The sequence below is a fragment of the Mustela lutreola genome, chromosome 2 (genome assembly GCF_030435805.1).
Source record: "Mustela lutreola isolate mMusLut2 chromosome 2, mMusLut2.pri, whole genome shotgun sequence".
In the NCBI taxonomy this organism is placed as follows: domain Eukaryota; kingdom Metazoa; phylum Chordata; class Mammalia; order Carnivora; family Mustelidae; genus Mustela; species Mustela lutreola.
In genome coordinates, this window is record NC_081291.1 from 51659117 (window position 1) to 51760449 (window position 101333).

At 39.2% G+C, this 101333-nt stretch overlaps 1 protein-coding gene across 17 annotated transcripts; it reads left to right on the forward strand.

Moving 5' to 3' along the window:
• The first annotated feature begins 4583 nt into the window (after nt 1-4583).
• SETD5 (SET domain containing 5) lies at nt 4584-89431 on the forward strand. Of its 17 annotated transcripts, XM_059161581.1 has the most exons (29): nt 4585-4932; nt 40033-40092; nt 43352-43538; nt 44099-44196; nt 44354-44578; nt 46178-46763; nt 47815-48007; nt 48289-48394; nt 48721-48929; nt 49268-49326; nt 50052-50230; nt 51158-51196; nt 54387-54629; nt 55442-55590; nt 55982-56099; nt 56846-56955; nt 57871-58120; nt 58496-58579; nt 59966-60223; nt 60862-61182; nt 61592-61834; nt 67134-67263; nt 76601-76845; nt 79814-79870; nt 81745-82215; nt 85041-85339; nt 86206-86339; nt 86847-86935; nt 87322-89431. In XM_059161581.1, exons 7-29 carry the CDS (start codon nt 47916-47918, stop codon nt 87928-87930), a joined length of 4494 nt encoding a protein of 1497 aa, XP_059017564.1. In that variant the 5' UTR covers nt 4585-4932; nt 40033-40092; nt 43352-43538; nt 44099-44196; nt 44354-44578; nt 46178-46763; nt 47815-47915; the 3' UTR covers nt 87931-89431. The 17 variants fall into 17 exon arrangements, with proteins under 17 accessions (XP_059017567.1, XP_059017572.1, XP_059017568.1 ...); XM_059161579.1 differs by lacking the exon at nt 44099-44196; XM_059161588.1 differs by lacking the exon at nt 44099-44196 and having other exon boundaries at nt 48778-48929.
• Nucleotides 89432-101333: the final 11902 nt, after the last annotated feature.

A 101333-nucleotide genomic window follows, 5' to 3' on the forward strand; every position in this document is an offset into this window, starting at 1 on the left:
ATGCTTTTATCCTAAAAGTATAAGAAATATGGCTCTACTTCAAAAAGAGATAGGTAGCTGGTTTGTGGGGAAAAAAAATAAGTAAAGCCCAAAGAAGTGAAGTACAGGAAGAGGAATGGTTCATACAGGAAACCAAAGGAAGAGGTCAACAGTGGACAGATGCATTTAGAGACCAGAATGCCTCAGACTCCTTTATAAATAGAATGAAGAGACTTAGGGTTAAGTATGACCCTAAAATTTCTCCATAAAAGGAGCCTGTGTGTGTGTTTTGTGGACTTAGCTATTATTTGAAAACCAATTTCACATATAAATTAATAAAACCAACATTTACAGCTCTGTGTACAGGCACTGGGGAATCAAAAGTAAGTCTCTGATTAATGCATTTAGTGGGAAAACAGACAAAAAAGGCAATACTCTTGTTCAAAAATTGTATTTGGAGTATTTTAACATCCCTTTTACAAGAAAAACAATCTGACCTGCATGTTTCCAAAACTATCAAATATTACCAATCTTCTCCTCTTGACTTGTTTTTCCATTCATTTTTTTTTTTTTGAAAGGAAAAAAAATCACCAAGTAGAAAGCACGGAATATTAGAAGTTTCTCTGAAGTTTTAATCATTTTTGTAGAATAAATAGGTATATAGCCTGAAGGCTGTATTTGCAGTATGATTCTTGGGCCCCCAACATCAGAAGCAAATAAGGAACATGATATAGAATTCCAGTGCCTCCCACCCAACTAAAGTGGATTCAGAATCTCTGGCTGTAGGACTGGAAATCTGCATTAAATAGCAAGCCAACTACCTGTGTGCACTGACAGATTCCTATCCTAACAGTCTCATATTCTGAGAAATCTTTAAAAAAAATTGTCTTTTAAAAATATAACAAATTTACAACATGCTGTATTAGCAGATAAAAATATTTTGGTGTTAGGATGTATCAATTTATACTTTATCAGGATGCAACTTAAACTTTGTGACAGGTTCCTAACAAGATGTGGTATGTAAGGTCTGGTGTCCTTTGATCAAGTTTCTCCAAAAATGAAAATTTGTAGGACTGAAATACAGGGCTGCTTTCATTAATATCAGATATAGTCCTATTCCTAACTAAATTTCTGTCACCATTACAAGGTTTAATGAAATCCCACTTTCCTAAAATTCATTACGCATTCTTTTTTGAAATCCAAACTAGTCAACACTTGCTTTTTTAACACACTGTTGGCCAAGGCAAGTTTAGCCTTGTTCAACTTAGCTTTCAGCTAGGTACAACTATAGTACAGAAAATAGGTTAAACAAGCAGGGAAAAAATTAAACTAAACAGGCCAAGTTTAGTTTTGTTTAGTTTTGTTTCCTAACTAACAAGTTTAGTTTTGTTTCCTAACTGCTCAGTATGAAGAGAAAATTATCAATGCATATTAAGTATTCAGCAACCCACAACACAACTTTTTGGCTACAGCTACAATGTACACAGTGGCAATTTAAATTATATCAAGTTGAAAATTCAGTTCTTTAGTCAGAGTAGCCACATGGTTAGTGGCTACCATACAGGTTGGCAAAAATGCAGAACATTCTATTGGACACTGGTAACCTAAAGCACTAGGAAGCATACATCCAAAACTGAGAGACCAATAACCTATCAAACCTTAAAAAGACATTGACATGTTGCTCTTTCCATTTTACTTACGATTGGCTAGCTATCAGGGAATACACTAGGAGCTTGGTGGTACAAGACTTAACAAGAACCTGTGACCTCAAGCAGCTCAGAATAGGAGAATTTAAACAAGCAATGACAACCTGAGAAATGCTGATTCAACCTACTATCAGATGAAAAGCACTTGTAACCTTTCTTTAGGGGTGTCAGGCTTCTGGGAAGATAGACAGAAGGCAAGATCATAGGGAAGATGGTATTTGAGTCTTAACAGTCTTGGAGTAAGAAGCACCAAGGGTGCCACCTCAGAAGGAACCAGCCTACAAAGAGGTAGGGCAATGACACTATGATTTGGGTCAACAATTCAGTATGACTGGAGAGGTAATGTTTGAGGTATATGTAAAAAATTGTAGCAAATGAAAAAGCTGTTAAGACAAGGTCAGCCCATTGAGGGGCCTTGTATATTACTCTCACGTTGATGGAATTCATCCTATAAGTAGTTAGGAGCTAGTAAAGGAGTTTGATCAGTCATTTTCACCCCTATCTGTATGTTGGGACAACTGTCTCAGCAACATGTTTGATGGATCAAAAGACAATACCAGGGTGCCTGGGTGGCTCAGTGGGTTAAGCCTCTGCCTTTAGCTCAGGTCATGATCTCAGGGTCCTGAGAGCGAGTCCCACATCGGGCTCTCTGCTCCGCAGGAAGCCTGTCCCTACCCCGCTTCACCCGGGTCAAATAAATAAAATCTTTAAACAAACAAAAAAAGATGATACCACAGGCAGACACCAGTTTGGAAGCTATCAGCATTACAGCAATTGAGCCCAGTTACCAATTGATGAGAACAGAAATAAAAACATGGATCGAGAGGTATTCAAAGGAGGGAAAACGGAGGTGTTGCTGAACCTCATATCCAATTCTTAGTAAGGCAGTAATCAAGGTCATCTGACTGTGAAGAGATCAACGGGTGGAATCCTAGCTGAGGAAAAGGATAAAGTGTAAAACAAGGTAAACATTCAAGGAGGAATAAATACATAACTGGGTAAGAGTGAGGCCTCTCCTCAAACTGGGTAGCCTTAATTGGCAGAAAAACTGATCTGTCTGGTTTCATGACTCACTGGGCTGCCAAAAACAGGAGAGGAGAAAGCCACTACTATGTCTGGGGATTCAAAGAGCAAGTACAACAAAAGCAAAATGCGCTCAAAGTAGGAGTTCGAGTTGCTAAGATCCCTAACCAAAGGGATGCTAGGAAAGGGCCTAGAATTTTAAGATTAATATTTAATTTCAAATGCTATACTTGGTTGGTGTCAGCAAGATTCTCAAATGGGGTGAGTAAAAAAAACCTCCAATCACTCTGCCTTTAACCTCCCCTTTACCTACAGGAAAAATACTACAAGAAGGATCTTAAGTAGTAATAACACGCAGTCTAGCTGCTTAAAATCAGCCCAAGGTGAATGCTTGGACTCCTATTTCCTTCCTCTACCCCTATTATAATTACTTTGTGACACAAACAAGTCTGTGGGAAGAGAGAAATCTTACACCTGCTCAATCCATGCAGGACAACGCCCAGCCACCAGGTTAAGCCTGGGCAAAAAAGTCCCGCCCACAATCGAGAAGGAGCAACTCGACTTGGAGGCGATGACGAGATCGCGGGGGAGGGAGGGATTCTTCTAGGCCCAGGGCGGTCCTTAGGCGACAGGAGGCAGCAGAGAACTCCCATAAAGGTATTGCGGCACTCCCCTCCCCCTACCGAGAAGGGTGCGGCCTTCTCTCCGCCTCCTCCACTGCAGATCCCTCAGGATTGCAGCTCGCGCCGACTTTTGGAGAACATGCACCTCCCTCCCACAAACCAGCAAGACCGACCCCCGCTCTTTCCCCCACCCCCGCGACTCCGAGAGCAGATCCGGATCGTCTCGTCCTTCAAGCGGCGGACGCCCGGGGCGGAGCCGCGGTCGCCACCACCCAGAAGCCTCGGCCCAGCAGCCCGCCTCCGCCTTCAACGCGCGCTTCCTGCCACGTTGCGCAGGGGCGCGGGGCCAGACACTGCGGCGCTGGGCCTCGGGAAGGACCGTACCATCGACCGCCTCCCCGCCACCCCTGCTGACCCGCTCAGTGGTTTCGCTCATTTGGGACCCGAGCCAATGGCATGGGGCCTTTCCCCGGGCTTCAGCAACCAATCAGATGCCGAAGCTGAGCAGGCGGCGGGTAAACCGACTCCCTCCAAGGAAGGGGCGGGTGGCAGGACGCCAGCTCGGAGGCACTTTCACTGACCCTCCACCCCCCGCGGGAGGTCGACCGCGCCCGCTCCTCCAACTCTCTCCCCACCCCATCTACCTACCCATCCCACCCAGGGAGCAATGCGAGCGTGCCCAGGCGACTGCGCACTCCCGAGGCTGTAACTGACAGGCGCTTTACTCCAACCAAAACACGCCATTTGTGTTTTCACACACGGCGGGAGGAGAAGCGGCCAATCAGTAACAAGAGGTGAGCCGGAAGCGCTCCTCCCTGCATGAGCAATGGCTCCGTCTGGATTCGAGCCTTTTCCGCTCTTCTCCCTCCCCCTCTGGTTGCCGCAGGGCGGGCCATACTTCTGCCTGCCTCTGACCACCTCCTTCCCTTCCAGCCTAACAAACGTTATACTCCCTACTGCCCGCGGGGGAAAGCGACCCCTCTCTCTCCGTCAGACCGCCTCAACCACCCATCTCCCTCCGGTCCACCGGGCCCCCCTCCCACCAGAGTCCCGCTCCCCTACCTAGCCGAGGCTCTCTGAGGAGCCGGAGCCCCTGAGCACAGCCTCTTCTCTAGGCGGCCCCGGCGGCTTCCGCGGATTGGCGGCGAACTGACCAATGGGTGCGGGGCGGTGGGCGGAGAAGCCAATGGCGCGGCGGGAGGGGGCGTGTCCCGGGTGCCCCTGGCGCCGGCGGTGGGAATCCCCGTGCGGTCAGTGGCGTTTCCGCTCGGGCAGCGGGCTGAGTGAGCTGCCGCCGCCGCCGCCGCCGCCGCCGGGGGAGGGGCGGCCGCCGCCCGCCTGCGCTGAGAGACTCACGCAGCCCCAGTCCCGCCAGTCCGCCAACACTGTAGTGCCGGCCCCCCCTTCCTTCCCTGGCCCTTCCCCCTCCCCGCCTTTGGCTCGCTCCGCCTTTCTGCCCCCCACCCCCACTTCACGGGCACGGGCCATTCCCGGCCAGGAAACGCCGTGGCGCCGCGTTGGGCCTAACTCGAGTCCTGCTGCCTCCCGGGAGTGCTGTGCGCCGCAGCCCGGGCCCAGGCCCCGGCAGCGCCTGGGACAAGGTAAGGGTCCGACAGAAAAGAGAGACCTATTCTCACGACTGGGCCCTGGGGGAGGAAGGGTCACCTCCTCCGTCTCCCCGCGCTCGCTCTTCGGGACGTGGGCCTGGCCCTCTCCAGGCTTTTTACAGGAGGATGCTGCCCCTTCTCATCCCCCTCGCTGCCCCCCACACACCATTGCACCCCTATTTCCCAGGGAGAGAGGCCCCCTTCGTAATCTAGTCGACCCCACTCCCCTTTTCATGTCTTTCCTGGGTCAGGACGCTTCCCCTCCCCCACGCCTCTTCACCCCTTTTCCTGGGAACTGCCTACTCCACGTTTACCTTTTACTTGAGGATAGGCCTCTCCCTGCCCTTCTCTAAAAACGCACAGGCATACTTTTTTTCTCCTCTCCCCTAACCCCCACCCCAACCCCCTTTCGCGCGGCCTTGTGACAACTCTGATCTGGGGGAGGCCTCTATCCCCCCCTCCATAATGTTCCTGGACGCCTTCAGTATCGTTCTTGGGTCCCCATCTCAGATGATTGCTTCTTTTCCCACATTAAAGACGTTACCTTCGCCACCCCCACTTCACATTCTTGGGCATACAGTGGCGTATGCCCCCGTATCTGAGATAGCCTCATTGAATTTGTAGGGTTCGAGCCTGGAGTTGAGCCAGTTTGTGTCGTTTTTCCTGCCTTGGGCGTGGAGAGCGATCATTTGAGAACGTCCTTAAAAGCAGAAAAATTTACGCTTTATGAATTCCCTTTCCCTTTGCGTGGAAGCCAGGGATGTAAGGTGAATGGTGGTAAGAAAAAGCCCTGGTTTTTTAAGTAGGTGAATCGCACGAGAGGGAAAGTTGAACTCTTGGGAAAGCCCCTTCTATGCTAATTTATTCTATAGAGCGCCTTTGCTTGTCTGACTTAGAAGCAGTAACTGGTCTTTCCCTAGGATACTGATGCTGCAGCCAGCTCTGCTGGTCTGGGTCAGGGGTGCGTGTATGACCTGCATTTTCTGCTTTCTCATGTTACTTGTGCAATGTGTTCACCAGTAACTCATTTCTTACCCAGAGCTCAGGGTTCCATTGGGCTTTGTCTGTACTTTAGTACATTTCTCCAATTTTCTCCGTGGTCATAGTACTGAAGAGTCCTCAGGTTCTCTGGGAATTTCCTTTATAACTTGACTGAACAACTTGCTTTTAAATGACATATTTGTGATCAAGGTCATATTTACATTTTTTGTTGTTGAGCAGATGTTGCATAGCTGTACTTTTGATTGGGGAGGATCCAGCTGAGTTGAGTGTTTAGAGATTTTCAGGAGAATGTTTGTGAATTGCGAGAAAATTTCTTGATGGTTAATTTTATGTCATTAATGGTTTTAGGTCACTCTGAGAGAAAAGTTGTAAGTGGTAATTTTAGATGTGTGAAATGTGGATATGAGCAAGGACTGAAACAAGACTATTCACATAATCAGAGGTTTCTGGGCCTCTTGGAGGACACAGGATTTACTGGATTTCTTCCAGTTTTCTCAGGAGGATCATTAGTTTTCTAATGTTGCCCCAAATTCTGGCCCGTTATGGGATTAGAGTCTTCAAGGTTTACTCATACTATCATGTTTAGAAAAATGGATTATGTCCTTTGATAAGACACAGGGCTCTGTCTCTAGCTGCAAATTTAAATTTGACTATAAAGAGAGTGTTTGGGAAATTGGCCTTTTAAAGATGAAAACTTAATCTTCACTTCTTCGTTGCTGGCTTAATTTAAAAATGGATATTTGGAATTTATTTGGTGAATTTTGATTTTTTTTTGGTAAAAGGTTTTGGTTTAAAACTAAAAGGTTGACCTTAGGATTGTTTGGTTCTTAAACATAATTCCGGCCTTTCTGGTATAGAGCACTGGTCCAGAAAAAAGAAAAAAAAGAGTGTGTAAGGAGTGGGGGTGGGGTAAGGAGAAGGTTGTTCCTTTGGGTTGGATCACAGGGGTGAGTATACAAGGCAGCAGCAGCTGCTGGCTCTGGAGCTCTGGTTGCTACGTGAGAAGCTTGAGTAGTGCTGGCTGCTGTCTCCAGGGAAGGACAGCAGTGCAGCGTCCATTAATGCTGTTGGCTGCAGGGAGCTGCACTTAGGCGATGGCTGCTTCAGGACCAAGAAGAAACCTTGCTTTCCTGGGAATTTTGACTGCTGAGCTGGTTTTGCATTTTATTGGTGGGGAGATCAGGGTTAGCAATTCGTAACCTTCTACCCATTTATGGATATTAGCATCTGGAAAATGCATCATAAAGACTCTTCTTGTTTTGTTTTTGTTTTTGTTTTTTTGGCAGATTTTCACTTTTTGCCTGAGGATTTATGCTTGGATAGGTCTAAAAGTTCCATTAGAGTTTTAATTTTTCAATCCATTTAAAACCAAAGTAATAAGAATTTAAGGATCTTCCAGAGCACCAGAATGGGAAAACCCAGTTCTTTTTTCTGCAGCTGACATGTTTCCTCCATCACTTTAATTATTGAATTAATTTTGATATTTTGTTGTCTGTGTGCCTCCTTCCTTCTCTCAAGTTGTTAGGCCACATCTACCTTATGGAATAGATGTTTTGCTAACCATATTACTACATTTGGAATTGTAAACTCTAAAAAGAATGGCTCTTTTGGAATGATTTCTAAATATTAATCTCAAAAGTATATTCTTAATTTCTGTATTAGTATAGACTTCTCTCGACTAGATTATTCTTTTGGCATTTGACCTATAAAATTGATTTCACTATATATATGTCAGATGTAGTCTTGTAAGATCACAAGGATGTATGTTTGTCCATGATCCATTTGAATAAAGGACGGGCCAGAAGGAATACTCAGAAATCGAGTAAGTCTGGAGTACAGGATACTTGAAAAGATAGCATCTGAACCCCTTATATGATCTCTCCCCTTCCCCCTCAGCTCTTGCACATTAGGCAGATCTTTGATTAGGCACAACAGAGTATGGAAATACTTGAAGGAAAACCACCACCCAAATATACCACCACTTACATAGTATCTAACAGATGTCAATGTGTTTTCGTCCCCCCACCCCTCCAAAACTCTTGTATCCTACTTTTTCCCCCCAGAATTTTGATATTTTCAGTTTTGTGTAAATGTACTTAAATCCCACAATCATCTATAATGTGTAATCTGACTCTGGCATTTGTGGCAGGGAACCAAAAAGAATAAAAATGAGTTTTGTCATTCACAAATGTGGCTTGCATTGTCTCTCCGTGATACAAACCAGACTAATGAAATAGAACCTTTAATGAAAAATATTTTACGTGGGTCTCTTATTAGTATTACATAAAAGATGTCATATCAAATAAAGATGGTTTCACTCATAATGGCTGTTTAGCATAGCTTAGATATAAATGTAAATGTCTTTTAGTTTTAAATTACTACATAACATGAAAGTTACCTTATAAAATAATTGCTTTTTCACTTGTATTTTCTGTTGTTTGGAACCCTTTGTGATCTTGATGTAATCATTTTCTGAAAGATCATAGAGGCCCTTTTCATAGGATTTATTTAACAGTATGCTTGAAAATTTTTATATATTCTGATACTGTTTTGTGTCTAGGAACTTACATACTTTCTGAACTTATTCTGGCCTTTCTAGTGGAGGGTTGACATCTCATTTTTTGCTTTTGGATAGGGAAGTAATATATTGCAAAATGGAGATGTACAGACAACCACTCTTACCTTATCCTCTTCGTGTTGAGATAACTTAATGAAAGATAAGGCCACAGTTAACAATCATTGGATACATCTTATTATTAAAAATTTGATTGTGATCTAGAATAAAATTTTCTTCTAATTTCTGGTTCAGCTCTGGTGATTTGTCAGCTCAATCTGAAACTAAAAGGCTTAGAAGTGGTGAATTTTATTTATAAATAAACTTCCAGGTATTGAAAACTAAAACTTATTGATAGGGATATTTCTTTAAGACAGAACTTAACTTTGAACTCTGTAAAATATATAAGATAATGTATATTTAGTAATACAACTGGTAGTTATTTGAAATTTGATTAAAAACACCCTCTCAGGGGTGCTTGGGTGGCTCAGTTAGTTAAGCTTCCTGTTTGATATCACCTCAGGTCTGGATCTGCTCAGGTCAGTGAATTCAAGCCCTGTATTGGGCTCTGTGCTAGGTGTGGAACCTACTTGGGAAAAAATCCTTTCTGAGGCAGTCCTTAGAAAATAAATATAATGCGTCTGTAATAGACAAGGATTGGTACTGTTCCTTACTGCCAAAAATCCAAAATATGTGATGAAATGGTACTTTTAACCTCTAACTTGCTGTAGCAATTGATCACTCTTGTGGTAAAGATTCAGAGAAATTCATGAAAGATAGAATACCATTTCTTTCATTTATCAATATGTATTTTGTTAAATCATTTAGAATCTTATGAAAAGTGTCCTATTGTATATTCATTTCTAAATTGATATCCAGTAATGGGGGGGAGGAACCGTTAGAAAGCATCACTTTAGAAAAAGCTCTTAACACTTTATGAAGGAAACCATGAGAGATAATAAAGAAACAATGAAGCTAAACCTCAGCCTACTTTATAGGAGCCTTCACTGAGCAAAGGATTTGTAATCCCATCCTGTCTTACTCAGTTTTTCCATCATATTGATTTTGTTTGCTGAATACCTCAAGGAGAGATGTAAGGGTCATGTTAAATATCTTTGATATAAAGGCAAGGAAAAGGAATTTTTTGCATATTGGAATAGTATAGTCGTATTGTTAAAACACTAAGAATATTAGCGAGTTTTGCTTTATGTATATGAGTGTTGGTTTGGTCTGATGGCTTTCTCTTCTGTGCTTTGCTGTCTTCCTTGTAGTCTGAGAATTTTCAGAGTTTAGATGGCAAATTGAAGTAGTGAGAATCATTTCCTAAGCTATGTTGGTTATGTATATACACCCAGAGCTGGGGATACGCTTTGGCCTATGTTATAAATCATAAAATAAGGAGTGAATATAAGAATTTGTAAGAATTTGTTTCTGTCTGGGGATTCAAGTTTTTGATGTGCTACCTAATCAAGGGAAAATGCCGAATTCCTTGCTGCTCTGCTTGAAAAATAGATGGAAGCATGGGAGGAGCCTGAGACTTCTGCAGCAGGATTTGGTCTGAGTAGAAAAGGAAGATTTTTGTTTCAAATTGCCAGCTGCTTATGTCAGACTGACTCCCTTATTATGCTTTTAGTTGGCCTGTCAATATGGCCAAACAGCTAGATAAGTGCGGGGCAGGACAAAGGGCTCTTTACACAGCAGGGAGGCAGTGTTGGTGGGGGAAGGGCAAGAGGTAGGAAAGGCAGGAGGAGGAGGTTCTTTTCCCTGGGAGATTATTCAGTTTGGCATACAATTAAAGAAATCATTTATAGTTCTCACTCCAGCATTGAATTTGTGCCAACTATATAGTCTTAACCCCAAATTTAGTATGTCTCTGAATATCGGGTAGGGACCCATAAAAAACTAAAGCTTTTTATTGGTTAAAAGAAAACAAATCCCATGCACTCCACCCTCCTAAATATAAGCCACCTCCTGAGGAAACCAGTTCTAGAGCATCTGACAGCTGAATTCTCGTTAAGAAATGAAAATGAATATTTTACCTGCATAAAACTTTCATGTTTCAATATATATATATATATATATATATATATATATAGTCTTTATTTAGATTGGGATTAGACCAGAATAGGTAGAATAATTTGTTTCACTTTGTGAAGTAGTTGCATATTGTTAGCTCCAATTTTATTTTATTTTTTAAGATTTTATTTGTTTAAGTAATCTCTACACCCAGTGTGGGGCTTGAACTCATAACCTCGTGATCAAGAGTTACATGCTCTACCTACAAGCCAACCAGGTGCCCCTGTTAGCTCCAGTTTTAGACCAGTAATATGGAGAGCACCCTACAGGATATGAGTGTTGGATTGCCATCGTAGAAAATGCTTACTGAAGAAAGGCTCCTTATTTGTCTCATCCCTACTTCTTGGAGAACCTAATACTCCTTGGAAATTACTCCCAAGGTGCCCTCTCCCCTTTTTAGGTTAGGCACAACCTAGTTTAGTACATTTATACTCAGCTCCCAAGCAGAAAGTGGGGTGGTTGCATCTAGCTTGTTAGAATAATATGAATCATGGAGTTGGAAGAGATTTGGCAGTTACCTGGCTCTTAAGCAAAATCACAATGAAATATTTCAAAGCTTGGGCCCTTTTTGAAGTTCTGTTTTGTTTTTAAGATTTTTTTTTTTTTTTTTTTTAAAGATTTTATTTATTTATTTGACAGAGAGAGATCACAAGTAGGCAGAGAGGCAGGCAGAGAGAGAGGAGGAAGCAGGCTTCCTGCTGAGCAGAGAGCCAGACGTGGGGCTCGATCCCAGGACCCTGGGATCATGACCCGAGCCGAAGGCAGAGGCTTTAACCCACTGAGCCACCCAGGCGCCCCAAGATTTTATTTATTTATTTGACAGAGACACAGCGAGAGAGGGAATGCAAGCAGGGGAAGTGGGAGAGAGAGAAGCAGGCATCCTGTCTGCTGCTCATGGAGCCCAATGCAGGGCTGGATCCCAGGACCTGGGATCATGACTTAAGCCAAAGGCAGGTGCTTAATGACTGTGCCACCCAGGCGCCCCTCTTTTTGAAGTTTTTATTAAAATGTTAAACTTGTGTTCCAAACAGTATTTTTAGTTAGTTTTATTTATGTATGTATTTTTTAAGATTTTAAGAAATCGCTACACCAACCCTGGGGCTCGAATGAATCCACAACCCTGTGATCAGGAGTGCATGCTCCACTGATCCAGCCAGATGCCCCTATTTCTAGTTACTTTTAAAATAAATGTCAAACAGTACATGTATGCCAGTTCCTTCAAAAACAATACGGATAAAAGAATTGCATTCACATATAAATTAGATTAGCAGTTATTGGAACTAAAAAAGATTCCTCTTTTATAAAGGACTGTATGCTAAGGTTTTTTAAAATGCTTAATATATTTTAAGAGAATTTAGATTTTGGAAATAATTGGTTTGAACTGTTTTCCAAGAGTGTACATCTGTTACTTGCATTGAGGTACCACCTGTGTTGCAGTGTTATTAAACTAGCCTTAAAGCTTTGCCTTCTATCCAAACTGTGCAGGCAAAGATAAAGTGAACTGGTAACTTTTGCTCATGGTTTTGGACCTTGTGACTGTTAGCAAAGAAGGGATGTTTTAGATTAACAGAAAAAAATGGTCTTTAATGCACTTTTTTTTTTTTTTAAGATTTTATTTATTTGACAGAGAAATCACAAGTAGGCAGAGAGGCAGGCAGGGAGAGAGTGGGAACCAGGCTAGGCTCTCTGCTGAGCCCTGACATCATGAGCTGAGCTGAAGGCAGAGGCTTAACCCATTGAGCCACTCACGTGCCCCTTTAACGCACATTCTAATATTAAGCAAACCTGATCAAGCTTTGTGTCATTTCCCTCTGTAAAAGAAAGATGTGTATTACCCACTTAACATTTTTTTTTAAAGACTTTATTTATTTATTTTACACAGAGAGAGAGCACAAGCAGGGAGAGCAGCAGAGGGAGAGAGAGAGAAGCAGGCTCTTTGCTGAGCAGGGAGCCTAAGGTGGGACTTGTTCCCAGGACCCTGGAATCATGACCTGAGCTGAAGGCAGACACTTAACCGACTGAGCCACCCAGGCTCCCAACATCATATTTTAGTATGTAATAGCTTTTGCAGTAATGATACAATGTTTTGACCTGAAAAGGAAAATCTGAGTGACTAATTTCAATTGCCATTAGTTAGAAGGTTTTTTTATTAGTGAAATAGCAACAACATGAAGTTTAATGAACTATATTTTATATTACCATAAAAATTTAGGGTAGTCATTTCTTCTCTTTATAATTTGCTCACGTGGATTATTTCCATAGATTTGTGGGATGAAAATAGAAGCCATCTAGCTCAAAACCTGACCTCCATTCCAGGTCGTTTTCTCTACATGAACCTCATTGCTAGCATTAGAGTAAACATCTTTTCACACACATATGCATGTACACATAAACCCCTCTTCCCAAATAACTAGAAATCTCTTCATCTTGAGTCCTTGAGCTGCTATTACCTGAATCTTGCCAGAGGCTCTAAAAAGTTTGGGGAGTGGTGAGAGGGGCAAATTTTGATCCCAGAGGTTTTGATAACTGCTTTGGTTCCCCGAACAGCTAATCTGATTTTCAGTGAGATCTCCAGCAGTAGACGAGAATGGAGGTGAAACACAGCATTGTACCTCATCTTGCCTGTGCAGCTGCTCCACCTTATTTCCTGCTATTATTATCTCACAACGGCTCTCCCCAGCAAAAAAGGAACTAGGACAAAGGGGGAAAATTGGATGGACTCATAGGATTTTTTATTATGGTTAGGTTGTGGCTTTGTTTATATGTATTTATGTACAAAGTTAATTTTTTCTTAAAAGTCAGTAGTGAAAGAGATTTTATAACTTCAATATCTTCCACTTTGTTTCTTAATAAACCATTTCAGATTCTTAGCCTTACAGGGAAAAAAAAATGTTTTTAAGCATATTTAATTTCATTGGCTATTCACACAGTCATTATTACCACCAGATGCCACTTCATTAACTTGAAGAAAGGGAGAAATCTCTTATATGGATAATGTTTGCAATTTTATTGGGAATTACTTATTTGTGTAACATAGACCTATGACTAAAATAAGGTTAAAAGTTAAAACTTTATATATGTTTATCCCTTTACCTTAGTGGAGGTGAAATTGTTTGCATACAAATTTTTCATCCCTCAGTTCTTTCTTCAAGCTGCATAATTTATTTTTCTTCAAGCCTTCTCTTTCCTATATCACCACCCCAAACAAAATTTATTTTTATCATTTTTGTCTTCTGATGCTGAGATTTTCCCCACTCCTGAATTATGAAGAGTCAAATAAAACCCAGTAATCTAATAAGTTGTGTGTACTGCTGAGTAATAGTAAGGGATTATTTCATAACTCTTTAGAAATTATGATCTGGTTAGGATGTTCTAGTATCATGTTAGCATATTTTGTATTGTTAACATGTTAATTTTAACATATGTCCATATGGATCTCATTGTTTGATATTTGCACCCATTGTTTGTCATTTTGTATGAGGTTGTTGTAGTCCTTTTCCCCCTCCCCCTCTGGTCTCCATGGTTTTTTATTCTGGCCCTGTTAAAATCTTTGGCCTATGTTGGAAAATTCTGTTTCTTTCTGCCAACCTCAGTGCATGCCACAACACATACAATTTGTACTCTCACATCTCTATGAAGGAGGATGATCTCTAGTTAATAAGCAACTGTTAGGGCATTCGCAGTATCCAAGGAGGGTTTTATTTAAGCGGAAGGACCTGTTGGCAGTTAGACTGCATATGCATTTATGTTACATTTTCCTTTATTAATGCAGGCTGTTGAGAGTTGACTTGTTTTATAAGAGTAACCAGACAGAAGGGGAAGAGACACAGTTAGGATATCGTTACTTTAAAAAAAAAAAAATGTTTATTATGATAAAGTTTGGGTTAGACTCTAAAGGGCACTTTTTTAAACTTTAGTTCTAAAGACAAAAGATTTTAACCTCCTAAAATAGAACAAAGAAAAAAGGGCTTTTAGGGCCGTATGATTGATTGCATGCCAAATGTAATTGCATTAGATTGTTGTATGAATGCATACATTTTTATTTTCTCAATTTCTGTGGTGCAAATTACTGTGGCCACACAAATTAAATGTCTCTGTGTGCATAGCCTGAAAAATATTAAGTAGAATGACCAATAAATAATAGGAAGGTCTGAGGAAAATGTAGAAGCAAGTCCAAATTTTTGAAGTCTCTTTTTAATTATTTCTGTTCTTGCTAGACATGTTTAGTTTTATTTATGACAGTTAGAATTTCAATGTCAAACAAAATAGTAGTAGTAGAACAAAATAAGGGTAGGTTGACATGGTATCGGTGCACATTTTAGGATGAGGCTGAAATTGACGTGTATTATTACATATATTCACATTTAGACTACTTTTTAATTGGAAAAAGTTGACCCAATATTTGAAAACCTATGAAGTGGCATAAAATACTCACAGATTAAATGGGTAGTTACTTTATTAGTGGCTCATTATATAAGCAATACTAAAACCAGATGTTTACTAAAAATCCCCCCAGGGTCGCCTGGGTGGCTCAGTTGGTTAAGCGACTGCCTTTGGCTAAGCATGATCCTGGAGTCCTGGGATTGTCCCACATCGGGCTCCCTGCTCAGCAGGAAGTCTGCTGCTCCCCGTGACCTCTCTCCTCTCATGTTCTCTCTCTTTCATTATCTCTCTCTTCTTCTCAAATTAATAAATAAAATATTTTTAAAAATCCCCCCAAGGGGCGCCTGGGTGGCTCAGTGGGTTAAAGCCTCTGTCTTCAGCTCGGGTCATGATCTCAGGGTCCTGGGATCGAGCCCCACATCAGGCTCTCTGCCGAGCTGGGTACCTGCTTCCCCTTTTCTCTCTGCCTACTTGTAATTTCTATCTCTCTGTCAAATAAATAAATACAATCTTTAAAAAAAAATTTTTTTTTAAAAATCCCTCTAAATTAGGCTAGCATCATTTATGGAGATTTGAATTTACTGTAGCCAAACTGCTTAGAACAAAACAAGTAGGTAATAATGCCAACCCCAAGGCTCTTACTTTGGAGTCTTGGCTAGTTGACCTGACCCAAATGTTTTTACCTCACTCTTCCTAACTTAACTGCTAGGTCACTAAGATTTGAAGTGTTACTGGGAATAAGGTATCTGTTCATCAACTAAGTAGGAGTCTTAGCCGGCCATGTGTGGAGGCCCATGGGAAGACTTGTATTTTAAGAGAAGCAAAGCTCTTGAATAGGTGCAACTTTCCCTTCATAGTTTATCATGAATCGTTGGTATGAAAAGGAATGGCTTGAAGTTTGTAGAATAAACTTGAGCAACAAGAAGAGACATAGACATCCCTCTTTATGAAGTAACTGTGTGCCAGGCACGAAAGAGGAAAAAATTTTATAGAATACTTTGGTTTTTCTGTCCTTTATAATATTCAGAATGTGTTTCTTTGGAAAATCATTACTCAGAGGACTGAGGTGAATATCTTTTGTGAAAACAGTAAAAAATAATAATAATGAACTTTTATAGGTAGAGTGACTGTGTGTCTCAATTTCCCTGGGACAGTCCTGGTTTAGGCCTACCACATAATTAGTAATAGCCCCTCTTTCACTCTCAGAAATGGCCCACTTGGGACCATAAATTATATGCTCACCCTAATTATAGAGGATCATGGAACTTTTCTTGACTACATAGCAACCCAGTTTTCTTTTATATAGCTCTTTGATTCTCCTCTCTGCTAGGATTTATCTGTTGGCCTGTCTGAACCCCTATTTCCACATGAGCAGTTCTTGGAGCACTTTTTTTCCTTTTAGTTCTTGGTGAGGGAGTGGGTATATTTAGATTTGATAATTACAAATACAGTGAAATAGAGGGAAAAGAAAAGTGGATTTCCTTTGGATTTTATTTAAATCCAAATAACCCATTTGGGGGTGCCTGGGTGGCTTAGTCGGTTAAGCATCTGCCTTTTGCCTTTGGCTCAGGTCGTGATCACAAGGTGCTGGGATAAGGCCCACGTTGGGCTCACTGCTCAGTGGGGAGTCTGCTCGAGGATTCTCTCTCTGCGCTAGTGCGTGCTCTCTCTCTCTCTCTCACTGTCTCTTTGCTCTTTCTCTCTCGATCAAATAAATCTTTTTTTTTTTAAGTTACATAGTAGCTTATCTATGTGATGTTAAGCCTCCTCACCTGGATCAACCATTCTTAAACTTTATGCTCTTAAAAATTGAAAGCCCCAAGGAGATTCCAAAGGTTATATTGAGATTTACCAGATTAGAAATTGAAACAAAAAATTTTATCAACTAATTTTAAAATAATTGTAATAAATCCTGCTAACATAAATGACATATATTTCCACAATTTTTAGAAAGGGGCATTGTTTTACATTTTTGCAAATCTCTTCAATGTCTGACTTAATAGAAAACAGCTGGCTTTCTCACAGCTGCTTCTGCATTTAATTTGTTGTGATAAGTTGTTTTGGTTAAGACTGAAGAAAAACTGGCCTCACACTGATACGTAGTTGAAAAGAGAAAGATTTCACATACCCTCTGAAAGAATCTTGGGAACTTCAGCAGTTCTCAAACCACACCTTAGGAACAATGGGCCTAGATCCATTATTTCCTTTATGGTTGCAAAATGGTGATATTTTATCACTACCTCATTTATTTTCTGTAGTACTCCCTCTTGTATATTTGGTTATCCTAAGGTACATTTTGAATGCAAAATGAAAGATCAGTGGGGTTTTTTCCCCCCTCTTAACAGTTCAAAATAATGGATTGGTAACCTAGCGGCCTCCATGGGTGATTAGTGAGGTGTTATTATTGTGTACTGTGGTCTGAAATATGTTTGGTATGTTTCAGTCCCTTGCAGTTATTATTTTTGACATTCAAATTGTCCCGCATTTGGCTTTTGTCTTCTCATTCTCAGTTGTTTCCTGGCTTATTATTTTTTTGATTGGTTCCTTGCTTTCTAGTATGACAGGATGTTCCAGGATCATTCTGTACATTTCCTGCCCCAAACCTGGAATTACTCATTTCTGCAACTCACTGGTTTCTTTTGGGGGAAATGGTACCTAGAGACCACAGTATGGGTACTAGGAATGTTTATTGCTCTTGCGTTGGTCCTTGTTTCTAGATCTTTTCAATGAAAAGGACTAAAAAATGTTTTTTCTTCTTTTGTTTCTTTTAAAAAATGCCAGTTGTTGGTATTTGGTAACTTTTATTTGAAATTCAGTACTGCATCATTTTTTCCCCTAATCCCAGTGTCACTAACACCAGTGCCATTACTCTTTGCTTTGTCCCACATTGCGTACACAGCAGTTTTAGAATGCTTGAACAATATGATTACTGGAAAGTGAGTTTGTTTATACTCTTAGAATGTATCCCTCTAAGGATATGCTGTCAAATTATGTTTTAAAATCACTTGGGGGCGCCTGGGTGGCTCAGTGGGTTAAAGCCTCTGACTTCGGCTCAGGTCATGATCCCAGGGTCCTGGGATCGAGCCCTGCATCGGGCTCTCTGCTCAGCAGGGAGCCTGCTTCCCCCTCTCTCTCTGCTTGTCTCTCTGCCTACTTTTGATCTCTGTCTGTCAAATAAAATAAAGAAAATCTTTTAAAAAAAAAAATCATTTGGAATAATTCCTTTCCATGTGACCATGCCACCAACTTGATACACTGAGGTTAATTTTTGTTTCAACTTAATCTCAGACTTTTCAGGGATTACTTTTTGTTTTATTATTATGTAAAATAGTATTACTAAGTGAAATGTACAAGTCTGCATGTAGTTAGGGAAATCCAGTTTACAGTCCTTCCCCCCTGTTCTTTTTTTTTTTTTTTTTTTTTTTTTTTTTTTAACATATTATTTGCTTCAGGGGTACAGGTCTGAATCATTAGTCTTACACAGTTCATCATAGCGCATACCCTCCCCCAGTGTCCCTAACCCAGCCACCCTATATCTGCCCCCTGCCCCCCAGCAACCCTCAGTTTGCTTCCTGAGATTAAGAGTCTTATGGTTTGTCTCCCTCCCAGGTCCCATCTTGTTTCATTTTTTTCCCCTCCTTACCCCCCATGAACCCCATGCCCTGCCTCTCAAATTCCTCATATCAGAGAGATCTTATGATAATTGTCTTTCTCTGATTGACTTATTTTGCTTAGCATAATACCTTCTAGTTCCATCCACATCATTGCAAATAGCAATATTTCATGTCTTTTGATGGCTGCATAGTATTCCATTGTGTGTGTATACCACCTCTTTATCCATTCATCTGTTGATGAACATCTAGGTTCTTGCCATAGTTTGGCTATTGTTCCACCCTATTCTTTTCCTGACGCTGTATGTAAGGCTTGACAGATTCATCATGAATATTTATTTTGTCATAATATTTCTATTATAACACAAAAATCATTTAATTTACTAAAATTGTCAGCCTCTAGATTTTTCAGTAACTAATAATTATTTTTAGTCCATGGAAGAAGATCATGGACTTTTCCATGACTGGTTCTTCTAGGAACCAGAATTTCTTGCTTTAATTTATAATTCAAGATAAGAAACTTCCTTTCTCTAGTAAAAATTATCTCTCTTGAAATGCTAGATCATTTTCCATTTGTCTCTGATGATTTCAAGTACTTAAACCTGACTACCACTTGGGGCACTGGTACTTGTAGAAAGCTGTTCAATTAACATTCCTTGAATGGTTCCCTCTTAGACCTGAAAATAGACAGTATCTTAGATAGGATGTCATCTTCTCTTTAACATTGTCATTTAAAATTCAAATTACTTGATTTTATAAGTCTGAAATATTAGATCTTTTAAAATCATAAACCTGTTGAATATGAAATCTGTTTTATCCTTTTGAACTAAAAGAAGTAACATTAACATATTTCAGCAGTGTGTGTCACATTATAATATAGTTATAGGCTAAAAAATATTAAATCAGGATATGTCAGATGTGAAGCAATAGTGATTAAAAATGTGAAGATTCTAAAATTGGATAGACCAAGATTCAGATTCTAGTTTTCTGTTTTCTTGTTTTTAGTCTTGGACAAGATCCTTAACTTGGTGAGTTTTCTCTGGCTAAATAGGAGTAGTACATTACTCATAAACTTGTGGGCATTTCATGAGCTAATGCATGTAAAGTAATTGAAGAAACCGTGGTTTGTATAAAATAAGCATCCAGTAAATGTTAGCTTTTATTTTGGAAGTTATTGTTGTTAGGAATATTTGATCGATTCTGGTATCTTCACCTTGGGATAAGTAATGATTTCATGCTATAAATGGAGCACCTAATTTTCATGATTCCATTGGTTATATGAAAAGAATTAACTGTTTAGCAGAGGAATAATTGGTGTACCGCAAATTTGTTTGAGGCTTCTGACTTGACAGACGTATTGGTATTTACAATACAAATGCATTTATAAATATCACATTAAGAAATTTATACTGGAGGGGCATCTGGGTTGCTCACTAGCGTCAGCCTTTGGCTCAGGTCATGATCCCAGCGATCCTGGGATCAAGCCCCACATCAGGCTCCCTGCTCGCTGGGAAGCCTGTTTCTCCCTCTACCCCAGCTTGTGTTCCCTCTCTCGCTGTGTCTCTCTCTGTCAAAAAGAATAAAATAAAGATTTATTTTTTAAAAAAATTTATACTAGAAAAGGGAGTTTTAAAGAAAGCTTTTCAGGATCCAAGGTCCTTTTCAGACATGAGCATTTGAAGTGATTTCAGTGGCTCATAGGCTGACCAAAGTTAAAGGAATTTTTTTACCTTTAGAATTTCAGGATACATCTGCCTTTTCAGATAAAGCTGTGTACCACCAGATTGCTCATAAATTTTGGTATTTAGGATAGTGTGTGTTTTTAATCTTTATTGAGATAATTAACAAATAAAATTGTACTGTATTGCATACAACATGATGATTTGATTGTACATTGTGAAAAGATTCCAACAATTGAGTTAATTAACACATTCATCCCTCACATATGTATCCCAGCTTTTGGGGGGGGATGGTAAGAAACCTGAAGTTCTGATCTCTTAGCAAATTTCAACTTTGCAATATGGTATTATAAACTATAGTCACTGTGTAACTACCTTATCTAGTGTCTATCTTAGATCCTCAAGCCTTATTCATCTCTGTAACTGGAAGTTTGTACCCTTTTACCAGTCTCTCCCCATTTCTCCTGCACCCCAGCCCAACACCCACCATTGTACTCTGATTCAGTAAGTTCAATTTTTTCTTTTTAAAGTAATTCCAAATGTAAGTGATGCTATGCAGTATTTTTCTTTCTCTGGCTTATTTCATGAAGCACAAGCCTCTCCAGGTTTGTTCATGTCATCAACAAATGACAGGATTTCCTTTTTTTATGGCTGAACAATATTCCATTATAGGTAAGTAGATGAGTATCCCATTTTTTAATCCAGTCATCTTTTTTGTTTTTAATTTTATTTAGTTATTTGATAGAAAACACAAGCAGGTGGAGTAGCAGGCAGAAGGAAAGGGTGAAGCAGGCTCCCTGCTGAGTAAGGAGCCTGACATGGGGCTCAATCCCAGGATCCTGGGATCATGATCTGAGTCGAAGGCAGTTGCTTAATCACCTGAACCACCCAGGCGCCCCAATCCATTCATCTTATAACAGACTTTTAGATTGTTTCCATACCTTAGCTGTTGTGAATAATGCTCCTGTGAACATGGGAGTACAGGTATCTCTTCAAGATAGTGATTTTGTTTTCTTTGGCTGTATTCCCAGAAGTGGGATTGCTGTATCATATGGTAGTTCTATTTTTAATTTCTTGAGGAGCCTCCATACTGTTTTCCATAATGACTGTACCAGTTTACATTACCACCAACAGGGTACAAGGGTTCCTTTTTTTCTGCATCTTCACTAGCTTTTGTTATCTCTTGTTTGATAATAGCCTTCCTAACAGGTGCCAGGTGATATCTCTTCATGGTTTTGAATTGCATTTCCTTGATAAGTGATGTTGAGACCTTTCAAGGGCCTGTTGGCCATTTTTATGTCTTATTTGGGAAGATGTCTATTCAGGTCCTTTGCCCATTTTTTAATTGGGTTTTAATTGTTTTTTTGTGTGTGTCTGTGCTATTGAGTTGTAAGAATTTTGGGCAGGCGGAGTTATATGGGTTTCTTGGATATTTTTGTTATCCACCCCATATCAAATATGTGGTTTGCAAATATTTTCTCTCATTCCATAGGTTGCCTTTTTATTTTGTTGATGGTTTCCTTTTCTGTGCAGAAGCTTTTAGTTTGATGTAAACCTACTTGTTTATTTTTTTATTTTGTTGCCCTTGTTTTCAGTGTTGAATCCCAGAATCATTAACAAAATCAATGACAAGGACCTTGCACCCTACAGTTTTAGATATTACATTCAAGTTTAATCCATTTTGAGTTGATTTCTGTGTATTGTGTAGAATAGGGGTCTAGTTTCATTCTTTTGCATGTGGAGTTTCCATTTTCCCAGCACCATTTATTGAAGAAACTGCCCCTTCCCCACTGTATATTCTTGGTGCCTTTGTTGAAAACTAATTGAAAAAATGTGTGTATACAGTGTATGTACTATGATATAGTATACTGTATATAGCATAGTACATATATATATGCACACACACATACAAATGCCATATATGTGTGGATATATGTGTGGATTTATTTAAATATATATGGAGTTATTTCTGGGCTCTCTTTTTTTTATTTGACAGAGAGAGAGAGATCACAAGTAGGCAGAGCAGCAGGCAGAGAGGGGAGGGAAGCATGCTTCCTGCTAAACAGAGAGTCCAGTGTGGGGCTCAATCCCAGGACCCCGAGATCATGACCTGAGCTGAAGGCAGAGGCTTAACCCACTGAGCCACCCAGGTGCTCCTTTTTCTGGGCTCTCTTTTCTGTTCCATTGATGTATGTGTGTGCTTTTATGCCGATACTATACTTTTTGATAACTACAGCTTTGTAATATAGTTTGAAGTCCAGAATTGTGCTGTCTCCAGCTTTCTTGTTCTATTTCAAGACTCTTGGCTATTCAGAGTCTTTTGTGGTTTCATAGGAGGAATTTTGGGATTTGTTTTTTCCTATTACTGTGAAAAATGCCATTGGAATTTTGAAAGGTATCACATTGAATCTATAGATCACTTTGGATAGTATGGACATTCTTCCGAGATCAGACGAGATCGGGCGCGTTCAGGGTGGTATGGCCGTAGACTGGACATTCTAAAAGTATTAATTCTTCCAATATATGAGCATGGACTATGTTTCCATTCATTTGTGTCTTCAGTTTCTTTCATCAGTGTTTTATAGTTTTCAATATACAGATTTTTTTACTTCTGTAGTTAAATTTGTTACTAAATAAATAAATTAATAAATAAGTTTATGCTGTTGTAATTGGGATTGTTTTCCTAATTTCTCTTTCCTGTAGTTTGGTGTTAGTGTATAGAACAACTGTTTTGTTGTTTTTTTTTTTAAGATTTTATTTATTTACTTGAGAGAGAGACAGTGAGAGAGAGCATGAACGAGGAGAAGGTCAGAGAGAGAAGCGGACTCCCCATGGAGCTGGAGTCCGATGCGGGACTTGATCCCGGGACTCCAGGATCATGACCTGAGCTGAAGGCAGTCGTGGTATTGATTTTGTATCCTGCAGCTTGTTTATGTTTACAGCTGTTTATTTGTTAACAGCTCTTCAGTGGAATCTTCAGGGTTTTCTAGGTAGGATACTATGTCATCTGCAAACAGACAGTTTTACTTCTTTTTTGATTTGGATGTCTTTTATTTCTTTTTCTCTTCTAGTTGCTCTGGTTAGAACTTCCCAGTACTATTTTGAGTAAATCGGAAGAGCGGACATCTTTATCTTGTTCCTGATCTTAAAGGAAAAGCTTTCAGCTTTTCACCATTGACTATGATGTTAGCTGCAGGCTTGTCCTGTGTGGCTTTCATTATGTTGAGGTACATAATTTGTTGCAAGTTCTTTCTATCATGAAAGGATATTGTGTCAAATGCATCTACAGAAAGGATCATATTATTTTTATTTTTCACTTTGTTGATGTGGTGTATCACATTTATTGTTTTGGGTAGTTGAACCATCCTTATATTCCAGAAATAAATATTAATTATGGTGTATATCCTTTTAATGTACCGTTAAACTCAGTTTGTGAATATTCGGTTGAGGATTTTTGCATCTGTGTTCATCAGAGATAATAGCTTGTGGTGTTCTTGCCTGGCTTTGGTATCAGGGTGATAATAGTCTTGCAAAATTAGTTTGAGAGTGTTCCTTTCCCTTCAGTTTTTTGAAAAAAGTGTTTTAAATATTTCAGGATTAAAGTGAGGAGTGCCAAAATGAATTCAGATTGGTTGACAATATTTTTAGATAGAGGAATGGGAGTTTTAGGAAGGGATAAAATGGTGGGCTAAAGTTATTTTCTTCCATCCCCCCAAAACAAAAGAGAAACTAAAATGCACACATTTCCTTTTTTAAAAAAAATCTACCTTTCAGAGGTACATGCTGAAATATAGATGAAATGATATATTGCTATTGTTTGCTTTAGAAAGGAGGAGAGGTAATAGATGAAATAACATTAACTAAGAGTTGGTAATTATTGAAACGATGAATAAATGGCATTATAAAACTGTCCTTTTATACTTGTTTGAAATTTTTCACAATAAAATCTTTTAAAGTTTAAAATAAAAGTGTCTATAGACTGAGGGATGTGGGTCTTTGGTAAAGCTGATTTAGGAAACATACTCAGATGTTTCATCTCTCCCCAGAAGTAGTACTAGGCATTTGAGCTCCATTCCTCTTGTGACTATCACATGATACTTGCAGTCAACAGAAGAATAGAATAGCTAGGGGCACCTGGGTGGCTCAGTGGTTAAGCGTCTGCTTTTGGCTCAGGTTGTGATCCCAAGGTCCTGGGATCAGGCACCACATTGGGCTCTCTGCTTGGCAGGAAGCCTGCTTCTCCCTCCCCCACTCCCCCGCCTGTGTTCTCTCTCTCACTGTGTCTCTGTCTGCCAAATAAATAAATCTTTAAAAGAAAAAAATAAATGAAGAATAGAATAGCTACGTAGATATATAATGAATGTACTAAAAGGATATAATAATGTTTTAAAGAATTCTGGAAATCATTCCGGACAGGAAGATTGAGGAAACAATTGGGTGAATTAACAGTATATTCCCTATATAAGAGATTTCATTTTATGAGATGGTTGAATTTCTGAAAAAATACCTTGTGTATATTAGGTTAATGTTAAACAGTCAAGATTTCTCTGGGCGCTTGGGTGGCTCCGTTAAGCGTTGACTCTTATCTCAGCTTAGGTCTCAATCTCAGGGTTGTGAGTTCATACCCAGTGTTGGGCTCACTGGGCCTGGAACCTACAAAACAGACAAACAAGATCTCTCTAAGCAAACTGTTGGGATATTTTGACTAGGAGTGCAGTTTACTCAGTGACTATTAGCAAATATTACTGTTAGTGGACTTGGTAAGTTACTAATAAGACTCAAGTTGTGGCTTCCTCTCTCCACTTTATACTATTGCTCTGGAAGCCACAAAATGGCTCCTGTTTACTTCTTTAATAGTGTAACCCTATGTACCAGAAGTGGGTACCTACAATGTGCTGAGTATCTTGCTAGGTTCTCTTATGAATACTGTCTCACTTAATTCTCAAAATTGTGCAGTGGAGTTGTTTATAATGAACAAATTGAAATCACAGTGATCACACAACTAGTAATGAGATGAATGAGTCAAGATCCTCATGATTCCAAGATCTTTTCATTGTACAATATTACCTATTTTACTTAAGGAGCCTCATATCTCTACTAGTATAATCTGCCCTTTCCTCTCCTCTGGACATTGGGTATTGCTACTTTTCTGTGGTTTTTATCTTTTTTCCTTTAGGATCCTCTGCCAGAATTGGATGGGGCTCCTGGATCTGGATGGAGAAAGGAAATGGATGGGTTTTAATTGAGCACTATGCCTTACGACAGTAATAAGTTCTGGCTTCCTTGATACTAAAAAAGAATTAGTAGGCCTCTTTCAATCACCCATACCTTGCCATTCAGTCAGTTATAGGCTTTCTTTATCAAACTGGCTGCAGTTCAGGAAAGGGTATAGAGCAGAGGCCTATGAATCCCTAGAATTTTGACCTCAAGTTTTGCTTGTTTTTCTAAGGAAAAGGTTCATAGTCCTAATCAGATTTTCACAGAAATCCGCAATCTGTCTTCAAAAGAAAAGATTAAGAGCTACAGATACCCTAGCATTTGGTTCCTAAGAGAGGAAGATAGGAGACATAATTTGTTCTTCAGCCTGAAAAGGTTTGCCCCCTACTTTGATCTACTGGGCCACACAGCAGACCACCACCACAAAGCCTACCTGTGAATGTGCTGTTTTCTTATAAAGAAAATCTGAATTCATAATTTTGCTACTGGAGATTAAAACCTACTTAGTTTTGACTTGTTTCCACTTGGCGTACATAGATGCACACTCAGTTGTGCTTGGTAAACTCAGTAATTTTTTCCAAAAGAAAAGTTTTTTTTTCTTTAAATATTTATTCATTTGCCAGAGAGAGAGAGAAAGAGAGCAAGCATAAACAAGGGGAGCAGCAGGGAGAGAGAAAGAACCAGGCTCCTTGCTGAGCAGCACCCCCGCCCTCGCCTGACCCTAGCTGAAGGCACTCACTCAACCAACTGAGCTACCTAGGAGTCCCAAAAAGACTTTTTAAAAGGAAATCAGTGGAAGGCATTAATAACAGGTCTAGAAGTCACAAGACTTGAAGGAATTTGTATTTCAGTAGAGTAAGGAATGGTGACAAGCAGCACCCAAATGTGTCTTTAAAACTTTTTTTCCTTGTAAATTAGTGTTTTTGTATTAAAATAAGCTTGATAGCCAAATAAACATTCATTATAGGTCCCCAGAAAGAAGAAATTAGGCAAATATTGTCTCCTTTGAACAGTTTACCAAAGCAGGTTTGGTGGGAATTCATGTTTGCTCAAATAATAGCTAAGAAGTATTAAGTTTGAAATCGGCTAGAGAAACATTAATGGGAAAAGGAGATCTGAGAGAATCCCAAAGCAGACTCCACACTGGGTGTGGAGTTGGAGCTGGATCTCACAAACCTGAGATGGAGACCTAAGCCACAGTATATTCCAGATGGTTCATCCAGCTGAACCATCCAGGTCCCCCCCCCACAACCAGGGATCAATTTTTGAATATTCATACTGGACCCAAGTGGGTTTCCTTCCAGTTTTTATATACAGATGAGGGAAGAGTTAAAACACAATCTTGAATCTTAGTGGATTCTTAAGTCCTAAATTTGTTGAAGAGCCATGATTCATTGCTGGTTTTTTGGTTGGTTGGTTGGTTGGTGTTTGGTTTGGTTTTAGAATTCAGAGATGAATTTGAAGGCGTCATTGGGTTAGTCGGGGAGGGATTCGTGGTGGTTTGGCCCAAAAGGTCAAAGGGAGGCATCTTTTTAGGCAAAGATCCTTGTTTCCCTTTTTTGGTCACCCGTAGTAAGTATCATCTGACACATTTACCAGGGTATTTATTTAGTTCTGTCTTAGCAGAATAGACAGTGGTCTTTAAGGACATAAAATGAAAGAGTGTTGTGCAGAAGTATTGTTAGTTCTTTGTAATTATTGATATTGACATTGGTACTTTGTGGGGTGAGAACCCCAATTACAAAGGATGTAACCCATTACCAAATTCATACCTTTTTTTTCTGTATTTTCCTAATCCACAGATAAAAATTTCTGTGCTAGAAGTTGGGGATCATGGTGTTGGCAGCATTGGTTTCTCCTGAGCTCTCTCTCCATAGTTTGCAGGTGGTTACCCTCCTACTACTGCCTTTACATTGGGTCATCCCTCTGTGCACGCACCTCTTAGTGGCTTTTTATCCAGATTTCTTCTTCTTTCAAGCTTCAGTCATATTTGATTAGGGCCCACACTAATGGCTGCATATAAAAAACATTTTTTTTAAATTGAGATATACTTGACATTTAACATTATATTAGTTTCAGGTATATAGCATAATGAGTTGATATTTACATACATTGGGAAATGATCACCACAGTAAGTCAAGGCAATATCTGTCACCTTACATAGTTACAGAAAAAAATGTTTTCTCATGCTAAGAACTTTTAGGATCTACTCACCTGGCAGTTTTCAAATATACAACATGTTAACTGTGGTCACCATGCTGTACATTACACCCCTGTGTAATGACACCCCTGTGACATTACTTTGTAACTGGAAATTTCTAACTTCTAACCCCCTTCACCTGTTTTTCTGATCTCCCCCCAAATCTTTACACTTTTAAGAAACTGTCCTTTTTTCTAAAAAGATTGAGAACCACTAACCTAAAGTTAGCAGTGGTGGTCTATAAGAGATTTGTCAAAATCTGGGGATTAGGATTAAAAAAAAAAATCTTAGTTTTTATATCTGTTACCAAGTACTGGAAAAGGAAATACAGTATTCAAGAGTGGTAATTGTCATGGGGCTCCTGGGTGGCTCAGCGAGTTAAGCTTCTGCCTTTGGCTCAGGCCATGATCTCAGAGTCCTGGGATCAAGCCCCGCATAGGGCTCTCTGCTTGGCAGGAAGCCTGCTTTACACCCGCCCGCCCCCCCCCCACCTGCCTCTTTGCCTACTTGTGATCTCCATCAACTAATTAATTAATTAATTAATTAAAGAGAAAACAAAACCAAAATGGTAATGTTCAGCATTTAGAAATATTTCCCCTGGGAAAAAAATAAGTTTACAAAATAGATGTTTTAACAAAAAGGGAAAATGACATGTGAACCTAAGATACTTTGTGTTTTACTCTTAGTTATTCAGGGCCAGAATTCTGGGCTTTGCTTAGGATTGAACTACATTATAACAGAAAAAGCAATAGAGATGATTCAAGGAGACAATAAATGACTGGTAAAACTTAGCATGGTATATGGTGATTATATTTTGCACAAGAATTTGGAGCTGCTTATTGTGCCAGTTGTATTCATTAACTAAAAAGTACTATTTTTTTTCAGGGCCCTGGGGATGATTTATTACAAGAATTAATTAACAAATGAGAATTTTGGCCTAAATACAGCTGAAATGTTTACTGAAATTGGATCAAACAAAGATGAGCATCTGTGTCAAGGCTTTAAAATCATTTTTCATATTAAGATCTCTAGAGAAGATGTTTACAATCAATAAGTTAAATATTTTTGTTTTGCATGTTGAGAACTTTAAGTTCCTGTGTCGCAACAAACCACTGGCTATTTGGTCCAGAGATGTTCATTCTCTTGGGCTTCTAGAGAAATAATGTATGTACTCATCATTTCAAAGATTTCGTTTTACAAGGAACCTACTGTATAAGTAAATGCAGGCTTACTTTTTGCTTAGGCAAAGCAGTGTATATCAGTGTTTCTTGGAGTTAATCTTCATGTTCCATCACTGTCACTTTTTAAATTACAAATTATTTTAAATTTAATTTTATTGCCATTGGTATAGCTTATGATGAGTAGTTTGGGAATAGAATGTGTAATGGTATATATTTGCATTGACAGTGATTTGGGCTTGTTTTCCATTAACTGGACCTTTAGATTTGGTTTGTGGTTCAAATAGGAATCATCCATATCTATCCCAAATGCTTTTGTTCTGCGACACCATTACTACAGAATTACTTTTTGACTGAAAAGTGCTCCTCAGTTGAGTACCCTATGGTCACTAAACCTCTCCTAGTACTCTGAGAAACTGCTTGCTAAAAGTAACAGCTGGTTGGTACCTCAACTTTTTAAAACAGATTTTATTTATTTATTTATTTGTGAGAGAGAGAGAGAGAACGCAAGCGCGCGAGCAGACAGGGGGATAGAGAAGCAGGCTCCCTGCCAATCAAGGAGCCTGATGTAGGACTCCATCCCAGGAGTCTGGGATCATGACCTGAGCCAAAGGCAGCGGCTTAACCAACTGAGCCACCCAGGCACCCCTGGTCAGTACCTCAGATGTGAACCATTGCTTATGGTGTAATCAGTCCTTATCTTCAATACACAGGTTTATAGACTATCACTCTGTTTTCGGGGTGTTTCTTCTGTGTTTGGTCCATTTTTGTTTATTGGCTTGTAGAATATGTAGGAATGCTGTGTTACAGCTGTGGATCATGTATGTACTTGGATTTAGCTTTGCTATAAGGAGAAATTTGCATTCCCCAGAATACAAGAGATTTTATCAACAAATTAATTAAAATAATAATTGCTTACAGTGTTTTTTCTTTAGAAAAAATTTAAGACATTTTTAATAGCCATAAGTGTATAATTATAAAACCTAAACATTACTCAGCAGATCTATCAATTGATGAATTATATTAAGCTCTTTATCCATTTTAACTTTTGCCAAAAAAAGATAACTCTTTCTTTCTCTGTCACAACCATCTACCATTACAGGCAGACTCTTTCGCCCATTTTTATGATAAGTGAGGAACAGGTCCACCCAGCAAATATTATATGTAAACTGATATTTCTGGATTTGCTGTAAAATGATTCTGTAGAAGATGAGTGGTTACCGATAAAGTAAGGTTAGCCATCAGTTTGTTTAAAGTTGGGTACGGTTTATGAGTTCATTACAGGGTTTTCTTTGGTTTTGTATTTGTTTGAAGTTTTTCTTTCTTTTTTTTTTTTTTTTTTTTTTTTTTTTTTTTTTTTTTTTTAATTTTTTTTTTAAATTTATTTCTTTGACAGAGACAGATCACAAGTAGGCAGAGAGGCAGGCAGAGAGAGGAGGAAGCAGGCTCCCCGCTGAGCAGAGAGCCCGATGCGGGACTCGATCCCAGGACCCTGAGATCATGACCTGAGCCGAAGGCAGAGGCTTTAACCCACTGAGCCACCCAGGCGCCCTGAAGTTTTTCATAATAAAGTTTTTTTTAAGTATATAGAAAGTAGCATTAGGATAAGTAGTATGAACAAAATTTTGAAGGATAAGAAATAGATTAGCCGGTAATTAACAAAAGTCTTCATTCCATTCAGGCAAAGGAGTTTGAACTAATCCGTTAGGTATTAGGGAGCCATTGTAGATTTCTAATTGTGGAATGATAATGATTAAAGTTATGCTGTAAAAGGGTTAAAGTCGGGACATCTGGGTGGCTCAGTCATTAAGCTCTGCCTTTGGCTCAGGTCATGGGATTAGAGCTACATAGGGCTCCCTGCTCAGTGGGAAGCCTACTTCTCCCTCTCCCACTCCCCCTGCTTGTATTCCCTCTCTCACTGTCAAATAAATAAATAAAATATTTTTTAAAATTAAAATAAAAAAATTAAAGGGTTAAAGTTACGAAAGAATGAAGAGTAAATTTTGGAGGGTTGAGAGCCTGAAGGTAGTGAGATCAGTTCATTGCTATAATGAAACCTTGAAATCATAAGGAGGTGAGTAATGTTGGTGAATGAATGGAATAAAGACAGTCTATAAAACATTTCAGAGGGAAAAAAAATAGCTCTGCATCCAGGCTCTCAGTCCGGTGCTAGAGCAAGCACAGTAAAAAGTAGAGGGGTTGTTGTTTGTTTGCCTCATTTGTGTAGGGCTTACATTTGAACCATATTGGTTCGCAGGCACTGTAAAATTGAATTGGTAGGCATTGTAAAAATTTAGTCAGTGTTTTGGCTTTATCTTTTAGTAAATCAGTATTGACAAGTTCTTAGAGTTTTAAGGGTTTTTTTCTCTATGTGTCATTAAAAATGAAGGGCATCCTATTTTACACTCTAAAGCGGAGCTGCCAGAACAGAGTTTTTTGGTTTTGTTTTTAAGTTTGTTTATTTATTTAGGTAATCTACACCCAACGTGTGGCTTGAACTCACAACCCTGAGATCAAGAGTCTCATGGTCCTCTGACTGACCCAGCCAAGCACCCTTAGAACAGAGTTTTGACAACTTCTTTGAAACCGAAGAGTTCAAATCTTCTAGATTACTTGAATTTTGTCCATCAGAACCCTACAAATGCTAGCAAGGTTACAAGTGGTTAGCATTCTTTATTTTTTCATTACTGGAAGAAGAAATTTAGATCTTGATACATTCTATTAAAAGAATTAAAAATTATCTCATGGGGCAACCATAAAATACTTTGATTTTGAAATAGTGCTTTATGTTTTATTTTGAAGATCCCAGCCTAAATTTATTGAAAAAGCAAATGAGATCTCTTAGTATATAAGAATTTCACAGAACAATAATAATGACACATCCAATCAGTAGTCGTAAGTGTATCAGAATTGTTGAGAATTTGCAGTTGACTTTCATTTTAAAGTTTTCTTTTAGAATGTAGTCTTCTAAATAGAGGACTCTATGAGCAAGAGTTAGAATTGAAATTATTTTGTTTTTTATTTTTTTATTATTTTTTTAAGATTTTATTTATTTATTTGACAGAGAGAGATCACAAGTAGGCAGAGAGGCAGACAGAGAGAGAGGAAGGGAAACAGGCCCCCTGCTGAGCAGAGAGCCCGATGCGGGACTCGATCCCAGAACCCTGAGATCATGACCTGAGCCGAAGGCAGCGGCTTAACCCACTGAGCCACCCAGGCGCCCCGAAATTATTTTAAACCTATGAGAAAATGTAGCCAGCTTTCACACACTATATGGGACTTTGTAAAATGGTTTTAACTTTTTGGAGGGTGGTTTGACACCTCTGATACATGCTTATGACATTTCAGTAGTTTCACATCTAGAAATGTATCCTAAGAAAATGTTTGTATATGTTAAAGAAAGGCATATGTACATGACTGTTCAGTCCTATATATGACGGAAAATTGGCAGCAATATGAATGAACATCCACCTGCACGGGATTGACTTAAATTAATAGTACAGCCATAGGATAGATATGGTGCCATCATTTAAGAAGAAGCAGACTTATGCATATGCATATAGAAAGATGTCCGAAACCTGCTAAATGAACAACGCAGATTATAGAACTGCAGAGTTATCATTTATTTTGGGGGGTATCTTTGGTAAGTGAAATTATGTGAGAATTTCACTTCTACTTTTTATGCTTTCATAAAGTTTGCCTATTTTTTTTTAAAGATTTTATTTATTTATTTGACAGAGATCACAAGTAGGCAGAGAGGCAGGCAGAGAGGAAGGGAAGCAGGCTCCCTGCTGAGCAGAGAGCCCGATGTGGGACTCGATCCCAGGACCCTGAGATCATGACCTGAGCCGAAGGCAGTGGCTTAACACACTGAGCCACTCAGGCGCCCCTAAAGTTTGCCTATTTTTACAAGCATTTATAATCTCTAATATGTTAAGAATACAGATACAGCTGTTGGTTGGGGAGGGGAACTCGGTTGTGTTATCAGAAATGTTAAGCCTTAAATTCCTTTGCTGTTATATACTTAACCACCTGGTCTGCCTACCAATCCTGACACATGTATGGTCAGGTTCTGTTTGTTTTGAGGGTTCTTGCTGCCTGGTGACCTTCATTCTAATAGAACTTTCCATAAGACCAGTCAGTGATAAGTCTTGTGTAAACAATTCAAGAGACTTATGAAAATCTTACCTATAAGAGACTCCTCTGTGTCACTGTTAAACTATGGAGTGGTCTGGGATTTTCTTTTTTTGAGAGGACAGTGTTGTTTTCTCTTCAGAGTGACTCATTAATTGTGGAGGCACACTTTAGGATTTTTTTCCCCTTCATGGTTGTGAACATGCAATACTTGGCACATAGGCAAGCCTAAAGAGTTTGCAAATTGCCTATCCTCTTCTGCTTTTGGATAAGAGAAACACCTTAAAATAGCACTTAACATAGTTTTTATATATAGTAGTTACTTCATATTTGTTGAATGAATGAATGAAGAAAAAGCTGGCAAATCTAGATAATATAAGTCCAAAGAGAGCCAGGAATTTTAGTTTGGACTTGTGTGTCTAGCATAGCACCAATAATAATTGATACTTAAGTTTAAAAAATTTATTTTAATTCAGGCATTGCTATCTAAAGTAAATAGTAATTACTTTAATAAATAGAAGCTATACATTAAAATCTTTATTTTCTTTCTTTTGAAGGCACCACTTTGTATGTTACTTCTTATAAGTTAATATTTTTGTAGCAATGTTTCTTCATCTATAAAAGAATAAATTAGGCTCTAAACTTTAAATTCCTAAATTTTTTTTTAATGAACTAGAGAAATTTTGCCCAAACTACTGAAAGTATAACAGATATTAATGCCTCATAAATGTGCACAACCCACTTTATCTGGAGTAAGGAAATGTGGTTCCCATTTGAGGGTTTTGGAAATGAAAAGCGTCTAGAGAGGAGGCAAACTTAAATGGATGAGATGTTCTTTTCCATTTTCTCTGGTGTATAGATCTAAAGCATGCTGAGGCTCCTAGAGGACATAACCTTGAGAAAGTCTTGAGACTATCTCTTTGCAGAACCCTTGAGAGTTCTTTGAGGATGTCATCTTTTTTTTTTTTTAAGATTTTATTTATTTAGGGGCGCCTGGGTGGCTCAGTGGGTTAAGCCGCTGCCTTCGGCTCAGGTCATGATCTCAGAGTCCTGGGATCGAGTCGCGCATCGGGCTCTCTGCTCGGCAGAGAGCCTGCTTCCCTCTCTCTCTCTCTGGCTGCCTCTCTGTCTACTTGTGATTTCTCTCTGTCAAATTAATAAATAAAATCTTTAAAAAAAAAAGATTTTATTTATTTATTCGACAGAGAGATCACAAGTAGGCAGAGAGGGGGAAGCAGGCTCCCCGCTGAGCAGAGAGCCCGACTTGGGGCGATCCCAGGACCCCGAGATCATGACCTGAGCCAAAAGGAGAGGCTCAACCCACTGAGCCACCCAGGTGCCCCAAGGGCGTCATCTTTATTTAATACTTAGAAGCCTAAAATTTTCCTGATTCTTCTTAAGCACAGAAAGAGCCTGTGCATCTTTCGTTAGTTTAGCAGTAAATACCTATTTATCACTGTTAAATCAGGTATACATAAAATACTTTTCTTTTTTTCATGTCAACCTAAAATAAATTAAAATCATAGTATTTAGTTTCATTATTTATGATGTGTACTTATATCCTAGCTCCCCCCCCCCAAGAATAGCTAAGTATATGTTGGCGTCTGTAATGCTACCATTAATGAAATTTTTCAGGGGGAAAGAAATTCTTCCTGTGGACTAAAATAGGATTTTTTAAAAACTGGGTTTTAATTACCTCCTATTCTAGTAAACTTAGAGTTTTTATAGACATCTGTTTATTGTGCCAAGCCTAATAGCCCCTAAAGGGAGTATAAATTTAGGCAAAGGAGCCAAGGGATAAACAAGTGTTAGAGGAGAAGAGGTGTGAGAAAAAGAAAACTTTATCTTCACTCTAAATTACCTTAGTCTGAATTTCTTTAGTCTCCATTTTTTACTTCCAGTTTTTCTCTTTTCTTCTCTCCCTTCAGCCCTCACTCCTAGATTCTCTGCCTACATTAACTTGTTTCAGATTATAAGCCTAATTTACAGTTTATACCATCCAAATATATGAACTTTCCTCCAGATCTCTGGACACTTTTCTTAGAGTTAATCGCCTGTTTTCCAATAATTCTTCTAATGCTTATCACTTACCTCTGCTACACTGTTTGTTTTTACATGTTTCCCAGTATCTCCCTTTCTCACCTTAGTTATGGTAGCAAAATTGAAATACACAGTTGGAGAATAGTAAAAATAATCCTTAGCCACATTCAGTTTATTAGGTATTAGCTCCTCTTTACATATATTTAAAGGTTGCAGAGAATCATTTAAACTCTATTTTCTACAAATACTAGTTCATATGCACCTGTGAGTAAGCAGGACAGGTATTCTTTCTGTTGTTCAGATGAGAAAACTGAGACTTTGAGACATTGCATGAATTGCAATAAGCCAATGTCAGGATTCATAGATTCTGAAGCAGAATGAAGCCCATTGAGATTTTACTTTGAGGAATTAAAGATTGTATATAAAAGGTGATTTTTCTGAGATCACCAAATATTTAGGCTTTTAGGCTAGAACTCAAGACTTCTGTCTCTTAATATAGTACTTTTTCCTAAAATACTTTTTCCTTTTTCAAGGCCAAAAGTGATCCGTTACAGTACAGTGGTAGTGTTTTTCTTGATCTTTTCAGTTTGGGTTGAAGATGAAAGATAAGCATATAAATGACAGTTGCCACATTAGGTCTTCCACAAGTTGGTACCGTAGATAAAATGCATTCCTTTATCTACTGCATTTTGAACTGCTCTGTGATTTAAAAATTGAGTATAATCATCATGTTAAAAAAACACTTTCTAATAGTCTTTCCATATGTCTCCTTTTTACTCTTTCACTCTCTTGTAAAGAAGAAATTGAAGAATTTAAAAAGAGGGGCGCCTGGGTGGCTTATTCACTTGAACATCCAACTCTTGGTTTTGGCTCAGGTCATGATCTCAAGGGTCGTGAAATCAAGCCCCAAGTTGGCTGTGTTCATAGGGGAATCTGCTTGAGATTCCCTCTCCCCTTCTCCCTCTGCCCTTCCCCCTGCTCTCATGAGTGTGTGCACTCTCTCTCAAATAAATCTTTTTTTTTAAGTATTTAAGAATAAATTCAACTTACATGTATAACAAAATATTTTTGAATGATCAATAGGTTCAGAAATTGAATCTTAATGGCTGTTTTATTTTAACTCTTATTGACAACTTCCTGAATTTTTTTTCTCTTCTTGCTTAAATTTATTCACTTACTAGCCTACTTTAGATCTTTTACTGCTTTAGAATTATTCTGTCCATCAGTTCATTTTCATTATTTACTAGTTTAAAAATAGGGATAGTAGATTGGGCTGAATATATTGATTGTAGGAGACATCTTAGATGTTTGTGTTTTTAGTGAATCTCAGTTTTAAGAGTTACTGTTTCTGCAAGGAAGGTCTTTGGTTAACTACAGCTTATGGCTAGTTGAAATTTAGAGATTGTTGTATGCAGGGTCTTTTATTTAGTAAACAAGGAGGTAAAATCCTAATAAAATTATAGCAGTACCATATATACAATTTAATACTAAAACCTGACCTAGGAGATGAAGAACCTAGGGAGGATTTTTAAATTGATGAATTTTTTTATTAACATAATGTATTATTAGCCCCAGGGGTACAGGTCTGTGAATCACCAGGTTTACACAATTTACAGCGCTTACCATAGCACATACTTTCCCCGATGTCCATAACCCCACCACCCTCTCCCTACCCCCCCTCCCCCGCAAGCCTCAGTTTGTATTGTGAGATTAAGAATCTCTTATGGTTTGTCTCCCTCCTGATACCATCTTGTTTCATTTATTCTTTTCCTACCTCCTCCAAGCCCCCCACATTGCATCTCAACTTCCTCATATCAAGGAGATCATATGATAATTATCCTTCTCTGATTGACTTTAAATTGATGACATTTTTTTTTTTTTTAAAGATTTTATTTATTTGACAGAGAGAGATCACAAGTAGGCAGAGAGGCAGGCAGAGAGAGAGAGAGAGGAGGAAGCAGGCTCCCTGCTAAGAGAGCCCGATGTGGGACTCGATCCCAGGACCCTGAGATCATGACCTGAGCCGAAGGCAGCGGCTCAACCCACTGAGCCACCCAGGCGCCCCTAAATTGATGACATTTTTAATTTAGATTCCAAAATAGTAAGCTGTTGTAAGCTGTTGCTAATAGGATGATAATAATCATTAACCCTCTTAAAAGATCTGAAGTAATATTGTTGCCCTTGAGAAAATTAAGCGTTGCAAATTGTGATATTATTCAATCTACTATTTATGTTTGCCTAAACAAGAAGAGATTTTCTCTAATACATGCCTATCTTTAACATCTTGGGTCACATAACTTTAGAAATAACTATAAAATATACTTTTCCTGGCCCTGAATTAGTAAATGTTCATGTTTGTCCTTACTTTCAAATCTCATAATTGGGTCCTAGATTCCAGATTGTTTTTCATACATAGGGAAGCCACTGCGACTTTTCAAAACGTTTTCCAATGAGAGTGAGGAAAATAAGTGTAAAATTTCAACCTTGTTAATAACTTGCTTTTAATACCTTGTTGTTAATATGCTTGGAGGATTATATTCATAAAAGTAGAAATGTTGTCAGTGTTTTATTTCAAATTTAGTTATGGATGATTGATATTGAAAAACCAATTAAAAGCAAAGGGACATTTGGGGAAGATGGCTTGTTCTTATATATTTAAATATGTATTCACTTACATGTTTTTGTCAGACGCCAAAATTGAGGAAGAGATTTGGCTTTCTGGGGGTTTTTGAAGAGAGCTGATCAGAGATTGCTCCTTGGCTGAGTTGCTGTCTGCATAGGCTGTTAACAATTGTTTCTCTGGCAGCAGATCTTGTTCATCAGGATTGCATCATTTCTGGGAGAATGGCCAAGGTCCACAGCCTCAGTACAAAGACTGTCTGAAGCATATGAGGCCTGTTCTCTTTCTAAAGCGGCACTCCTCTTCCTGCCAGTCCTCTTCACAGGATTACTGAAGCAGACTTGTTCTGAATTTCTTTCATTGGATTGGCTGTTTATTGGACTCTTGTCTCCCAGCTGCTTCCGGCTCACCTGGCTGATGCAATTTCTTTTTCTGAAATCTCTGTTGGAATTGTTCTTAAAACACTTTTTGTGTGTCTGCTCTGAGAGTGACCAAATAGGTCACACGGGTCTTGTGCTTTCAGCACTCACACAGAGAAGAGACTCTCAGAATGACACATACAGAGACTATTGACCATTTCTGACCCAAGTAAAAAGATGGGTAATTATAAAACATTTTTTCATGTTCTTTTTAATAGCCTTTTCTCCAGAAACTATATGTGTGTGTAAATGATGACTTCTCAAAATAGTACTCAGTGTTGGGAGACTGACTGCTTTTGCTTCTGAATCCAAGAACTTACTAGTATTCTGTGGATTCTGATGAATTGTTCTGGAAGAACAAATTGATATGAATTTAAATTGATATGAAATTGAAATTCTGATGTATTCATTTTCCCCCTACTGAACATTCATATATTTCTCTTTTTCCTCCTGTCATTTCTTTCTTTCTTTCTTTCTTTCTTGTTGTTGCTAGGGGAGTCTACTTCTTCCTTGTTTTTTTTTTTCTTTCTTTTATTGTTGCCTTCATACATTTTATTTTTATGATAATTCTGAGTATGCTCTTTTAAAATTTTTTAAAATTTTTTTCTTTTTAAGATTTTTACTTACTTATTTGAGAGAGAGATCACAAGCTAGGAGAAATGCAGAGAGAGAAGCAATCTCTCTCTGAGCAGAGAGCCCGATGCGGGGCTCGATCCCAGGACCCTGAGACCATGACCTGAGCCAAAGGCAGATGCCCAACCACTGAGCCACCCAGCTGCCCCTAAAAATATTTCTAAAGAATAGGAGTGCCTGGGCGGCTCAGTTGGTCAAGTGTCTGACTTGAGCTCGAACCCCGCGTCAGGCTCCCGGCTCAGTGAGGAGTCTGCTTCTCCAACTCTGCCCTTCCATCTGCTTATCCTCTCAAATAAGTAAAATCTTTTTAAAAAATAGTTTGTTTTCCAATTTTTTGTAAATTTAGAAATCCACAAAATATCAACATATAAAAGTACGTGTCCTCTCTATTGCTTGGTAGCTAGAATCCCAAAAACAACTCTTTTTACATGCATGATATATTAACATTTAGTTAATAATTCCCTGTTCTGGCTAATGTTAAATTTGACTTTTTGCCCCCCCCCTCCCCCATCACCTATTTCCCTTTACTTTTTGGAGGGTAGAAAGTTAATTAAAGCTCTGTTTTTCCACAGAGTCCTTTACACAGTTGACCACAAATAGAATTGACTACCAATTGTCTTTTTTTTTTTTTTAAGTGGACAATATGATAAATGGGATGAAAGTGGAGGGAGGGGAGAAGTAATATGAATTTATACTTTAATAGGTGATGGAAGGCCCTTTTCTGACTAGAGTAAACTTGATATTTTGTTAAAGAAAAGCCTCTGCATTTGGGAGTGGGTCATTGGAGAGGTACTTCCTAGGAGAGATAAGAAGTCCTTTGGGAAATGGGAGAGACTTCTCATTTGAAGAAAAGAGTGTTAACCAATGGCATAATATTTTCCACTTCTTAAGTCTAATAAAGATAATTTTCCTTTTCCATTCTTTATTTAGGTTCTGGCTTTATAGGAAAATAGGATATCATGGCTTTAAGGACAGAAATAAATGAACATAGTAGGGTTAACAAGGCAATGTGTAGAAATGAAATAAATTACTGTGTAAAATATTCTGTATAATTCAGAGTGCCTGAGTGGCGTTAAGCATCTGACTCATGATTTAGATTCAGGTCATGATCTCAGGGTTGTGAGATCGAGCCCCACATTGCATTGGACTTTATGTTGAGCATGGAGCCTGTTTAAGATTGTCTTTCTCCCTCTGCCCCCTCACCCCCCTCTCTACCCCAACTCATGTACATGTGTGTTTGCTCACTCTTCCTGTCCCCCCCAAAAAGAAAATATTCTGAATAATTCTGTTCTTTGTATCCATTGTTATTATTTCTTTCTGTATTAATCTGTGTCTCAACTTTTTCTAGGTCTTCAGAGGTACTGGCAGATAATTTTGGGGGACTTCATATTTGGAGGTCTATAAAAAGGTGACTGAGTCAAGTAAATCCTTTACATTTGTTTTAATTTTTATATTGTAATGAGTGTTAAAATCATATGTTGAAATAATGGTGATCATAATACATTCAGCACACAGTCTCAGACATTTTCGGTCTGAACATTGGAAATACAGCAGAGGATAAAACACAAAAATCCTGTCCTTATAGAGTTTATATTATGGTAGAAAGAGAAAATTTAACAAGTATAAGATATCTTGAAATTGTTCCACCTAGAGACAGAGTTAACTTCTCTTCTCACTCTAGGACACCTCTCCAAACTGTGCGATAAGTTAACTAATTCTGTACTACTAACCTTAGTAAACTATACTAAGAGTCTATTTTCTTGGCTTATAAAACTAGAGTAATTGTAATAAAATATTGCATATTGATCTGTTAAGTCTTCAGTTAATTCTTAATAGCTACATTTTACAGAGTGTTATTTAGGGAAGGAATGATTCTCAGGGCTATGTGAGCAGTTTGATTTTGTTAACATTTTTTGTGTTAAGAAGCCTAATAATTTGAAAGCTTTATGTATTTTTTATATTCAAGACTTTATTTAAATTCAAATTAGTTCACAGATAGTGTAGTATTAGTTTCAGAAGTAGAATTTGGTGATTTTTTTCAGTTGCTTATAACACCCAGTGCTCATTACATCAAGTGCCCTTCTTAATGCCCATCCCCTAATATGAAAGCATTATATAGAAGATGGCCATGCTACTCTATAGTAATTGTCCTCATCGGAAGAGAGGAAAAGTCTTGTAAAACTAGACAAAAGGAAGGAATTCATGAAAGAGAAATTCATAGCTAAAGTAGTTAATGTTTCTTAAATTTATCAAGTCTCCAAATTAGCTAGGTTGAGATTTCAGTAAGGAATGTGTTAATCACTTATTCACTCATTAAGGAAATTCTATGTGTAATAATTTCCCCCATTTTTTCATTTTAGAATATCTTTTAAAAATTACTGTCAGAAAAATAACTGTCAGCTTAAGTTTGTAAGTTGTCTTCTAGAAGCCTGCTTTTTTTAAATGGACATAGAATAGTCCTGGCTATGACAAAGGCTTTAATGGTGTTGGATAACTTTTTTTATCCTTTACTGAAAATGTAACATGTAATTGAAATTCCTATATTGGTTAAGGGGAGGTATGATTATTATCAGATTCTGTTCTGATTATCAAGCCAGGCATCTTCTGGGATTTTTGGTTTTTGTTTCTTCTTTTTAGTTCAAGTTATAGAGTGATACTAATAGAGGAATAGTTATAACCAACAGTCCCCAATATTTAACTGTTTTTCAAGCATATTTTATAAGTATTCTCTTTTATTATTTGTAGATTTTATTTCAATCTCCTAGAGGCTTGGAGAGTATCCTGCCTAAATTTGTTTGGATATATTGTTAGAAAAGGGAAATATATTATGTGTTAGATGGGCCCAAAGAGTTATATTAGTCAATTCTCTTTTGTAAGCTGTGAAGAAACAACAGGACATTTTCCCTTTTTCATTTCAGTCCCAAGTCCAGCACTGTGTCACCTCCAGTTGTAGCAACTGGTATCTTGCCTTCACCCAGGTTTGGAGAGTCCTAGATCTTAATGAGATCCAGTTCTTTCAAAGTGTAGGTGCCAGAGAGGACTGCCTAGTTTATAGCTGTTTCTAGTATTCTAAAATAACACAAAAAGAGTAATATTATCTTTATGTGTTTTTAAAAATCTTGGCCTGATTCACTGTTTATAATTGGTTTTCTTATTGACATTAATTTGCCTTATGTATCAAATAAGATTTAGGCATCTTACATGGTCTGTCATTTAAAATTTGCACTAATTCTCTGGGTTAGTCAGCTTAGTAATCATGTACTTCTCATTTCATTAAATTTCTCTAATATAAGTAATGGAATAATTATTTGTAAAATTGAGTAAAATAAGTAATTTATTTGTCTTAAGATGAATCAGCAAATCAATCATGACTCTTTTTGTAGTCTTTTTGCAAAATTCTTTATTAACTTGGGTCTTTACCATTCACACTGACTTTCTTCCCTCCCACAGAAAATATTTCTGGTTTCATTATTATTATTATTTTTTAAAGATTTTTGTTTCTTTATTTGATAGAGAGAGATCACAAGTAGGCAGAGAGGCAAGCAGAGAAAGAGAGGGAAGCAGGCTCCCCGCTGAACAGAGAGCCCGATGCGGGTCTCAATCCCAGGACCTTGAGATCATGACCTGAGCCAAAGGCTCAACCCACTGAGCCACCGATGCGCCCCATCTGGTTTCATTCTTTAAGTAGTTTAATACAAAACCACTAATGTAAATTGTATAGAGTATACTTTTTTCCGCTTTGCACCATACCTTCAAATTTCTTAATATACTCTTTTTTTTCCCTCTTTATTCAGAGAGAGAAGGGAAGGGGTGGTTGGGGGAGAGGGAGAGAGAGAATCTTATGCAGCCTCCACACTGAGTGTGGAGCCTGATGGCAGGAGTTGATCTCATGATGCTGAGATCATGACCTGAGCCACTCAGGCACCCTTCAGAGATTTTATTTTTTAAGTAACCTCTACACCCAACTTGGGGCTTGACCTTAACACCCCTGAGATCTAGGAGTCACATGCTCTAGTGAGTGAGCCAGCTGTCCTGCTCTCTTAATGTACTTTTAACTTTTTATACTTTAGTAGTTTGTGAGTCTTTTTCTTCCCAGATTCCACTGGTTATGGTTAGTCACTCAAAGTATTTCACTGCTTTTCCATAGAAGATTTTCTAACCTTTATTATGAAACTACTCTTTACAGTTTATATTTTTATTTATACTTAGCAGTGGATTGAATTGAAATGAAATGAAAATAAGCATAACTTTTGCTACCTCACTTTGTAGAATATTAATGTAGTACGCAATAAAATAGGTCAATGTGTAGATCCTTTGCTGTACTTGTTTATATTTATCCCTTAAAAGACTTACTTTAAAAATGGAAAAATAGGGGCACCTGGGTGGCTCACTTGGTTGAGCATCAGACTCTTGGTTTTGGCTCAGGTTATGATCTCTGGCATAAGATTGAGCTCCATGTTGGGCTCTGTGCTCAGCAGGAGTCTACTTAGGTTTCACTCTCCCCATTTCCCTCTGCCCCTCCCCCACTAGTACTGGTGCACTCTCTCGCTCTCTCTTTCAAATACTTAAATCTTTTTTAATAAATAAAAATGGGAAAATACTCAGTATCATTTAGGTTAAATGTAAAGAACTATCTGGTTATTAGATATGTTCCTTTTCTGTGGCAGGATTCCTCATGTCCATAACATGTTGGTTAAGACTGTGCAGCTCACCCCCACTCTCAGAGTGGCCAGTCTCCATTAATTGGACTCGGTGATTTCCACTCTCTGCTGTATTGGACGTCATGAGCATTGCAATCCCTCTGGGAGTCACCACACCAGATACATCCTACTCAGATATGGCTGCTGGATCAGAGTAAGTGCTACTTTCTGGGTAGTAGGTGTGTTACCAGTTTGTGTGGAGATAACTTTCTTATGGGCATCTAATAATAAGTACTCAGTATTTTCTAAACCCGAGTCTAACCCACCATTAATGACATTAGGCCTTTCCCTTTTTGCCCGTAGAAGTTGGAGGGGAAAAAAAGAGTTAGAAAGGGGAGGAAAAGGATGGGGGGGGGTTCTTAGTAAATAATATAATTGAATTAAATTTGCACAGTAGTGATTACATTTTCATTTGTTTTGATGGGTGGGGAAGATTGAAATAAAGTAGGTGTCACTACGTGCTTCTGTAGTGTTAATGATTAGTCTGAGGAGGGAGATGAGGAGTTCTCTCCAACTGATTTTCCTTGAAGGCCTCTTCCTATGTACTTCTCACTGTTCTAGAGTAAAGGGGCTAAAACTTTATATGGGCAGGTTACTTAGAACTTCTCCTATTTGGGGTAGAAAACATTGAAAGTAGTGTCATCTGTTTTTATATAATATTCATTGCCTAGAAAGAGGACCTTCAAAATCAGTGGTACCAAACTTTTTTTTCAGCTAAGAGCAGCTTTAGGAATTCAGAGTTTGTCGAAAAGCCCAATCCCTAAAATAGACTCTCAATTCTTGAAGAATTTAAATACCAAATGGCAATGAAGGTAGGCCTTCATTATAAAACTTTATATATTATTCACAGTTTAAAAAATTTTAGCCTTTTGTATCCCTTCTCTTTTAAGTTGTCCAAGATTCCCCCTGCTCACAGATTCCCCCTTTTGTCCTTTTACCTCCCTTGTACCCAATCTTCCTTGCTTACAGAAAGGAAGTGGAAGCCCCCTACCTTTCAAGACGAAGTGGCACTACACCAGGATGTGAAAGTCCAGCGAAAGAGACCCAAGGGGCCTAGGGGGCAGCACACCCCCAGAAGCCAAGTCTATTCCAGGCAGTACCAGGGATTAGGGTCTGGGCTGGAAAAATCCTGGTGTTTTGAATATGTTCAGGTCCAGTTCAGACTCTTGATCCCACAGCCACTTCTTGAGTGAGGTGGGTGTTGCTCTAATTCCCCTGTTTCTCTTGCCATTTTCATAGTCCCTGGGGATTCTTTCCCCTTCAGCAAAGCAAAGCAACTGTACCAGAGCTCTGGGTTCAACTGCATCCCTGATTAATAGTGGTTTTCTTCCTTAAAACTGCTAATATAGTAAAGAGCATGTATATTTTCTTTACAAAGCCACCTAGGATTACTTAACTGTCTGTTGTCTTCCTTAAAGAGGAAGACTTAAAATGGAGCTACTCCAAGAAGCAGTATACTATATTCTTGGGTAGTCAAGAACTGAACGTTTTTGGCCTTATTCCCATATAAAAAGGAAGATGGAGGGTGGGGGATGGGAAGGGTGGAATTGTGTTCCTTCCAGGGCTTTTTTTCCTGTTTTGTTTTGTTTTTATTTTTTTGCATGCCTGAGAGATTCAGTTATGCTAGCAGCTGAGACTTTCAAGTTTGTAACTGTTTCCCAGATACTTAAATCTTCCTGCATTAAGAACTATAATTGTATAGTGTTAACAGATTTTTTATAAAGTCAACCACTGCCTCTTACATAAATTGTCTAATAAACTACACAGGTAGACAGCATTAACATTTGTGAAAATTTCAACAGAGAGATTAAAGCAATGACTTTGGGACTAGTAGAGAAAAAACCCTAAAGCAGTTCTTAAAACTGGTGTTTTCCCAGAGTGCAGAGATGACCACCCAATAAATGCTGCTAGGGAGTCCAAAAGTATTTGCAGTTGGCCTAAAAACTTGACTCTCATGTTTCTATTTCCTGAACATTTTCATCTGTAATTTCTGGACAGATTTCTGATACTGTTGTTACACAGTTACTCATTTAGTATTTCCATAAAGCAAGAGAATGTCAGCAGTTAGCTTATGTACCATTCTGTTGCATTTTAGATGATGTTTTAATGTTTCATCATGCATATTCCACTGTCATGCATATTCCACTGTTCTGGGCACTCTAAAATTAAAGGTGTGAAAGGCAACATACTAAACTGAGTAAAAGACCTATACTGTATCTCATGGGATTTTAAATCTGATAATAAGAGTAGGCATTATGCATTTTTTATGTATTTGTAGGAGAACCTCTAGATAATAAAAGCAAGGATTTTTCTGAATTTACAGTTCTCCCATAAATGATTTTTAGACATTTTCCAAGAGGTAACATTATAGCAGCAGGTTGCATGTTGTATTTAAAACACAATTGATGCAATATCTGTCGTTAGCATGGCTTCCATGTATGTGCCCAGCTGTCATAGTAGTTTAGACGTAGGCTATAATTACATTTGCATAAAATGGTTGGCTAATAAGGAAGTGTAATCCTAACAGTCCAGATTTTTAATCCATATTTTGAAGTATAGATAAGAGCAGATATATATGTCAAGAAATATACTAGGAAATGGTATAGTTATTGATCAACATGTAACTATTTAATTTATAGCCAGCATGAAAATTGCAGTTTCCTTTTCAAAAGACATGAGGTTAAATTTTAATACTTGGCACGCATATATTAAATGCTGTGCTTTACTAGAAAGTATTGTCCAGTGGGATGGCCTTTTAACCTCCACAAAACACATTTTATTTTTATTCCCTAGACTTGCACATGAAGTGCATATGTTCATATTTACCCAGTTTGGAGATGGGTAAGATACAACCAACATAGCTCCATCTCCATGGCCATCTTTTATTTCATGCCACTTTCCTTTTTCCTGTCCAGAAAAATTCCATTTCTAATAAACAGCTGCCATATTTCACTCCATGTGTTCAGTGGTACCAAATTTCTTATATTAAATACATACAGCTTTTTTGGAATACTTATTTACTAAATTAACAGTGTTGAAAGTTATTACTTAACTGTCCATCATAGAACCTAAATTCTGCCTTCATTTTATTAATGCTTGTTTCCCTTCAGTTTCATTTAGGAAACCCCACCTGTTTCCTAATACTCAGAGCTGATTGCCTCTCAGTGAGCCATGTCAGATCATCTTTTCTCAAGAATACTGACCTGCATTCTTGATGTACCCCCACCCCAGTTCCCATTTTGCAGACACTCTTAAAGAATAAAATGCATGCACTTCACTAACAGAATACTTTCCTATGTCTAAAGTTCTTCTTCACCTAGAAATTACCTTTGCTGTTATTAATAAGATCCCTTCTCACAGTATTGGAGCATATAACTGGGTGAGTTGGATATATCTCAGAATTTTCTTTTATCCCTCACTTCTCAGCTGACATTGCACCACATTGAACTGCACAGTTTATTCCTGCTGAATAATGTGTATTGTATACTTGAAAGCAGGAAAAACGTATGTTCCTTAAAGCAAACCATGCATTATTTGATTCCCTAAAAGACCCTTTGATCTCTAAGGCTGAGTTATTTTTGTCCTTGGAGTTTCTGATTTGTGAATCTGTTCTAGTTAATTTAAATGACAGATAATCCATTACTGAGTTTAGCAAAGTCATACGATTGCATTCCTTAATAATCTTTCAAAATTCCCAAAAACTTGAATCAAGTAACAATCAGAGTAAAGAGTTCTTATTTTCCCCAAAACTTGTGTTTTGTCCTTTGTTACCTATGCCTTTTTATTATCATGTAAAGGCTTACAATTAAATTTCCAAATTTGAACACATTTACAATGTTTTTATATTAAATTATACTTGAACAGTTTGCTTTCCATTCAGTGAGGGTAAAAAGATATCACACCAGGCTTCTCAACAAGCCTGGCTACTTAAATTTTCTTATCATTTTCTTGGAAGATAGAATGTTAACCTGGTTTTCCAAACCAGACAGGCACAGTGGAAAGAGCACAGGATTTGGAATTAGACATTGTTTCAAATTCTGCCTCTGTCAGTGTGTGACCTTGGTGATGTCACGTAATCTCACCACCTCAACTTTTCCTTCTGTAAAAATGGGGTGCTATGTTTACTAGTTGCAGAGTAAATGATTTAATGTATATAAAAGCACCTAGAAAATAATGGGCGATTCAGAATGGTAGCCACAACTCCTCTTATTATTTGTCAATAAACAATAACCTCTGATTACAGTTTTGAATATTTTGAAGTTCTGTGGTATTACCATGCAGCTGTTAAGTAATTGTGTCCTTGATATGCTTGCATGTCATTGGTGGATGAGAAATTATTACTCTAATATTTCAAAGGTTTTTGGGGGTTCATCAAGATGAGAGGTATGATAAATATAAGATGCCATTGTTTTTACCTGTACTTTCTTCAGGGTATCCTGTCTTGGTAGTGAATGGAAGAGGGCCTGGTCCCTGGGGCAGTGCAGAAGGCACTTTCATCATCTCACTCACTGCAAATGTCATGTGAGGTTTCATGGAAGTATTAAGAGATCCAATTAAGAAGAATAGTTCTGAGTCTAAACCAGCCCAGAGTGGCTTCTCTAGGGGAAACTCCCTGCTCAGCTGGTACGTTTGTGTTTGTCATTAGGGACACCTTGTATTCCAGGTGCCTGCCTTGAGACATCTGCCTGTACTGGCTTCATGTTACACACAAATTCACATTTAATAACACTCCTGTTATTTATAGGCTTAGTTATGTTAATCGGATTGTTTCACTGAGTTCCTTCTCTTATTCTAGTGGCTGGTGGTTGTGGAAAGAGGAGGGGTTAGCATGGGAAGTTAAAAGTCTTAGTTTAAGGGAAGATTAGGTGTTATGCTATCATGCGTTGCTTTTCGCCTTTGTGCAGCCCTGAATCTGTGGAGGCTAGTCCAGCAGTTAATGAGAAGAGCGTGTATTCCACTCATAATTATGGGACCACTCAGAGGCATGGGTGTCGAGGACTGCCTTATGCTGTGAGTATGCATTTGTTTCTCTCCAGAGCAGTGATCTTCCTGGAGTGTAATCCATTCTTATACATTGTGACTTTCTTGAAATGTTTATATGCAGCATGACGAAGTTGCCCCTTTTGCACTTCCCTGCCTCCAGCGGACGTCTAGCCCTGCATCATTGTTCTTGTTTTTATGTCCCAGTTGACCTTGGCATTTTGTTTTATCACTTTCCTGGTTGAAGCCAAAAAACAAAGGGTACTACTTTCTTCTTTCTTTCCATATGTACCATACTTTAGGGGAGAGAGGGGCCAGTGTTTGGACACTGTTGATTTAAAAAATCTTATTTTCAGGATCATAATTACGGAGCCCCTCCTCCTCCGACACCTCCTGCTTCTCCCCCTGTCCAGACGATCATCCCTCGTTCTGACCTGAATGGCCTGCCGTCGCCCGTAGAGGAACGCTGTGGAGACAGCCCGAACTCTGAAGGAGAGACTGTTCCTACCTGGTGTCCTTGTGGTCTTTCTCAGGATGGCTTCCTTCTCAACTGTGACAAGTGCAGGTAAGATCATGCTTCATCTCAGTTTAAGCCTGGGTTGCTGGGATTAGGGTTTCTTGTTAGTAGGGAAAAGCTCAAAGTATTCTTTCTTGTGTTTGTTAATGTAGATGATTCCTTAGTGCTCCTTGGCTCGAATTCTCTGCACTAGGTGAGAATTGCTGACAACAAGGAATGAGAGATTGATGTTAAAGCTATTGAATTTGATATGAAATTTAATGTCCTGGAAACATTTGGTAGGTGGGAGGAAGGGGGTAGTATATGCAGAGACACTTCTCCCATGTGTGCAACAATGTGCTGCATGCTGTTGGAAGGACTACTTTAAGTTTATTTTCCCTCTTTAGGGGAATGAGCAGGGGGAAGGTTATTAGACTTCATCGGCGGAAGCAGGACAACATATCAGGTGAGCCAAAAATGGGTTGGGCCCATGTTTTGACAGATAAATATTTTGTGATTTAAACAATCATCTCCAGAACTCCTATAAATCCCCATGGTCCCAGCTTTTCATGGAAAGAGAAAGCAGTTCTCTCACAACTTCTTGTAATTGTCTTGTTGTGAATTAACGTCTCCAGAAACAACATTTTAGCCCCAGAACAATCAAAATATTCCTTGTGAGCACACATACCAAATAAGACAGATCCTTTTTCTGTGTTAACACATTGAGATGATGAAGCTTGGGGACTTAGTACAAGGGGGGGAAGTATATTGATATCGAACAGACTTTCTCTGCTTGATGCCAGTGATACAGAAAGAACCTTGTTTTCCTAAGAAAGGTGGGTATTTATGTTCTACACATGACAGAGTTAGTGGAAGTTATGACTTCCTGAATATGGAAAAGGAATAAAGATAAAGTAATAAGCTGCTTTTAAAATGTGCTTGGAGGGGCACCTGGGTGGCTCCGTGGATTGGGCCTCTGCCTTCAGCTTGGGTTGTGATCTCGGGGTCCTAGAGTCGCGTTGGGCTCTCTGCTCAGTGGGGAGCCTGTTTCTCCTTCTTCCTCTGCCACTCTGCCTGGTTGTGTGCCCTCTCTCTCAGATAAATAAATAAACAAAAACTTAAAAAAAAAAAATAAAATGCGCTTGGACACTATTTGTATAACATGTGAACTATGAAATAACTTTTTTTCAGGTGGGGATAGCAGTGCAACAGAAAGCTGGGATGAGGAGCTTTCTCCTTCCACTGTGTTGTACACAGCAACACAGCACACACCTACAAGCATCACCTTAACTGTTAGAAGAACCAAACCCAAGAAGCGGAAGAAGAGTCCAGAAAAGGGTCGTACAGCAGCAAAGACGAAGAAAATCAAGGTATGGAGGGTAAAAGTATCTTAAATAGAAGTATGTCTGAAATAGCCCAAATTTTGGACCAAGAAGGTGCCAAAATTCTTTTAAGAAGTGTTTGATCCAGATGTTTGAAGGGCCACTTTTGCTCTGCTTGCAAAAATCAGCTAATCTATGTTGTGAATATGTAGACCAACCTCTCTTCTGCCACTCCATACCATCACAACTGGCACAAAGTTTCTTCTACTCCAAACCCCATCCCAGGTATGAAATCCCAGCCCCATCTGGCCAAGCCTGTTTGTGCTGCAGCCTCCGGTCTAGACTTCCACTATCCTTCATTATCTCCCCACCTCCTCAGTCCCGAGGCATAGTCTGAAATTCTTGTCCTGCCCACCTCATGTCACTGGATTGATTGTTTTTTCCTTGTTTGAAAAAAGTTAGGAAACATCTCTTGAATGATCTAGGCTTCCTCAGTGTTGTGGTCACTTTCCTGTATTCTCAACTAAAAAGTCTCCAGGAGAAACCTCTTCTATTTTGTGTTCTTTCTTCCCCATCATGGCAACTTTGTTGCTCCTAGGTGACTTGTCCACCCCTTGTTAAGGGGATTGGTCTTTGTTTTCTTCTTAATTTCAAAACTGGTAAATCTGCAACCTTACGAAATGTTTTTATTTACTTTTTCTTTTAGTGTCAGGGGTGCATATAGGATTTAAGTGATGCATGCTCTTCCCTGTTAATTAGATTCACCATGGAAAGAGAGTTAGCCTCCAAGTTGACTGGCCTTGAGCTACCCCTGTTCTTGATAATAGTGTGGGGGATTCCATTGTATTTGTTACCTAGGGAAAGGGGACAGACTAAAACACTAGTTCTTGCCTTAGTTTTAGTCTCAGATAGGTATAACTGTCATTCTTGGTACCAAGTTTTGTTTTGTTCTACTTGTTTTCCTCTTTGGGATAGGCATTTCGAGAGGGATCCCGGAAGTCCTTGCGGATGAAGGTAAGGGGTATTCTTCCCTGATGCTGTGTTTTACTTCACTGTGATCTTGCATTTTGGTCAGCTTCTTTCCTGACATTGATGGTCTGGGAATCTTGGACTCTGCTTTTTGTTAGTTTGTAATTGTTGCCATTCAGTTTTCGTAGAGCCTTTCTCCAAAGTAGGTTTTCTTGGCCATTTTCTGAAATATTTTCCCTTTCTGTAATCAGCCTTCATTTACTGGTTTTTCATTGGCCGCTTTTCTGAGGGGAGGGGGTGGTGAAAGGGGGTAAGTGACATTTACCAAACAAAATGGAGCTGATGTTTTCTGTCGTTCTAATTGGCCTCCACCTCAGGACTGAGGTTTTTCTAGGGATACAGGATCTCTTTTGCACCCACCCTAGCACCATGTGGGCTTTAATAACCAGTTGGGAGGGTAAATTTCATCAGTTAGGAAAGTAGTATTATCGATAGGAATTACTCTTACTGGAATTACTTTGTTTTGAACTGTATTTTTCCTGGCATGTCTATTTGGTATAGAAAATTCAAATGATGCTAGTGTGTTTCTTTTCTTCAGTTACCAAATGAAAGTACTTACAAGGTGATACTGAGTGGTGGTTAGAGAATTGAGAAATTACGTGCAATGGTTTAAAAAGACTTTTATGTACTGGGTGATAAAGAACAGTTTTCCCAAAGGAGATTTGATTTTACTGTCTGGTATCTTCCTTTACCTGTGTATATGTAGGGGGACAGCATAGCTCCCAGTTGGCTTCAAAACACTTACTTAGAATTAAGATCTAATTTAATTCTATAAGAATTCCTATCCCTAAATGTGTAAATCATAAAAAAGCGGGATCTTTGCTGTTGACAGTTACATGGCATAAACATTAAAATCTTAGTAAGGAAAAGCTTTATTGAGGTTAATATACATAAGTATATACAGAACACTAATATAACTGATGTTAATAGAGATCACAAGTGACCCTTTATCTAAAATTTGAAGGCTTCACCTAGCATATACCTATAAAACAGTCTTGTACATATCTGTAAAAGCAGTGGGAGAGGACTCAGAGCCCAAGAGCATCAGAGTCCTGGATGTCTTGCAACACAGCCTAATGTTATTTTTATTTATTTTTTTTTTTGCTAGAATTTTCTCCTGTAAGAAATTACAATTGCCTTAACTACCCCCTTTATTTTTGTCTCATTTGCTTAGAGGGGATCTTAAATAGACTTATGGGGCAGACAGAGCCCTGACCACAGCTGTTAAGGCCTTTTTTCTCTTTAATCAGCTAACTGTTTAACTTGCCTCCAAGTGTTCAAAACCTTTTTGAAAGCCATTGACTGGCTGCCCCTGAAAACTATTTATAAACCTCTCTACATGTAAATACTGCTTGCATTTTCAAGATGTTGACAGTCCCACAGGCATCTTAAAATTTAAATAATTAAAAAAATTCATTTATTTTGATTCTCAAATCCGAATTCTAAGTTGGGTTACAAATTTGTACTCAATTCATTATTAGTAAGAACACCGCCAAAGATTCGGTTGTGAGCCATAAGGATGGATTTTATCATTTAGATTTCTAATCCCCAAATCAAAAGCTTGTCTACTGGAGACTGCTCTTAACCACTAAATGCTGGTAACACATACACCCAGGTGTGGTAATCAAAAATGACTTCAGATACTACCAGATGTCTTCTGGGGACAGAAATCACCTCTGCTTGAGAACCATGCTTTAAACACACGGAGTTAGGGTCTTGAGTACCCAGAAGAATGGGAAAGCAGAGTAGTCAGAGTTGTGTTAGTGAACAACAGCTAGTAATGTGACAGTGGCTTCCAGTACACGTTAAGTGTTGTAAGTCATTGGTTTAGTGATCACTACTGAATGCTTAAACCTGGGAATACTGTTTGGGCTCCCCTAATCCCCAGTCTGATAAACACCCTTACATCTCAGGTTTTGAACTTTTCTTTTGCATAGCTGCTCCTGATACCTCAAGCAGGTGATACTGTGTTCTCAGTGTGTTGGCCTCAGATGTTTCTTAGATTCCTATGTTTATTGTTCATTCTTTTGGACTCTGGTGAGAAGGGTAGAAAACAAAGGCATTAATTTTTTCCTTTCATTTCCCTGTTCCTTGGGGAAAGGATGGTAGACAAAAGTCAATCACAAACAGTGACACAAAAGTGTGAAGTTGTGAAGATAGACTTAAATTTTTTCTGTGTCATTCATAGAAAGTATATCTTAATGCCTGTATTTGCAACTTGAGTGTGGACGTGGATTTGCAAGTAGCTTTGGTACTATGGTATCTTTTCCTTCTAGTCATCACTGTTACGACATCATCACTATCGGTGTTGGTTTTGTTTTCTGATGATGCTTTAAGTCTTTAACACCTTGGAGGAGAATATGTGTCAGACTTAAGCTGTGTCTCTGTATCTCAGACATAAAAACTGTCTATTTAGGATAATATTATTGAGATAAAATAATCTTTTCTCAGTATTGCCACCATAGAAGACAGTGGTTTTCCTAGAGAAGTAGACCAGAGTACCTCCCAGCATTTACTACACTCCATTTATGCACTCCCCTGCCCCCACCTTACCTCCTCAGAGTGCAGCTGTTTAAACTGTCAGAAATAGAGTGCTAGAAAGATATACTCCAAAATGATGACTTTGTCTCTGGGAAACGAGATCACGGGTTATTTGGGTCACATGTATTTTTAGAATGAACATGTATTAATTGCATAATGAAAATAATAAGTCAAAAAAAGAAATTCTGGAGAGTAGTGAAATAATATCAATTTAGGCTGGTACACAGATACTCTAAGTATTGAAATTTAAACTGTAATCTTTTGAGGTATATCTCTTGCTTATTTTTATCAAGATTTTCTTATGAGCTTGGTTTCATTCTTCTGATAAGAACAAAATTTCTGTGATTTAAAAATGGTCATAAATTCACAGTGATGGGATGGGGACTATCATCCAGATTAATTTTTCACTTTATTAATGAGGAAACGAAGCTTGTTTAAGAAGTTGTGCAAGACCTTGCATCTCACTGGTAATGAAACCATGATTAGAAGCCAGATCCCCTGACTCCCAAGCCATTACTCTTTTATGCCATACCAACTGCCAAGTGAAAATAAATTTTCTCTGGAAATTCAGCCTGTTTTCCCTCCATTTTTATGCATGGATTTTCCTAACCTACATGACCTTTGTTCTCTACAGAATTCTCCTTCTGAAGCACAGAATTTAGATGAGAATACAACTGAGGGATGGGAAAATCGGATAAGACTATGGACTGATCAGTATGAAGAAGCTTTCACTAATCAGTACAGTGCAGATGTACAGAACGCCCTTGAACAACATCTACATTCTAGCAAGGAATTTGTGGGCAAACCTGCTATTTTAGACACTATTAATAAGACTGAATTGGCCTGTAATAATACAGTTATTGGTTCCCAAATGCAGGTAAGAATCAAAGGGTGAAAGACTCCCTATAAGTAGTTGAGACTTTTCTGAACCCAAGAAGAGGGCATATAATGGGATTATCATTTCTTTCAAATATATGAACCCCTTAGAATTACAAATTAGCCAGCTCTTGAGCATCTTCAATTAAAAGCAAGTTGTAGTAACTGGAAACTGTCTGGATACATATTTGTAAAGTATTAATTAAAAATAGGTAAAATAGGGGGCACCTGGGTGGCTCAGTGGGTTAAAGCCTCTGCCTTCAGCTCAGGTCATGATCCCAGGGGTCCTGGGGTTGAGCCCCGCATTGGGCTCTCTGCTCTGCAGGGAGCCTGCTTCCTCCTCTCTCTCTCTCTCTCTCTGCCTGCCTCTCTGCCTACTTGTGGTCTCTGTCAAATAAATAAATAAATAAATAAAATCTTAAAAAAAAAAAAAATAGGTAAAATAGGATAACAAATTTTATACAGCTTAAGTAGGAATTTTCAAGTTTAATAGAAAGCTAAGCTTGTTCTTTATCATTTTTGCAGTAGATGTAGAGCCACTAAAATCTTAATCACATCTCTTTTTATGATATTTTTTTATCTTTTGTGAGGGACCAGGTGACTGTTCTGTTAGGTGGGCTTGTCTCCTAGAAACTTTGATCATTCAAAAATTTCTTAGTTTAAAAAAAAAAAAAAACCTTCATTTTTGAGCTAAATAGCTTACAAATAAAACCTAAAGATATATTGGTGCCTTTTCCTCAATTAGGAAATACTTGAAGTGTCTGCTGTGCTGCTGTAGCTGTTGTCTAATGTTAATTCTCTGGTTTTATGTAGCTACAGCTGGGAAGAGTCACTCGTGTTCAAAAGCACCGGAAGATCCTGAGGGCTGCAAGAGACTTGGCTCTGGACACGCTTATAATAGAGTATCGAGGGAAAGTCATGTTACGACAGCAATTTGAGGTCAATGGGCATTTCTTCAAAAAGTAAGAACATCACGCAGAGCAGTGAGGGCTGAAGTGGGCCTGGCAGAGTGGTATGGCTGTATAAAAAACATCCTGGTTGATAGGATGCTCTTGGGGAAAATATTAGAGCTCATATAAGCTCACACCTGTCTGCTATTTGTAGAAAAGTGCAAATAAATCTGCAAATTGTTTACTGTATAAAGTGGTAATAACTCCTTTCCAAGCCAAGCATTCCTTGCTTTGTGCTTATTCTTTAATCAAAAGCAGACAAACATGTGATGTTTTTCAAGTTCAGGCATTGCACAGGACTGCTGCCTCTTCTGTCAGCATATGCTTCATATTTGAGGTGAAGTCATGGGGTGGCCCTTTTATTTGTGTTGAGAATTACAGGAATTTTAATTATATCCCTTAGACCATACCCCTTTGTGCTCTTCTACTCAAAATTCAATGGTGTAGAGATGTGTGTGGATGCACGTACTTTCGGTAATGATGCTCGGTTCATCAGAAGATCATGTACACCAAATGCAGAGGTAAGATTTCTGTAGCAACTTCTCTTTGAATGGAACCATCAAAGGACAAGTCTACTGAAGAGGCAGTCTGAAAACTTCACCCAGATTAAATTAAGGTCTGTTGATAATAATTACGATCTTTTATCATAAGAGACCCCCCAAAAAATAATGATGCTTTTATTCTCACTGGATGGGGGCAAGGAATGGGTTTCCTTAGCAAAGGAAGAAATGGGAAAAAGCAAATTTAGTATTTGCTAAGGAGAAAGAGCTAGATTGGGTAAGAAATTGAGGTCATATTAAAGAAATTACTGTATGATAGAAGATATCATTAGGCCAAACTAAGCTGTGTGGTTGCACTTTTTTAGATTTTAGGTAATAATGTTTCAGATTTAGATTCTAGACATTTCTAGAATTCATTACTCAGTGCATAATCAGCGCAGCTACATCAAATGCAGCAAGAAAATCCACAGAGCTTTTAACAGGCTAAGGAATTTTAATTCTCTGATGCAACTGAAAACAGCTTTAAGGTGTAGAGATCTTACCCCAATTTCTAACATCTCAAGGTTTCTCCATTTATTTCAAGAAGTATCATAAATTTTCAAACAGTTAATGTGTAATAGTTTCATGTGAAATGATGGAGTTACGTAAGTAAGACTACCATAACTCTTATGTGGAGAGAAATTATTTTGTCAAAAGGTTTTTTTCTGTCTTATGGAAAGTTCCTGGTCTTTACGGTAAGTCATCAACTGTAAGCCATGTTCACACAGGTGCGACATATGATCGCAGATGGGATGATTCACCTGTGTATCTATGCGGTGTCGGCCATCACCAAAGATGCTGAGGTCACCATAGCATTTGACTATGAGTACAGTAACTGGTAAGACCTACAAAATCTTTCCTACGTGAATGGTCTTATTGTACCTATTAGGCTCTTCTGTTGATCTGTTTTTGTTCCTTATCATTTCCTTTCTTTAACCTAAGCTTTTCTCATGTAATACATTTTTGGTCTATAAATTGTGTAGGGAAAGACAGACTTAGGGCAGCTTTTTCTAGAGCTTCAAATACATAGTATGTCATTGCTCACCGGTCTCCTAACTAAAGGTGTTTTGTCTTCATAGCTCTATAGAAAAACAGTAAAAAGGGTAGGAATGAGACACCTAGAAATTGCAGTAGCATCTCTTGTTTTGCACACAGTGCTATTCCAGGGACCATACAGAATAAAAATTTTAAAATTTGCCCCATCCATTCAAACCATGTAAATCTATCTGAATGTGACAAGGCAGAAAAGCAGAAATGGCAAGTTACAGATAAATATGTGACAGATTTTATAAAATGGATGCTTTTTCTCCTTTGGTCCTCTCAGGCCAAAAAGGTTATATGGTAAATCGATGTTCAGCCCAGGTAGGAGAAGAAAAGGAATCAAGAATAGTACGGAATCAGTAGTTCAAAAGTGAGGAGAAGATGGAGGTAGATGCAGGGGAAGTATAACCTTTTCAGCCCCTGTTACTGATTCACTGCCCACTAAGTATCATAAAGGTATTAGGGAGAACTGAACTTTGTGAGGGTTTCTTTCTTTTCCACTGACCATATGTAGGGTAAGAGTTAGGGTTATATAGGAAAACACTGAATATTGAAAAATATTCACAGGACTCTAATGTGTCTGTTTACAAACTTATTCAAAGATAATACTAGAGGAAATTACTATACTGTTACTCCAAGAGAATGAATGGACAGTATGACTGATTTTGCAAGGCTGCTGACACAGGCACTTTCGGTTGTTTCTTTGGAGCAGTAATTATAAAGTGGACTGTGCGTGTCACAAGGGGAACCGGAATTGCCCTATACAGAAGAGGAATCCCAATGCTGCAGAACCACCACTCCCACCTCCTCCAAGCTTACCCACCATCGGAGCAGAAACAAGACGTAGGAAAGCACGACGGAAAGAGCTAGAGATGGAGCAGCAGAATGAGGCTCCAGAAGAGGATAACAGTCAGCAACCAGAACAAGTTCCTGAAAAAGCAGTTGTGTCCAGTGACCATGAGGTAATCTTTCCTTCATCAGAGAATATTGCTGTGGTTCTGATTCTCTGCAAATAAAGAGGATCCTGGTTGCCACATGTTGTTATATGTAGGAAGTTTCTGATAACATTTAATGCCCTTCATTCATATCAAGGTGGGGGTGACATTATTCATGGTCTTTCTCTCTCTCTTTTTTTTTTTTTTTTTAAATAATGTCAAGAACATTCAACTGCTTTCCACGCTTCAGTTCAGAGAATAGTGCTTATCATCTGCATTTACTCACATGAATAACACTATAAAGCATTAGAGGTTGTTTTTAGAGAGTTTTAGCTACCAAGAAAAAACCGACTACTTTTTCTTAGAGCCTGAGTACAGCTGAATATCACCTCTGTTTTAAAGGAAATAGACAATCCAGAAGAAAAAGCAGAAGAGGAGAAAGAAGAGGTTACAGATGACCAGGAGAACCCAGCTCATAGCAGAAGGGTGGGTACCTTCTAACATCCTTTGGTTTCTGCTACTTATGGCTTACGAACCCCTTCTCTTCTGAGTTTGTATCTGCTCATTCTTTAACAAAATACTATACCTTCACCTGCACAAGACAATTGGGGCTTTTTTTTTTTTTTTTAAATGAGATTTCATTATTATTTATGTATTTAGTTTTAACACACACACACACACTAGTTATCTAGTGACTTACCTAATGATGATCTTTTTTTTCCCAAGATTTTTATTTATTTATTTGACCGATCACAAGTAGGTCGAGAGGGGGCGGGGAAGCAGGCTCCCCACTGAGCAGAGAGCCTGATGTGGGGCTCAATCCCAGGACCCTGAAACCATGACCTTAGCCAAAGGCAGAGGCTTAACCCACTGAGCCACCCAGGCACCCTAATGATGGTCTTAAGAGGTTTTGTGTTTTTTTTTTTTAAACGATTTTATTTATTTATTTGACAGATTACAAGTAGGCAGAGAGGCAGGCATGGGTGGGGGGGACAGGAAGCAGCTCCCCATGGAGCAGAGAACCCAATGCAGGGCTTGATCCCAGGACCCTGGGATCATGACCTGAGCCTAAGGCAGAGGCTTTAACCCACTGAGCCACCCAGGTGCCCCTGTCTTAAGAGGTTTCTTACTGACAATCTAGTTTCCAAAGAACTGCCCAGTTGGAAGAAAATACATGTGTTTGAGCTCCTTGTTCTGGACTTGTGTGAGTTTTGACATAAAAATAAAACTTTTGGTCACATGGATTCAGAATTTCTACTCTTTTGCTAAAGTCAGCCATGTTTAGTTGTGGTCCTGAGAAGTGAAAGATCTACTTTGTTACTTTAGAATTCTGAAATTGAAGAGAAAAAAATTTTTTTTTTGAAAAATTGGTTTTGATGGTTTTTTCTTTTACATTAAAAAGTTTCAAATTAATGGACCATTTTGAAAAGTTTAGATTTGACCTTGCCTTTTTCTGCAGCTCTTTCCAGCATTTAAAAAATGTTTGGGGGGAGCCTGGGTGGCTCTGTCAGTTAAGCTTCTGACTCTTGGCTTCATCTTAGGTCATGGCCTTAGGGTCAAGAGATTGAGCCCCTCATTGGGCTCTGTGCTCACTGTAGAATCTGCTTAGGATGTTCTCTCTCTCCTTCTGGCCCTCCCCCACTTGAGCATGCTATCTCTCTCTCCCTCTCTCACTCACTCTCTAAAAAAAAATCTTTTTTTAAAAAACAAATGTTTTACTTTTAGTTTTTAACTTCTGTACTCTAAAATATATGTATCATTTTACTGGCAAATGTCTTTAAATGTGTATGAATTTCCGTTAATAACATTTCTGAAGAAATAATCCATATCCTATTAAAGCTTCCTTCTAATGCTAATGGCATTTCTTTCTAGACTCGGGAAGATAGGAAGGTCGAAGCCATCATGCATGCTTTTGAAAACTTAGAGAAAAGAAAGAAGCGGCGGGATCAGCCCTTGGAACAAAGCAGCTCTGATGTAGAGATTACTACCACCACTTCAGAGGCCCTTGTGGGAGAAGAGGCAAAAACAGAAGTCCCTGAACCCGAAGTTAGCAACCCTGCTTCAAACATGGCTATCCCAAGCACCCCACAGAGTGTTGGAGTGAACACCCGGAGGTCTTCCCAAGCAGGGGTAAGAGATGAAAAGACTCCAGGCCTTAGACATCCTTGCTTTTGCAAATGTCAGTTATCTATCTTGTGGAATAGTCAACAACAGCATTTTCAGCTTCACCTCATAATGCAGTAAATAAAGCCATTTTCATCAGCCGATTTGTGGAATTCAGGGAGACAGAGTTTGACAAGACACTTTTAGACTAGAATATAACTTCATACTATTTCTGCCAGATAAAACTGTGGTGAATTCATAAAAATCATTCCATATCTGTTTTGGCTCTTCTGTATAGCACAATTAGGCACCTGACCTTTCGTAGGATTCTCAGGATAAACTCTTCTTTTCTTTCCTTACCACAGCCTAAGCAAAACCTCAGTACCTAGGAAAGAAATAAAGGAAAGAATTACCTTCCCTGCTAAGAACCCTAAAATAGGTAGCTACTTTCAGCTGACTTTTGACCTATTTTATAAATACTTACTAGTAAAGAAATAGATATCTGCCTATAAGCTCTTTGGCTGATGGTGTAAGTTTTTAAGGATTACATTTGAGATTAGTGTTTCTAAATACTAAATATTCAGAATGCTTAAAATGAATAGAAAACTGGATAGAATGTTTGCTGATAAGAAATTTCTGGTAAGCATTTCACTTTGCTCTTACAGGATGTTGCTGCAGAAAAACCAGTCCCCAAGCCACCTCCAGCAAAGCCTTCTAGGCCCCGACCGAAGAGTCGAATTTCTCGGTACCGGACCAGTTCAGCCCAAAGACTAAAGCGTCAGAAGCAGGCCATTGCACAACAGGCAGAGTTGGCACAAGCTGCCTTGGAAGAAGGAGGAAATAATAGCTCTGTAACTCCTACTGAAGCTGGAAATATAGACAGTTCAGGAGAAAACAGGCAATTAATGGGGTCTGACCCAACTGTGGTATCAGTTACTGGATCCCATGTCAACCGTGCTGCACCTAAATACCCCAAAACCAAAAAGGTAAGTCACAAATACATCTTCATAAGTCTGGTCTGGCAAGGGCTGTCTTAGTATGGTGAGAGGACCTGTAATCTCCAGAAAAAGGCAAATCACCTAAGTATTACTAGATTGAAAAGTTGTAGATAAAAAGCTTTGAGGCAGCAAGCTGAAACCATCCTACTACCTTTTCTTTTGTTCCCTTAACTTACGCAGAGCTTAAATTGCTGATAACTAGAATTATTGCTCCCTAATGATCATGGAGAGGGTAAAGGAAGATATTTTTGCATTCTGAATGCCTAGTTCATACTCTCTGCAGCTGCTATATCTACCTCTGTCCTAGTTTCTAGCTAAGGTTTATCTTTGTGAGCTACGCTGCTGCTTCTGGCTTTTACATCTACAGCACCAACTAATGATCTCTTTTCTACCTTAGTATCTAGTTACAGAATGGTTGAATGACAAAGCAGAGAAGCAAGAATGCCCTGTTGAGTGCCCTTTACGTATCACCACGGACCCAACTGTACTGGCAACAACCCTGAACATGTTACCCGGTCTTATCCATTCCCCATTAATTTGCACCACCCCCAAACACTACATTCGCTTTGGCTCACCCTTTATCCCTGAGAGACGTCGAAGGCCCCTTCTGCCTGACGGCACCTTCAGCTCCTGTAAAAAGGTATGTTTGTGTTTATGTGGGTTTTTGTGGGTTTTTTTGTTTTTTTTTTTTTTAACCTAGGATGCCTCTAATTGTGACATACCTAACATGTTTTCTAGATAGCCACTCTCTGCCCATGTGAGTTTATAATGAGTTAGTGTCAGCCATGAATAGTGATGCACCAAGAGTCAGTGGGGTGAAAGTGGGATGTATACTACATTTTTGGTGCTCAGTTTGTGAGGATTCACTGTTGTCTTTTCCGAGAGCCCTTGAAGTACTGAGTTGAAAGCACACAGCAGTTGATGACTGGGTAGGGAGGGATGTTCTGTGTGTGCTCTTATGGTATTGGTTAATATGTCCATTTGTGATTACCGTGTGAGATTGGGCCCCAGGTACTCTAGAGCACTATTGCGTAAGTAAAAAATGATTGAATTGTGATCTGAATTAATTTAATTACATTATCATTTGAGTGAGAGTAGAGAAAGGTCCTGTTACAATTGGCATATTTTCTGATACTTGGTCAAATAACAAGTTGGACTGTTTATTCTCTAGTAAATACGGAACCTGCTCTAAAATTTTCTCTCTCTCTCTCTCTTCTCTCTCTATCCCCCTCTCCCCACTGTCTCTCTAGTTACATACTGTTTTTGGATCTAGTGGCAGTAGCGTTTGATGGTTGTTTTGGAATGCTCTTTCGGAATTCCCAGAAGCCCTGCATATTTTCCAAAGATGTCTCTTGGAAATAGATCACTTCCCTCAGACCTATAATGTCATTTTTATGTTTCTAGAAGTTTAGGACACCCTTTCATTTGGTCTTCCTTTGAGGTAGAGTCTGTTCCCTGGAACACCCTTTTCTCTTATCCTCAGATCTGGATTCAGGCTGCCTTCCTCAGTGTCTGCCATTGCCCTCCTCCACTGGCATCACGTACATGAGGATGCTGCATGTAGATTATTTGATGTGATGAAGTCTCCAACTCCAGGCAGGTCTTCCCTGACTCCTCCAAACTTAAAGCTTTTCTCTTTTCCCAAAGAGCAGAAATTATTTCTTGGGGGTGGGGGGTATGAAAGATGAGATAAAGTGGTGTGGGATATGGAGGGGAGGAGGGCAACAGGGTTCTGTGCACAAGGAAGGGCACTACCACTGAATGGGTAGCATACACTGAAGAAAGTCTTCAAACTGCACATCTTATCTAAGTATTTGAGTCACTTAATGGTTTATTTGGGGGAAATTCCCAAGTAGAATAACCCCCAAGGAGATATTTGACCATGAGGTCTTTGCCAAAAGAGAAGCTTTGTAAATAACACAATCACATGAATAATTTGCAGGTGTCAAGAATAAAAACAGTGACATCTTTCTTAAGAAAAAAATACGACTAGAAATTTACCTAAGTGATGTAGGAGGGTTGGGTCTCTGGGGATAAATTTTTACACCAAGTCACTTACCTTGGATCTCAGAGATCATTTGAGAAGGAAAAATATTGATTTGCATTTGATGAGCATATGATTAACCTTATTCTGTAATAATTAGAGAGTTAATTCTGGTATGGCATGTAAAACTAATCTTCCTATTACATTGAGCTCAGTCCCTCATAAAGAGTAACAGCTCAAAATCTTAACTACATTTTTAGAGTGCTGTTGAACAATTAGAGAAGGTGCATATAATGGTCTTTAGTTTGGAGGAGCAAGTCAGGTGATGACTACATATATATATATATATATATATATATATATATATACACACACACACACATGCACATATATATATATAGAAGTTCTTCCTTTTTGTTTTGTATATGGCTGGACATAATACTAGACTTCTAAGGATGTTAATTATTGAAGCATCTTATCAAGCCAGACAATAGGATCTCCTGTTTTGCTCCTTTGAGAAGGGTAGACAGTTATTTAGTACAGATTAAGAATGAGGTCTGAATTGTAAGCAGTATGGACTAGCCTCTTGAAATTCCACCTTAATCATTCTGAAGCCAGGTTCTAATCTTTCTATTCCTGTCTTGATTTTCTAGCTAGCAGAGTCCTGTAAAAACCAAAAACATGTATGAATTTGATTTCAAATCTGATAGAAAATCCATTGCTTGGAACTCTTTTACCTCATACAATTTAGGACTTGTATCTATAGCTCATCTTTGTTATCTCCACTGGCAACAGATAAAAGTCCCATTTAACTCATGTCCATGTTTTATTCTCCAGATGTGTCTGACCGTCCTTAGTCTTGTTTTCTGCAGGCTCTGCTCAGGCACTTTTATCTCTGTATGTCATATTAGTCTTCAGGAAGAGTTCAGGATATGTACGCTAAGTTATCTAGCAAGATTATCTCACTTAAATTTGGTCTTTAAATTTTTTTTAAGTTTAGATCTGAATTAGGTTAAGTCACAGGTTTAATATCTGCTGTTAACATACAGATGATATTACAGAATAAAAATTTCACTCTTACAGCACAAAATTAATGAAATTGAGTCTTTTTACCTAGAAATTGAACTCTGCTTTATTCTAGGTAGGGATGGAAAAGAGTTATTTTTTAGATCGGTTAGAAAGGACGCTTCGGTCCTAGTATAGGACCTAAGAAGATCTGCCTTATTCAACAAAATTGTTACAGTTTTCTGAAAATTTCTCAGAGGAGAATATGTTAGATGAGAAAAACCACCCTTGGGATTAGTTAGAGCAGTGTGTATTGCTGATAGGCATACTGTTTCTTATCTGATTAAAGGATGTAATAGCCCCATAAATAAAAACTATGTAAAGTTGCATGTTGTATACTTGCATCCAGATTCTTAGGGTGTTTGACAGAACATTTTTGAAGTCCCTGGAGTCTCTAAATTATAATGAATCATAGTTCTTAAAAAGCACATTATGGCTTATCTTGTATTGGGTCTTCACTTACTTTAGAATGGAAACATTGATTTTATGAGTGGCCAGTAAGCCTTTCAGTAGTGTCCTTCCTTCTTTGTTCTCTCTAAATCTTCTCTAAGCTTCAACTTTATAGGTATAATACATGTGGGTTAGAGGGGGATTGGTCTTCCAGATTTCTTAGAAAACCATCCTGACTGAACTGAAATACTTAGCTTTGCATTGGTATTTTATTGTGTATACAGGAGGGGGTTATATAATCTGTGTATCTCTATACTCAGTTGAACAGGTCCTCACTGAATATGTGCACCTAGTGATAAACTGTGAGCTTTCTTCATATGCATTCTCACTTAGCCTTTGTGACAACCCTGTGAAGTTGGGTTATTGGCCTTGATTTATAGATCCAGAAACTTTAGCTGATACGGATTGCCTGGAGTTAGGCAGCTAGTGAGAGGCACAGCCATATTTCAGTCCAGATCTTTGAACACCAAAACCCAAATTACTTCTTTGCTCCTTCCCCTTGGTAATGAGACTTGTCAAAACATTTCTCTTACCTATCTCTGAGCTTCTAAAAGACTCTTACACAGAGTTTTGGAGGAGGAGGAAGTATCCTTTTGACCTAATAACTGTAGCTAGAACTGATGCTAAGGGCATCTAAAATTAATTTGTTTTTATGGAACTTGTTAGTTACAAGCAAATGTTCGAGTTTTTTTGTTTTGTTTGTTTTGGGAGGGATTGTTTTTTGTTTTTTGTCGACTCTAAAATATTACATAGACATACAGAAGGGCCAGGAGGAATGGGTTTGCTTGTATTTGCTATGTTTGACTTTATAGCTAACCATAGCAGCATCTTACTTCTTAGAATGCCCCTGTCCTGGTTTTATTTTCCCTTTGTGTAGTCATCAGATCCAGAGTTTAAATTCTTTTATGGGTGCATCTACTTGACACTGGAAATTTAAGAAATTATCTTCTCTTGGAGAAAAGCACAGTGACCCCAAGTGAGTCCTGTCATCTGCTTTGAAAAGAAAAACTTGTATTTGAGTTATCTATAACAAAGGATTTTTTACTCATTTTGTCCTCCTGGGCTTAGTTTTCCCCATCTATACAATGAGTGCTTTGGACACGGTGACTTCCAAGGTCTCTTCTAAGTTGTAAGGTACTGTGGTTCTGACAGTTCATCTTGATGTCAGTATTCTGTGTAAGCGAGTTCATTCATGGTCTTGTTACGGCTTTTCCAAGATCTGGTCATGTCATAAAATGTTGATAACGATTCAACTGACTGTTGAGATCTCTTTTATATGCTTATTCACTCTTATTGCCTCATGTTTACAGTTTTATTTTTGCTTTCATTTGGTAGACCACAAAGCCATTTGTTTACATGATCTAAAATTTTTCATGGTGAAATTCTCCTCGCATTATTTCCTAAGTTTCTAAGAGGGTAAATCTATTTGCTCTCTTCAGTGAAGAGAATATTTACTTACCTGTAATACTTGTTCTCTAAAGGTGTGAAATTATAATCACCATTGCTCTTCCTATTTGGGGGAGGGTCTGATTCAGAAATTGATGTTTATCAAAATTCGATCTGTCTTATGTCAGGGCAGGAGAGCCACAGAGTGGTCAGCAACCTACAACTGTGTATCTTAAGAGAACACAATTACAGGTAAGAAATTTTCTCTCTTCCCCAGGATGAATAATCTTGTTATCCTAATCTTTGCAGGCTCACTTTTCTGACCTAAATTTGTATCTCATCATTTTAGATTCTAGTATTCATTACAAAAAAAGTGACTGATTAGAGAGCTCTTTTTGACTTTTTCCCCTTTTTGATTTCTGCAAAACTTCATTTATTCTGGTGATTTGCATTATTCTTGGCCTAATTTAACCGAAGTACTTAGTAGGGAGAAAAAACTCACAGGCTATTCCATCTGAGAGTAGACCTTTTGGAAGTACTTTGTACCTGTATTGAAGAGCTGTTTATTCTCATCCAGAGTCTTCCTGTGAATCTTTTCTATTATCTCTTCAGATGTCCCCAGTACAGGGTAGAAAACTCTTAAGAGATCTTATATCTTCCTTTTTAGGCACTTATTTATGTACTAGTTTTATCCTATATGATCAAGTCTCTCTCTCAAATGAAAGCTAAGATTTCTTAATCTCTTTCAGTTTACCCCGTTCTAAACAATATGAAAAGTTGAATAGTAATCATTTTTTACTGGTTTTGGTTTTTTGATGGGATCTCATTATGTATAGTCCAGATTTTCTCAATTTTGCCCCATAGAAGGAATTGATGGGGCAATATTCTAATATGCTGAAATGCAAGACAAAGAGTACTTGACTGTGGAACTCAGTGAGTGTTGGAGTGCATCTCTCCAGTTGATATGTAATGATCCAGTTAATGTATTTGAAATAGCTTTACTAAGTAGTTTTAAATGATTATTGATAATTCCCTGGTTCTTTTCCCGTTGTAGCGCTGGATAAAGCAAGCCTTGGAAGAAGGGATGACTCAAACATCATCTGTACCCCAAGAGACTAGAACTCAGCATCTATACCAAAGTAATGAGAATAGTAACTCTTCTAGTATCTGCAAAGACAATGCAGGTACGTATCTCAAAACTTCCTGAATACATGAGCAATGATTATTTCAGGTCGACATAAAAAAATTCAGTTTGAGTATTTGAACAGTTTGATTAAAAAAAAATTGTTATCTAAATAGTTACTTTACATCTGTCTTTACAGAGGAAGAGAGAGATCTCAAGTCAGGGAACAGTTTTCCCACGCCGACAAAGAAGGAACTAGACAGTGTACAGATAACAGCAGAAATGGTTAAAAAAAGGTTAGATACGTTTAAAGTAGTAAGTTTAGGAAATCTATATCCATGTTTATAAGAGGAGAAATAAGCAAGAAAAATGTGGGGTGCTGTTGAGGAAACAATAAAGATTACACATGATTGAGCTGGGTGGGGTTGGGTGAATGAAATAAATGAGAAATCCTTAAAATGGTATTGTTTTCAAAAGGGCTTACACAATTAGTGCAAAATTTTTTAGGAAACATGGCTTTGAATCCAATATAAAGTCCTTGTGAGTTTTTAAATTAGAAGGTCCTTAAAAATTGTAAGAATTTGTAAAAGAATTGTAAAATTTGTAATTTTAATTGAATTGCAATTGAGAGCACTGGTACATGAATCTGTGAGGCTACCTTATTTTGGCTTTTTACCAAAAGTTTTTTTACCAAAGTCTTTTTACCAGTCTTTTTACCAAAGTTTCTCCTGCCAATTTCAGCTTAATTGAAAAGTTCTCTGTGACTTCCATAAGTTTATCTCTAAATAAGTTTTGTGAATATTATGTAATCAAAAAACTAAAATAGATGCTAAAGGTCATGTAAGATTACAGTTAACATGATGTAATATTTCAGATTTTCATTAAAAACTACTTCACTGTTTCTGTTCATTGCCTGTGACTAAATATGAACTTAAATAGATTTGTACTAATAATATCTGCTTTATATTAAAATTATGTGTAATATTATATGTGGAAAAAAGTAAGCTGCTAAAATTTTTTTTTTTAATTATTAGTTAATTCCTCTATCTCTAATTTGGATTATACCTTATAAATTTTCACATGTATAACCCCAGGATAATAAAACCCCAGTGTGAACATCTGGAAGATAAATGATACTATTTATCTTATCTTAATCTTTATTCTTAAAGTATTTTACCCTTCTGCATCAAAAATTAGAGAGATTTACTCAAACTAGACAAATACAAAGAAATGCTGATACCAGATTTTCATCAATATTAGCAATTTATTGTAAGCTTTTACAGTACAGTGAGAGTATAACTTAAATCTTCCATCTAGTATACGTAATTAGGCACACTTGCATTTGTGTTTTGCATTTGAGTTTGGGAAAGGAAGGTTGTATAACAGTTCATGTCCTGACTAGCAAAGACTCATAGGCAAAATGTCTTGTTATTACATGCCTTGGTTGGAATGGAATTAGGACTCTTAGTCACCAACCTTTATTGAATTTTTGCTCTGGTCTCTAGCAGTGAGAAACATTTGAAGAACACACCTTGCCCTTAAGGAGCAACATAACCAAAAGGAAAATATTTAATTAAACCAAGCAGTAGTTTGATGGTATGGTATGTAGAATCAGTAGAATGATGATGATCAGTAGAATGATGGTATATTGATGCAAGTTAGTATAAATCCTGAGGGATTATTTTTATTTGCTAGTTATGTTTTTTCAAAAAGACCAAGGAGATGTTAATCAAGAAAGGGAAGTGGGGGTGCCTGGGTAGCTCAGTTGGTTAAGCACCCAACTCTTGATTTCACCTCAGGTCATGATTTCAGGGTTGTGGGACCAAGCCCTACATCAGGCTCTGTGCTGAATGTAGAGCCTGCTTAAGATCCTCCCTTCTCTCCACCCCACACCCTGTTCCTCTCCCCACCCCACCTCTTCCTCCTTCTGGTGGAGGGGGAGGGTCAGAGAGAAAGAGAAGTGTTTTGGTAGAGTAGAAAGAATCCAATGGACCTGAATTTGAAAACCAGCTCTATCCTTTACTAAGTACATGATGTTAGGCAAGTTACTAAGCATCCCTGAGCCTCCTCTCTAAAATGGGAATGGTAATACCTGTTTTGTAGAGCTTATATGAGATTAGTGAGTTAAATAATATATGTAAAGTGGTTAGAGTAATATCAAACCCATAATAGGAATTATTACTAACATTATTCTACGTAAAATACTCTTTCTTGTTGAGCATTTCTGTTTACAGAAATTAGTCAGATACTAGGGTACATTAAAGATGCTAAGTTCCTAAAATCTAAACTTGATTAGGAATAAAAAATAAAATTAATCCTCAGGAAGGAGAGAGCTTAATGTTCATTGTTTGTAAATGGTGTGGATATGTACCTAGGAAAGTCTAATCACCTGAAAAACTTAGATTTAGTAAGAGTTTAGTAAAACCGGGGCTTCTGAGTGGCTCAGTGGATTAAAACCTCTGTCTTCAGCTCAGGTCATGATCCTGGGGTTGGGATCAAGCCCCAAATCGGGCTTTCTGCTCAGCCGGAAGCCTGCTTCCTCCTCTCTTTCTGCCTGCCTCTCTGCCTGCTTGTGATCTCTCTCTCTCTGTCAAATAAATAAATAAAATCTTAAAAAAAAAAAAAAGTTTAGTAAAACCACTGGATAGAAGGTACATATGCAAAAATTAATAACATTTGTATACTACAAAAATGAATTAAAATTTTTTCATTCCCAAACTTAACAAAACTAAAGAAACTGCCTGGGAATAACCATAGTGGTTATGGTCTCATAGTGGAGTGTGTGGAGTAAACCATTGCGGAGAAATATGTTTATAAAGTCTTGAAGATAAAGTCTATATTTCTTAATGAAAATTATAACTGTAGTATCTCCCCCACCTTCCCCACTTCCCACCCCCAGTTTAATATAGTTCCCATCGAAGTAGCTCATTATGGAAGTTGATTAAATGAAGTTTATCTAAATTAACATGAAAATAAGAAAAAAGAAGAAAATAAAAAGGCAAAGAAGTGCCTTCCCTAGCAGTACAGAACTAGTTTCTAAGGGGCACCTGGGTGGCTCATCTGGTTAAGTACATGTCTCGATTTCAGCTTAGGTTATGGTCTCAGGATAGTGAGATCAAGCCCTACCTTGGGCTCTGCGCTGAGCTTGGAGCCTGCTTAAGATTCCCGCTCGCTTGACTTCTCTCTCAAAAAAAAAACCAAAACTAGTTTCTAATATGAAGCCGGAAGCTAATACTTAAATTAAAATAGTACTGGTGCCTGAGTGTATATGTGTGTATGGGATAGAATAGCCAGAAACAGGTCTTAGGTAAATGAAATATTTGCTAAATTGTTCTGGAATTTTTACTTTACTTGAGAGATTAAAAAGAATTAGATCTTGCCAAAACAAGTTCTAGACACATTGAAATTTTTTTTAAGTGAAACTTGAATAAAGTGTCTGTGTCTATATTGTCTAAATATTATTTAGAGCTTAATAGAGGAGAAGTCTATTAAGAGAAGGGATTTGAGAAAAAAAAAGAGAAAGGATTTGCAATAAAAATGGCAGGAGAATAATATTCTTACTACTAGCAATTTGCTAAGGTTTAATATAATGTATTAAAAAGACTAATACTCTGGGTTGCTTGGCTGGCTCAGTCAGTAGAGCATGTGACTCTTGATCTCAGAGTCATGAGTTCCAGCCTCGACACTGGAGTTAGAGATGACATAAAGAAATAAACTTAAAAAAAGAATACTACCTAACATAGTTGTTCTACAGAAATAAATATGGACTAAAAAGTTTTGTACAAAGTACTAGTTATCGAATTATTAATAACTGCAAAAATGTAGAGAATAAAAAGCAGGGTTTCAAGCACTGAAGGAGTGGTAAAATTTGTTTATTTGCTATGTGCACATACTTTTGGGTGCACATAGCATACCATATGCATGTATATACTATATACTCTACAGTTTTATTAAATTTTTCACCCTTTATTTTGTCAAACTAACCCCCCAAAACAGCATCAAACTACTTTTTTTTTTTTTTAAGATTTTATTTATTTGACAGACAAAGATCACAAGTAGGCAGAGAGGCAGGCAGAGAGAGGGGGGGGAAGCAGGCTCCCTGCTGAGCAGAGAGCCTGATGCGGGGCTCCATCCCAGGACCCTGGGATCATGACCTGAGCCAAAGGCAGAGGCTTTAACCCACTGAGCCACCCAGGGGCCCCAACATCTTACTACTTTTAAGTTAGATTTCAGTGATCTGAATCTTGACTCTGTAAGAATATCAAAATAAAAGTATATTATGACAAAATGAAATTTCTCCTACAAATATAAGGATATTTTAGTGTTTGAAAAATTATTCATATAATTAATTTACTAGCAGGCCAAGTGGAGGAGGGGGAGTAATAGTACAGTAAAAATTAATTTAAGGATAAATCTAGTAAAATAAGATGCTAATAATAACCTTTTTTAAAAAAAAGGTTAGAAGGAAGAGGAGCAGAGGGAGAGGGAGAGAGAGCCTCAAGTAGACTCTGTGCTGAGTGTGGAGCCCTGTACAGGGCTTGAGCTCATGATCTGAATGGAAACCAAAAGTTGGACACTTAGCCAACTGAGCCACCCAGGCCCCCCACCTGCCCCCCATCTTAGATTTTTTTTTTACATCTTTCTGAAAAATAGTTGCCAGTTATGCTTAATGGTGAAAACTATTTGTATTAAACCTTAAAATGCATTATCAAGAACACCAAAACTAAATTAATACTGTGTACTAAATTGTACTTCAATTAAAATTATAATAAATTTAAAAAATGGGTTATCAGATTATCCCCCTTTTATATTAATTAATAGTGTCTAGAATTATTAGACAATGTGAGTACCCAAAAAAAAAAAATCTGTGAGATAAAAGTACAGGTAAAGAGGATGTGTGTGTTATCATTGTGTACAAGTAATATGCTTTATCTACCTAGAAAAGCCAAGTGAGTTTATTAAAACACTGGTAGCTAGATACAAAGATAAACATTTTTTTACATGGTAAAAACAACATGTAGAGGGGTGCCTGGGTGGCTCAGTGGTTTGAAGCCTCTGCCTTCGACTCAGGTCATGATCCCAGGGTCCTGGGATCGAGCCCCACATCGGGCTCTCTGCTCGGCAGGGAGCCTGTTTCCTCCTCTCTCTCTGCCTGCCTCTCTGCCTACTTGTGAACTCTCTCTGTCCAGTGAATAAATAAAATCTTAAAAAATAATAATAATAATGTTATTTAAAAATAATAATAATAAGATAACATGTAGAGGGGCACCTGGGTGGCTTAGTCGGTTAAGCGCCCAGCTCTTGATTTCAGCTCAGATCATCATCTCAGAGTCCTAGAGTCAAGCTCAGATGGAATCAAGCCCTCATTCAGGCTCTGCACTTAGCAGGGAGTCTGCTTGAGGATTCTCTCTCCCTCTTCCTCTACCATTCCTTCAACTCACACTCAATCATGTGTGCTCTCTCTCAAGTAACTATTAAAAAAAAAAAAAAAGTGCAGATAATAACACAGAAATATGCGTAATAATACACAGAGATAACAAAAACTGGAGAACATGGGCAAGTAACCCTAATTAGAAATGTGACAAATCAAGGTGCCTGAGTTGCTCAGTTGGTTAATCATCTGACTTTGGCTCAGGACGCAGATCTCAGGGTCTTGGGATGGAGCCCCAAGTCTGGCTCCCTGCTCGTCAGGGAGTCTGCTTGTCCCTCTGCCCCTCCCCTGCTCTCGCTTGCTTGCTCTCTCTCATAAATGAACGAACGAAAGAAAGAAATATGACATATCTATTGAAGAGGTATAAATGAAGGCATGAGTAGCTGAAAGAGTGTTACCAAGGTATGCTGAGTGAGAATTCTTCAGTTACCCCTGAGTTTAATGTAATACCAATCAAAATGACTTTGGTGGGGGAAGTACTGTCAGCATGGTGAATGATTTCAACAGTTCACTGGCGGGAATAAGTATACTAGAAGAGCCAAAATATTTTGGACAGCTACAGTTGAATAAATGAAATCACCCAAGTTTTACTAAAATGAATGTCAGTATTGATGCCATTTAGGCAGCAGTAAAACTGTACAAAACTAAACCCAGTTTGTGCAAGAATCTAATAGGATAAATGTCATATTTCAAATCAGTGGAGAAGTTATAATTCTATAATTACAAAAGATTTTTGAAGAATTACTACCTTCTACTGTAGTATGTTTTGAGTTAAAGTATATTTGGAGATAAAGGGAAAATAGGCCAGCTTTTTTGGGTTTTTTGTTTCGTTTTGTTTTGTTTGTTTTTGTTTTAAGATTTTATTTATTTATTTGACAGAGATCACAAATAGGCAGAGAGGCAGGCAGAGAGAGAGAAGAGGAAGCAGGCTCCCTGCTGAGCAGAGAGCCCGATGTGGGACTTGATCCTAGGACCCTGGAATCATGACCTGAGCCAAAGGCAGAGGCTTTAACCCACTGAACCACCCAGGCGCCCCTTGTTTTGTTTGTTTTTAAGATTTTATTTGTCAGAGAACACAAGCAGAGGGTGTGGCTCTCTCCTGAGCAAGGAGCCCGATGCAGGACTTGATTCCCTGACCCCAGGATCTTGACCTGAGCCCAAGGCAAATGCTTAACCATGTGGATGTTGCTAGATGCTTTTTACCATGTGTTCCTGAATGAAAATTGTAGGTTACTAAGCTGTATTAAGCAAGGGTCAGTAAGGCCATGTCAAGAAAAAGGTCTAGGTGAAAATGCACCGGGATATTAGGAGTATATTAATCTATAGGTATGGTTTCAAGTTTTGTGTTTGTTTAAATATGTGGGTGTTTGTTTATACAGTTTTGCAGATTATTTGAATATAAAGAAAAATGACATAAGACTTGAAAAAAATTTGAATGTATAGTGTTATAGGTAGAAAAAAGGCAAATGACCACTGGCCCATAAGCTTCCATCATGGCAGATATCAGATTTATTTTGTTGAATATGATACCATAATAAGAACTCAATAAATATGTTTTATGTGAATGACCTATAAGTTGATTTGGAAGTGGTAGGGTTCATCTGTACATTCTAACTTTCCTAGAGTGAGCTTTATTACTTATCTAATTCCCTTTAGTATTTAGTGTTGGACCTGTCAGTATAGCAGTGGGTTTTGTTTTGTTTTGTTTTTTGTTTTTTTAAGATTTACTCTCAAGTGTACATTAAAAAGTCTTCTAAGGGCACCTGAGTGGTTCAGTGGGTTAAGCCTCTGCCTTCGGCTCAGGTCATGATCTCAGGGTCCTGGGATCAAGGCCCGCATCAGGCTCTCTGCTCAGCTGGGAGCCGGCTTCCCCCTCTCTCTCTGTGATCTCTCTCTCTGTCAAATAAATAAATAAAATCTTAAAAAAAAAAAAAAAGTATTCTAAACATGTCATGAATCACATCTTTGTTTTTTTATGCCCAAGCATCTTTCAAAGGAGGAAAATCAGAAAGAAAGCTCTGTTTTTGGAAAACAAAAATACGAATATACTTCAATCTGAGATAATAAGAAATTCTCACATATCAAAAGGAAAAAGCATGTTCTGTATTTTTGGCATTTATTCTTCTCTCCATTTCCACATCTGCTAGCCTAGTTCAGTGCCTCATAACTGTTACTGCCAGAGTAAATCGTCCTGAAGCATAATTCTGATCATGCCTTCTGTCCCAGCACTTGTCCTTGAAGGCATGGGATAAATGCCACTCCTTCCACTTAGCCTTGGGGATATATTTTGACATCATGATTAGGAATGTAAATGAGGGGCACCTAGGTGGCTCAGCCCTTAAGTCTGCCTTTCATCCAGTTCATGATTCTGGGGTCCTGGGATCAAGCCCCACGTTGGGCTCAGGAGGGAGCTCAGTAGGGAGCCTGCTTCTTCCTCTTCTCCCTGCTTGTGCTCTCTCACTATCTTTGTGTCTCTCTCTCTCAAATAAATAAGCAAAATCTTTAAAAAAAAAAAAAGAAAAAAGAATGTAAATGAAACTAAATTATCTAGTCTTTATCTCTGCACATCAAATTACTCATCTTTAAAATGGATTTATAGAGTTCATATTAAATCTGATAATTCACATAAAGCACATAGAGTAGTGCCTGGCATATCATAAGCACTTAAAAGCATAATTTTTTTTTTAAGAATTTCTTTTTAAGTAATCTCTACAATCAATATGGGGCTTGAACTCAGGACCCTGCGATCAAAAGTTGCAAAGCAGGGGCACCTGAGTGGCTCAGTGGGTTGGGCCTCTGCCTTAGGGCTCAGGTCGTGGTTTCAGGGTCCTGGGATCGAGCCTGGCATCGGGCTCTCTGCTCAGTGGAGAGCCTGCTTCCCCCTCCCCCTCTGCCTGCCTCTCTGCCTCCTTCTGATCTCTCTCTCTGTCAAATAAATGAAAAATAAACAAAATCTTTTTTAAAAAATTAAATTAAATTTAAAAAAAAGAGTTGCAAAGCATAATTATTTTTTACAAATGCACAGCAGTATGATCCTCTATAGAGATTCTTAAACTTACATTATGCATGTTTTATATTATTTATATTTAATGATTTAAATATTAAATAATATATATTAAACATACTTTTTCTCTTCCTCACAAATTTGTAAATCCCCTTAAATAGACTATAGGGTGACCTTCCCTTACATACCTAATTCAGTGGTTTCCATATAGTAGGTATTAAGTAAATAAATATTTTTAGCTGTAAATGAATAAAAGATTTTTTTTCCTCTGAGAAAGTGAGATAGGTGCTTTGATCCGAGTGGTCATTAAAATATATAGGGTAGTAGTTTCCTTTATAAGTGTATCCAAGAAATAAAAGAAGTGTAGGATATTCCAATCAGAAAAAGAGTACCAGCCTCATTTTTTAAAATGGTTGGGAGAAATTTTTGTAAAAATTATTTCCTACTTTGAAGCACTCTAAAACTAGGGGCCAGATATATAGGTCAGGTAATCATTTGTAACTCTTTCCCACTAAAGTAAAAAATTTTCTACCAAAAAATGGTAGAAATATATAAAAGAAGATAAAAGGAGTATGGAGTTAACATTCTAGAAACTTGAGCTGGTCACTTGGCAATTAAGTAGACAGTGATTTTAACTAAGTGACAGTGAGATTTTTAGAAATTCCATGTAAAAAATAAGAGGTTTATATTTTCCACTGGAAGAGATTAAATTTGTTCCAGAGATCAGTCAAGAGAAGTGTCAGATTCATCTGGTGATTCTCTGGGCAGTAGAGAATTTTGAGAATTACTTAAATTTGGCAATTAGAGAGTTCTTTGGCTTTTGGTTTGATAGCAGGGAGATAACATCGGGATGAGGCAGAAAAGGAATTAAGAGCCATTGTGGGCTAGAGATTAATGGCTTTACTACAGAGCCTCCCTTTCAGCTGTGGTTTCAGTCTCTCATCCAAGTTTTGTATTTCACAGACTTGTTGAGCCCATTAAAGAAATGGAAGTCTCGCTATCTGATGGAGCAGAATGTCACCAAGTTACTGCGGCCTCTTTCTCCAGTCACACCGCCCCCTCCCAATCCAGGCTCAAAGAGCCCCTCGCTGACCACACCTGGCCCATCTCACCCAGAAGAGGAGTGTCGAAATGGATACAGCCTTATGTTCTCACCAATCACGTCTCTTACTACTGCTAGTCGCTGCAATACTCCTCTGCAGTTTGAGGTGATTTGGGTTTGCTTTTTGGGAGTGCTGAATATGAAAATTATCATTTGCCCTCCTCATTTCAAGTATAATATCATTCCCAATATTTCTTGACCATGTTCCTGCCAGTCTCAGCAAGAGAATGAGAAACCCCAGCTTCGGTGTGACCTGTTACCTCTCATCTTCCCCAAAAGTCCCCCATACTTTCCCAAAAAGGAATAATTCTACCATCGATGACATTCATCCGTTTTTGCATGCAGTCTGTCAGTCTCCATAACCGTAGTAAGCATGTCACATCTCCATTTTTGTCTTTACTGCATACCTTGATTAAAATAGGTCTCTAGCTGCCTAGTAACCACTAATGAAACCAGCTTCACAGCTCAGATTATACTGATTGACTCTCTTTCTTTCTAGGCCTTTAAATGAGTGAGCTATCTTTCCCTGTTGTTTTGTATTCTTACTGTGGCCTCAGTGAATAGGGATTTAGAAAGTTTGGGGTATGGTTGTGGCAAATGAGGGGTTTTTTCCTACTCCAGGTTACTTTCCCTTCTTGTTACAATGTGTTAGGAATGAAAAGTTAGAAAGAGCCTAACAACATGTATTTGTAAGAGACATTTATTACATTCACTGGATTAAGTTAGAAATGTGTATTTTAGCTGTTGGAACAGTTAATTCTGATTCACATTCTCATGTTCATGGATGACAATAGGTTTACTGAATAGAATCCTTGTGTATAAAAAAAAATCAATCCATTGCATGCTGCTTTGATTTGAAATTCATTAAACAGTCTCTGCCTTCTTCTTAAAATTGTTCTGATCACCAAACAACTTAGCTCTGCCCCTAGCTTGTAATTTCTCTAGATGTCTTCTTTGATAAAGGTGAATGCTTTAACCAATGCCTTCCTACCTGTTCACCCCTTACGAAAGCATAGGGATTAAAAGAACCCGTCCTTTTGAATGGCCAACTCAGAAGGAGGTAGCTAGCAACCTTGAAAGCAGGAAACAGCTATGTTCTATACGTGAAGAGACTGTATTAATTTCTTTGGGAGCAAACTTCTTTGGCAAGGGGATAGTGGGGAAGCAGAGGGAACCTTCCTGGTTACATTTGATTTATAGAGAAATTACTCTTTATCAGATTCGCTGTGACATTCTTATTAGCCATACAGTAAAGCACCTGATTCAGGCCTTACTAACTTTACTTTGTCTAATTGCCTTAATTTTTCAGTTAGCAAGTAGAATTTAATAGTAAAATTTCGTAAGAGAATGTTCACCCTGGAGGGCAGCAAATTGTAAGCATAGGATTTCATACTTTAAAATTTCAGGTTTAATTATAATTAAAAAGGTGAAATTATAGAAATCAGAAGGTACATCACCTTCCAAGACCGTTAAATTGAGCATTCAGTGCATTTCCTAATCCCGTGTAGTATTTTAGATAACTGAAACACTGTGCAAGGGTAAGGCATTCTATTTATTTATTTATTTATTTATTTATTGAATCAAAGATCAGTTTAGTGATGCATAGTCTAAGCATAAAGTTAGAATACTGGGAATAAAAGTATTATATTAAATAATTCATCCCTTCAAAAAGTCTAATGCCTGTTTTCACTGTTTGAGTCTCACGATTTAACTAAGGAAATTTAATCTTTCTTGTCAATAAAACAGACTTCACCATCCTGACCATCTTTATCACCATTTTAACTGCCATGCTGTTTCCTGTATTCTAGTATAGGAAGCCTTATTTCCATCCACAGAGAAATACCAAAAAGGTGTAACAGGTAAAGCTCAGTTTGGTTGGGGAAGAATCTTTTTTAAAGGAAAAAAAAAATCATCCCAGTGAAAAATGTCCCCAGTGCTAAGAGAAAGAGCGGAGAAGACGTGTAGTAGAAGAGAGCAAGATCGTGAGGGAGGGGAAGCATCAAAGAAAAAGAGTAAAAAGCAACTTTGAGAGGGCTACCTTAATCAACCTCTCCTTTCCACCAGAATAACCTTTCCCTTCTCTTCCTCGCCCAGTATCTACACACTACCCAGCCCACCAAATAAAATTAACAGCCTCATTTCACCTCCCATGGAATGGATCTGCCACCTGGGTCTCCAACATTAGGAACCCTCCCCTTCCTTTACCCCTAGTACTCTGAATCCTTGTCACAACCACCACCATCTTTCTGTCCACTTTTTACCATTCAGATCTCCCATCAGAGTTCACTGGCCAGTTCCTGTTTGAGTGCTCTGGCAGTGCTGCATCAGGTGAAAGCTCTAAGGGGAAGCCTGTTTAAAATGCAGGGACTTGAAATGTTCCCATCTGCTTTCCCCCACTCTCTGTTCCCAAAAGTACAGGCATTTTCATATCAGAGAACATTGGTAGTCAGGGGTGTTCAGATCCAGTTAGATTATGCTGTGAACCGTCTAGCCTATGAGCTGGATTGCATTCTGTGTCCTATAACTGTTATGCAGGAGAGCTGGCCATCTCCCTAGCCTTGTCAGCCCCAGCATGCCCAGCACTTTCCCTCAACACTGATGGCAGGCCTGAGCCACACAGGAGAATGAAGAAATACGTTTCAGAAGGAGGTGTGGGATGAAAAGATTTCCCTATGGAGGAATAAGTGGTAGGGTGCCCATCAGTAATAAGTACTATAGGCTAATAAACTGTCATCAGATGTAGAACAGAATTTCAAATGAAATTACAGTGTACAATTTCACCAATCTAAATTTTTTTTGTTATCTGCTGAGGATGTTTACTTAAAGCATGAAACATTATAAAGTTTATCCCTAAATGTTTTCAAGGACACCAAGGAAGCATTTTTAACCAGTTGTTCTGTCCATTGAGATGAATTCAGCAGTTAAACATTTCCCCTGTGCATTTTTTCCCTCCCCTTGCCCCCACCACAAAAACTTGTGGCTAACCATCTATGCTTGCTTTGATTTTTTTGTTTGTTTTGTTCTGCTTCTTGACTTCGGATAGATGAATAACAAGATGCTTTTCCCTCCTCTAGAACATATCCTCCCCTGAGAGTTCCCCTGCGAATAGGCCTGAGTCCCTGTCACCCGAGGTAGTTATCACACCATCTCAATCACACTTGGAGGCTGAGAGTGAGTGTGCATGAGTGTGTGGGAGGGCTGGGGGGATTGAGTGAATGGGGTGCAGTAGGCTGAAGAGCAACCAGTCAGTCACTGTAAGTTGAGTAAATCTTCCCATGTATGACTGGATCACTTAGAACTTTCAATGTAGATGGAGGAAAATAAAGGGTGTGTGTGTGGGTGTGTGTGTTGGGGTTTGTTGTTTGGGGGAGGGGGCGGCTGAAGAGTTTAAAGAATAGAATCTGGAAGTCAAGTTTAAAGCAAGCTGAAGATGTGGGAGCCTTGGCAAAGAAAGTAACAAATAAGGTGTGTTTGTTAAATAAAGTTGAAATCAAAAGTTGGTAGAGTTATCTTTTGATATTTATTATCTTGGGCTGATAAAGGAGCATTTTATTCTAGAAAAGTTAGGCAGTGAGTTATGTCTTGTTTCAGGATTTAATCTGACAGCTCTGTTTAACGGGATGGTTGATAGATTTGGTTGATAGATTGAACAGTTTCTTTAGGAAGAGAGTCCTGCCTCTCGGCTCTCTCCATTTTCGTTATATCTCTTTATTGGGTATGCAAGGAAACTAAGTCAGCACATGGCTTCTGTCACACAGGCCTTTCTTCTATAGTAGTGGAGATGTGGTGGCATACAAGTAGTATCTCTTAGGATATCCAGTTGAGTGTTTTTCTTAGGCACCCTACTGCTGTGGAGTTGTTAAATTCAGATTTTAGTGCTAGGGTTTTTTTAACTGTTCAAATATTTGGACAAATCTAGTAATGATTAACTCTGTGAATCCACACAGAGCCTTTTTCCTCTTGAAGTGAAAGCTATAGTCTTTCATAACCTTTCAGAAATTAAACGAACTGTTAACTCTACCCCTTTCCAGTTAAAAATGTAGTACTAATCTTGGTGATAGTTGATAAAATTCTGAGTCAGAATTTTATAAATCAATGTGAATCTGATAAAGGTTGTCTTCTAGTGTACTAAAGGTTTTCTGGGTGTTTTCTACTCTTGTAAGGAAATCATGGTGTGACATCTGGATTTTTGGTACCATTCTCTCTTAAGAGTAATAGTTGACCTAGTGATGGAAAATCTTGGTTTTGGGAGGTAATGATACCAAAGAGTAGATACGGTTTATTTTTGATACAATTCAGCATTTTGGGTGCTCTGCAGTGGTGGGCATTAGTGGTCTTAAAGTATGTGGACATACATCAGAGGGTAAAGAATTGAGTGGCCAGAAAGTTTTCTGAGAAGCACACATACTTAATAGTGAAAGTGAGTGAAGAACTGGTTGGTTGATGTCTTTAACTAATACCATTCTCCTCTACTAAACCAGTAACTTAAATACTTGACTTTCTACTTAACTGCTTTCTTTCCCTTTTTCCCTCCTCCCACTTTCCATCAGTATTAAATACAAATGAATAACACCAGAAGCCAGTTGTTGTGTTAAAACACCAGTCTCACCCCTGTAGCATACATGGGGCTCAGGTAAATCCCTGATTATACTTCCAGTCCCTTAATGTAGTTCAGGATGACTCGGCAAACCTGATGAAAGGCTAAGCAGGCAAAATAGTCACATTTGGCCAATTGTTTAATTCTGATTTTCCCAGGCTTCTCATCCAGAAAACTTTAAAGCAATTTGTGAAAGGCCGGCATTCTTTAATAATCTGGCCTGTATATACCTTTGTTCCATGGGCCTTTTACAGATGTTAACGGCTTTCTTTCTTGTACTCCCATCCTTCTTACCCCATCCCTCTTACCTTTCACCTGTGCCCCTCTCACTTCCCTTCCTTTCTGCCCTTTGACTTTTTCCTTCCCCCGCCTCCTCCTCCATGTCTCTCTTGATTTTTATTCTTTCAGCTTTGTCACCGGAAAGACCTGGACTTGACAAAAGTAGGCTACCTTGACTCCAACACTAACAGCTGTGCTGACCGACCTTCCCTGATCAACTCGGGTCCTTCTGATCTGGCTCCTCATCCCTCTGTCGGGCCCCCCTCTGAGACTGGCTTTCCAAGCAGGAGTGGAGATGGACATCAGACTCTTGCAAGGAACTCGGACCAGGCATTTCGGACAGAGTTTAATCTAATGTATGCCTACTCCCCATTGAACGCTATGCCTCGAGCAGATGGACTGTATCGAGGGTCTCCCCTAGTAGGGGATAGGAAGCCTTTACATTTGGATGGGGGATATTGCTCCCCTGCAGAAGGGTTTCCCAGCAGATACGAACATGGTTTTATGAAAGACCTCTCTCGTGGATCCATGTCACCTGGTGGTGAAAGGGCTTGTGAAGGAGTCCCATCTGCCCCCCAGAACCCACCACAGAGGAAAAAGGTAAGTGTTTTATCTTATATAGGCCCTTTTGCGGAATAGTATCTAAGCAATTCAGTAGATACTTACTGAGTTAACTGCTGTGTGCTTAGCACCATTCTCCATGTGAGGAAAAGAAAGTCATGAGACATAATCTCTGCCATGTCCAGTGAAAGACAAGACTGTTTTGTTTTAAAGATTTTATTTATTTATTTGAGAGATGGGGGTGGAGGACCATGAGAAGGGGGAGGGACAGGGAGAGGAAGAAGCAGATTCCCCACTGAGGAGGGAGCCAGATGTGGGACTCAGGCTGAAGGCAGACACTTGACCAGCTGAGCAATCCAGGCACCGCTGTTTTGTTTTGTTTTGTTTCATTTTTAAGAAAGACTGTTTTAATACAACTTGATGAGTGTTACAAATATTCAACAAATTTAAATGTCTGCCATGTATGTGCTGTGCACCTGCTATACAATCAAAGGATAGAAAAATGGAAAAGAAGAATGCTAATTACGTGTATTATTTAGCACTTCTCATGTGTTAACCTTTTTCTTATGCATTATATCCTCACAGTAATCCTGTAAGATGGGTAATTTCCCATTTTGCAGATGAGGAAACTAAGGCAGGTTGAGTGACTTGCCCGTGGTCACATAGCTAGTAAATGGAAGAGCCAGGACACTGTCCAGGTCTGTCTGATTACAGATTTCATGGTCTTACTGCCAATATGCTATATGTTGCTTCCTAAATTCTGGAACTTAAAGCAAGTGAGACTGAGGTAAGAAGATACTTGTATTATTAAGTAATTACAGTGGCAGTGGATACTTCAAAGGAATTCTTCAGATATAATAAGAACACCTTAGCCACAACCTAGTCTAGTCATATATGTGGAGGGTACATTGAGAACGAACAACAGGCGCCTAGCTAGTTTGAGAGGTGGTGGAATGAGAGATGACAGGTCACTCACTGATTTAGCTGATCTCATATGGTAAGTGGGAAACAGTCTGCCAACAAGTAAGGGTAAGGATGTTACGGAAGGAAAGCAGAACTTGTAGCTGTGTGACACTCCATTGAGTAGGCAGCAGGGATGCAGTGTGGTGCAAACAGTTGAATGCTGCTGGAGTGAAAGGTAGGGAGAGTATGGAAAGAGATGGTAGAACAGGGACAGGCCATAGACTGCTGGCTAACAGGTTGGGACTTTAACTTGTAAGTAATGCCTGTTCAAGAAATTACAAAGCCCAAAATGTGCTTTTTTTAGGTCAGTGGATTTCAACTAGGAGCATTTGAAAATGCATGGGGATATTTTGGGTTGCCACGGGAACTTCCATTTAGTGTGCAGGGCTAGAGATGTTACATGTTCTGTGTGTGACAGTCTCACACAATTGCAGGATATCTGTAGTAGTCTCATTGAAATGTAACCTAGTGACTTTTGGTATTTGCATTTCAATGAAATACATTACCAGAATTTATTATTATGAATTTTTTTCCAAGATTGTATATGGAAAAACGAATACAGAAGATGGTAGTACTTTGCATTTTGGTTATATTTTACATTTGAGCAGAAAAATGAGAGCCCTGAATAGAAGGCAGAAACACTGGCAGATAATTTGGAGTAAGATACCAGTGGGTTTAGAAGATGATTGTATGAACAGCATTGACCATCAGGAACAAAAATTAAAATGTTCTTGGATTTCTGGTTTCATTTATTATGTACAACAGTGATTGAAATCATAATTTGCTATTGGAGAATTGTTGAGCACCTGCTGCCTATCAGGCTCTGTGCTGGATTTTAAAGATTTAAAAATTTGATCTTTGCCCTCATAGACCATACAGTTTAGTGGAGGAAAAATCAAGACACAGGTTGACAGCCAGTGTGGGCAGCGTGTTGTAACAGTAAAGAGGAAGTGTGCTGGGCAGGCCAAAGAGGAAGGCCTTGTTTTGGCAATCAAGAGAGAATGAGGCAGAGTTGGGAAAAGTTTCCAAGTGTACATTTCCCAGACTAGCTTGCTATAATATAAACTGCAGATCATTCTTTGTCTTTCTACACTAGTTTCCTATGTGTAAGACAAACAGTAATAAATCCCTGCATGTATCTTGAAAAACTGAACGCGTTTAAAAACCCTGAACTGTTGGCTTTTCCTTTTGTTTTTAAACCCCCCCCCTTTTTAAAAAAAAGAAAACAAAAAACAACTTACTGTGGGGATTCTTAGGGATTGGGAAAGAGCTGTTTAGATCACCTGGGAGGCTTTTTCAAACTACACAGCTCCCAGCTCCCCTTTTCCCCTTATAGGTGTTACCATTGTAGCAAATAGCTGATAGCACGCTTCTGTTACTGGGTCACGGCGATCTCAGTTATTTGAAGGCATGAAAAAGGTTGAGGTCTGCTGGTGAACACTGTTCTTCAAAAATGTCATCTCCTGGGACGCCTGGGTGGCTCAGCTGGTTAAGCGGCTGCCTTCGGCTCAGGTCATGATCCCAGCATCCTGGGATCGAGTCCCACATCGGGGTCCTTGCTCAGCAGGGAGCCTGCTTCTTCCTCTGCCTCTGCCTGCCACTCTGCTTGTGCTCACTCTTGCTCTTCTCTCTCTCTCTGACAAATAAATAAATAAATAAAAATCTTAAAAAAAAAAAAAAATGTCATCTCCTGGATATTTTCATCTCCTTACCAGTTTCTGACCGATTTAAGTATGTAGCGTGCTCAGTTCTCTCACATCTGAAGGAAGGGTTGCTATTGTTGGTGCCCGCTTTGTTTGCATGGCAGGCTAGTGGTTTATGAGGGTTCCATCTTCTTTCCCTATTGCTAGTGATCCCCTGACGATGTCTGGCTAGAGTTCTGTTTCTTGTTTCCCTCCCAGGTCTCCCTGCTGGAGTACCGCAAACGGAAACAAGAAGCCAAGGAGAATTCTGCTGGTGGGGGAGGTGACTCTGCACAGAGCAAAAGCAAGTCTGCAGGAGCTGGGCAAGGCAGCAGTAACTCACTTTCTGACACTGGTGCCCATGGTGTGCAGGGATCCTCAACCCGAACCCCGTCTTCCCCTCACAAAAAATTCTCCCCATCTCATTCCTCTATGTCCCATATGGAGGCGGTAAGCCCATCAGATTCCAGAGGCACTTCATCTCACTGCAGACCTCAAGAGAATATCAGCAGTAGGTGGTAAGTTTATGTTTGATGCTGAAATAATTAAATTCAAGAGGGAAGCATACATCTAGAATCATTCCCAATTTTACCTAAAATATAGTGGAATACTTACTGAAAAAGGCAGCAGCAGTGCCATCTATGCTGTGCAGCTAATTTAATAGCATCAGCCATGACCCCTCCCCTACCCCCTCAGCTTTACAGAAGCAAAGAATTGCCACTGAACCTGCAGAACAACACTTTGGATGCTATTAGTTGTGGACACAGATGAGCTATTTTATTTGCTGGGCACTAATACTGCCTCCTCTATATATTCATTTCAAATGAAAGGTAAGTCAGGAGTTCAGCTCAGTGCCACTTAAATTACAACAGAAGATTCAGTTGCACACAGATAGCATGTACAGAAAGATAAGACATATTCTGAAAGGTCTTGTCTAGTTTAGGGGAGACCACATAGATAAATACCACTGTAAGTAAATAAATAATAAATAGTAGCAGGTATTGAGCATCAAATGGGAGATGTAGAGAATGAGGCTGTTCAGGGATCTTGAACTGAAGCAATGAAGTTTGGGAAAGAAAAGACCTGACTCAAATGAGTAATGTTTATTAATCTATAGAGCATTTATTAAATTACTACTATGTGTCAGGCACATGACTTCACAGAAGAAAAAAATTTCGCATTTCACAATAGAGGTCAAATGTAGACATCTTTAAATTCCTTTTTTCTGTAATTTAAGGCAGAGAAAGAAATTCCTGTTTTAAACTGGTCCTGAAGAGGATGTTGTAAGAGAATGTATTATACAGCCTTTATGAGAGCTTCATTTGTTCCAGACTCTTGACTCTGAAGTCCTGTGACATAAACTTGCACTCTGTTCCCTTTACAGGATGGTTCCCACATCAGTAGAACGACTCCGAGAAGGAGGGAGCATCCCCAAGGTCCTCCGAAGCAGTGTGAGGGTGGCCCAAAAAGGAGAGCCTTCTCCCACTTGGGAGAGTAACATCACAGAGAAAGACTCAGGTGAGCCCATGGCCTTCTGATGCCAGCCAGGTTTAGGGACACACGAGCCAGGCTCTACACAATGCTCACTAAATGCTGGACTGAAGTGAGTCAGTTTCTTATGCATTGAGGCTCCACTGGAAAGAAGGTTGCAGGTCAGTCTTGCTTCCATTGTTCTGGGCTCCAGCATTCTTAAGATCTTGCATCCATCTAGTGTTGTCTTTCTCTCTCTGTCCCGCCTCCCCCAACCCCGCTCCCCTCTGTTTTTTCCCAAGAGATACCTTTCTTCTCTGCAAAGAAATCCGTTTTGATGAAGGATGAAGAGAAAGAAGGAGACAGGAATCAGACCAGGCATTTAAAACATCACCCATAATTAACCACTCCTTTTGCCCCTCTGGCATGCTGCATTCACTTGATTTGTTAAAAAGAAAGTAGCACGGATTGGTGATACCATTGGCAATTTGAATAAACAATGGCTATTTCTCACTTAATTCTAGAAAGCCAAATTGATTTTCTATTATCTTCCAGACCCTGCAGATGGAGAAGGCCCAGAGACACTGAGCTCAGCACTCTCAAAAGGAGCAGCCGTTTACAGCCCTTCCAGATACAGCTACCAGGTGAGACGAGAAATTGCTCATCTCTGGGCATAGGAGTATATTCTGGGTTCCAATATTTTGTGATCCTGGCCATCCTTTGCAGTTGAGATGCCGTCTTTGCATATAGTTTCAGCAGCCTTGGAAATAAGTCATCCTCTGCTCACCTTCAGGTAATAAATCATGCCAGAAAAATAAATAAAATGATCAGAGACAGCCATTTTACTGTCTTTGGTATCCTAAAAAGAACAAATGGTTAAGAAGATGAAGAAGGTGAAGAAGGAGGAGGAGAAGAAGAAGGAGAAGAAGGAGAAGAAGAAAAAGTAGGGTGTTTTAAATATTCACAAGCCTGAATGGCTTAAATAGGGACTTTTTCACCTCCTTATGCTTTTCCTCCTGACTCTTTCTAGCTCCTGCAGTGTGATAGTCCACGGACAGAATCACAAAGCCTCCTTCAACAGAGTTCCTCCCCCTTTAGAGGACATCCCACCCAATCTCCAGGATACAGTTATCGAACTACTGCACTGAGACCTGGAAATCCCCCCTCTCACGGTTCTTCAGAATCTTCCCTCTCTTCTGCGTCCTATTCCAGCCCCGCCCACCCTGTATCCACAGACTCGTTGGCCCCATTTACGGGGACACCAGGGTATTATAGCAGCCAGCCACATTCTGGAAACAGCACTGGCAGCAATCTTCCAAGGAGGAGCTGCCCTTCTAGTGCTGCTAGCCCTACCCCACAGGGCCCCTCAGACTCGCCGACCTCAGACTCGGTCTCCCAGTCCAGCACAGGAACTCTGAGTTCCACCTCCTTCCCTCAGAACTCTAGATCGTCATTGCCATCAGACTTACGGACTATCAGTCTGCCCAGTGCTGGGCAGTCCGCTGCCTACCAGGCCTCCAGGGTATCTGCGGTTTCCAATTCACAGCACTACCCACACCGTGGGAGTGGGGGTGTGCACCAGTACCGACTCCAGCCGCTGCAAGGGTCAGGAGTCAAGACTCAGACAGGACTTTCCTAGGGCTTCTGGATTTGGGCAAACAGAACTGAATGAGCCCATAGCTGCTTCCTTCCAGCTGCCTCTGGAACCTAGGCCGAGCATATTGCTGGGGAAGAGGGTACAAAGGTGCCAGAGGACTAGGTCTGGTCGACAAGAAACGAGACTTGTGGTCGCGACTGGCTCTGGCCTTGGAGAAAGATGTAAATCTTGTCTGAAGCAGAGACTATAAAGAAGTTTCTCCCTGCTGTTAAGGGTACATTGTTGACAAGCAAATGGTGTTCCGGTTAGTAACGGTTCTAAGTGCAATGAGTCTTGTTGAAGCCTCTGTCTCCCGTCCTTGCCTGTAGCCTGTAGTCACTTGTGCAGTGGAGACATCTTTTTACACACACACACACACACACACAAACACACACACACCCTCCCCCCAAAAAAGAAGTTTTCTTCTCAGAGGAAAAAAGCATAAAGAGCCAATCTCAAAGCCCCAAGCCATCTGAGTAGTATTAGGATTTTTATGCACTTAAGAAGAAAGGTAGGTATGGAAATGTTTGCCCTGTGATAACCATTCCAAAAGCAGGTATCTGGCCAAGATGTGTCCATCAAGAATTCTCCCTACCTTTGTCTTAAAATCACCAAGAAATAGGCAGGGATAGCAAAACTTGGAATGTGCTCTGGCTGAGGGGTGCCTGGCTCTCTGAAGAAAAGCTCTTCATCAACTTCTGATGATTCAGGAGCAGATGATCATAGTAGATTGTCTGAGTTCCAGCTGTTCCCATCCCCCACCCCTCCCCAAGCTGTCTCACAGCTCAGTAATCCAGAAAGGAAGTAAGCAAAAAAAAGAGAAATAAGTGAGATGGGCCAATTGCATTGCTACTTATCAGCTGTTGGCAATAAATTTGATTAGTAAGGATCCCAAATGTTTGGGGAATTCTTTGAATTTTATTTTTTCTACTCCCAGTTAATCAGGAGTTGACGATCCCGTGAATAGGACCACCTCCATGATTAGGGAGCACGCACTTGTGACTGCAGGGTAAGAGTGGAAAGATACGTTTGTGGAGTGGCACCGACAGGACTGTGATTGTGTGTGGGCATGTCCCACATTTCTTTGGGGGATGCTGACTTGAGAATGGCCCAGGTGAGAGGGTTACAAAGCCACCCACACACCTAACACTGTTCTGGATGAGAGACACGGGCAGACTGGCTTCTCCCCATCAGTGCATCGTGCCTGTTGTACGCCCCTGTGGGAGCCCTGGAGCCCGCCCAGGTGGGGTACACAATCTTTTTAAAAATTCCATACGGTTGCCAGCTTATTTTCTTTCACTTGTTTACTGTAATATCCGGCGTGTTTTTATTTATCTAATTTTGTATTCAGTTATAACCATGGTAGGGGTAGCAAATATATGACAGGTGTAATCCCTGGTGCTGCAGTGGACCTTACTTCTTTTCTTTTGGACAAGATAATACTGTGAGTCTCCCTCCTTCCTTTCAATTGGTTTTCTTCTTTTTGTCCCCAGCCTCTTGCATCCCCCTTCTTTTCTATCCTTTCCTACAACTATCATATGCACAGCCTTCTCTCTTTGTGTGTGACTGTTACAAAATTTCACTTTTTCAAAATTGAAATCAGGTGTTTGCTCAAATGAGGGGAGATTTTTTTTTTTTTTTTTAATGCTGAAACCTCAGCAGAATACTTTTCTTTTTGTTGTTTCCCCCACAAACCCATCAGTCTGGGAGAGCGTTGGGAGTGGAAATCATGTTGCCTGGGATGCTGGTTTCTTTGTATATTATATAAAACGTATGTAAATGTCTCTCCATTTGGGCTGGGGTTTGCATTCTCCCCTTGGTTTTGGCTAAGGGGAGAGGCCAGCGGGCAGGCGGCCCTCACCCTGCCTGGCACGTGCAGAGACCCCAGCCACTCTGTGTGGGCAGGGTGCTGTCAAGACCAGACCTCTGGGGGGGGTGGGGGCGGGGGGGGTGGGGGGAACTCTTGGAAGGGAAGAAGTATCACTTCTTTCTCAAGTGGAGTGTTTACACCTTGCTGTAACATTTGAACTTTCACAAGAGATGTAATAATTTTGATAATAAAATTCTTAACCATAATAATCATAAAGTTGAGAACTTCTTTGTCAAATTCTCTGACCTTGCCTTGCTTGGTTTTCCTACTTCTACCCTTACCTGAAGAGGCATATGCTCTCGATGGAGTTGTTTTTGCACATAATGGACCAGGAATATGTACTGATCTTCCTTCAGCCTTTTATGATTCAAGTCAGGCCAGTATCAAGACCATTCAGCAACAGTGAAATTGAACGTTATAGACTGATTTAAACTGGACTGGAGTTCCTGACCTTGGCCTTAATTCATTCGGCAGCTATTTATTGGCCCTCTTCTTTCCCACTCAAAAACTATGAGGCATTTGTTTTTGGTGATGGGTTTATGCTTATTAAAATTTGAAGATGGGGATATGCAAATAAGGTTTGATGGAGCTTATATTCTAGAGTGGGTTGTGAACTAAACCAGTCAATAATTTCAAATAGTCATTACCGTGCTATTGTTTCATAGCAGATACGTAACTAAGGAGGTTGAGGGGCCACTCTAGATTGGTTGATCAGAACAGGTTTCTGAGGACTTAACATCTAAGCAGAGACCCCAACAATAAGGAGGCAGTTATGTGTCAATATGAATAAAGATCATTCCTAGAGAATTAGAAGAGCAGATGCAAAAGCCTCTGAGGAGGAATAGACTTGATACAGTGAATAACCAGGACAGGAATAGGGAGTAGCAAATACCTAGGAAGATAGGAGGTCAGATCATTTAGAGTGGCAGTCAGCAAAAGTGTTTTCCGTAAAGGGCCAGATAGTAAATATTTAGGCTTTGCAAGCCATACGGTCTCTGTCAAAACTACTCAGCTCTGTCTTGCAATGCAGAAACAGCCACAGGCCATACTTGCCTATGCTCCAATTAAACTATATTCACAGAAACACGTGGCAAGTCAGATTTGGCCTGCAGGCTGTAGTTTGCTGGTTCCTGATACACAGAGCCTTGTGGGTTTAGTTTAAAGAATGTGGATTCTAAATACAGTGGGAGGGGTGCCTGGTGGCTCAGTCTGCCTTCGGCTCAGGTCATGATCCCAGGGTCCTAGAATCAAGCCCTAGCCTCTGCTTAGGCTCCTTACTCAGTGGGGAGTTTGCCTCTCCATCTCCCTCTGTCCCTCCCCCTCTGGTGCTCCCCCCTCTCAAACCTTTTTTAAGATATATAATGGGAAAGTCACTGCAGGATTTTAGGCACAGAAGTGACATGGTCTAGTTTATGGTTTGTTGTGATTGGTTAGTGTTTAAAAATTACTCTGATTGTTTTGCTCCTGGGAGAGATGAATAGAAGCCAGGAATCCAGTTGGAAAGCTATAGTAGTTATTCACATGGGGGCAATATAATGGCAGCTTCTGCTAAGATGATAATAAATGGGGGTAAGGTGAAATAGTTGGAATCAGGATACATTTTGCAAGTAAACATCAGTGCTTGCTGATGAATTGGTGTGGCAGAACTTTGCTCTAACATTTGTTGGACAAATATTTACTGAGGGCTATGATAGACTGACAGCATTTTGCTAATAAGCAGGAGGGATTCAAAGATGGAGAAGATGCTATCCATTTCTTTTTCTTTTTTTTTTTTTTTTTTTAAGATTTTATTTATTTATTTGACAGAGAGAAATCACAAGTAGACGGAGAGGCAGGTAGAGAGAGAGGAAGGGAAGCAGGCTCCCTGCTGAGCAGAGAGCCCGATGCGGGACTCGATCCCAGGACGCTGAGATCATGACCTGAGCCGAAGGCAGCGGCTCAACCCACTGAGCCACCCAGGCGCCCCTATCCATTTCTTTAAGGAGCTTAGAAAGTAACTAGTTGGAGACATAACAAAAATTATTTTTTTCTGGGGTGTCTGGGTGGCTCAGTCAGTTAAGCATCTGCTTAAGGGTCTTGGGTTTGAGCCCACATCGGGCTCCTTGCTTCATGGAGAGCCTACTTCTCACTCCCACTCTGCCTTCCTTTGTCTCTCGTGTTCTCTCTCTCTCTCTCTCTTTCTCTCTTGCTCTCACAATCTTAAAACCAAATAAATCTTTCCTTAAAAAAAGAATTTTTTTTTTTCTTAAGAAAACTCTTTCTAATAGAAATGCCCACTGGAATACCTAGATAACTTTCTACCAGCCACAGTTGTTTTCTGCCTAGAGTCAGTAGGTGCCTGGTCCATGTTAAAAAGCATTTTCGTATATAGTGCCTTATTTAGTCTCAATCCTGGATAAAAGCAAGCCAGGTGCTTTTTAAAGACACATTAAAGATGAGAATTTGAGACCTAGTGTGGTGTTTCAGCTGTACTGAAGAGCTTCTGATAATGAATAAGCCCATCTGATTTTTGCCAGAATTGAACATTCTATTCCTTACTTACTTACTAAACACCTACTATGGGCCAGGCTACATGTAAGGTACAAGGAATATGAAGGTGAGTAAAACAGCAAACTACCTATGTTATCAGGTACTTTATATTGCTGGGTGCTGCACTTTTGATATGGTAGAAATAGAGGAAGGCAAACAGTACTAAAGAACACAACTGAAATGGTATTTACCGTTTACCAGGCTCTTCTATTCATGTCATTCTATCTCATTCATGCTTAACCATGTTAAAGGCAGGCATCATTCCCATTTTACAGGGATTTTTTCTTTTTTTTTAATGAATTTCGGAGGATACAACTTGTCCAAGATTTCTCTCTTCTGAATGGCAGACTGAAGTGAACAGCCATGGAAATTTTGCAGTTTTCCCAGGAAACAAATGGAGACAACTAGAGAGTCTGTGAAACTGACTAGAACTAATCATTTAACTAGCTGAACAAGTATATCACACCATTTCTTTAAAACAGCAGTCTGGCCTTTTGGCATCAGTTTGATGGTGCAGGTTTCTGTTTAATAACAGAGATCACCCTGAAGTAAATAAAATGCACAATTGTCCAAATGGAGTAGGCCATTTGCCTTGAAACTACCCTGATTATCAATTCGTCAGTCAGAGGTGGATCAGCCTCCATAATCTACGACGAGGCTCAGAGAGAGAAAGGAGTTAGCCACAGTTCGTAATACACTCTGTGCTAAAGATTGATAAGAGAACAACTTGGAGAAAAGCAGTTACTGGAGGAGATTGTGCCCCCTATAACTTTTACCTGCTCCTATATTCAAAACTTAACCTGGCAGGGGCACCTGGGTGGCTCAGTGGGTTAAAGCTTCTGCCTTTGGCTCAGGTCATGATCCCAGGGTCCTGGGATCGAGACCCACATCAGGCTCCCTGCTTGCAGGAAGCCTGCCCCCCCCTCTCTTTCTGCCTGCCTCTCTGCCTGCTTGTGATCTCTGTCAAATAAATAAAATCTTTAAAAAAAAAAAACCTTAACCTGGCAGAGATTCTGAAATAATAGTAATGAGTATTTATCAAATTCCCCCATAAGACCACACAGAGCAGCCATGAAAACAAAACAAAACCTTGGGCAACTTAAAAGCATTGGCTGCCTCAGTCAATGGAGCGTGCGACTCTTGATCTTGGGGTCATGAGGTCAAGCCCTACACTGAGCAGAGAGCTTATTTTAGAAAACAAAAAACAAAAAAATCTTGGGTAACTTTACCAAAAAAATTAGATATCCCTGTGAGCCCTAAAGCAAAAGGTGGGTAGAAACAAGCTGCCATAGCCACAATACCTGCATGGTATCCCCTTCTGTTTGAGAGGAAGCAATGGAGCATCAGATCGATCTCCGAACTCTAAAACAAGTACTCACTTGGAACTGAGCATGCCAGTTTGAGAACAACAGCCAAAAACAGCTTGGGTCTGAAGGGACCACAGCAGTCAGTTCAGAAGACACTTACCAAGAGAGTACCCAGGACAAATATGCCTGCTGAAAAGGCACACTATATAATTAAAATTGAGTGGGATAATCAAAATAGAGATATAGAGGTGTGCCTGGGTGGCTCAGTGGTTTAAGCCTCTGCCTTCGGCTTGGGTCGTGATCCCAGGGTCCTGGGATCGAGCCCCACATCAGGGTCTCTGCTCAGCAGGGAGCCTGCTTCCTCCTCTCTGCCTGCCTCTCTGCCTACTTGTGATCTCTGTCAAATAAATAAATAAAATCTTTTAAAAAAAGATGGAGTAGGGGTACCACATTAAATGAAGTTTTGGAATAAGAGTGAAACTAGTATTGTCCCACTAAATCCAGGATGTATTTCTTCTAGGAAAAATATAATGGTTATTAAATAACTTCCTTTGAACTGTTAACTTCTGAAAGAAACAATTGGTCGTAAAGTTCTAAGTATATCTGGTGATAAATTTAAACAGCTCTTGGGAGCCTGGGTGGCTCTGTTGGTTAAGTGTCTGCCTTCAGCTCAGGTCATGATCCCAGGGTCCTGGAATTGAGTCCTGCATCAGACTCCCTGCTCAGCGGGGAACCTGCTGCTCCCTCTGCCTTCTGCTTGCCCTGCTTGTGCTTGCTCACTGGCTCTCTCTCTGACAAATAAGATTTTTTAAATAACCTTAAAAAATAAACAGCTCTTGTTTGCACAGTCCTCATTTTAACAGTTACTTTAAAAATAGTACTGTAGAACCTTTTTTTTTTTTTTTAAAGATTTTATTTATTTATTTGACAGAGATCACAAGTAGGCAGAGAGCCCAGCAGAGAGAGAGGGGGAGGCAGGCTCCCTGCCGAGCAGAGAGCCCGATGTGGGGCTCAATCCCAGGACACAGATCATGACCTGAGCCGAAGGCAGAGGCCCAACCCATTGAGCCACCCAGGCGCCCCAGTACTGTAGAACCTTCAAACTAGAAAGACCCAAGTCATGCTTCTCCTCTAAAAGTCCAACAAAACTTAGTCAATATGAGTAACAAAAAGGATCAACGTCAAATCCCAGTTATAAGAAAGTAAGGAGGAGAATAATATTGCCACACACAATAAGAGCATGCTAAAAACATGTACATAAACATTCTAAGTGAAATACCTTCAAAAACCAGAAATAGAAGAGAACTTCATCCGCTTGGTGAAGAACAGCTACAAGAATCCTACACCTAACATACCTAGTGGTGAGAAACTAAAAGCTTTCCCATTAAAATTCAGAAGGGGGGACAGAAATTTTTTAAAAATCAGGAATAAGGTAAGGAAAGGAGGATGTCCACTCTTCTAGAACATTGTACTGAAGTCCTAGATAATGCAATAGGAGAAGAAAGGGAAATAAGAAGTACAGAGATTGTGAAGGAAGAAGTAAAATTCTGTTCACAGATGATATGACTAGAAAATCTGGAAGAAACAACACAAAAAACTTAGACTAATAAGCATTTATAACAAGATTGCAGAATACAATATTGATATACAAATATCAGTTGCATTACTGTACCACTAACAATTCCAATTAAAGTTAAAATACGTTTATATTAGCACCAATAAAAATGAAATAGGTATAACTATATACCTATAGGTATATAGAGAGAACTACAAAACTGATGAAAGAAATCAAAGGAAAACTAGAGATATCCCATGGTCCTGGAGAGAAAGGGTTCCTATCAGGATCTTTCTTAACTGATCTATAGATTCAGAACACCAATCAGAATCTCAGCAAGTTATTTTGTGAATATCAACAAACGGGCAGGCAAAAAACCCGGAATAGCCAACAGAATATCAAAGGGACAAGTCAGAGGATTAACACTGCCTGACTTAAAAACTTAATAAAGCTATAGTAATGAAGACTGTGGCATTGGAATAAGAATACGCACACAGATTGATGGAACAGACTGGAATGCCCAGTAGACCTAAAGTAATATAGTCACTGATATTTGACAAATGAGCAAAAGCAATACAGTGAAGAAAAAGATAGTCTTTTCAACAAATAGTGTTGGAACAACTGGACATCCACATGCAAAATAACCTAGACGTAATCCTTACTCCCTTCACAAGAACTAACTCAAAATGGATCACAACCTAAATGCAAAATGAAAACTACTAAACAACTAGGAGCAAATCTAGAAAACATTGGGTTTGGCAAAATGGCTTTTTAGATAAAACCCCAAAGCCTCCATCCATGAAAGAAATACTTGGTAACCTGGGCTTGATTAAAATTAACTTTTGCTCTGCAAAAGACATTGTCAAGAGAATGGGAAGACAAACTAGACTGGAAGAAAATATTTGCAAAAGACACATCTGATACAGGACTGTTATCCAAAATATACAAAGAACTCTTAAAAACCTAAAGAAAAAACCTAAAGCCATCTACAAATTGAGTGTTCTCTTTGTCAAAATTCTGATGGCATTTTTCACAAAAATGAATAATCCTAAAATTTGTACAGAGCTACAAAGAGCCTGAATAGCCAAAGCAATCTTGAGAAAGAACAAAGCTGACACGTAATGTTTTCTGATTTCAAACTATACTACAAAACTATAGTAAAACAGTCGCATAGGTCAGTAGAACAAAATAGGGAGCCCAAGAAGAAATCCAAACATATGGTCAATCAATTTACAACAAAGGAGCCAAAAATAAACAATGGGGAAAAGACACTATTGGGGAAACTGCAGAAGAATAAGATTGGACCTCTATCTTATACCATACACAAAAATTAACTCAAAAATGGGTTAAAGACTTGAATATAAGACCTCAAACCCTGAAACTAGAAGAAAACATGGAAGTGAGCTCCTTGACAAGTCTTGGATTTGACCCCAAAGACAGCAAAAGTAAAAACAAACAAGTGAGACCATCAAACAAAAAAGTTGGCACAGCAAAGGAAAGTATCAACAAAATGAAAAGGCAACCTACAGAATAGGAGGAAATGTATTGTGCAAATCATATATCTGATAAGGGGTTAATATCCAAAATATATAAAGAACTCCTACAACTTACTGACTCAAACAATCCAATTTAAAAATGGGCAGAGGATCTGAATAGACATCTTCCCAAAGAGAAACATTTGGCCAACTGGTATGTGAAAAGTTGCTCAGCATCACTAATCACTGGGTAAGTGCAAATCAAAACTAATGAGATACCATCTCACACCTGTTAGAATAGCTATTTAAAAGAAAAAATTACCAGTGTTGGTGAGGATATGGACAAAAGGGAACCTTTATTCTCTGTTGGTAGAAATGTAAATTGGTGCAGCCACTGTGGGAAACAATATGGAGAACCCAATATGGAGAACCCACAAAAAATTAAAAATGGAACTATATCATCCACCATTCCACTTCTGGTTATTTATCTAAAGGAAATGAAAATATTAACTTAGAGATGTGTGCACCAAGTATTCATAGCATTATTTATAGTAGCCAAGATGTGAAAGCAACATAAGTCTCCATTTATGGATGGATAGATGGACAGACAGATGGATAAAGAATGTGTGTGAGTGTGTGTGTATGTGTACACACACAATGAAATACTATTCAGCCATAAACAAGGAATGAAATTTTGCTATTTGTGGCAGTATGGATGGACCTTGAGGGCATTATGTTACATCAAATAAATCAGAGAAAGACGAATACCATATAATCTCACATGTGGAATCTTTTTTTACAAAAATGAACTCATGGATATAGGGAACAGATTGATGGTTGCAAAGGATCAGGGAGAGGTAAAATGAGTGGAAGTTATCAAAAGGTTACATTTGCAGTTGGGAAAAAAAACATGCCCTAGGGATGTAATGTACAGCATGGTGACTAGAGTTAATAGTGTAGTGTATATTCACAAGTTGCTGAAGGAGATCTTTAATGTCCTCATCACACACACACACACACACACACAAAAACTAACGTGATGGAAGTTGACTAGACAACTGTGATAATTTTACAATGTAGTTGACAGTTGAACAACATGAGTTTGAGCTTTGCAAGTTCGCTTCTACATGGATTTTTTTCTTTTTTTAAAGATTACTTATTTGTCAGAGAGAGAGAAAGAGAGAGTACAAGCAGAGAGAGCAGCAAACAAAGGGAGAAGCAGGCTGCCTGCTGATCAAGGACCCCCAACATGGGACTCAATCGCAGGACTCTGGGATCATGAATGAAGCCGAAGGCAAACACTTAACTGACTGAGCCTCGCAGGTGTCCCTACATGGATTTTTTCAAAAATATTGGAGGGACACCTGGGTGGCTCAATCATTGGGCATCTGCCTTGAGTACAGGTCATGATCCTGGGGTCCTGGGATCAAGCCCCACATCACGCTCCCTGCTCCGGGGGGAGCCTGCTTCGCTCACTTCCTTTGCCTGCCCCACCCCCTCCCTTTGCCTGCCCCTCTGCCTGCTTGTACTCCCTCTCTCTGTCAAATAAATACTTAAAAATATATTATAGATATCTATATCTATGTATAGAGATAGAGATAGAGATAGATAAAAGTTGGGAACCGATTACCCCTACTTTGGTAGGGGCGCCTGGGTGGCTCAGTAGGTTAAGCCTCTGCCTTCAGCTCAGGTCGTGATCTCAGGGTCCTGGGATCGAGCCCCGCCCGCATCAGGCTTTCTGCTCAGCAGGGAGCCTGCTTCCCCTCCTCTCTCTGCCTGCCTCTCTGCCTACTTGTGATCTCTGTCTGTGAAATAAATAAATAAAATCTTAAAAAAAAAAAAAAGTCAAAGTAGTGGTTGCTCTTCAGGAGAGAAGGAAGAGGATAGTGTTTGTAAGTGAAAGGCTTCTGGGGTGACTAGCAGGGGTCTGTCCCTATGGTAATGTCTAGTGCGGTATTTTATAATATTTCACCTACCTGTACATTTGTTTTATGCTGCAACATGTTTAACAAAACAAAAACCAGAATCCTACCTATCCACTCCAAACAAAAGGCAAACAACCCTGCTGCTAACCAGCCTGTGATCATCTGAGCCCAAGGCCTATGTCTGATTTATTCCTGTATTTCTAGAACCTAGCAGTACCAGTCCAGAACAGGCATTCAATAAAATGTTTTATTGAATGAATAAGTGAATTTGAAGAAGCCTCCAGTCCACTCCGGTTGCATTCCTGTACCTGCTTTGACACCTAAATGAGCCTTCCAACATCTCCAGATCTGTTTCAGTGCTGGTATCACTGGTCCTTTCTCTGTGCCTAAGTGGACTTGAAAGGGATTTCAAACGAGAGCTCCATTTGAAGCTTTGAGTCATGAATTCTACCAACTTCATACTCTTGCTACCCTTAGTCATTTCCCAGAATGAGAGTTTTCTGTGTGATCTGACTCTTGGTGCTCTTGAGCCTTACAAGGTCGTTCTTTCTCTGTTCTGTCCTTTTCTCCTAACCTTTCTGCTGTGCCCTCTGGATACCCTTTTCCTTTAAGAGACAAGCCCTTACTGAAATATGGAGATACGGTTCTTTCCTTAGGACACCACCTCCACTGCAGCCCTTTTAAGTGGAGACTGCTCTTTCTCACATCATTTTGTCTAAAGGTTCTCCCCCAAATGCTCCCAGACAACTACATCTTGCCCCTCAGATAAAAAATTCCTGCTCCATTGATGCACACAATGTCTGGTTAATGTGTTTGTAGCTTCTTCCCACCACTCTCTTTGGTTCTTGGATGACTTTGGCTCCTCTGCACCCCAATTTCTGCCATTATTCTCACCATTTGGATAGACATTCTACTCAGTGCCTCACATCTCAAAGCCATCTCTAAGAATGAGTGATAGTATTCAGGTCAAACACCCAGCTTCCCAACCATAATCTTCTCTCCTTCAGCTCTTTCACAAAACCCTCAGTCCTTTGTCCCATTGATGGCTTTTTTTTTTTTCTGTAAGCAACCTGGCTATCAAGGCAGAAGTGAAACTCCTGCAAGACACTCTGCTTACCTGGCACTTACCGGTCAGTCTACAGTCAGCCTCCTCTGTGCTTGCCCTGCTGTCTGTTGGTGCTTCCACAATTTCATGTTCGTGTGTCAGCCTTTTGATGCTTTTCTTAAAGTTTTTTAAAAGATTTTATTTATTTATTTGACAGAGAGAGATCACAAGTAGGCAGAGAGGCAGGCAGAGAGAGAAGGGGAAGCAGGCTCCCCGCTGAGCAGAGAGCCCGATGCGGGACTTGATCCCAGGACTCTGAGATCTGGGACTTGATCCCAGGACTCTGAGATCACGACCTGAGCCAAAGGCAGAGGCTCAACCCACTGAGCCACCCAGGCGCCCCAGTCTTTTGAGGCTTTGACAGCTCCTGTAGCAAGTGCTAAAATTTTGCCACTTCTCCCTCTCTCTCTTTTTTAAGATTTAATTTTTTTTAAAAGATTTTATTTATTTATTTGACAGAGAGAAACCACAAGTAGATGGAGAGGCAGGCAGAGAGGGGTGGGGGAAGCAGGCTCCCTGCCGAGCAGGGAGCCCGATGCGGGACTCGATCCCAGGACCCTGAGATCATGACCTGAGCCGAAGGCAGCGGCTTAACCCACTGAGCCACCCAGGCACCCCAAGATTTAATTTTTTTTTTGAGAGAGAGAGCACAAGTGGAGTGAGGGGCGACAGGAGAAGCAGACTCCCTGCTGAGCAGGGAGGCTGCTGCAGGCTCGATTCAGAGTCTCCAGGATCATGACCTGAGCCACCCAGGCTCTCCTTTTGCCACGTCTCAAACCCCCTGTTCATTCCTTTCAGTCTTGCCTCCTGCTACACTGAGGAAATGAATACTATCAGGTATGATGTCCCTAAACCATGCACTTCCCTCTACCCCCAAAAAGGCCTTCTCACCTCTTCTTAGTAATTTTCTTTACCTTTATTTCTATTTTTAAAAAGACTTTATTTAGAGGGAGTAGGAGGGTGGGGAGGGAGAGGCAAAGGTAGGAGGAGAATCCCAATCTGACCCAAACTGAGTACAGTCGATCCCACAACCCTGAGTTCATGACTTGAGCCAAAATCCAGAGTCAGGCACCTGACTGAGCTACCAAGGCACACCATTCTCTCTCTTACCTTTAAACTCTTACTGGCCATGATCTATACACATTCAGAACTCTTCCGTATAAAGAGATTCCACAGCCTCAAATTCAACAATGGCCCCCTTCCTTCCAAATCCAGTAAGCACATTTTTCAGTCCCTAATTCTGAACTAATTTCCTCTAGCTGACTTTTCCCTTGACCTCTAGATCCTTGGTTTTCCTAACACATTTTCATGGTTTTTCTCACAGCTCTGACTCTTCCAGTGTCCTCTCCTTTCGGACATCCATTCCCCTGACCTTTCTATGTTGGTGTTTTCCAACATTTACTCCATTGTTCTCTGTTCTTCACACAATACAGTTACCCTGAGCAAACTCCTCTGTGCGTCACCTTTCATCCAGTACCTGCATCCTCATGTTTCTGGCCCAGATCTTTCTCTTAAGCTCCCAGATCCATCTAAGTCAACTGACTACTGGATGACTTCACCATGGCGTCCCACATGTTATTCTTTTTTTTTTTTTTTTTTAAGTAATCTCTACTAAACCCAATATGAGCTCAAACTCACAA

Coding starts and splice junctions, on each gene's coding strand:
- SETD5 (XM_059161581.1), top strand. CDS start 47,916: ATGGAAGTATTAAGAGATCCAATTAAGAAGAATAGTTCTGAGTCTAAA. Junction 58,580..59,965: donor ACCCAGCTCATAGCAGAAGG/GTGGGTACCTTC, acceptor ATTTCTTTCTAG/ACTCGGGAAGATAGGAAGGT. Junction 82,216..85,040: donor ACCCACCACAGAGGAAAAAG/GTAAGTGTTTTA, acceptor TTTCCCTCCCAG/GTCTCCCTGCTGGAGTACCG.